This window comes from Scylla paramamosain, unplaced genomic scaffold (genome assembly GCF_035594125.1).
Source record: "Scylla paramamosain isolate STU-SP2022 unplaced genomic scaffold, ASM3559412v1 Contig5, whole genome shotgun sequence".
In the NCBI taxonomy this organism is placed as follows: Eukaryota; Metazoa; Arthropoda; class Malacostraca; order Decapoda; family Portunidae; genus Scylla; species Scylla paramamosain.
In genome coordinates this window covers 2,043,267-2,187,445 of record NW_026973670.1, presented here as the reverse complement: position 1 = coordinate 2,187,445, position 144,179 = coordinate 2,043,267, and the positions used below count along the sequence as shown (strand labels likewise).

At 32.3% G+C, this 144,179-nt stretch overlaps 1 protein-coding gene across 1 annotated transcript; it reads left to right on the top strand.

The window, feature by feature from the left end:
• The first annotated feature begins 140,176 nt into the window (after positions 1-140,176).
• LOC135096620 (general transcription factor II-I repeat domain-containing protein 2B-like) lies at positions 140,177-140,635 on the top strand. Its single transcript, XM_063998249.1, has one exon. The coding sequence runs from the start codon at positions 140,177-140,179 to the stop codon at positions 140,633-140,635; it is 459 nt and encodes a 152-aa protein (XP_063854319.1).
• Positions 140,636-144,179: the final 3,544 nt, after the last annotated feature.

Genomic DNA, 144,179 nt, shown 5'->3' with positions numbered 1-144,179 from the left:
ACATAAAAAAATATCCTAGTTTTTATTTATTTATTTATTTTCTCTATAAAGATTATTATTTGTGGGTTTTAACTCTTTTCGTACTTATGGAACTTAAAAACACTCATAATACACGTTTCTTGTAATGTCTTTTCGTTTCCCAAACATAGATTTCTTTGCATGTATTTAAGCTTTTTTATACGTAACAGATCAAAAACACTGAAAATTAATGTTTTTCTTAATGTTATTTTGTTTCTCCATAAAGGGTGTTTTCCATGCATTTTAGTGTTTTGGTATGTAAGGAGCTGAAAAACACTTAAAGACAAGTTCTTGGTAAATGTTGGTTTTATTCCCATGTAATGTCATTGCCCTGCATTTTTGTGCGTTATTGCCTAACACGCTCAAAAACACTCAAAAAACACTTTTTTTTCTGGTAATGTCATTTATTTCCGAAATAAAGCTAGTTTCGCATGTAATTTCGGGTTTTGGTAACTAAGAATGTGAAAAAAACTCAAAATACACGCATTTGGTAAGGTTGTTCTGTTTCTCAATTAAGAGTGTTATTCATGAATTTCAGTGTTTTGGTATCTAAGAAACATCTCCATATACACGAGTTTTTGCTTGTTTTTTCCTTGTGGTTCTTGCGAAACTATAAAACACATTATAAACGTTTCTCGTAATATCCTTTTGTGTCCAAATATCGAGAGATTTGCATCCATTTTCGCTAAAAAACAAAAAAAATAATACCTTTTTTGGTAATATTATTCTATTTCATGATATTGGTTGATTTGCATTCGTTTTAGCGTTTTTCTACGTAAAACACTGAAAAGACACGTTTTCAGTAATTTTGCTTTGGATTTCCATACAGACTGACTTCCATATTATTTATTGTTTTGGTGCCTAACATACTGAAAAACAGGCAAAAGACAGGTTTCAGGTAAAGTCGTTTAATTTCCCCATATAGGAGGCTCTATATGCAGTTTAGGGTTTGGTACATAACAGTCTGAAAAAAAAGCTAAAATTAACTTTTTTGATTTTTTTTTTCACATAAATTCCCTGAATTATTAATAACAAAAAAAATACTATTTTTTCATTTATTTATTAATTTTTGGTACTTAAGGAACGTATAAACACTCATAATACTCGTTTCTCGTAATGTCCTTTTGTTTCCTAAAGATAAGGTTCTTTGCATGTATTTAAGCGTTTTTATAGGTAACATGATCAAAAACACTCAAAATATACCTTTTTCATAATGTTATTCTATTTCTTCATATTGGTTGGTTTCCATCCATTTTAGCGTTTTTCTACGTAAAACACAGAAAAGACACGTTTTCAGTAATTTTGTTTTGGATTCCCATATAGAGTGACTTCCATGTTATTTATCGTTTTGGTGCCTAACATGCAGAAAAAAACACTCAAAAGACAGGTTTCTTGTAAAGTAGTTTAATTTTCCCATATAGGTAGCTTTGCATACACTTTAGGGTTTGGTACATAACAGTACGAAAAAAAAGCTAAAATTAACTTTTTTCATAATATTTTTTTTTCACGTAATTTTCCTGAATTTTGCTAGAATTTTGGCATCTTGGTACCTATGAAGATCAATAAAAAAATGCTGTTTTTATTTTTTTTATTTTTTTCTCTATAAAGAGTGTTATTTGTGGGTTTTAGCTTTTTGGTACTTAAGGAACTTCTAAACACTCATCATACACATTCCTCGCAATGTCCTTTCATTCCCAAACATAGGGTTCTTTGCATGTATTTAGGCGTTTTTATTTGTAACGAGCCCAAAAACACTCAAAATACATGTTTTTTGAGAATGTTATTCTGTTTTTCCATTAAGGGTGTTTTGCATGGGTTTTAGCGTTTTGGTATGTAAGGAGCTCAAAAAAACTTAAAGGCAAGTTCTTGGTAAAAGTTGGTTATATTTCCATGTAATGTGATTGCCCTGCTTTTTAGTGCTTTATTACCTAACACGCTGAAAATCACTAAAAAGACACTTTTCTAGTAATTTTTTTTTTCCACAGTTCCGCATGTAATTTGGGGTTGGACCACTAAGAATGTGAAAAAAAACACTCAAAATATACTCATTTCCTAAGATTGTTCTGTTTCTCAATTAAGAGTATTATTCATGAGTTTCAGCATTTTGGCATCTAAGAAACTTCTCCATATACTCGTATACGAGTTTTTGCGTTTTTTGCCTTATGGTTCTTGAAAACTATTAAAACATTCATTATACAATTTTCTTGTAATATCCTTTTTTTTCCCCAATACAGACTGCTTTGCATTCATTTTTACGTTTTTTGTAGGTAACAAGCTCAAAAACACTCAACTTTTTTGTAATGTTATTCTATTTCTTCATATTGGTTGGTTTGCATCCGTTTTAGGGTTCTACGCTAAAACTGATAAGATACGTTTTCAGTAATATTGTTGAAATAGCGGAAAACAAAGACACGTTTCTTGTAAAGTCGTGTAATTTCCCCATATAGGTGGCTTTGCATGCACTTCCGGGTTTCGTACATAACTCCGGAAAAAGCTAAAAAAAAAATTTTTTTCACATAATTTCCCTGAATTTTCTCAGAATTCTGGCATCTCGGTACCTAAGAAGATGAATAACAAAAAAAAATCTATTTTTTTTTCTCTATAAAGAGTTTTATTTGTGGGTTTTACATTTTTGGTACTTAAGGAACTTAAACATACTCATAATACACGTTTTTCGTAATGTCCTTTCGTTTCACAACCATAGCGTTCTTTGGATGTATTTAAGCGATTTTATAGGTAACATGATCAAAAACACTCAAAATACATGTTTTTGGTAATGTTATTCTGTTTCTCCATAAAGGTTGTTTTGCATGTGTTTAGCGGTTTGGTATGTAAGGAGTTAAAAAACACTTAAAGGCAAGTTCTTCGTAAAAATTGGTTTTATTCCCATGTAATGTGATTGTTTTGCTTTTTAGTGCTTTGTTGCATATTACGCTCAAAAACACTAAAAAGACACTTTTTTGGTAATGTCATTTTTTTTCCTCACATGAAGGTAGTTTCGCATGTAATTTGGCATTTTCGTAACTAAGAATGTGAAAAACACTCAAAATACACAATTTGGTAAGGTAGTCCTGTTTATCAATTAAAAGTGTTATTCATGCTTTTCATCATTTTGCTATGTAAGAAATTTCTCTATATACACGAGTTTTTGCGTTTATTGCCTTGTGGTTCTTTTAAAACTATAAAACACTCATTATACACGTTTCTCGTAATGTCCTTTTGTTTCCTAATATAGAGTGCTTTACATCCATTTTTGCATTTTTTTGTAGGTAACAAGCTCAAAAATACTCAAAATATATCTTTTTGGTAGTGTTATTCTATTTCTCGTAAAATCCTTTTTTTTTTCCTAATATAGAGTGCTTTACATCGATTTTTGCATTTTTTGTAGGTAACAAGCTCAAAAACACTCAAAATATATCTTTTTAGTAATGTTATTCTATTTCTTCATATAGGTTGGTATGCATCCGCTTTAGTGTTTTTCTACGTAAAACACTGAAAAGACACGTTTTCAGTAATTTTCTTTTGGATTCACATATTGACTGACTTCCATATTATTTATCGTTTTAGTGCCTAACATGCTGAAAAACACTGAAAAGACAGGTTTCTGGTAAAGTCGTTTAACTTCCCTATATAGGTGGCTTTGCATGCACTTTAGGGTTTGGTACATAACAATCCGAAAAAAAGCTATAAATAACTCTTTTGTTAATGTTCTTTTTTCCACATAAATTCCCTGAAATTTGCTAGAATTTTGGCATAAATAACAAAAAAAAAAAATAAATAAATAAATAAATAAAAAATCCAATTTTTTAAATTTTTTGTTAATTATTTTTTTTCTACATAAAGAGTGTTATTTGTGGGTTTTAGCTTTTAGGTACTGAAAGAACTTAAAAAACACTCATAATACACGTTTCTCGTAATGTCCTTTCGTTTCCCAAACATAAAGTTTTTGCATTTATTTAAGCGTTTTTATAGATATCAAGATCAAAAACACTCAAAATTTGGTATTTGGTAATATTATTCTGTTTCTCCATAAAATGTATTTTGCATGCATTTTAGCGTTTTGGTATGTAAGGAGCTCAAAAACACTTAAAGGCAAGTTCTTGGTAAAATTTGGTTTTATTCCCATGTAATATAATTGCCCTTCATTTTAGTGCTTTATTGCGTAACACGTTCAAAAACACTCAAAAGACATGCAAGGCCTCGCATATGAGGAAATTAAAGACCTTACCAGAAATCTGTCTTTTGAGTGTTTTTCAGCATGTTAGGCACCAAAACGATAAATAATAAAGAACTCACTCTATGTGGGAATCCAAAAGAAAATTGCTGAAAACCTGTCTTCTCAGTGTTTTACGTAGAAAAACGCTAAAACTGATGTAAACTAACCAATATCAAGAAGTAGAAAAACATTACCAAAAATAAATATTTTGAGTGTTTTTGAGCTTGTTACCTACAAAAAAAAAACGCAAAAATTGATACAAAGCACTATATATTGGGAAACAAAGGGACATTGCAAGAAAAGTGTATAATGAATGTTTTATAGTTCAAAAAAACCACAAGGCAAAAAACGCAAAAACTCGTGTATATGGAGAAGTTTTCTAGATACCAAAATGCAGAAACTCGTGAATAACACTCTTAATTAAGAAACAGAACAACCTTACTAAATGTGTGTCAAAAACACTAAAAGGCAAGTTCTTCGTAAAAGTTGGTTTTATTCCCATGTAATATGATTGCCCTGCTTTTTAGTGCTTTATTGCCTAACACGCTGAAAAACACTCAAAGACACTTTTCTGGTAATGTCATTTTTTTCCCACATAAAGCTAGTTTCGCATGGAATTTGGGGTTTTGGTAACTAAGAATGTAAAAAAACACTCAAAATACACGCATTTAGTGAGGTTGTTCTGTTTCTTGATTAAGAGTGTTATTCATGAGTTTCAGAATTTTGGTATCTTAGAAACTTCTCCATACAGTCGGGTTTTTGCGTTTTTTGCCTTGTGATTCTGGTGAAACACTCATTATATACGCTTCTCGTTATGTCTTTTTTTCCTTATATAGAGTGCTTTGCATCCATTTTCGCGTTTTTTTTATGTAACAAGCTCAAAAACACACAAAATATACTTTTTTGGTAATGTTATTCTATTTATTTATATTAGTTGGTTTGCATCTGTTTTAGCTTTTTCCTACGTAAATCTTTTAAAAAGACACGTTTCCAGGAATTTTGTTTTGGATTTCCATATAGAGTGACTTTCATATTATTTATCGTTTTGGTGCCTAACATGCTTTTTGGTGCCTTTTGCTTCCCAATATAGAGTGCTTTCCATCCATTTTCGCGTTTTTTGTAGGTAACAATTTAAAAAACACAAAAAAATATACCATTTTGGTAATGTTATTCTATTTCTTCATTTTGGTTGTTTTGCATCCATTTTAGCGTTTTCTCCGTAAAACACCGAAAAGACACGTTTTCAGTAATTTTGTTTTAGATTCTCATATAGATTGACTTCCTTGGGTTTTATCGTGTTGGTTCCTAACATGCTGAAAAAACACTCATAAGACAGTTTTCTGGCAAAGACATTTAATTTCCCCATATAGGTGGCTTTGCATGCACTTTAGGGGTTTGGTACATAACAGTCCGAAAAAAAAGCTAAATTTAACTTTCTTGATAATGTCCTTATATCATATAATTTCCTGAAATTTTCCCGAATTTTGGCACCTCGTTACCTGTGAAGATGAATAAGAATGAAACAAAAATGTATTTTTTTTTTTTTCCTCAATAAAGAGTGTAATTTGTGGTTTTTAGCTTTTTCGTACTTAATGAATTTAAAAGCACTCATAATACATGTTTCTCGTCATGTTCTTTCATTTCCTCAAAATTGGGTTCTTTGCAGGTATTTAAGCGGTTTTATTGGTAACACGATCAAAAACACTCAAAATACATGTTTTTGGTAATGTTATTCTGTTTCACCATAAAGTGTATTTTGCATGCATTTTAGTGTTTTGCTATTTAACGAGCTCAAATACACTTAAAGGCAAGTTCTTGTTAAAAATTGGTTTTATTCCAATGTAATGTGATTGCCCTGCTTTTTAGTGCTTTATTGCCTAACACGCTCAAAAACACTCAAAAGACATTTTTCTGGTAATGTCATTTTTTTTCCCACATAAAGCTGGTTTCGCATGTAATTTGGAGTTTTGGTAACTAAGGATATGAAAAGCACTCTAAATACACGCATTAAGTAAGATGGTTCTGTTTCTGAATTAAGAGTGTTGTTCCAGAGTTTCAGCATTTTGGAATGTAAGGAACTTCTCTATATACACAAGTTTTTGCGTTTTTTGCCTTGTAGTTCTTGTGAAACTATAAAACACTCATTATACACGTTCCTCGTAATGTCCTTTTGCTTCCCAATATAGAGTGCTTTCCATCCATTTTCGTGTTTTCTGTAGGTAACAATGTCAAAAATGCTCAAAATATACCTTTTTTGGTAATGTTATTTCATTTCTTCATACTGGTTGGTTTGCATCCGTTTTAGCGTTTTTCTACGTAATACATCGAAAAAACACGTTTTTAGTAATTTTGCTTTGGATACCCATATAGATTGACTTCCATGTTATTTATGGTGTTGGTTCCTAACATGCTGAAAAACACTCATGAGACCATTTTCTGGCAAAGACGTTTAATTTCCCCATATATGTGGCTTTGCATGCACTTTAGGGGTTTGGTACATAGCAGTCCGATAAAAGTTAAATTTAACTTTTTGGATAATGTTCTTATTTCACATAATTTCCTGAATTTTGCCCGAATTTTGGCATGTCGGTACCTGTGAAGATGAATAAAAAAGAAAAAAAATATTGTATTTTTTTTATTTATTTATTGTTTCGCAATAAAGAGTGTTATTTGTGGCTTTTAGGTTTTTGTTAATTAATGAACTTAAAAACACTCATAATACTCGTTTCTCGTAATCTTTCGTTTCCCAAAAATAGTGTTCTTTGCATGTATTTAAGCGTTTTTATTGGCAACATGATAAAAAAAAAACACTCAAAATATATGTTTTTGTTAATGTTATTCTGGTTCACCATAAAGAGTGTTTTCAATGCGTTTTAGTGTTTTGGTATATAAGGAACTCAAAAACACTTAAAGGCAAGTTCTTGGTAAAAAAAATTCGTTTTCCTCCAATGTAATGTGATATCCCTCTTTTTTAGTGTTTTATTGCCTATCACGCTCAAAAACACTCAAAAGACATTTTCTGGTAAAGTTATTTTTTTTTATTCCACAAGTCTATATTTGCATGCAATTTGGGATTTTGGTAACTAAGAATGTGAAAAGCACTAAAAAATACACGTATTTATTAAGGTTTTTCTGTTTCTCAATTAGGAGTGTTATACATGAGTTTTAGCATTTTTGTATCTAGGAAACCTTTCCATATACACGAGATTTTGCGTTTTTTGCCTTGTGGTTCTTTTGAACTATAAAACACTCATTATACACTTTTCTTGCAATGTCCTTTTGCTTCCTAATATAGGGTGCTTTACATCAATTTTCGCGTTTTTTTTTTTGTAGGTAACAAGCTGAAAAATAATCAAAATATATCTTTTTAGTAACGTTTTTCTATTTCTTGATATTGGTTGCTTTGCATCCGTTTTAGCGATTTTCTACGTAAAACACTGAGAAGACACGTTTTCAGTAACTTTGTTTTGGATTCCCATATAGATTGAGTTCCATATTATTTATCGTTTTGGTGCCTAACATGCTAAAAAAACACTCAAAACCCAGATTTCTGGTAAGGTCGTTTAATTTCCTCATAAAGGAGGCTTTGCATGCACTTCAGGGTTTGGCACATAACAATCCGAAAAAAAGCTGAAATTATCTTTTTTGATAATATTTTTTTATCATATGATTGCCCTGAATTTTCCCAGAATTTTGGCATCTCGGTACCTATGAATATGAATAACAAAAAAAAAAAAAAAATTTCAATTTTTAAATTTTTTTTTTCTAAATAAAGAGTGTTATTTGTGGGTTTTAGCTTTTTGGTACTTAAGGAACTTAAAAAAAACACTCATAATACACTTTTCTCGTAATGTCCTTTTGTTTCCCAAACATAATGTTCTTTCCATGTATTTAAGCGTTTTTATAGATAACATGATAAAAAACACTCAAAATACATGTTTTTGGTAATGTTATTTTGTTTCTCCATAAAGTTTGTTTTGCATGCGTTTTAGCGGTTTGGTATTTAAGCAGCTCAAAAACACTTAAAGGCAAGTTTTTGGTATAAATTGGTGTTATTCCAATGTAATATGATTGCCCTGCTTTTTAGTACTTTGCATTTTGGATACCAAAATTGCCTATCACGCCGAAAAACACTTAAAAGACACTTTTCTGGTAATGTCATTTTTTCTCACATAAAGGTTATTTCGCATGCAATTTGGGGTTTTGGTAACTAAGAATGTGAAAAGCACTCAAAATACACGCATTTAGTAAGGTTGTTCTGTTTCTCAGTTAAGAGTGTTATTCATGAGTTTCAGCATTTTGGTATCTAGGAACCTTCTCCATATACACGTTTTTGTGTTTTTTGCCTTTTGGTTCTTTTGAACTATAAAAAAAAAAACTCATAATACACATTTGCCAAAAACGTGTATTTTGAATGTTTTTTCAGCTTATTTCGTACCAATAAGCAAAAATTCATCCATTTCACCCTTTATAAGGTAAAGAGACGACATTCCCAGAAAAAAAATGTTATTTCGGGGCTTTTCAGCGTTAGCCACCAAAACTCTAAAGAGCATGGAAGACACTCTATATAAAAATCAAAACAACATTATCAAAATGGTGTCTTTTGAGTGTTTTTGAGCTTCTTACATTCCAAAATGCTAAAACGCTTGCACAATAGCCTTTATCGGGAGACATTACCAAAAACCTATGATTTAAGCGTTTTCCAGCTTTTTAGAAACCAAAACGCCTAAATGCATGTGCTAATCACGTGTTTCAGTATTTTATTACCTAAGAAGCTCAAAAACACTTATAATATACGTTTTTTGGTAATGTTGTTCTGTTTTTTATATATGGTATTCTGTATAGATTGTTGTACCTAACATGAGGAAAAAACCCATTTGTTTGGTTAATTTGTGTGCATTTTGGCGTTTTCGTACCCAACAAGCTCAAAAACACTCAAAACACACATTTTTGGTAATGTTCTATTTCACCATAAAGGATGTTTTGCACGCTTTTTAGAAATTCGGTACGTAAGAGGGTCAAAACATTCAAAAGACACGTTTTCGATGTTTTATATTTTTTTTTTCCCTATATAGAGTTCTCCATGTTTTTTTTTTTTTTGTGGGGTTGGTTTCTAATATGGTTAAAACACTCAAATGACACGTTTCCGGTAATATAATTTCTTTACATCAAATAATGTGCTGTCTGCATTTTGGCGTTTTGGTAGCTAATGATCGGGAAAACTCTCAAAACACGAGTTTATAGTAATGTTGTCCTCTTTCTCCATAAAGGGTGTTTTTCATGCGTTTTAGAGTTTTAGTACGTAAGAAACTGAAAAACACTCAAAAGAAAAGTTTTTGTTAATATTGATTGCTTTTCCTATAAAGGTTCTCTTGCATGCACTTTGGTGTTTTTGTATCTAACAAGCTCAAAAACACTCAGCATACAAGTTTTTCGTAATGTTGGTCTGTTTCTTTATGTATGGTGTTCACTATGCTTTTAGGCGTTTTGGTACCTATCATGGGGAAAAAAAACTTATAAAGTACGCTTTTGGTAATGTTGTTTTCTTTCTGCAAATATAGTATTATTCACGTGACTTTTGGTATCTATGAAGCTGAAAAAGACATAATACACCTTTATATTAATATCGTTTCATTTACCTATATAGGGTAATTTGCATACATTTTGGCGTTTTGTTACCTAACAAGCTAAAAAAAAAATCTCAGAACATACGTTTTTGCTAATATTGTTTCGGACATCTTTTATCGTTTTGGTACGTAAAAAGCTCAAAAACACTCGATTTTGTTAATGTTATCTTGTTTTCCCATATAGGGTGTTTTCCTTGCTATTTTAGCGTTTTGCTGCCTAATACGCTCAAAACACCTAAATGACAAGTTTCTGGTGGTTTTGCTACTGGTTTTGTTAATGTTTGTTTTTTTTATTTCTTTCTCTCATATAGAGTAATATTCACGTGTTTTAGCGTTTTGGTACATAAAAAAAATAAAAATAAAAACACTCATAATACACGTTTCTTTTAATATCGTTTCGTTTCCTTAAATAGGGTTCCTTGCATGCAATAAAGGCAATAAAGCACTAAAAAGCAGGGCAATCACATTACATTGGAATAAAACCAATTTTTAACAAGAACTTGCCTTTAAGTGTATTTGAGCTCGTAATATACCAAAACACTAAAATGCATGCAAAATACACTTTAAGGTGAAACTGAATAACATTACCAAAAACATGTATTTTGAGTGTTTTTGATCATGTTACCAATAAAAACGCTTAAATATATGCAAAGAACCCCATTTTGTGGAAATGAAAGGACATTACGAGAAACGTGTATTATGAGTGCTTTTAAATTCATTAAGTACGAAAAAGCTAAAAGCCACAAATTACACTCTTTATTGAGAATAAAAAATACAATATTTTTTTTCATTCTTATTCATCTTCACAGGTAACGAGGTGCCAAAATTCGGGAAAATTTTAGGAAATTATATGAAATAAGGACATTATCAAAAAAGTTAAATTTAGCTTTTTTTTTCGGACTGTTATTTACCAAACCCCTAAAGTGCATACAAAGCCACCTATATGGGGAAATTAAACGTCTTTGCCAGAAAACTGTCTTATGAGTGTTTTTCAGCATGTTAGGAACCAACACGATAAAACACAAGGAAGTCAATCTATATGAGAATCCAAAACAAAATTACTGAAAACGTGTCTTTTCGGTGTTTTACGTAGAAGACGCTAAAATGGATGCAAAACAACCAAAATGAAGAAATAGAATAACATTACCAAAATGGTATATTTTTTTGTGTTTTTAAATTGTTACCTACAAAAAACGCGAAAATGGATGGAAAGCTCTCTATATTGGGAAGCAAAAGGCACCAAAAAGCATGTTAGGCACCAAAACGATAAATAATATGAAAGTCACTCTATATGGTAATCCAAAACGAAATTAGTGGAAACGTGTCTTTTAAAAGATTTACGTAGAAAAACGCTAAAACAGATGCAAACCAAATAGAATAACATTACCAAAAAAAGTATATTTTGTGTGTTTTTGAGCTTTTTACATAAGAAAAACGCGAAAATGGATGCAAAGCACTCTATATAAGGAAAAAAAGGACATAACGAGAAGCGTATATAATGAGTGTTTTAAAGTTTCACCAGAATCACAAGGCAAAAAACGCAAAAACTCGACTGTATGGAGATCTTTCTAAGATACCAAAATTCTGAAACTCATGAATAACACTCTTAATCAAGAAACAGAACAACCTCACTAAATGCGTGTATTTTGAGTGTTTTTTTTTACATTCTTAGTTACCAAAACCCCAAATTCCATGCGAAACTAGCTTTATGTGGGAAAAATATGATATTACCAGAAAAGTGTCTTTGAGTGTTTTTCAGCGTGTTAGGCAATAAAGCACTAAAAAGCAGGGCAATCATATTACATGGGAATAAAACCAACTTTTACGAAGAACTTGCCCTTTAGTGTTTTTGACACGCATTTAGTTAGGTTGTTCTGTTTCTCAATTAAGAGTGTTATTCACGAGTTTCTGCATTTTGGTATCTAGAAAACTTCTCCCTATACACGAGTTTTTGCATTTTTTCTTTGTGTTTTTTTTTGAACTACAAAAACATTCATTATACACTTTTCTTGCAATGTCCCTTTGTTTCCAAATATAGAGTGCTTTGTATCAATTTTTGCGTTTTTTTTTTGTAGGTAACAAGCTCAAAAAAACTCAAAATATACATTTTTGGTAATGTTTTTCTGCTTCTTGATATTGGTTGGTTAGCATCAGTTTTAGCGTTTTTCTACGTAAAACACTGAGAAGACAGGTTTTCAGCAATTTTCTTTTGGATTCCCACATAGAGTGAGTTCTTTATTATTTATCGTTTTGGTGCCTAACATGCTGAAAAACACTCAAAAGACAGATTTCTGGTAAGGTCTTTAATTTCCTCATATGCGAGGCCTTGCATGTCTTTTGAGTGTTTTTGAACGTGTTACGCAATAAAGCACTAAAAGGAAGGGCAATCAGATTACATGGGAATAAAACCAAATTTTACCAAGAACTTGCCATTAAGTGTTTTTTGAGCTCCTTACATACCAAAACGCTAAAATGCATGCAAAATACATTTTATGGAGAAACAGAATAATATTACCAAATACATGTATTTTGAGTGTTTTTGATCATGATATCTATAAAAACGCTTAAATACATGCAAAGAACTTTATGTTTGGGAAACGAAAGGACATTACGAGAAACGTGTATTATGAGTGTTTTTTAAGTTCTTTCAGTACCTAAAAGCTAAAATCCACAAATAACACTCTTTATTTAGAAAAAAAATAATTAACAAAAAATTTTAAAAATTGGATGTTTTATTTATTTATTTATTTATTTATTTTTTGTTATTTATCCTTATAGGTACCGAGATGCCAAAATTCTGCCAAATTTCAGGAAATTTATGTGGAAAAAAGAACATAACCAGAAGAGTTATTTATAGTTTTTTTTTTGGGGGGGAATGTTATGTACCAAACCCTAAAGTGCATGCAAAGCCACATATGTAGGGAAGTTAAACGACTTTACCAGAAACTTGTCTTTTCAGTGTTTTTCAGCATGTTAGGCACTAAAACGATAAATAATATGGAAGTCAGTCAATATGTGAATCCAAAAGAAAATTACTGAAAACGTGTCTTTTCAGTGTCTTACGTAAAAAAACTCTAAAGCGGATGCAAACCAACCTTTATGAAGAAATAGAATAACATTACCAAAAAGATATATTTTGAGTATTATTGAGCTTGTTACCTACAAAAAAATGCAAAAATGTATGTAAAGCATTCTATATTAGGAAACAAAAGGACATTACGAGAAACGTGTATAATGAGTGTTTTATAGTTTTAAAAGAACCACAAGGCAATAAACGCAAAAACTCGTGAATATAGAGAAATTTGTTACATAACAAAATGATGAAATGCATGAATAACACAGGACTATCTTACCAAATTGTGTATTTTGAGTGTTTTTCACATTCTTAGTTACGAAAATGCCAAATTACATGCGAAACTACCTTCATGTGAGGAAAAAAAATGACATTACCAAAAAAGTGTCTTTTTAGTGTTTTTGAGCGTGATATGCAACAAAGCACTAAAAAAGCAGAACAATCACATTACATGGGAATAAAACCAACTTTTACGAAGAATTTGCTTTTAAGTGTTTTTTAACTATTACATACAGAATCGCTAAAACGCATGCCAAACACCCTTTATGGAGAAACAGAATAACATTACCAAAAACATGTATTTTGAGTGTTTTTGATCATATAACCTATAAAAACGCTTAAATGCATGTAAAAAAACCCCTATGTTTGTAAAAAAGGACATTACGAAAATCGTGTATTATGAGTGTTTTTAAGTTCCTTAAGTACCAAAAAAGCTAAAACCCACAGATAACATTCTTTATATAGAGAAAAAAAGTTTTTTTTTGTTATTCATCTTCATAGATACCGAAATGCCAAAATTCTGGCAAAATTCATGGAAATTTTATAAAAAAAAAATCATTATAAATTTTTTTTTTTTTCTTCTTTTTTCCGGAGTTATGTACTAACCTTGAAGTGCATGCAAATCCACCTACATGGGGAACTTACACGACTTTACCAGAAACCTGTCTTTTGAGTGTTTTTCACCAATTTCAACAATATTACTGAAAACGTGTATTTTCAGTGATTTACGTAAAAAAACGCTAAAACGGATGTAAACCAACCAATATGAAGAAATAGAGTAACATTACCAAAAAAATATATTTTGATGTGTTTTTGAGCTTGTTACCTACAAAAAAATGCAAAAATGGATGGAAAGCACTTTATATTGGCAAAGAAAAGGACATTACGAGTGTTTTATAGTTTGACAAGAATCACAAGGTAAAATACTCAAAAACTCGTGTACATGAAGAAGTTTCTTACATACCAAAAAGCTGAAACTCATGAATAACACTTTTAATTTTGAAACAGAAATACCTTATGAAATGTGTGTATTAGAAAAGTTTGTTACATACCAAAATGCTGAAACTCATGATTAACACTTTTAATTAAGAAATAGACTAAACGTCTGTGTTTTGAGTTTTTTTTCACATTCTTAGTTACCAAAACCCCAAATTCCATGAAAAACTAGCTTTATGTGGGAAAACAAATAATATTACCAGAAAAGTGTCTTTTCAGTGTTTTTGAGCGTGTTAGGCAATAAAGCACTAAAAATCAGGGCAATCACATTTCATGGGAACGATAACAACTTTTACCAAAATCTTTTTTTTGAGCTCATTACACACCAAAAGTTTTTTTGAGCTCATTACACACCAAAACGCTAAAAAGCATGCAAAACACTTTTTATGGAGAAACAGAATAAAATTACCAAAAACATATATTTTGAGTGTTTTTGATCATGTTATCTATAAAAACGCTTAAATACATGCAAAGAACCTTATGTTTGCGAAACGAAAGGACACTACGAGAAATGTGTATTATAGGAGTTTTTAAGTACCAAAAAGCTAAAACCCACAAATAAAACTTTTTATTTAGAAAAAAAAGTAAGAAAATAAAAAAAATAGGATTTTTTTTTTTTTTTATTTTTCATGTTCATATGTACCGAGATGCCAAAATTCTGGGAAAGTCAGGGCTATTATATGATAAAAGAAAATGATCAAAAACGTTAATTTTAGTTTTTTTTTCTGACTTATGTACCACACCCTCAAGTGCATCCAAAGAGGAAATTAAACGACCTTAACAGAGATCTGTTTTTTGAGTGTTTTTCAGCATAAAAAACGATAAATACCACCAAAACGATAAATAATAAGGAACTCACTCTATATGTGAATCGAAAACAAAATTGCTGAAAACGAGTTTTTTCTGTGTTTTACGTAGAAAAACGCTAAAACGGATGCAAACCAACCAGTATCAAGAAATAGAAAAACATTACCAAAAAGGTATATTTTGAATGTTTTTGACCTTGTTACCTACAAAAAACGCGAAAATTGATGCAAAGCACTCTATATTAGAAAACAAAAGGACTTTGCAAGAAAAGTGTATAATAAGTTTTTTTTTATAGTTCAAAAGAACCAAAAGGCAAAAAACATAAAAACTCCTGTATATCGAGAAGGTTCCTAGATACCAAAATGCTGAAACTCTCTTAATTGAGAAACAGAACAACCTTACTAAATGCGTGTATTTTGAGTGCTTTTCACATTCTTAGTTACCGAAACCCCAAATTGCATGCGAAACAACCTTTATGTGAGAAAAAAATGACATTACCAGAAAAGTGTCTTTTAAGTGTTTTTGAGCGTGATAGGCAATAAAGCACTAAAAAGCAGGGTAATCATATTGCATTGGAATAACACCAATTTATACCAAAAACTTGCCTTTAAATGTTTTTGAGCTCCTTATATACCAAACCGCTAAAACGCATGCAAAACAAAATTTATGGAGAAACAGAATAACATTACGAAAAATATGTATTTTGAGTGTTTTTGATCATGTTATCTATAAAAACGCTTAAATACATGCAAAGAACCTCATGTTTGGGAAACGAAGGGACATTACGAGAAATATGTATTATGAGTTTTTTAGTTCCTTCAGTACCGAAAAGCTAAAACCCACAAATAACACTCTTTATTTACAAAAAATAAATAAATAAAAAATAAAAAATAGGATTTTTTTTTGTTATTCATCTTCATAGGTACCGAGATGCCAAAATTCTGGGAAAATTCCGGGCTATTATATGATAAAAGAAAATTATAAAAAAAATTTTTTTTTTGCTTTTTTTCATACTGTTATATACCAAACCCTAAAGTGCATGCAAAGCCTCTTATATGAGGAAATTAAACGATCCTACCAAAAATCTGTCTTTTGAGTGTTTTTCAGCATGTTAGGCACCAAAATGATAAATAATAAGGAACTCACTTTATATGAGAATCCAAAACAAAATTACTGAAAACGTGTCTTCCCAGTGTTTTACGTAGAAAAACGTTAAAATGGATGCAAACCAACCAATATAAAGAAATAGAAAAAACAAATAAAAAGGTATATTTTGAGTGTTTTTGAGCTTGTTACCTACAAAAAAACGCTAAAATTGATACAAAGGACTCTATTTTGGGAAACAAAGGGACATTGCGAGAAAAGTGTATAATGAGTGTATTATAGTTCAAAAGAACAAGGCAAAAAACGCAAAAACTCGTGTATATGGAGAAGTTTCCTAGATAACAAAATGCTGAAACTCATGTATAACACTCTTAATTGAGAAACAGAACAACTTTACTAAATGCGTTTATTTTGAGTGCTTTTCACATTCTTAGTTACCAAAATCCCAAATTGCATGAGAAACCAGCTTTATGTGGGAAAAAAATGACATTACCAGAAAAGTGTCTTTTGAGTGTTTTTGAGCGTGATAGGCAATAAAGCACTAAAAAGCATGGGAATCACTTTACATGGCAATAAAATTATTTTTTACCAAGAACTTGCCTTTAAGTGTTTTGAGCTCCTTATATACCAAAACGCTAAAACGCCTGCAAAACACACTTTATGGAGAAAGAGAATAGCATGATCAAAAACATATATTTTGAGTGTTTTTGATCATGTTACCAATAAAAACGCTTAAATACATGCAAAGAACCCTATTTTTCGGAAACGAAAGGACATTACGAGAAACGTGTATTATGAGTGTTTTTAAGATCACTATTTACCAAAAAAGCTAAAAGCCACAAATAACACTTTTTATTGAGAAAAAATAAATAAATAAATACGATATTTTTTTCTTTCTTTTTTCATCTTCACAGGTACCTAGATGCCAAAATTTGGGCAAAATTCAGGAAATTATGAGTCAATTATAAAAAAAATAAATTTTAGCTTTTTTTTTTGTACTGTTATGTACCAAACCCTAAAGTGCATGCAAAGCCACTTATATGGGGAAATCAAACGTCTTTGCAGGAAAACTGATTTATGAGTGTTTTTTCAGCTTGTTTGGCACCACGACGGTAAATAATATGCAAGTCACTCTATATGGGAATGTAAAACAAAATTACTGAAAACGTGTCTTTTCGGTGTTTTACGTAGAAAAACGCTAAAAAGGATGCAAAGCAACCAATAAGAAAAAATAAAATAACATTACCAAAAAGGTACATTTTGAGTGTTTTTGAGCTTGTTACCTACAAAAAAACGAGAAAATGGATGCAAAGCACTCCCTATTGGGAAACAAAAGGACATTACAAGAAACGTGTGTAATGAGTGTCTTATTATTTTTGAACAAAAGAACTTGTGGTTCACAAGAACCAAAACGCAAAAAAACGCAAAAACTCGTGTATATAAAGAAGTTTCTTAGATACCAAAATGCTGAAACTCATGAATAACAATATTAATTGAGAAACAGAACAACCTTACCATATGCGTGTATTTTGAGTGTTTTTCACATTCTTAGTTAGCAAAACTCGAAATAGCACGCGAAACTATGTAGGAAAAAAATGACATTACCAGAAGTGTCTTTTGAGTGTTTTTGAGCGTGTTAGGCAATAAATCACAAAAAAAAAGACAGGGCAATCACAATACATGGGAATAAAACCAACTTTTACCAAGAACTTGCTTTGAAGTGTTTTTGACCTCCTTAGAAACCAAAACGCTAAAACGCATGCAAAAAACTCCTTAATGGAGATGCTTAATGGAGATTACTAAAAACAAGTGTTTTAAGTGTTTTGATCATGTTACCTATAAAAACGCTTAAATACATGCAAAGAACCCTATGTTTGGGAATGAAAGAACATTACGAGAAACGTGTATTAGGACCGTTTTTATGTTCCTTAAGTAAAACAAAAAACGTTAAAACCCACAAATAACACTCTTTATAGAGAAAAAATAAATAAATAAAAAAATAAAAAAAATAGCTTTTTTTTATATTGATTTTCATAGGTACCAAGATGGCAAAATTCTGTCAAAATTCAAGGAATTTATGTGGAAAAAAGAACATTATCAAAAAAGTTAATTATAGCTCTTTTTCGGATTTTTATGTACCAAACTCTAAAGTGCATGCTACCTATATAAGGAAGTTAAACGACTTTACCAGAAACCTGTATTTTCAGTGTTTTTCAGCATGTTAGGCACTAAAACGATAAATAATGTGGAAATCAGTCAATATTTGAATCCAAAACAAAATTACTGAAAACATGTCTTTTCAGTGTTTTACGTAGAAAAACGCTAAAACGGATGCAAACCAACATATATGAAGAAATAGAATAACATTACCAAAAAGTGTTTTTGAGCTTCTCACCTACAAAAAACGCGCAAATGGATGGTAAGCACTCTATATAGAGAAGCAAAAGACGTTACGAGAAACGTGTATAATGAGTGTTTTATAGTTTCACAAGAACCACAAGGCAAAAAACGCAAAAATTCGTGTATATAGAGAAGTTTCTTACATACCAAAACGCTAAAACTCAAGAATAACACTTTTAATTGAAAAACAGAACTACCTTACCAAATGTGTGTATTTTGAGTGTTTTTCACATTCCTAGTTATGAAAATCCCAAATTACATGCGAAACTAGCTTTATGTGGGAAAAAAATGACATTACCAGAAAAGTGTCTTTTGAGTGTTTTTGAGCGTTATATGCAACAGAACACTTAAAAGCAGAGCAATCACATTACATTGGAATAAAACCAAATTTTACGAAGAACTTGCCTTTAAGTGTTTTTTAACTCCTTACATACCAAACCGCTAAACACATGCTAAACAACCTTTATGGAGAAACAGAAAAACATTACCAAAAACATGTATTTTGAGTGTTTTTGATCATGTTACCTATAAAATCGCTTAAATACATGCAAAGAACGCTATGTTTGTGAAACGAAAGGACATTACGAAAAACGTGTATTATGAGTATGTTTAAGTTCCTTAAGTACCAAAAATCTAAAACCCACAAATAACACTCTTTATAGAGAAAAAAAATAATAAAGAAAAAATAGATTTTCTTTTTGTTATTCATCTTCATAGGTACCGAGATGCCAAAATTCTGAGGAAATTCAGGGAAATTATGTGAAAAAAAAATAATTTTAGCTTTTTCCGGAGTTATGTACGAAACCCGGAAGTGCATGCAAAGCCACCTGTATGGGGAAATTACACGACTTTACAAGAAACGTGTCTTTAGGTGTTTTCAGCAATTTCAACAATATTACTGAAAACGTGTCTCTTCAGTTTTAGCGTAGAACGCTAAAACGGATGCAAACCAACCAATATGAAGAAATAGAATAACATTACAAAAAAGTTGAATACAATTGTATTCAAAAAATGAATACAAAGCAGTCAGTATTGGGAAAAAAAAGGATATTACAAGAAAATTGTATAATGAATGTTTTAATAGTTTTCAAGAACCATAAAGCAAAATACGCAAAAACTCGTATATATGGAGAAGTTTTTTAGATACCAAAATGCTGAAACTCATGAATAATACTCTTAATTGAGAAACAGAACAATCTTAGGAAATGAGTGTATTTTGAGAGTTTTTTTTTCACATTCTTAGTGGTCCAACCCCAAATTACATGCGGAACTGTGGAAAAAAAAAATTACTAGAAAAGTGTCTTTTTAGTGATTTTCAGCGTGTTAGGTAATAAAGCACTAAAAAGCAGGGCAATCACATTACATGGGAATATAACGAACTTTTACCAAGAACTTGCCTTTAAGTTTTTTTTAGCTCCTTACATACCAAAACACTAAAACCCATGCAAAACACCCTTTATGGAAAAACAGAATAACATTCTCAAAAAACATGTATTTTGAGTATTTTTGGGCTTGTTACAAATAAAAATGCCTAAATACATACAAAGAACCCTATGTTTGGGAATGAAAGGACATTGCGAGGAATGTGTATGATGAGTGTTTAGAAGTTCCTTAAGTACCAAAAAGCTAAAACTAAAAAAAAAAAAAAAAAATAAAAACAGCATTTTTTTTTTATTGATCTTCATAGGTACCAAGATGCCAAAATTCTGGCAAAATTCAGGAAAATTACGTGAAAAAAGAATATTATGAAAAAGGTTAATTTTAGCTTTTTTTTCGTACTGTTATGTACCAAACCCTAAAGTGTATGCAAAGCTACCTATATGGGGAAATTAAACTACTTTACAAGAAACCTGTCTTCTGAGTGTTTTTTTCTGCATGTTAGGCACCAAAACAATAAATAACATGGAAGTCACTCTATATGGGAATCCAAAACAAAATTACTGAAAACGTGTCTTTTCTGTGTTTTACGTAGAAAAACGCTAAAACGGATGGAAACCAACCAATATGAAGAAATAGAATAACATTATGAAAAAGGTATATTTTGAGTGTTTTTGATCATGTTACCTATAAAAACGCTTAAATACATGCAAAGAACCTTATCTTTAGGAAACAAAAGGACATTACGAGAAACGAGTATTATGAGTGTTTATACGTTCCTTAAGTACCAAAAATAAATAAATAAATGAAAAAATAGCATTTTTTTTTGTTATTAATCTTCATAGGTACCGAGATGCCAATATTTTGGCAAAATTCAGGGAATTTATGTGAAAAAAAAATCAAAAAAGTTAATTTTAGCTTTTTTTTTCAGACTGTTATGTACCAAACCGTAAACTGCATATTGAGCCTCCTATATGGGTAAATTAAACGACTTTACCTGAAACCTGTCTTTTGCCTGTTTTTCAGTATGTTAGGCACCAAAACAACAAATAATATGGAAGTCAGTCTGTATGGAAATCCAAAGCAAAATTACTGAAAACGTGTCTTTTCAGTGTTTTACGTAGAAAAACGCTAAAACAAAACGCAAATCAACCAATATCATGAAATAGAATAATATTACCAAAAAAGGTATTATTTTTTTGTTTTTGAGCGAAAATGGATGCAAATCTCTCTATATTTGGACACAAAAGGATATTACGAGAAACGTTTATAATGTGTTTTATAGTTTCGCAAGAACCACAAGGAAAAAACAAGCAAAAACTCGTGTATATGGAGATGTTTCTTAGATACCAAAACACTGAAATTCATAAATAACACTCTTAATTGAGAAACAGAACAACCTTACCAAATGCGTGTATTTTGAGTTTTTTTTCACATTCTTAGTTACCAAAACCCGAAATTACATGCGAAACTAGCTTTATGTGGGAAATAAATGACATACCAGAAAAAATGTGTTTTTTGAGTGTTTTTGAGCGTGTTAGGCAATAAAGCACAAAAAAGCAGGGCAATGACATTACATGCCAATAAAAACAACATTTACTTGTCTTTAAGTGTTTTTCAGCTCCTTACATACCAAAACACTAAAATGCATGCAAAACACCCTTTATGGAGAAACAAAATAACATTAAGAAAAACATTAATTTTCGGTGTTTTTGATCTGTTACGTATAAAAACGCTTAAATATATGCAAAGAAATCTGTTTGGGAAACGAAAGGACATTACGAGAAAAGTGTATTATGAGTGTTTTTAAGTTCCATAAGTACGAAAAGAGTTAAAACCCACAAATAATAATCTTTATAGAGAAAATAAATAAATAAATAAAAACTAGGATTTTTTTTTGTTATTTATCTTCATAGGTACCGAGATGCCAAAATTCTGGCAAAATTCAGGGAAATTATGTGAAAAAAATAATATTATGAAAAAAGTTAATTTTAGCTTCTTTTTTTTTCGGACTGTTATGTACCAAACCCTAAAGTGTATGCAAAGCCACCTCTATGAGGAAATTAAACGACTTTACCAGATACCTGTCTTTTCAGTGTTTTTCAGCAAGTTAGACACCAAAACGATAAATAATATGGAAGTCACTCTATATGGGAATCCAAAACAAAATTACTGAAAACGTGTCTTTTTAGTGTTTTAATTAGAAAAACATTAAAACGGATGCAAACCAACCAATATGAAGAAATAGAATAATATTACTAAAAAGTTATATTTTGAGTGTTTTTGAGCTTGTTACCTACAGAAAACGCGAAAATAGTTGCAAAGCACTCTATATTGGGAAAGAAAAGGACATTACGAGAAACGTGTAAAATGAGTGTTTTATAGTTTCACAAGAACCACAAGGCAAAACACGCAAAAACTCGTGTATATGGAGATGTTTCTTTTATACCAAAATGCTGAAATTCATGAATAACACTCAATTGAGAAACAGAACAACTTTACCAAATGGGTGTATTTTGAATCTTTTTAACATTCTTACTTACCAAAACCCCAAATTGCATGCAAAACTAGCTTTATGTGTGAAAAAAAAAAAATATTACCAGAAAAGTGTCTTTTGAATTTTTTTTTTTGAGCGTGTTAGGCAATAAAGCACTAAAAAGCAGGGCAATCACATTTCATGGGAATAAAACCATCTTTTACCTTTAAGTGTTTTTAAGCTCCTTACATACGAAAACGCTAAAACGCATACAAAACAAGTATTTTGAGTCTTTTGTAAGATTGTTACGTAAAAAAACGCCTAAATGAATCGGAAATACCCTATATGGGAAAAATTAAAAGACATTACGAGAAACGTGTATTATGAGTGTTTTTGATTTTCTTAGTATCAGAAGGGTAAAACGCATGAAAACACTCTATATTGAGAAACAGAACAATACTGCCAAAAAAAAAAAAACGTGCATTTTGATTGTTATGACATTGTTAGTTACCAAAAAAACAAAATTCATGCAAAGACCCACATATAGATATATGAAAGGACTTTAAAAACGTATGAAAATACCATATATAGAGAAACAGAATACATTAACCAAAAACGTATATTTTTTTTTTTGAGCTTATTTTGTACAAAATCGCCTGTCATCAAACAAATCACCCTGCATATGGAAATAAAAAGGACATTATGAGAAACGTTTGTTTTTTTTTTTTATTACTTTCTTAAGTACCAAATCAGTACTTCAATAGTGCTCTGAAGAAAAAGAACAAACTTACCAAAAACGAGTATTTTTTTTACATTGATAATTACCAAAACGCCAACATGCATATAAAGCAACCTATATGAAGAAACGAAACGAAATCACTACAAACTTGTCTTTTGTTATTTTTTGTGCGTGTTAGGCACCAAATCAGTAAGAAGCAACGAAATCACCCCATAGGAGAATACAAAAAAACTTTACTAAAACGTGTCTTTAGAGTGTTTTTTTAGGTTCTTACGAACTAAAATGTCAAAATACATGCAAACAACCTGTTAGGTACCAAAGCACCAAAAACAGCCTATATGAGGAAACGAAAGGACATGACAAAAAACGTGTATTATGAGTTTTTTTTTTTTTTTTTTAGCTTCTCAGGTACCAAAACGCAAAAATGGAGAAAGAAAAAAACATTACCAAAATTGTGTAATTTGAATGTTTTTCACATTGTCAGGTAGCAAAACACCATAATGGTTGCTTGCTATACGAGAAAATTTAACAACAATGTAAGAAATGTGTTTTTATGTGTTTTTCCGCGTGTTAGGCACGAAAACGCTAAATAGCATGGAAAGCACCTTATATAGAAATACAAAATAATAAGCATGTCTTTTAAGTGTTTTAAACTTTTTTCGTTCCAAAACGCTAAAACGCGTGCAACAAACACGAATAATCTTACCAAACAGAAAAAAACCTTACCAAAAACGTGCATTTTGAGTCTTTTGAGTCTGTTACGTACATCATCTTAAAAATGCATTTAAAGCACCCTGTATGAGGAAACGATAGGACATTACGAGAAACGTGCATTATCAGAGTTTTGAGTCTCTTAGGTACCAAACACTAAACCGCCTGAATGAAAATTAAATATATTATATATCTCTTAATAGAGAAACAGAACATCACCAAAAACGTATTTTTGTGTTTTTTTTTCCTTTTTATGTACCAAAACGTCAAAATACATACAAAGCAATCTTTATGGGGAAATGGAAAGACGTTTGGAGAAACAAGTTTTATTTGTGTTTTTGAGCTTCCTAAGTAAGCTTCCTAAGTACCAAAACGCTAAAAAGGATGAATAGCACCCTATATAGAGAAAAAGAACAACATTACCTAAAATCTTTATTATGAGCGTTTTTCACATTATGTAGCAAAACATCATAATGCATGCAGATCCCTATATGAAGAAGCAAAACTATATTACAGGAAACGAGTGTTTTGAGTGTTTACTTGAGTGTTAGGAATGAAAATGCTAAAAAGCATTGAAAGCACCCTATTTGGCAATATAAAATAACATTACCAAGAAAGTATCTTTAGAGTGTTTTTCACCTTCTTACATCCGAAATCGCAGAAAAGCATGCAAAACAACCTTTACGGAGAAACAAATTAGCATTACCAAAAACTTGTATTTTGATTGTTTTTGTGCTTGTTAAGTATAAAAGTGCCAAATTACACGCAAAGCATCCTACATGGAGAAAACAAAGGACATTACGAGAAAAGTGTATTATGAGAGATTTTGAGCTTTTTAGGTACCCAGACTCAAAAACAGATGATTAGAACTTTATATGGAAAAATAACAACCGAAAACTTTTACTTAAACTTTTTTTTTCATATTGTTAAGTACCAAAAGACAAAATGCATTGGAAACCCCCTTTATCGGGAAACGAAACGACATTTTCATCAACGTGTCTTTTGAGTGTTTTTCAACGTGTTAGACACCAAAACGCTGAAAAGCATGGAAAGCGCTCCATAAAGGAATACAAAATAACATTACTAAAAACGTGTTTTAAAGGTTCTTATGTACAGAAACGCTAAAACTCAAGCAAAACACCCTTTATAGAGAAGCGAAATAAATATTTCGTTGATAAATTACATTCAGGAGAGTTAGGGAATATCCCTTACACAAGAATAAGATCGCAGAAAAATGATCATAAATGGATGATATTACATAGGGCGAAAGAGAAGTATATATGAGATTAAAGACAGGGAAAGTTGTCTTAAGGCCATAATATAATGAATTAGAAAAGTCAGGAGTTTAACAAGGAAAGCTAAAAATAGTTATGAATTAAAGGTACCCAGCCAAGCGAAGATGGACCCCAAGGGATTTTATCAGGCATATAAGACGAAGAATAGAGAAACAATAGTTCCTTGAAGACAACAGAATGGGACCTGCCTAGTTGTTGGGAGGAGATTAGTAAAATTGTGAACGAGTATTTTTTAACTGTCTTTGCCCAGGAAAACATGCAGAATTTGCCGAATAGTGACAAGATATTTAAGTAGAAGAAAATGAGAAGCTGACAGATATTACCATAACTAAAGAGATAGTGGAACAGGAGATAGATAAGCTGAAAAGTTCAAGTCACCAGGACCAGATGAAATATATTCCACAGTATTTAAGAATTGGAAAAAGGTTATAAGTAATCTGGATAAGGTCATGGCCAAGCGGCAGGCGACAGAGTGTTGTAATAAACGGCTCTAAATCCGAGTAGGGTCAAGTAATTAGTGGGGTGACAAAGGGATTATTAGTATTAGGGCCGATGTTGTTTGTAATATATGTCAATGACTTGGATAGTGGAATTAGTAGTGTTGTTAGTAAATTTAGGGTGCATGCAAAGCACCCTAAATGAGGAAAAAAAAGGGACATTACGAGAAACGTGCATTATAAGTGTTTTTGAGATTCTTAGATACCAAAACCCTGAAACTCATGAATAACACTCTTAATTGAGAAACAGAACAACCTTACGAAATGCGTGTATTTTGAGTATTTTCACATGCTTGGTTACCAAAACCCCAAATTGCATACGAAACTAGCTTTATGTGGAAAGAAAAAAAAAAGACATTTCCAGAAAAATGTCTTTTGAGTGTTTTTGAGCATGTTAGACAATAAAGCACTAAAAAGCAAGGCAATCACATTACATGGGAATAAAACCAACTTGTACCAAGAACTTGCCTTTAAGTGTTTTTGAGTTCCTAACATACCAACACACTAAAACGCATGCAAAACACCCTTTATGAAGAAACGGAATAACATTACCAAAAACATGTATTTTGAGTGTTTTTGATCATGTTACCTATAAAAACGCTTAAATACATGGAAAGAACCCTATGTTTGGGAAACGAAAGGACATTACGTGAAACGTGTATTATGAATATTATTAAATTCCTTAAGCACCAAAAAGCTAAAACCCACAAATAACACTCTTTATAGAGAAAAAAAAAGAATTTTCCTTTTTTTTTGTTATTCTTCTTCATAGGTACCGAGATGCCAAGATTCTGGCAAAATTCAGGGAAATTATATGGAAAAAAGAACATTATCATAAAAAGTTAATTTTAGCTTTTTTTCGGACAGTTATGTACCAAAACCTAAATTGCATGCAAAGCCACCTCTATAGGAAATTAATCGACTTTACCAGAAACCTGTCTTTTGAGTGTTTTTCAGCATGTTAGGCACCAAAACAATAAATAACATGGAAGTCACTCTATATGGGAATCCAAAACAAAATCACTTAACACTTGTCTTTTCAGTGTTTTACGTAGAAACACACTAAAACGGATGCAATCAAACCAATATGAAGAAATAGAATAACATTGCCAAAAAGGTATATTTTGAGTGTTTTTGAGCCTGTTACCTACAAAGAACGCGAAAATGGATGCAAAGCACTCTATATTGGGAAACAAAAGGACATTACGAGAAACCTGTATAATGAGTGTTTTATAGTTTCACAACAACCACAAGGCAAAAAGTTTCTTAGATACCAAAATGCTGAAACTCATGAATAACACTCTTGATTGAGATACAGAACAACCTTACCAAATGCGTGTATTTTGAGTGTTTTTCACATTCTTTGTCACCAAAACACGAAATTGCATGCGAAACTAGGTTTATGTGGGGAAAAAATTATATTCCCAGAAAATTTTTTTTCAGTGTTTATGAGCGTGTTAGGCAATAAAGTACTTGAAAGAACGGCAATCACATTACATGTGAATAAAAGAAACTTAAATATTTTTGAGCTCATTACATACCAAAACGCTAAAAAGAATGCAAAAAATCCTTTATGGAGAAAAACAAAAACATTACAAAAAACATGTATCTTGAGTGTTTTTGATCATGTTACCTATAAAAACGCTTAAATACATGCAAAGAATCCTATGTTTGGGAAACGAAAGGACATTACGAGAAACATGTATTATAAGTGTTTTTAAGTTACTTAAATACCAAAAAGCTAAAACCCACAAATAACACTCTTTATGAAGAAACAAAACAAAAAAAAAAACAATAAATAATAATAGATCAATAAAATAAAAGAAAATATTTTTTTTTTTTTTTTTTTTTTGTTATTTATCTTCAGACGTACCGAGATGCCAAAATTCTGTTAAAATTCAGGGAAATTATGTGGATAAAAGAACATTATCGAAAAAGTTAATTTAAGCTTTTTTTTTCGGACTGTTATGTACCAAACCCTAAAGTGCATGAAAAGCCATCTATATGGGGAAATTAAACGACTTTACAAACTGTCTTTTGAGTGTTTTTCAGCATATTAGGCACCAAAACGATAAATAATATGGCAGTCACTCTATATGGGAATCCAAAACAAAATTACTGAAAACGTCTCTTTTCAGTGTTTTACGTAAAAAAAAACGCTAAAACGGATGCAAACAGACCAATATGAAGAAATAGAATAACATTACCAAAAAAGTATATTTTAAGTATTTTTGAGCTTGTGACCAACAAAAAAAAAAAACGTAAAAATGGATGCAAAGCACTCTATATTGGGAAATAAAAAGACATTACGAGAAACGTGTATAATGAGTATTTTTATAGTTTCACAAGAACCACGAAGAAAAAAACGCAAAAACTAGTGTATATGGAGAAGTTTCTTAGATAGCAAAATGCTGAAACTCCTGAAAAACACTCTTAATTAAGAAACAGAATAACATTACTAAATGCGTATATTTTGAGTGTTTTTCACATTCTTAGTTATTAGAACCCCAAATTGCATGCGAAACTAGCTTTATGTGGGAAAAAAATGACATTACCAGAAAATATCTTTTGGGGGTTTTTGAGAGAGTTAGGCAATAAAGCACTAAAAAGGAGGGCAATCACATTACATGGGAATAAAACCAACTTTTAAGTGTTTTTTTAACTCCTTATATACCAAAACGCTAAAACACATGCAAAACACCCTTTATGGAGAAACAGATTAACATTACCAAAAACATTTATTTTGAGTGTTTTTGATCATGTTACCTCTAAAAACGCTTAAATACATGCAAAGAACCCTATGTCTGGGAAACGAAAGGACATTATGAGAAACGTGTATTATGTGTTTTTAAGTTCCATAAGTACCAAAAAGCTAAAACCTCTTTATAGAGAAAAAATAAAGAAATAATTTAAAAAAAAATAGGATTTCTTTTTTTTTTTTTTTTGTTCTTCCTCTTCATAGGTACTGAGATGTCAAAATTCTGGCAAAATTCAGGGAAATTATGTGCAAAAGGAACATTATCGAAAAAGTTATTTTTAGCTTTTTTTTCGGACTTTTATGTACCAAACCATGAAGTACATGCAAGTACTATATGGGGAAATTAAACGACTTTACGAGAAACCTGTCTTTAACACCTGGTTAACAAAAGGACATTACGAGAAACGTGTATAATGAGTGTTTTATAGATTCTCAAGAATCACAAGGTAAAAAACGCAAAAACTCATATATATGGAGAAGTTTCTTAGATAATCAAAATGCTTAAACTCATGAATAACACTCTAAATTGAGAAACAGAACAACCTTACCAAATGCGTGTATTTTGAGTGTTTTTCACATTCTTAGTTACCAAAATCCCAAATTTTATGTGAAAGTAGCTATATGTAGGAAAAAAAATGACATTACCAGAAAAGTGTCTTTTAAATGTTTTTTTTTTTTTTTTTAGCATGATAGGCAATAAAGCACTAAAAAGCCGGGCAATCACATTACATGGGAATAAAGCTAACTTTTACTAACAACTTGCTTTTAAGTGTTTTTGAGCTCCCTATATTCGAAAACGCTAAAACGAATGCAAAACACCCTTTATGGAGAAAGAGAATAACATTACCAAAAACACGTATTTTGAGTGTTTTTGATCATGTTACCTGTAAAATCTCTTAAATACATGCAAAGAACCTTATGTTTGGGAAATTAAAGGGCATTTCGAGAAACATGTATTACCAGTATTTTTAAGTTCTTTAAGTACCATTTAGCTAAAACCCATAAATAACACTGTTTATAGAAAAAAATATATAAATGAATAAAAAGATAGGAATTTATTATTTTCTTTTTTTTTTATTGATCTTCATAGGTACCAAGATGCCAAAATTCTGGCAAAATTCAGGAAAATTATATGAAAAAAGAAAATTATGAAAAAAATTTAATTTTAGCTTTTTTTTTTCGGACTGTTACGTACGAAACCCTAAAGTGCATGCAAAGCCACCTATATGAGAAAATTAAACGACTTTACGAGAAACATGTCTTTTGAGTGTTTTTTAGCATGTTAAGCACGAAAACGATATATAATATGGAAGTCACTCAATATGGGAATCCATCACAAAATTACTGAAAAAGTGTCTTTTCAGTGTTTTACGTAGAAAAACGCTAAAACGGATGCAAACCAACGAATATGAAGAAACAGAATAATATTACCAAAAAAGATATATTTTCAGTGTTTTTGAGTTTCTTATCTACAAAAAACGCGAAAATGGATAGAAAGCACTCTATATTGAGATACAAAAGGACATTACGAGAAACTTGCATAATGAGTGTTTTATAGTTTCACAAGAACCACAAGGCAAAAAACGAAAAAACTCGTGTATATGGATAAGTTTCTTAGATACCAAATGCTGAAACTGAGGAATAACACTCTTAATTGAGAATTCAGAACAACCATACGATATGCGTGTATTTTGACTGTTTTTCACATTCTTAGTTACCAAAACCTCAAATTGCATGCAAAACTAGCTTTATGTGGTAAAAAAAAAAAAAAAAGACATTACCAGAAAAGTGTCTTTTGAGTGTTTTTGAGCGTGTTAGGCAATAAAGCACTAAAAAGGAGGGCAATCACATTACATGGGAATAAAACTATCTTTTATTGAGTTCCTTATATACCAAAACGCTAAAACGCATGCAAAAAACCCTTTATGGAGAAACAGATTAACATTACGAAAAACATATATTTTGAGTGTTTTTGATCATGTTACCTCTAAAAACACTTAAATACATGCTAAGAACCAGATGTCTGGGAAACGAAAGGACATTAGGAGAAACGTGTATTATGAGTCTTTTTAAGTTCCATAAGTACCAAAAAGCTAAAACCTCTTTATAGAGAAGAAAAAAGTAAATAAATAAATAGCATTTTTTTTTTGTTATTCTTCTTCATAGGTACCGAGATCACAAAATTCTGGCAAAATTCAGGGAAATTATATAAAAAAAAAAGAACATTATCAAAAAAGTTAATTTTACCTTTTTTTTTCGGAATGTTATTCACAAAACCCTAAATTGCATGCAAAGCCAACTATATGGGGAAATTAAACGACTTTACGAGAAACCTGTGTTTCTAGTGTTTTTCAGCATGTTAGTCACGAAAACAATTAACAATATGGAATTCATTCTATTTGAGAATCCAAAACAAATTACTGAAAACGTGTCTTTTCCGTGTTTTAAATAGAAAAAATGCTAAAACATGAAAAAATAGAATAAGTTTACCAAAAAGGTATATTTTCAGTATTTTTGAGCTTTTTACAAAAAAAAAACCGCGAAAATGGATGGAAAGTTCTCTATATTGGTTAACAAAAGGACATTACGAGAAACGTGTATAATGAATGCTTTATAGATTTTCAAGAAGCACAAGGCAAAAAACGCAAAAACTCGTATATATGGAGAAGTTTCTTAGATACCAAAATGGTGAAACTCCTGAATAACACTATTAATTGAGAAACAGAACAACCTTACCAAATGCGTGTATTTTGAGTGTTTTTCACATTCTTAGTTACCAAAACCCCAAATTTTATGTGAAAGTAGCTTTATGTGGGAAAAAAAATGACATTACCAGAAAAGTGTCTTTTAAGTGTGATTGCATGATAGGCGATAAAGCACTAAAAAGCAGGACAATCACATTACATGGGAATAAAACCAACTTTTACCAAGTGTTTTTTCTAAGTGTTTTTGAGCTCCTTATATACCAAAACGCTAAAACGCATGCAAAACAACCTTTATTTAGAAACAGAAAAACATTACAAAAAACATGTATTTTGAGTGTTTTTGATCATGTTACCTATAAAAACGCTTAAATACATGCAAAGAATCTTATGTTTGGGAAACGAAAGGACATTTCGAGAAACGTGTATTATGAGTGTTTTTAAGTTCTTTAAGTACCATAAAGCTAAAACCCACAAATAACACTATTTATAGAGAAAAAAAATAAATGAAAAAATAGGATTTTTTTTTATTCATCTTCATAGGTACCGAGATGCTAAAATTCTGCCAAAATTCAGGGAAATTATGTGAAAAAAGAACATTATGAAAAAGAGTTAATTTTAGCTTTTTTTCGGACTGTTATGTACCAAACCCTAAAGTGCATGCAAAGCCACCTATATGGGGAAATTAAACGACCTTACCAGAAACCTGTCTTTTGTGTTTTTTTTCAGCATGTTAGCCACCAAAACGATAAATAATATGGAAGTCACTCAATGTGGGAATCCATCACAAAATTACTGAAAAAGTGTCTTTTCAGTGTTTTACGTAGAAAAAACGCTAAATCGGATGCAAACCAACGAATATGGAGAAATAGAATAACATTACCAAAAAGGTATATTTTGAGTGTTTTTGAGCTTCTTACCTTCAAAAAACGCGAAAATGGATGGAAAGCACTCTATATTGGGATACAAAAGGACATTACGAGAAACGTGTATAATGAGTGTTTTATAGTTTCACAACAGCCACAAGGCAAAAATCGCAAAACTCGGTGTACATGGAGAAGTTTCTTAGATACCAAAATGCTGAAACTCAGAAATAACACTCTTAATTAAGAATACAGAACAACCTTACCAAATGCATGTATTTTGAGTGCTTTTCACATTCTTAGTTACGAAAACCATAAATTGCATGTGAAACTAGCTTTATGTGGGAAAAAAATGACATTACCAAAAGAGTGTCTTTTGAGTGTTTTTGAGCGTGATAGGCACTAAAGCACTAAAAAGGAGGGCAATCACATTATATGGGAATAAAACCAACTTTTACCAAGAACCTGCCTTTACGTATTTTTGAGCTTCTTACATACCAAAACGCTAAAACGCTTGCAAAACACCCTTTATGGAAAAACAGAATAACATTACCAGAAACATGTATTTTGAGTGTTTTTGACCATGTTACCTATAAAAATGCCTAAATACATGCAAAGAACCCTATGTTTGGAAAATGAAAGGACATTACGAAAATCGTGTATTATGAGTGTTTTTAAGTTCCTTAAGTACCAAAAAACTAAAACCCACAAATAACTTTTTATAGAGAGAAAAAAAAAATTTGTTATTCATCTTCATAGGTACCGAGATGCCAAAATTCTGGCAAAATTCATGGATATTTTGTAAAAAAAAATCATTATAAAAAAAAATAATTTTAGCTTTTTTCCGGAGTTATGTACAAACTCTGAAGTGCATGCAAATCCACCTATATGGGGAAATTTCACGACTTTACCAGAAACCTGTCTTTTGAGTGTTTTTCAGCAATCTGAACAATATTACTTAAAACGTGTCTTTTCAAAGATTTACGTAGAAAAACGCTAAAACGGATGCAAACCAACCAATATGAAGAAATAGAATAACATTACAAAAAAAGATATATTTTGATGTTTTTTTTAGCTTGTTACCTACAAAAAAAATGCAAAAATGGATGGAAAGCACTTTATATTGGCAAAGAAGAGGACATTACGAGAAACGTGAATGAGCGTTTTATAGTTTGACAAGAACCACAAGGTAAAATACTCAAAAACTCCTGTACATAAAGAAGTTCTTACATACCAAAAAGCTGAAACTCATCAATAACACTTTTAATTTTGAAACAGAAATACCTTACCAAATGTGTGTATTAGAAAAGTTTCTTACATACCAAAATGCTGAAACTCATAAATAACACTTTTAATTAAGAAATAGAATCAACCTTACTAAACCCTGTGTTTTGATTTTTTTTTTCACATTCTTAATTAGCAAAACCCCAAATTCCATGGAAAACTAGCTTTATGTGGGAAAAAAAATATTACCAGAAAAGTGTCTTTTGAGTGTTTTTGAGCGTGTTAGGCAATAAAGCACCAAAAAGCAGGGGAATCACATTACATGGGAATAATAACAACATTTACCAAGAACTTGCCCTTAAGTGTTTTTTATCTCATTACATACGAAAACGCTAAAACGCATGCAAAACACCTTTTATGGAGAAAGAGAATAAAATTACCAAAAACATATATTTTGAGTGTTTTTTATCATGTTACCTATAAAAACGCTTAAATACATGCAAAAAACCTTATGTAAACACAAGAAACATAAGAAACATAAGAAACGAAAGGTCATTTTGAGAAATGTGTATTATAATTGTTTTTAAGTTCCTTAAGTACCAAAAAGCTAAAACCCACAAATAACACTCTTTATTTAGAAAAAAAAGTAAGAAAATAAAAAAAATAGGAATTTTTTTTTTTTATTCATCTTCATAGGTACCGAGATGCCAAAATTCTGGGAAAATTCAGGACTATTATATGTTAAAAAAAAATTATCAAAGAAGTAAATTTTAGCTTTTTTTTTCGGACTGTTATGTACCAAACCCTAAAGTGCATCCAAAGACTTCTATATGAGGAAATTGAACGATCTTACCAGAAATCTGTTTTTTGAGTGTTTTCAGCATGTTAGGCACCAAAACGATAAATAATAAGGAACTCACTCTATATGAGGATCCAAAACAAAATTGCTGAAAACGTGTTTTTTCTTTCTTTTACGTAGAAAAACGCTAAAACGGATGCAAACCTACCAATATCAAGAAATAGAAAAACATTACCAAAATGGTATATTTTTTTGTGTTTTTCAGCTTTTTACCTACAAAAAACGCGAAAATTGATGCAAAGCACTCTATTAAAAAACAAAAGGACTTTCCAAGAAAAGTGTATAATGAGTTTTTATAGTTCAAAAGAACTAAAAGGCTAAAAACACAAAAACTCGTGTATATGGAGAAGGTTCCTAGATACCAGAATGCTGAAACTCATGAATAACACTCTTAATTGAGAAACAGAACAACCTTACTAAATGCGTGTATTTTGAGTGCTTTTCACATTCTTAGTTACCAAAACCCCAAATTGCATGCGAAACCACCTTTATGTGAGAAAAAAATGACATTACCAGAAAAGTGTCTTTTAAGTGTTTTTGAGCGTGATAGGCAATAAAGCACTAAAAAGCAGGGCAATCATATTACATTGGAATAACACCAATGCTTTTAAGTGTTTTTGAGGTCCTTATATACCAAACTGCTAAAACGCATACAAAAACAAACTTTATGGAGAAACAGAACAACATTACCAAAAACATGTATTTTTAGTGTTTTTGATATTGTTATCTATAAAAACGCTTAAATACATGCAAAGAACATTATGTTTGGGAAACAAAAGGATATTACGAGAAACGTGTATTATGAGTGTTTTTTTAAGTTCCTTAAGTACCAAAAAGCTAGAACCCACGAATAACACTCTTTATTTAGAAAATAAAAAATAAAAATATAAAAAAATAAGATTTTTTTTTTTTTTATATATATATTCATATTCATAGGTACCGCGATGCCAAAATTCTGGGAAAATTCAGGGCAATCATATGATAAAAGAGTATTATCAAAAAAGTTAATTTCCGTTTTTTTTTTATCGGACTGTTATGTACCAAACCTTAAAGTGCATGCAAAGACTCCTATATGAGGAAATTAAACGACCTTACAAGAAATATGTGTTTTGAGTGTTTTTTTTTTAGCATGTTAGGCACCAAAACGATAAATAATAAAGGGAATCCAAAAAAAACCTACTGAAAACGTGTCTTCTCAGTGTTTTACGTAGAAAAACGGATGCAAAGCAACCAATATCAAGAAATAGAAAAACGTTACTAAAAAGGTATATTTTGAGTGTTTTTGAGCATGTTACCTACAAAAAACGCGAAAATTGATGCAAAACACTCTATATTGGGAAAGAAAAGAACATTGCAAAAAAAATTGTATAATGAGTGTTTTATAGTTCAAAAGAACCGCAAGGCAAAAAACGCAAAATCTCGTGTATATATAGAAGTTTCCTAGATACAAAAATGCTAAAACTCATGAATAACATTCCTAATTGAGAAACACAACAGCCTTAATAAATGCATGTATTTTGATTGCTTTTCACATTCTTATCAAAACCCAAAATTGCATGCGAAAATAGATTTGTGGAAAAAAAAAACACTTTACCAGAAAAGTGTCTTTTGATTGTTTTTGAGCGTGATAGAAAATAAAGCACTAAAAGGAGGGCAATCACATTACATTGCAGGAAAACGAATTTTTACCAAAAACTTGCATTTATGTGTTTTTGATCTTATATACCAAAACACTAAAACGCATGCAAAACACTCTTTATGGTGAAACAGAATAACATTACCAAAAAACATGTATTTTGAGTGTTTTTGATCATAATACCAATTAAATCGCTTAAATAAATGCAAAGAACATTATTTTTGTGAAACGAAAGGAGATTACGAGAAACGAGTATTATGAATGTTTTTTAAGTTCATTAATTACCAAAAAGCTAAAAGCCACAAATAACACTCTTTATTGAGAAACAATAAATAAATGAAAAAAATACAATATTTTTTTTCTTTCTAATTCATCTTCACAGGTACCGAAATGCCAAAATTCGGGCAAATTTCAGGAAATTATGTGAAATAAGAACATTATCAAAAAAGTTAAATTTAGCTTTTTTTTCGAACTGTTATGTACCAAACCCCTAAAGTGCATGCAAACCACCTATATGGGGAAATTAAACGTGTTTGCCAGAAAACTGTCTTATGAGTGTTTTCAGCATGTTAGGAACCAACATGATAAAACCCAAGGAAGTCAATCTATATGGGAATCAAAAAATGGATGCAAAGCACTCTATATAAGGAAAAAAAAAAAGGACATAATGAGAAACGTGTATAATGAGTGTTTTATAGTTCACCAGAAGCACAATGCAAAAAACGAAAAAATTTGACTGTATGGAGAAGTTTCTAAGATACCAAAATACTGAAACTCATGAATAACACTCTTAATCAAGAAACAGAACAACCTTACTAAATGCGTGTATTTTGAGTGTTTTTTACATTCTTAGTTACCAAAACCCCAAATTCCATGCGAAACTAGCTTTATGTGGGAAAAAAATGACATTACCAGAAAAGTGTCTGAGTGTTTTTGAGTGTGTTAGGCAATAAAGCACTAAAAAGCAGGGCAATCACATTGCATGGGAATAAAACCAACTTTTACGAAGAACTTGTCTTTTAGTGTTTTTGACACGCATTAAGAAAGTTTGCTCTGTTTCTCAATTAAGAGTGTTATTCATGAGTTTCAGCATTTATACGAGTTTTTGCGTTTTTTGCCTTATGGATTTTTTGAATTATAAAACATTCATTTTACATTTTTCTCGCAATGTTTTATACGTAAAACACTGAGAAGACACGTTTTCAGTAATTTTCTTTTGGATTCCCATATAGAGTGAGTTCCTTATTATTTATCGTTTTGATGCCTAACATGCTGAAAAACACTCAAAAGACAGATCTCTGGTAAGGTCTTTAATTTCCTCATATGCGAGGCCTTGCGTATATTTTGAGTGTTTTTGAACGTGTTGCGCAATAAAGCACTAAAAGGAAGGGCAATCACATTACATAGGAATAAAACCAAATTTTACCAGGAACTTGCCATTAAGTGTTTTTTGAGCTCCTTACATACCAAAACGCTAAAACGCATGCAAAATACATTTGATGGAGAAACAGAATAATATTACCAAATCCATGTATTTTGAGTGTTTTTGATCATGTTATCTTAAAAACGCTTAAATACATGCAAAGAACCTTATGTTTGGGAAACGAAAGGACATTACGAGAAACGTGTATTATAAGTGTTTTTTTAAGTTCCTTCAGTTCCTAAAAGCTAAAACCCAAAAATAACACTCTTTATTTAGAAAAAAAAAAAATTAATAAAAAATAAAATAATAGGATTTTTTTTTTTTTGTTATTTATTTTTATAGGTACCGAGATGCCAAAATTCTGCCAAAATTCAGGGAATTTATTTGGAAAAAAGAACATTAACAAAAAAGTTAATTATAGCTTTTTTTTCGGATTGTTATGTACCAAACTCTCAAGTGCATGCCACCTATATAAAGATGTTAAACGACTTTACCAGAAACCTGTCTTTTCAGTGTTTTTCAGCATGTTAGGCACCAAAACGATAAATAATATGGAAGTCAGTCAATATGTGAATCCAAAAGAAAATTACTGAAAACGTGTCTTTTCAGTGTTTTACGTAGAAAAACGTTAAAGCGGATGCAAACCAACCTATATAAAGAAATAGAATAATATTACCAAAAAGATATATTTTGTGTGTTTTTGAGCTTGTTACCTACAAAGAAATGCAAAAATGGATGTAAAGCACTCTATATTAGGAAACAAAAGGACATTACGAGAAACGTGTATAATGAGTGTTTTATAGTTTTAAAAGAACCACAAGGCAATAAACGCAAAAACTCGTGTATATAGAAAAATTTCTTACATAGAAAAAAAGATGAAATGCATGAATAACACTTTTAATCAATAAACAGAACTCTGTCTAATATCATTTTTTATGATGATTTTTTTTTTATAAAATTTCCATGAATTTTGCCAGAATTTTGGCATCTCGGTACCTATGAAGATGAATAACAAAAAAAAAAAAAAATTTCTCTATAAAGAGTGTTATTTGTGGGTTTTAGCTTTTTGGTACATAAGGAACTTAAAAACACACTCATAATACACGATTTTCGTAATGTCCTTTTGTTATACAAACATAGGGTTCTTTACATGTATTTAAGCGTTTTTATAGGTTACATGATCAAAAACACTCAAAATACATGTTTTTCGTAATGTTATTCTGTTTCTCCATAAAGAGTGTTTTACATGCGTTTTAGCGATTTGGTATGTAAGGAGTTAAAAAACACTTAAAGGCAAGGTCTTCGTAAAAGTTGGTTTTATTCCCATGTAATGTGATTGTTGTGCTTTTTAGTGCTTTGTTGCATATCACGCTCAAAAACACTAAAAAGGCACTTTTTTGATAGTCATTTTTTTTTCCCCATATGAAGGTAGTTTCGCATGTAATTTGGCATTTTCGTAACTAAGAATGTGAGAAACACTCAAAATACACAATTTGGTAAGGTATACCAAATTGTGTATGTTTTTCAGCATGTTAGGAACCAACACGATAAAACCCAAGAAAGTCAATCTATATGGGAATCCAAAACAAAATTACTGAAAACGTGTCGTTTCGGTGTTTTACGTAGAAAACTCTAAAACGGATGCAAACCAACCAAAATGAAGAAATAAAATAACATTACCAAAAAGGTATAGTTTGAGTTTTTGAAATTGTTACCTACAAAAAACGTGAAAATGGATGGAAAGCACTCTATATTGGGAAGCAAATGGACATTACGAGAAACGACTATAATGAGTGTTTTATAGTTTCATAAGAACCACAAGGCCAAAACCGCAAAAACTCGTGTATATAAAGAAGTTTCTTACATTCCAAAATGCTGAAACTCATGAATTAGACTTTTAATTGAGAAACAGATGTATCTTACCAAATGTGAGTATTTTTAGTGTTTTTCACATTCTTAGTTACGAAAATCCGAAATTACAAGCGAAACTAGTTTTATGTGGGAAAAAATTACATTACGAGAAAAGTGTCTTTTGAGTGTTTTAGAGCGTGATATGCAACAAAGCACTAAAAAGCAGAACAATCACATTACATGGGAATAAAACCAGCTTTTACCGAAAACATGCCTTTAAGTATTTTTAACTCCTTACATAAGAAAACGATCAAACGCATGCAAAACACCCTTTATGGAGAAACAAAATAACATTACTAAAAACATGAATTTAAGTGTTTTTGATGATGTTACCTAAAAAAAACGCTTAAATACATGTAAAGAACCCTATGTTTGTGAAATGAATGGATATTACGGAAATTATGTATTATGAGAGTTTTTAGGTTCCTTAAGTACCAAAAACCTAATACACTCAAATAACACTCTTTATAGAGAAAATATATATATATATATATATATATATATATATATATATATATATATATATATATATATATATATATATATATATATATATATATATATATATATATATATATATATATATATATATATATATATATATATATATATATATATATATATATATATAAATAAATAAATTTTTTTTTTGTTATTCGTCTTTATAGGTACCGAGATGCTAGAATTCTGGCAAAATACAGGGAAATTTCGTAAAGAAAAAAAAATAATAATTTTAGCTTTTTTCCGCAGTTATGCAACAAACCCTGAAGTGCATTTATGGGAAAATTACACGACTTTACCATAAACCTCTACCAGAAGCAATTTCAACAGTATTTCTGAAAACGAGTCTTTTCGGAGATTTAGAAAGAAAAACGCTAAAATAGATGCAAACCAACCAATATGAAGAAGTAGAATAACATTACCAAAAATATATATTTTGAGTGTTTTTAAGCGTGTTACCTACAAAAAATGCAAAAATGGATGGAAAGCACTCTATATTAGGAAACAAAAGAACATTACGAGAAATGAGAAAAAATGAGTGTTTAATAGTTTCACAAGAACCACAAGGCAATAAACGCAAAAACTCGTGTATATAGAGAAGTTTCTTACATACCAAAATGATGAAATGCATGAATAACACATTTAATCGAGAAACAGAACTACCTTACCAAATTGTGTATTTTGAGTATTTTTCACATTCTTAGTTACGAAATTGCCAAATTACATGCGAAACTACCTTTATGTGGGGAAAAAAAATGACTACCAGAAAAATGTCTTTTGAGTGTTTTTGAGCGTGATATACAACAAAGCACTAAAAAGCAAAACAATCACATCACTTGGGAATAAAACCAACTTTTACGAAGAATTTGCCTTTAAGTGTTTTTTAACTCCTTACATACCAAAACGCTAAAACGCATGTAAAACACCCTTTATGGACAAACAGAATAACATTACCAAAAATATGTATTTTGAGTGTTTTTGATCATGTTACCAATAAAAACGCTTAAACACATGTAAAGAACCCTATGTTTGTATAAGAAAAGGACATTACGAAAATCGTTTATTATGAATGTTTTTAAGTTCCTTAAGTACCAAAAAGCTAAAAGTCACAAATAACACTTTATAGAGAGAAAAAAAAATTTGTTATTCATCTTCATAGGTGCCGAGATACCAAAATTCTGGAAAAATTCAGGGAAATTTTGTAAAAAAAAATCATTATAAAAAAATAATTTTAGCTTTATGCTTTAGCTTTATGTACCAAACCCTGAAGTGCATGCAAAGCCACCTATATGGAAAAATTACTCGATTTTACCAGAAACCTGTCTTATGAGTGTTTTTTTTCAGCAATTTCAACAATATTACTGAAAACGTGTCTTTTCAGTGATTTACGTAGAAAACGCTAAAATGGATGTAAACCAACCAATATGAAGAAATAGAATAACATTACCAAAAAAATATATTTTTATGTGTTTTTGAGCTTGTTACCTACAAAAAATGTAAAAATGGATGGAAAGCAATTTATATTGGCAAAGAAAAGGACATTACGAGAAACGTGTATGAGTGTTTTATAGTTTGAGAAGAACCACAAGGTAAAAAACTCAAAACTCGTGTACATAAAGAAGTTTCTGACATACCAAAAAGTTGAAACTCATGAATAACACTTTTAATTTTGAAACAAAAATACCTTACCAAATGTCTGTATTAGAAAAGTTTCTTACATACCAAAATGCTGAAACTCATGAATAACACTTTTAATTAAGAAATAGAACAACCTTACTGAATGCCTGTTTTGAGTTTTTTTCACATTCTTAGTTACCAAAACCCCAAATTCCATGCAAAACTAGCTTTATGTGGGAAAACAAATGATATTACCAGAAAAGTATCTTTTGAGTGTTTTTGAGCGTGTTAGGCAATAAAGCACTAAAAAGCAGGGCAATAACATTACATGGGAATAAAAACAACTTTTACCAAGAACTTGCCTTGAAGTGTTTTTGAGCTCATTACATACCAATACGCTAAAACGCATGGAGAAAGAAAATAAGATTACCAAAAACATATATTTTGAGTGTTTTTGAACATGTTATCTATAAAAACGCTCAAATACATGCAAAGAACCTTATGTTTGCGAAACGAAAGGACACTACGAGAAATGAGTATCATAAGTGTTTTTAAGTTCCTTAAGTACCAATAAGCTAAAACCCACAAATAAGACTCTTTAATTAGAAAAAAAAGTAAGAAAATGAAAAAAATAGGATTTTTTTTTTTTTGTTATTCATCTTCATATGTACCGAGATGCCAAGATTCTGGGAAAATTCAGGACTATTATATGATAAAAGAAAATTATCAAAAAAGTTAATTTTAGCTTTTTTTCGGACTGTTATATACCAAACCCTAAATTGCATGCAAAGCCTCCTATATGAGGAAATTAAACGACCTTAAAAGAAATCTGTGTTTTGAGTGTTTTTTTCAGAATGGTAGGCACCAAAACGATAAATAAATAAGGAACTCACTCTATATGGGAATTCAAAACAAAATTACTGAAAACGTGTCTTCTCAGTGTTTTACGTAGAAAAACAGTAAAACGGATGCAAACCAACCAATATAAAAAAAATAGAAAAACATTACCAAAAAGGTATATTTTGAGTTTTTCTGAGCTTGTTACCTACAAATAACATGAAAATTGATGCAAAGCACTCTATATTAGGAAATAAAAGGACATTGCAAGAAAAGTGTATAATGAGTGTTTTATAGTTCAAAAGAACCAAAAGGCAAAAAACGCAAAAACATGTGGATATGGAGAAGTTTCCTAGATACCAAAATGCTGAAACTCATGAATAACATTCCTAATTGAGAAACAGAACAACCTTACTAAATGCGTGTATTTTGAGAGCTTTTCACATTCTTAGTTACCAAAACCCCAAATTGCATGCGAAACCAGCTTTATGTGAGAAATAAATTACCAGACATTACCAGAATAATGTCTTTTGAGTGTTTTTGTGCCTGATAGGCAATAAAGCACTAAAAAGCAGGGTAATCACATTACATTTGAATAAAACCAATTTTTATGAAGATCATGCCTTTAAGTGTTTTTGAGCTCCTTATATACTAAACCGCTAAAACGCATGTAAAACAAACTTTATGGAGAAACAGAATAAAATTACCAAAAACATGTATTTTGAGTGTTTTTGATCGTGTTATCTATAAAAACGCTTAAATACATGCAAAGAACCTTATGTTTGGACATTACGAGAAACGTATATTGAGTGTTTTTAAGTTTGTTATGTACCAAAAACCTAAAATCCTGTCTTTATTTAGAAAAATAAATAAACAAACAATAAAAAAAAAAATAGGAATTTTTTTTTGTTATTCATCTTCATAGGTACCGAAATGCCAAAATTCTGGGAAAATTCAAGGCAATTATATGATAAAAGAATATTATCAAAAAAGTTGATTTTAGCTTTTTTTTTTGGACTGTTATGTACCAAACCCTAAACTGCCTCTTATATAAGGAAATTGAACGACCTAACCAGAAATCTGTCTTGTGAGTATTTTTCAGCATGTTAGTCACCAAAATGATAAATAATAAGGAACTCACTTGATATGGGAATGCAAAACAAAATTACTGAAAACGTGTCTTCCCAGTGTTTTACGTAGAAACACGCTAAAATAAATGCAAACCAACCAATATCAAGAAATAGAAAAAACATTACCAAAAACGTATATTTTGATTGTTTTTGAGCTTGTTACCTACAAAAAAAATAAAACGCTAAAATTGATACATTGCACTCTATATTGGGAAAGAAAGGGACATTGCGAGAAAAGTGTATAATGAGTGTATTATAGTTTAAAAGAACAACAACGCAAAAAACGCAAAAACTCGTGTATATGGAGAAGTTTCTTAGATACCAAAATGCTGAAACTCATGAATAACACATGAGAAACAGAACAACCTTACCAGATCCGTGTATTTTGAGTGTTTTTCATATTCTTAGTTACCAAAAACCCAAATTTCTTGCGAAACCAGATTTATGTGCGAGAACATGACATTTCCAGAAAAATGTCTTTTGAGTGTTTTTGAGCGTGATAGACAATAAAGCACTAAAAAGTAGGGCAATCACTTTTCATTGGAATAAACCCAATTTTTTACCAAGAACTTGCCTTTAAATGTTTTTGAGCTCCTTATATACCAAACCGCTAAAATGTATGCAAAACAAACTTTATGGAGAAACAGAATAACATTACCAAAAACATGTAATTTGGATGTTTTTTATCATGTTATCTATAAAAACGCTTAAATACATGCAAAGAACATTATGTTTGGGAAACAAAAGGACATTACGAGAAACGTGTATTATGAGTGTTTTTTTTTAAGTTCCTTAAGTACCAAAAAGCTAAAACCCACAAATAACACTCTTTATTTAGAAAAAAAAAATAGGAATTTTTTTTTTTTCATCTTCATAGGTACCGAGATGCCAAAATTCTGGGAAAATTCAGGAAAGTTATAAGAACAAAAGAATATTATCAAAAAAGTTAATTTTAGCTTTTTTTTTCGGACTGTTATGTACCAAACCCTAAAGTACATGCAAAGTCTCCTATATGAGGAAATTGAACGACCTTACCAGAAATCTCTTTTGAGTGTTTTTCAGCATGTTAGGCACTAAAACGATAAATAATAAGGAACTCACTCTATATGGGAATCCAAAACAAAATTACTGAAAATGTATCTTCTCAGTGTTTTACATAGAAAAACGCAAAAACTTGTGTATATAAAGAAGTTCCTTAGATACCAAAATGCTAAAACTCATGAATAACAATCTTAATTGAGAAACAGAACAACCTTAGTAAATGCGTGTAGTTTGAGTGTTTTTCATATTCCTAGTTAGCAATACCCAAAATAGCATGCAAAATTAGCTTCATGAGGGAAAAAATGAAATGACCAGAAGTGTCTTTTAATTGTTTTTGAGCGTGTTAGGCAATGAAGTACTAAAAAGCAGGGCAATCACATTACATGGGAATAAAACCAACTTTTACCAAGAACTTGCCAATATGTGTTTTTGAGCTCCTTACCAAACCGCTATAACGCATGGAAAACAAACTTTATGGAGAAACAGAATAACATTACCAAAAACATGTATTTTGAGTGTTTTTGATAATGCTATCTATAAAAACGCTTAAATACATGCAAAGAAACTTATGTTTGGGAAACGTAAGGATATTACGAGAAACGTGTATTATGAGTGTTTTTAAGTTCCTTAACTACCAAAAAGCTAAAATCCACAAATAACATAATAATATATATATATATATATATATATATATATATATATATATATATATATATATATATATATATATATATATATATATATATATATATATATATATATATATATATATATATATATATATATATATATATATATATATATATATATATATATATATATATATATATATATATATATATATATATATATATATATATATATATATATATATATATATATATATATATATATATATATATATATATATATATATATATATATATATATATATATATATATATATATATATATATATATATATATATATATATATATATATATATATATTAAAAAAAATGTGTTGAGTGTTTTTCAGCTTATGTACTAAAACGGTAAAACGTATGGAAAACACTGTTTGTGGAAAAAAAAAAATATCAGCAATGTGTATTTTGAGTTATCAGCGTAATAAGTAGTAAAACGCCAAAATGCATGCAGAGCGCCTATATGAAGTAACGAAACGACATTTCCAAAAACGTGTCATTTAGGTGTTTTTTTTTTTTTTTTTAGGGTATTAGGCACCAAAACGTTAAAAAAAAAAACATGGAAAATACCCTATATAGGAAAATGAAACAACTTCAACAAAATCGTGTACTTTGTGTGCTTTTGAGCTTCTTACGTAACAAAACGATAACTAAACTAAAATAAACTTGTGTTTGAGTGTTTTTGAGCTTGTTAGATAAGTAATTGCCAAAATGCATGCAAAGTTTCAGATATGGAGAAAAGAAAAGATATTAACGCTGTTTTTCATCTTCTTATGTAACGAAACGCTAAAACACGTAAATACAATTCTATATGAAGAAACAGAACATCATTACGAAAAACGTGTATTATGGGTGCTTTTCCCCATGTTAGGGACCAAAACGCTAAAATACATATAAAGCATCCTATATGAAGAAACAGAACGACATGATCACAAACATGTATCATGAATATTTTTGAGTTTGTGAGTTATCAAAACGCCAAAGTACATGCAAAGCACCCTATAGAAGAAGAAAAAAAATATATTACCAAAAACATATCTTTTGAGTGTTTTTCAGGTTCGTACGTACCGAAACTCTAAAAGGGATTGAAAACGCACTTTACTGAGAAATAGAACATTAAAAAAAAACGTGTGTTTTAAGTGTTTTTAAGTTAGGTACCAAAACGACAGAATGCATGTAGAATACCTTGTCTGGAGTAACTAAAAGATAGTACCTGCAACGTGCCATTTGGAAATTTTCGAGCAAATTAGGCAACAAAAAGCTAAAAAGCATGGAAATAGCTTTATATGAGAAAAGAAAACAACATTGTCAAAAACGTTTCTTTTTAGTGTTTTTGAGAGTACAAAACACTAAAATGTGAGCAAAGAAACATTTATGGGAAATTTTAGCAAAAAATTCTTATCTCAGTTTTTTAACTTGTTAGGTACCCATATTGCCCCATAAACCCCATATTGCATGCAAAGGACCCTATTTGAGGAAACGAAACGATATTAACAGAAACGTGTATTATGAGTGTTTTTATTTATTTATTTATTTTTATGTACCAAAACACTAAAACACGTGAATATTACTCTATATGAGGGAAAAAAAAAACATTAACAAAACCATTAGCAAAACATCACCAGAAACTTGTCATTTAGGTGTTTTGAGCATATTAGGCAGCACAATGCTTAAAAAGCAAGGAAAACTCCCTATATGGGAAAACGAGATAACCTTAACAAAATCGAGTGTTTTTGAGCTTCTTACGTAACAAAACGATAAAAGATGTCCGAAACAATATTAGCAAAAACGTATGTTCTGAAATTTTTTTAGCTTGTTAGGTAACAAAACGCCAAAATGTATGCAAATTACCATATATAGGTAAATGAAACGATATTAATATAAAGGTGTATTATGTCTTTTTCAGCTTCATAGATACCAAAAGTCTAAAACACGTAAATAATACTATATTTGCAGAAACAAAACAACATTACCAAAAGCGTACTTTATGAGTTTTTTCCCCATGATAGGTACCAAAACGCCTAAAAGCATAGTGAACACCATACATAAAGAAACAGACCAACATTACGAAAAACTTGTATGCTGAGTGTTTTTGAGCTTGTTAGATACAAAAACACCAAAGTGCATGCAAGACAACCTGTATAGGAAAAGCAATCAATATTAACAAAAACTTGTCTTTTGAGTGTTTTTCAGTTTCTTACGTACTAAAACTCTAAAACGCATGAAAAACACCCTTTATGGAGAAAGAGGACATTACTATAAACGTGTTTTTTGAGAGTTTTCCCGATCATTAGCTACCAAAACGCCAAAATGCAGACAGCACACTATTTGATGTAAAGAAATTATATTACCGGAAACGTGTCATTTCAGTGTTTTGAGCATAATAGAAACCAACCCCAACAAAAAAAATATATACATATATAATATCGAAAACGTGTCTTTTGAATGTTTTTGAGCTTCTTACGTACCAAATTTCTAAAAAGCGTGCAAAACATCCTTTATGGTGAAATAGAACATTACCAAAAATGTGTGTTTTGAGTCTTTTTGAGCTTGTTGGGTACGAAAACGCCAAAATGCACACAAATTAACGGACATTGACAAACTAAAAGTTATTAAGAAAAATATTATTATGAATGTTTTTTAACTTCTTATGTACGAAAACACTAACATACGTGAATATCACTCTATATGGAGAAAAAAGCATTAACCAAAAAAATTGGTGTTTTCCTCATGTTAGGTACGACAATCTATACAGAATACCATATATGAAAAACAGAAAAACATTAGCAAAAACGTATGTTATAAGTGTTTTTGAGCTTCTTAGGTAATAAAATACTGAAACACGTGATTGGTACATATATTAAGGCGTTTTGGTTTCTAAAAAGCTGGAAAACGCTTAAATCATACGTTTTTGGTAATGTCTCCCGATAAAGGCTATTTATCGTTTTAGCATTTTGGAACGTAAGAAGATAAAAAACACTCAAAAGATACCATTTTGATAATGTTGTTTTGATTTCTATATAGAGTGTCTTCCATGCTCTTTAGAGTTTTGGTGCTAACGTTGAAAAGCACCGAAATGAAATGAAATGGATGAATTTTTGCGTGTTGGTACGTAATAAGCTTAAAAACATTCAAAATACACGTTTTTGGCAATAATATTTTGTTTCTCCATGAAGTTTCTTTTCCCTGCATTTTAGTGTTTTGGTACGTAAACAGCTGAAAACATTCAAAAGACACGTTTTGTTTCTCCCGTACAGCTTACTTTGCATGCACTTTGGCGTTTTCGAAAACACTACTAATACATGTTTTTGTACCCTATATGAGGAAAGGAAAAGCGATTTCCAGAAAAGTGCCTTTGGAATGTTTATTGGCGTGCTAGGCACCAAAACGCTAAAAAGCATGGAAAGCACCCTATAAAGGAAAACAAAACAACTTTACCATAAACGTGTGTTTTCATTATTTTTTACTTTCTTACGTACCGAAACGCTAAATCGCATGAAAAAAAAAACGGAGAAATAATATCAAAAACAAATATTTCGAGTGTTTCTGAGTTAGTTAAGTAGAAAAACGCCAAAATGCATATATAATATCTTAAATGGGAAAATGAAAAGACGTTATTAAAATGTGTACTATTGGTGTTTTTTTTTTTTTTACTTATTAGATACGAAGTCGCTAAAATGCATGAATAACACTCTATATGAAATAACATTACCAAAAACGTAAATTTTCAGTGTTTTCACATTGTTATGAATCAAAACGCCATAATGAATGTAAAGCCCCCTATTTGAGGAAAGGAAACGAGATTTCAGAAACGTATCTAAAATGTGTTCTTCAGCGTGTTAGGCACAAAAATGCTAAAAAGCATACAAATCACCTGATATGGGAATACAAAACAACATTAAGAAAACGTTTCTTTTGAGTGTCCTACGTACCAAAACGATAAAAAAAAAAAAAAACATAGAAAACATCCTTTATGGAGAAACAGAATAACATTACCAAAAACAAGTATTTTGAGTGTTTTGTAAGATTGTTACGTAAAAAACGCCTAAATGAATCGAAAATACCCTATATGGGAAAAATGAAGTCATTACGAGAAACGTGTATTATGAGTGTTTTTGACCTTCTTAGTATCAAAAGGGTAAAACGTATGAATAACACCCTATATGGAGAAATAGATATATAAAACGACATTAAAAACGCATGAAAATACCCTATATAGAGAAACAGAATACATTTACCAAAAACGTGTATTTTGAGTGTCTTTGAGCGTATTATGTACAAAATCGCTCATAATCAAACAAAACACCCTGCATATGGAAATGAAAGGACATTACGAGAAACGTTTGTTATGTTATTTTTTTTCATTACTTTCTTAAGTACCAAGTCAGTAAAAAGCTTCAATAGTCCTCTGAAGAAAAAAAAAAAACCCTTACCAAAAACGTGTATTTTTTTACATTGATAATTACCAAAACGCCAACATGCATGTAAAGCAACCTATATGAAGAAACGAAACGAAATAACTAGAAACTTGTCTTTTGTTATTTTTTTGTGCGTGTTAGGCACCAAATCAGTAAGAAGCAACGAAATCACCCTATAGGGGAATACAAAACAACTTTACTAAAACGTGTCTTTGGAGTGTTTTTTTTTTAGGTTCTTACGAACTAAAATGTCAAAATACATGCAAACACCCTGTTAGGTACCAAAGCACAAAAAAGACCCTATATGAGGAAATGAAAGGACATAACAAAAAACGTGTATTATGAATTTTTCTTTCTAGCTTCTTAGGTACCAAAACGCTAAAATAAATGAGTAGCACACTGTATGGAGAAAGAGAAACAAATTACCAAAATCGTGTAATTTGAATGTTTTTCACATTGTCAGGTAGCAAAACACCATAATGCTTGCTCGCTATACGAGAAAATTTAACAATAATGTAAGAAATGTTTTTATGTGTTTTTTACATAAATGCTAAATAGCATAGAAAGCACCTTATATAGAAATGCAAAATAATAAGCATGTCTTTTAAGTGTTTTAAACTTTTTACGTACCAAAACGCTAAAACACGTGCAACAAACACGAATAACCTTACCAAATAGAAAAACCTTATCAAAAACGTGTATTTTGAGTCTTTGTGAGTCTGTTACGTACATCATATTAAAAATGCATGTAAAGCACCCTGTATGCGGAAACGATAGAACACTACGAGAAACGTGCATTGTCAGTGTTTTGAGTCTCTTAGGTACCAAACACTAAACCGCTTGAATGAAAATTGAATATATCCTATATCTCTTAATAGAGAAACAGAACATCACCAAAAACGTGTTTTTATTTATTTATTTTTTTTTACCTTGTTATGTACCAAAACGTCAAAATACATAGGAAGCATCCTATATGGGGAAATAGAAAGACATTAGGAGAAAAAAGTTTTATTAGTGTTTTTGAGCTTCCTAAGTACCAAAACGCTAAAACGCATGAATAGCACACTATATAAAGAAAAAGAACAACATTACCTGAAACCTTTATTTTGAGCGTTTCTCATATTATGTAGCAAAACATCATAATGCATGCAGATCTCTATATGAAGAAGCAAAACTATATTACAGGAAACTTGAGTGTTAGGAATCAAAATGCTAAAAAGCATTGAAAGCACCCTATTTAGCAATATAAAATAACATTACCAAGAAACTATCTTTAGAGTGTTTTTGACCTTCTTACGTGCGAAATCGCTGAAACGCATGCAAAACAACCTTTATGAAGAAACAGAATAACATTACCAAAAACTTGTATTTTCATTGTTTTTGTGCTTGTTAAGTACAAAAATGCCAAATTACACGCAAAGCATCCTACATGGAGAAAACAAAGGACATTACGAGAAAAGTGTATTATGAGAGATTTTGAGCTTTTTAGGTACCAAGACTCAAAAACACATGATTAGCACTTTATATGGAAAAACAACTCTACCGAAAACTTTTACTTAAACTTTTTTTCATATTGTTAAGTACCAAAAGACAAAATGCATTGGAAGCCCCCTTTATCGGGAAACGAAACGACATTATCATCAACGTGCCTTTTGAGTGTTTTTCAACGTGTTAGACACCAGAACGCTAAAAAACATGGAAAGCACTCTATAAAGGAATACTAAACAACATTACTTAAAACGTGTTTTATAGGTTCTTATGTACAGAAACGCTAAAACCCATGCAAAACACCCTTTATGGAGAAGCGAAATAAATATTTCGTTGATAAATTACATTCAGGACAGTTAGGGAACATCCCTTACAGAAGAAAAAGATCGCAGAAGAATGATCCTAAATGGATGACTGAGGTTAAAACACTACATTAGGCGAAGGAGTAGTATATATGGGATTAAAGACAGGGGAAGTGGTTTTAAGGCCATAATATAATGAATTAGAGATTAGTAAAATTGTGAGCGAGTATTTTTTAATTGTCTTTGCCCAGGAAAACATGCAGGGTTTGCCGAATAGTGAGAAGATATTTAGAGTAGAAGAGGATGAGAAGCTGACAGATATTACCATAACTAAAAGAGATAGTGGAACAGGAGATAGATAAGTTGAAAAGTTCAAGTCACCAGGACCAGATGAAATATATTCCACAGTATTTAAGGAAAGGAAAAAGGTTATAAGTAATCTGTTAGTTTCTGTCCTTAGGAAATCGCTTTAGTCATGTGAGGTATCGGTAATTCGGAGGCAGGCGAATATAGTATCTACCTTTAAGAAAGGAGATAAAACTTTAACGTCTAACCTGTCAGCTTAACTTCTGTTGAGTGTAAAATAATGGAGTCAATAATAGCAGATTCTTCTTGCAGATATACTTATTTCTTATGTTCTTATGTTCTTATTACCAAAAGCGTGTATTTTCAGTGTTTTTTTCAGGTATTACGTGAAAAAAAATGCCAAAATGCATGCAAAGCACCCTATATGAAGAAAAAGAGCGACATTACGAGAAACGTGCATTATGAGTGTTTTTGAGATTCTTAGGTACCAAAACGCTGAAACTCATGAATAACACTCTTAATTGAGATGCAGAACAACCTTAGCAAATGCGTGTATTTTGAGTGTTTTTCACATTCTTAGTTACCAAAACCCCAAATTGTATGCAAAACTAGTTTTATGTGAAAAAAAAGACATTACCAGAAGAGTGTCTTTTGAGTGTTTTTGAGCGTGTTAGGCAATAAAGCACTATAAAGCAGGGCAATCACATTACATGGAAATAAAACTAAATTTTACCAAGAACTTGCCTTTAAATGTTTTCAGCTTCTTACATATTGAAACGCTAAAACGCATGCAAAACACCCTTTATGGAGAAACAGAAAAACATTACAAAAAACATGTATTTTGAGTGTTTTTGATCATGTTACCTATAAAAACGATTAAATACATGCAAAGAACCCTGTATTTGGGAAACGAAAGGACATTATGAGAAACGTGCATTATGAGTGTTTTTAAGTTCCTTAAGTACCAAAAACTTAAAACCCACAAATAACACTCTTTATAGAGAAAAAAATATATCAATAAAAAAATAGCATTTTTTTTTTTTTGTTATTCATCTTTATAGGTGCCAAGATGCCAAAATTCTGGCAAAATTCAGGGAAATTCTAGATTTTTTTTCGGACTGTTATGTACCAAACACTAAAGTGCATGCAAAGCCACCTATATATGGAAACTAAACGACTTTACAAGAAACCTGTCTTTTGAGTGTTTTTTTTAGCATGTTAGGCACCAAAACGATAAATACCATTGAAGTAACTCAATATGGGAATCCAAAACAAAATTACTGAAAACATGTCTTCTCAGTGTTTTACGTAGAAAAACGCTAAAACGGATGCAAACCAACCAATACGAAGAAATAGAAAAACATCCCCAAAAACGTATATTTTATATATTATTATATTTTATTTTTTTATTCATCTTCATAGGTACCGAGATGCCAAATTCTGGCAAAATTCAGGGCAATTATGTGATAAAAGATCATTATCAAAAAAGTTAATTTTAGCTTTTTTACGGACTGTTATTTACCAAACCCTAAAGTGCATGCAAAGCCACCTATATGAGGAAATTAAACGACTTTACCAGAAACCTGTCTCTTGAGTGATTTTCAGCTTGTTAGGCATCAAAACGATAAATAATATGGAATGAGAATCCAAAACAAAATACTGAAAACGTGTCTTTTCTGTGTTTTAGGTAGAAAAACGCTAAAATGGATGCAAACCAACAAATATGAAAAAATAGAATATTACCGAAATGGTATATTTTGAGTGTTTTTAATCTTGTTACCTACAAAAAACGCGAAAAAGGATGCTAAGCACTCTATATTGGGAAACAAAAGGACATTACGAGAAACGTGAATAATGAGAGTTTTATAGTTTCACAAGAATCACAAGGCAAAAAACGCAAAAACTCGTGTATATGTAGAAGTTTGTTATTTACCAAAATGCTGGTACTCATGAATAACACTCTTAAATGAGAAACATAACAACCTTACGAAATGCGTGTATTTTGAGTGTTTTTCACATTCTTATTTACCAAAACCCCAAATTGCATGTAAAACTAGCTTTATGTTGGTAAGAAATGACATTACCAGAAAAGTGACTTTGAATGTTTTTGAGCGTGTTAGGCAATAAAGCACTAAAAAGCAGGGCAATAACATTACATGGGAATGAAACCAACTTTTACCAAGAGTATGCCTTTAAGTTTTTTTGAGCTCCTTACATACCAAAACGCTAACACGAATGCAAAACACCCTCTATGGAGAATTAGAATAACATGACCAAAAAAATGTATTTTGAGTGTTTTTGATCATGCTACCTATAAAAACGCGAAAATACATGCAAAGAACCCTATGTTTGGGAAACGAAAGGACATTACGAGAAACGTTTATTACAAGAAACGTGTTTTTAAGTTCCTTAAGAACCAAAAAACTAAAACCCACAAATAACACTCTTTATAAAGAAAAAATAAATAAATATATAAAAAACGGCAATTTTTTTATTTTTTTTATTCATCTTTATAGATACCGAGATGCCAAAATTCTGGGAAAATTCTGGGCAATTCTGTGATAAAAAATATTATCAAAAAAGTTAATTTTAGCTTTTTTTTTTTCGGAATGTTATGTACCAAACTCTTAAGTGAATGCAAAGCCACCTACATGAGGAAATTAAACGACTTTACGAGAAACCTTAGTTTTGAGTGTTTTTCAGTATGTTAGGCACCAAAACGATAATAACATGAAAGTCAATCAATATGGGAATCCAAAACAAAATTACTGAAAACGTGTCTTTCCAGTGTTTTACGTAGAAAAACGTTAAAAAGGATGCAAACCAACTAATATGAAGAAATAGAATAACATTACCAAAAATGTATATTTTGAATGTTTTTCACCTTGTCACCTAAAAAAAATGCAAAAATGGATGCAAAGTATTGCAAAACAAAAGGACATTCTGAGAAACGTGTATAATGAGTGTTTTATAGTTCCACAAGAACCAAAAGGCAAAAAACGCAAAAACTCCTGTACCTAGAGAAGTTTCTTAGATATAAAAATGATTAAACTCATGAATAACACTTTTAATTGAGAAACAGAATTACCTTACAAAATGTGTGTATATTAAGTGTTTTTCACATTCTTAGTTACGAAAATCACAAATTACATGCGAAACTAGCTAGTTTCCTAGATACCAAAATGCCGAAACTCATGAATAACACTCTTAATTGAGAAACAGAAAAACCTTACTAAATGCGTGTATTTTGAGTGCGTTTCACATTCTTAGTTACCCAAAACCCAAATTGATTGCGAAACCAGCTTTATGTGGTAAAAAAAAAAAAAAAACGACATTTACAGAAAAGTGTCTATTGAGTGTTTTTGAGCGTGATAGGCAGTAAAGCACTAAAAAGAAGGGCAATCACATTACATGGGAATAAAACCAATGTTTACCAAGAACTTGCCTTTAAGTGTTTTTGAGCTCCTTATATACCAAAACGCTAAAACGCATGCAAAACACACTTTATGGAAAAACAGAATAACATTACCAAAAACATGTATTTTGAGTGTTTTTGATCATGTTACCAATAAAAACGCTTAAATACATGCTAAGAACCCTATTTGTGAGAAACGAAAGGACATTACGAGAAACGTGTATTATGAGTATTTTTAAATTCATTAAGTACCAAAAAGCTAAAAGCCACAAATAACTCTCTATTGAGAAAAACAAAATAAATAAAAAAATACGATATTTTTTTTCTTTCTTATTCATCTTCACAGGTACCGAGGTGCCAAAATTCAAGCAAAATTCATAAAAATTTCTGAAATAAGAACATTATCAAAAAAGTTAATTTTAGCTTTTTTTTTTCTCGACTGTTATGTAGCAAACCATAAAGTGCATGCAAAGCAACCTATATGGGGAAATCAAATGTCTTTGCCAGAAAACTGTCTTATGAGTGTCTTTCAGCTTGTTAGGCACCAAAACGATAAATAACATGGAAGTCACTCTATATGGGAATCCAAAACAAAATTACTGAAAACGTGTCTTTTCGGTGTTTTACGTAGAAAAACGCTAAAACGGATGCAAACCAACCAATATGAAAAAAAAAAAGAATAACATTACAAAAAAACTATATTTTCAGTATTTTTGAGCTGGTTACCTACAAAAAAGGTGAAAATGGATGCAAAGCACTCCCTATTGGGAAAGAAAAGGACATTACGAGAAACGTGTATAATGAGTGTCTTATTATTTTCCAGCAAAAGAACTTGTGGTTCACAAGAACCAAAAGGCAAAAAGCGCAAAAACTTGTGTATATAAAGAAGTTTCTTAGATACCAAATTGCTGAAAATCATGAATAACAATCTTAATTGAGAAACAGAACAATCTTACCAAAAGCGTGTATTTTCATTGTTTTTCACATTGTTAGTTAGCAAAATCCCAAAAAAGCATAGGAAACTAGCTTTATGTGAGAAAAAAGTGACATTACCAGAAGTGTCTTTTAATTTTTTTTGAGCGTGTTTGGCAATAAAGCACTAGAAAGCAGGGCAATCACATTACATGGAAATAAAACCAACTTTGACCAAGAACTTGTCATTATGTGTTTTTGAGCTCCTTACATACCAAAACGCTAAAACGCATGCAAAACACTCCTTTATGGAGAAGCAGAAAAAACATTACAAAAAACATGTTTTAAGTGTTTTTGATCATGTTACCTATAAAAACGCTTAAATACATGCAAAGAACCCTATCTTTGGGAAACGAAAGGACATTACGAAAAACGTGTATTATGACTGTTTTGAAGTTCCTTAAGTACCAAAACGTTAAAACCCACAAATAACACTCTTTAAAGAGAAAAAAAAAATACAAAAATCTGCCAAAATTCAGGGAATTTATGTGGAAAAAAGAACATTATCAAAAAAAGTTAATTATATTTTTTTTTTGGGGGGGATTATAATTTACCAAACCTTAAAGTGCATGCAAAGCCACCTATATGAGGAAATTAAACAACTTTACCAGAAACCTGTCAGTGTTTTTCAGCATGTTAGGCACCAAACCGATAAATAATATGGAAGTCAGTCAATATGTGAATCCAAAACAAAATTACTGAAAACGTGTCTTTTCAGCGTTTTACGTAGAAAAAACGCTAAAACGGATGCAAAGCAACGAATATGAATAAATAGAATAACATCACCAAAACGTGTTTAGGGGGTTTTTACCTACAAAAAAACGCGAAAATGGATGTAAAAGCACTCTATATTGGGAAGAAAAAAGGACATTTAGAGAAACGTGTATAATGATTGTTTTATAGTTTCACAAGAACCACAAGACAAAAAACGCAAAAAATCGTGTATATAGAGAAGTTTCTTACATACCAAAATGCTAAAACTCATAACACTTTTAATTGAGAAACAGAACTACCTTACCAAATGTGTGTATTTTGAGTGTTTTTTTTACATTCTTAGTTACGAAAATCCCAAATTACATTTATACATTATTTTGTTACATTATTTTGAGTGTTTTTGATCATGTTACCTATAAAAACGCTTAAATACATGCAAACAACCCTATGTCTGTGAAACGAAAGGACATTACGAAAATCGTGTATTATGATTGTTTTTAAGTTCCTTAAATACCAAAAAACTAAAACCCACAAATAGAGAAAAAATAAATACCTAAAAAAATACAATTTTTTTTTTGGTTATTCATCTAAATAGGTATGAAGATGCCAAAATTCAGGCAAAATTCAGGGAAATTATGTAAAAAACACTTTATAAAAATTTTTTTTTTATCTTTTTTCCGGAATTATGTACCAAACCCAGAAGTGCATGCAAAGCCACCTATATGGGGAAATTACACGGCTTTACCAGAAATCTGTCTTTTGAGTGTTTTTTCTAGCAATTTCAACAATATTACTGAAAACGTGTCTTTTCAGTGATTTACGAAGAAAAACGCTAAAACGGATGCAAGCCAACCAATTTGAAGAAATACAGTAATATTACCAAAAAGATATATTTTGAGTGTTTTCAGCTTGTTACCTACAAAAAATGCGAAAATGGATGGAAAGCACTCTATATTGGGAAACAAAAGAACATTACGAAAAACGTGTATAATGAGTGTTTTATAGTTTCACACGAACCACAAGGCAAAAAACACAAAAATTCGTGTATATAGAGAAGTTTCTTACATACCAAAATGCTGAAATGCATGAATAACACTTTTAATTGAGAAACAGAAATACCTTACTAAATGTGTGTATTTTGAGTGTTTTTCACATTCTTAGTTACGAAAATCCCAAATTACATTCGAAACTACCTTTGTGTGGAAAAAAAAAATGACATTACCAAAAAAGTGTCTTTTTAGTGTTTTTGAGCGTGATATACAACAAAGCACTAAAAAGCAGAACAATCACATTACATGGGAATAAAACCAACTTTTACGAAGAACTTGCCTTTAAGTGTTTTTTAACTCCTTACATACCAAATCACTAAAACGCATGCAAAACACCCTTTATGGCGAAACAGAATAACATTACCAAAAACATGTATTTTGAGTTTTTTTTTTTTTATTATTATGTAACCTATAAAAACGCTTAAATACATGTAAAGGACCCTATGTTTGTATAACAAAAGGACATTACGAAAATCGTGTATTATGAGTGTTTTTAAGTTCCTTAAGTACCAAAAAGCTAAAACCCACAAATAACACTCTTTATAGGGAATTTTTTTTTTTTTTGTTATTCATCTTCATAGGTACCGAGATGCAAAAATTCTGGCAAAATTCATGGAAATTTTATAAAAAAAATCTTTATAAAAAAAATAATTTTAGCCTTTTTCCGGAGTTATGTACAAACCCTGATTTCCATGCAAATCCACCTATATGGGGAAATAACACGACTTTACCAGAAACCTGTCTTTTGAGTGTTTTTCAGCAATTTCAACATTATTACTGAAAACGTGTCTTTTTCAATGATTTACTTAAAAAAACGCTAAAACGGATGTAAACCAACAAATAAGAAGAAATAGAATAACATTACCAAAAAGATATATTTTGATGTGTTTTTGAGCTTGTTACCTACAAAAAAAAACAAAAAATGGATGGAAAGCACTTTATATTAGCAAAAAAAAAGGACATTACGAGAAACGTTTATGAGTGTTTTATTGTTTGACAAGAACCACAAGGTAAAAAACTAAAAAAACTCGTGTACATAAAGAAGTTTCTTACATACCAAAAAGATGAAACTCATGAATAACACTTTTAATTTTGAAACAGAAATACCTTACCAAATGTGTGTATTAGAAAAGTTTCTTACCTACCAAAATGCTGAAACTCATGAATAACACTTTTAATTAAGAAATAGAAAAACCTTATTAATGCCTGTGTTTTGAGTTTTTTTTTTCACATTCTTAGTTACCAAATTCCCAAATTCCATGCAAAACTAGCTTTATGTGGGAAATAAATGATATTACCAGAAAAGTGTCTTTTGAGTGTTTTTGAGCGTGTTAGGCAATAAAGCACTAAAAAGCATTGTAATAACATTACATGGGAATAAAAACAACTTTTACCAAGAACTTGCCTTTAAGTATTTTTGAGCTCATTACATACCAAAACGCTAAAACGCATGCAAAACATCTTTTATGGAGAAACAGAATAAAATTACCAAAAACATATATTTTTGGGGGTTTTGATCATGTTATCTATAAAAACGCTTAAATACATATAAAGAACCTTATGTTTGCGAAACGAAGGGACATTACGAGAAATGTGTATCATAAGTGTTTTTAAGTTCCTTAAGTACCAAAAAGATAAAACCCACAAATAACACTCTTTATTTAGAAAAAAAAAGTAAGAAAATAAAAAAATAGGATTTTTTTTTTTGTTATTCATCTTCGTAGGTACCGAGATTCCAAAATTCTGGGAAAATTCAGGGCAATTATATGATAAAAGAAAATTATCAAAAAAGTTAATTTTAGCTTTTTTTTGTTGGATTGTTATATACCAAACCCTAAAGTGCATCCAAAGACTCCTATATGAGGAAATTAAACTACCTTACCAGAAATCTGTTTTTTGAGTGTTTTTCAGCATGTTAGGCACCAAAACGATAAATAATAAGGAACTCACCCTATATGAGAATCCAAAACAAAATTGCTGAAAACGTGTGTTTTCAGTGTTTTACGTATAAAAACGCTGAAACGGATGCAAACCAACCAATATGAACAAATAGAAAAACATTACCAAAAAGGTATATTTTGAGTGTTTTTGTGCTTGTTACCTACAAAAAAACGGGAAAATTGATGCAAAGCACTCTACATAAGAAAACAAAAGGACTTTGCAAGAAAAGTGTATAATGAGTTTTTTATAGTTCAAACGAACCAAAACGCAAAAAACACAAAAACTCGTGTATATGGAGAATGTTCCTCGATACCAAAATGCTGGAACTCATGAATAACACTCTTAACTGAGAAACAGAACAACCTTACTAAATGCGTGTATTTTGAGTGCTTTTCACATTCTTAGTTATCAAAACCCCAAATTACATGCGAAACCACCTTTATGTGAGAAAAAAATGACATTACCAGAAAAGTGTCTTTTAAGGGTTTTTGAGCGTGATAGGCAATAAATCACTAAAAAGCACGGCAATGAAATTACATTAGAATAACACCAATCTATACCAAAAACTTGCCTTTAAGTGTTTTTGAGCTCCTTATATAACAAACCGCTAAAACGCATGCAAAACAAACTTCATGGAGAAACAGAATAACATTACCGAAAATATATATTTTGAGCGTTTTTTGATCATGTTATCTATAAAAACGCTTAAATACATGCAAAGAACATTATGTTTGGGAAACAAAAGGACTTTACGAGAAACGTGTATTATGAGTGTTTTTTTTTTAAGTTCTTGAAGTACCAAAAAGCTAAAACCCATAAATAACACTCTTTAATTAGAAAATAAAAAAAAAAAATATATAAAAAAAATTGTTTTTTTTTTTTTTGTTATTCATCTTCATAGTACCGAGATGCCAAAATTCTGGAAAAATTCAGGGCAATCGTATGATAAAAGAATATTATCAAAAAAGTTAATTTCAGCTTTTTTTTTTTCGAACTGTTATGTACCAAACCCTAAAGTGCATGAAGAAATTTAACGACCTTACCAGAAATCTGTGTTTTGAGTGTTTTTTTTAGCATGTTAAGCACCAAAACGATAAATAATAAGGAACTCACCTCTATATGGGGATCCAAAACAAAATTACTGAAAACGTGTCTTCTCAGTGTTTTACGTAGAAAAACGCTAAAACAGATGCAAAGCAACCAATATAAAGAAATAGAAAAACGTTACTAAAAAGGTATATTTTGAGTGTTTTTGAAATTGTTACCTACAAAAAACGCGAAAATAGATGGAAAGCTCTCTATATTTGGAAGCAAAAGGACATTACGAGAAACGTGTACAATGAGTGTTTTATAGTTTCACAAGAACTATAAGGCAAAAAACGCAAAAACTCGTGTATATAGAGAAGTTTCTTACATTTCAAAATGCTGAAACTCTGGAACAACACTTTTAATTGAGAAACAGAACAATCTTACTAAATGAGTGTATTTTGAGTGCTTTTCACATCCTTAGTTACCAAAACCCCAAATTGCATGCGAAACCAGCTTTATGTGTGAAAAAAATGACATTACCAGAAAAATGTCTTTTGAGTGTTTTTGAGCGTGTTAGGCAATAAAACACTAAAAAGCAGGGCAATCACATTACATTCAAATAAAACCAATTTTTAACAAGAACTTGCCTTTAAGTGTATTTGAGGTCCTTATATACCAAAACACTAAAATGCATGCAAAATACACTTTAGGGTGAAACAGAATAACATTACCAAAAACATGTATTTTGAGTGTTTTTCATCATGTTACCAATAAAAACGCTTAAATACATGCAAAGAACCCTATTTTTGGGAAACGAAAGGACATTACGAGAAACGTGTATTATGAGTGTTTTCAAGTTGATTAAGTACGAAAAATCTAAAAGCCACAAATTACACTCTCTATTGAGAAAAAATAAATAAATAAATAAAAAAATACGATATTTTTTTTTCATTCTTATTTATCTTCACAGGTAAGGAGGTGCCAAAATTCGGGCAAAGATCAGGAAATTATATAAAATAAGAACATTATGAAAAAAGTTATATTTAGCTTTTTTTCGGACTGTTATGTACCAAACCCCTAAATTGCATGCAAAGCCACCTATATGGGGAAATTGAACGTCTTTGCAAGAAAACTGACTTATGAGGGTTTTTCAGCATGTTAGGAACCAACACGATAAAAAAACAAGAAAGTCAATCTATATGGGAATCCAAAAATAAATTACTGAAAACGCGTCTTTTCGGTGTTTTACGTAGAAAACGCTAAAACGGATGCAAACCAACCAAAATGAAGAAATACCATTACCAAAAAGGTATATTTTGAGTATTTTTGATATTGTTACCTATAAAAAACGCGAAAATGTATGGAAAGCACTCTATATTGGGAGGCAAAAGGCACCAAAAAGCATTTTAGGCACCAAAACGATAAATAATATGAAAGTCGTTCTATATGGAAATCCAAAGCAATATTACTGGAAACGTGTCTTTTAAAAGATTTACGTAGAAAAACGCTAAAACAGATGCAAACCAACCAATATGAAGAAAAAGAATAACATTTCCAAAACATATATTTTGTGTGTTCTTGAGCTTGTTACATAAAAAAAAATGCGAAAATATATGGAAAGCACTCTATATAAGTAAAAAAAAAAAAAAAAGGACATAACGAGAAACGTGTATAATGAGTGTTTTATAGTTTCACCAGAATCACAAGGCAAAAAACGCAAAAACTCGACTATATGGAGAAGTTTCTAAGATACCAAAATACTGAAACTCATGAATAACACTCTTAATCAAGAAACAGAACAACCTTACTAAATGCGTGTATTTTGAGTGTTATTTTAGTCTTAGTTACCAAAACCCCAAATTCCATGCGAAACTAGCTTCATGTAGGAAAAACATGACATTATCAGAAAAGTGTCTTTGAGTGTTTTTGAGCGTGTTAGGCAATAAAGCACTAAAATCAGGGCAATCACATTACATGGGAATATAACCAACTTTTACGAAGAACTTGCCTTTTAGTGTTTTTGACACGCATTTAGTAAGGTTGCTCTGTTTCTCATTTAAGAGTGTTATTCAAGAGTTTCAGCATATACACGAGTTTTTTGCGTTTTTTGCCTTGTGGTTTTTTTTTTAACTATAAAACATTCATTATACACTTTTCTCGCAATGTCCCTTTCTTTCCCAATATAGAGTGCTTTGTATGAATTTTCGCGTGTTTTTTTTTTTTTTTGCAGGAAACAAGCACAAAAACACTCAAAATATACATTTTTTGTAATGTTATTCTGCTTCTTGATATTGGTTGGTTTGTATCAGTTTTAGCGTTTTTCTACGTAAAACACTTAGAAGACACGTTTTCAGTAATTTTCTTTTGGATTCCCACATAGAGTGAGTTCTTTATTATTTATCGTTTTGGTGCCTAATATGCTGAAAAACACTGAAAAGACATATTTCTTGTTAGGTCTTTAATTTCCTCATATGGGAGGCTTTGCATGTCTTTTACGAGTAAGTGTTTGTGAGCGTGTTACGCAATAAAGCCCTAAATGCCAGGGCAATCACATTACATGGGAATAAAACCAAATTTTACCAAGAACTTACCTTTAAGTGTTTTTGAGCTCCTTACGTACCAAAACGCTAAAACGCTTGCAAAATACATTTTATGGAGAAACAGAATAACATTACAAAATACATGCATTTTGAGTGTTTTTGATCATGTTATGTATAAAAACGCTTAAATACATGTAAAGAACCTTATTTTTGGGAAACGAAAGAACATTACGAGAAACGTGTATTATGAGTGATTTTTTATTTCTTTCAGTACCAAAAAGCTAAAACCCACAAATAACACTCTTTAGAAAAATAAATAAATAAAAAAAATGGGATTTTTTTTTTTTTTTTTTTTTTGGTTATTCATCTTCATAGGTACCGAGATGCTAAAATTCTGCCAAAATTCACGGAATTTATGTGGAAAAAAGAATATTATCATAGAAGTTAATTATAGCTTTTTTTTCGGATTGTTATGTACCAAACCCTAATATGCATGCAAAGCCACCTATATAAGGAAGTTAAGGGACTTTACCAGAAACCTGTCTTTTCAGTGTCTTTCAGCATGTTAGGCACTAAAACGATAAATCATTTGGAAGTCAGTCAATATGTGAATCCAAATGAAAATTACTGAAAACGTGTCTTTTCAGTGTTTTACGTAGAAAAACGCTAAAGCGGATACAAACCATCCTATATGAAGAAATAGAATAACATTACCAAAAGATATATTTTGAATGTTTTTGAGCTTACCTACAAAAAATGCAAAAAAACGATGTAAAACACTCTATATTAGGAAACAAGAGGACATTACGAGAAACGTGTATAATGAGTGTTTTATAGTTTTAAAAGAATCACAAGGCAATAAACGCAAAAACTCGTGTATATAGAGAAATTTTTTACATACCAAAATGAATAAATGCATGAATAACACTTTTAATCGATTAAGAGAACTATCTTACCAAATTGAGTATTTTGAGTGTTTTTCACATTCTTAGTTACGAAAATGCCAAATTACATGCGAAACTACCATCATTTGGGGAAAAAATGACATAACCAGAAAAGTGTCTTTTGAGTGTTTTTCAGCGTGATATGCAAGAAAGCACTAAAAAGCAGAACAATCACATTAAATGGGAATAAAACCAACTTTTACGAAGAATTTGCTTTAAGTGTTTTTTAACCCCTTATATAACAAACCGCTAAAACGCATGCAAAACAAAAATTATGGAGAAACAGAATAACATTACCAAAAACATGTATTTTCAGTGTTTTTTTATCATGTTATCTATAAAAACGCTAAAGTACATGCAAAGAACATTATGTTTGGGAAGCAAAAGGACATTACAAGAAACGTGTATTATGAGTGTTTTTTTTAAGTTCCTTAAGTACCAAAAAGCTAAAACCCACAAAAAAACACACTTTATTTAGAAAATTAAAAAAATAAAAATAAATAAAATAAATAGGATTTTCTTTTTTTTTTTTTTGTAATTCATATTCATAGGTACAGAGATGCCAAAATTCTGGGAAAATTCAGGGCAATTATGTGATAAAAGAATATTATCAAAAAAGTTAATTTCAGCTTTTTTTTTTTTTCAAACTGTTATGTACCAAACCCTAAAGTGCATGCAAAGCCTCCTATATGAGGAAATTAAACGACCTTAAAAGAAATCTGTCTTTTGAGTGTTTTTCAGAATTTTAGGCACCAAAACTAAATAACTCACTTTATATGGGAATCACTTTTATATGGGAAAAAAACTACTGAAAACGTGTCTTCTCAGTGTTTTACGTAGAAAAACGCTAAAACGGATGCAAACTAACCAATATAAAAAAATATAAAAAAACATTACCAAAAAGGTATATTTTGAGTGTTTTTGAGCTTATTACCTACAAAAAACGCAAAAAATTGATGCAAAGCACTCTATATTAGGAAATAAACAGACATTGCAAGAAAAGTATATAATGAGTGTTTTATAGTTCAAAAGAACCAAAAGGCAAAAAACGCAAAAATTTGCGGATATGAAGAAGTTTCTTAGATACCAAAATGCTGAAACTCATGAATAACATTCCTAATTGAGAAACAGAACAACCTTACTAAATGCGTGTATTTTAAGAGATTTTCACATTCTTAGTTACCAAAACCCCAAATTGCATGCAAAACCAGCTTTATGTGACATTAGGAGAAAAATGTCTTTTGAGTGTTTTTGAGCCTGATAGGCAATAAAGCACTAAAAAAGCAGGGCAATCACATTACATTTCAATAAAACCAATTTTTATCAAGAATTTTCCTTTAAGTGTTTTTGAGCTCCTTATATACTAAACCGCTAAAACGAATGCAAAACAAACTTTATGGAGAACCAGAATAACATTACTAAAAAGATGTATTTTGAGTGTTTTTGATAATGTTATCTATAAAAACGCTTAAATACATCCAAAGAACCTTATGTTTGGGAAACATTACGAGAAACGTGTATTATGAGTGTTTTTAAGTTCCTTAACTACCAAAAAGCTAAAACCCACAAATAACATTCGTTATTTAGAAAAAAAAGAAAGGTTTTTCTTTTCTTTTTTTTGTTATTCACCTTCATAGGTATCGAGATGCCAAAATTCCGTGAAAAAAAGTTGATATTAGCTTTTTTACGGACTGTTATGTACCAAACACTAAAGTGCACTCAAAGCCTCCCATATGAGGAAATTAAACGACCTTACCAGAAATCTGTGTTTTGAGTGTTTTTCAACATGTTAGGCACCAAAACGATAAATGATATGGAACTAACTCTATATGGCAAACCAAAACAAAATTACTGGAAACGTGTCTTCTCAGTGTTTTACGTAGAAAAACGATAAAACGGATGGAAACCAACAAATATCAAGAAATAGAAAAACATTACCAAAAAGAGTGTTTTCGAGGTTGTTACCTAAAAAAAACGCGAAAATTGATACAAAGCACTCTATATTGGAAAACAAAGGGACATTGCAAGAAAAGTGAATAATGAATGTTTTATAGTTTAAAAGAACCACAAGGCAAAAAACGCAAAAACTAGTGTACGAGTATATGGAGAAGTTTCCTAGATATCAAAATGCTGAAACTTCTGAATAACACTCTTAATTGAGAAACAGAAGAACTTTACTAAATGCGTGTATTTTGAGTGTTTTTCACATTCTTAGTTACGAAAATCCCAAATTGCATGCGAAACCAGCTTTATGTGGGAAAAAAATGACATTACCAGAAAAGTGACGTTTGAGTGTTTTTGAGCTTGATAGGCAATAAAGCACTAAAAAGCATGGGAATCACTTTACATGGCAATAAAATCAATTTTTACCAAGAACTTGCCTTTAAGTGTTTTGAGCTCCTTATATACCAAAACGCTAAAACGCATGCAAAACACACTTTACGGAGAAAGAGAATAGCATTACCAAAAACATATATTTTGAGTGTTTTTGATCATGTTACCAATAAAAACGCTTAAATACATGCAAAGAACCCTATTTTAGGAAATTAAAGGACATTGCGAGAAACGTGTATTACGAGTGTTTTTAAGATCATTATTTATCAAAAAGCTAAAAGCCACAAATAACACTCTTTATTGAGAAAAATAAATAAATAAATAAAAAAAAATACGATATTTTTTCTTTCTTTTTCATCTTCACAGGTACCGAGATGCCAAAATTTGGGCAAAATTCAGGAAATTATGTGAAATAAGAACATTATCAAAAAAGTTAAATTTAGCTTTTTTTTTTTCGTCCTGTTATGTACCAAACCCTAAAGTGCATGCAAAGCCACCTATATGGGGAAATTAAACGTCTTTACCAGAAAACTGTGTTATGAGTGTTTTTCAACTTGCTAGGCACCATAACGGTAAATAACATGCAAGTCACTCTATATGGGAATCTAAAACAAAATTACTGAAAACGTGTCTCTTCGGTGTTTTACGTAGAAAAACGCTAAAACGGATGCAAACCAACCAATAGGAAGAAATAAAATAACATTACCAAAAAGGTACATTTTGAGTGTTTTTGACCTTGTTACCTACAAAAAACGCGAAAATGGATGCAAAGCACTCCCTATTGGGAAACAAAAGGACATTACGAGAAATGTGTATAATGAGTGTTTTATTATTTCTGAGCAAAAGAACTTGTGGTTCACAAGAACCACAAGGCAAAAAACGCAAAAACTCGTGTATATAAAGAAGTTTCTTGGATACCAAAATGCTTAAACTCTTGAATAACAATATTAATTGAGAAACAGAACAACCTTACCAAATGCGTGTATTTTGAGTGCTTTTCACATTCATAGTTAGAAAAACCCGAAAGAGCACGCGAAACTATGTTGGAAAAAAAATGACATTACTAGAAGTGCCTTTTGAGTGTTTTTGAGCGTGTTAGACAATTAATCACAAAAAAAAAAAACAGGGCAATCACATTACATGGGAATAAAACCAACTTTTACCAAGAACTTGCCTTGAAGTGTTTTTGACCTCCTTACAAACCAAAACGCTAAAACGCATGCAAAAAACTCCTTTATGGAGATGCAGAATAACATTACTAAAAACATGTTTTAAGTGTTTTTGATCATGTTACCTACAAAAACGCTTAAATACATGCAAAGAACCCTATGTTTGGAAAACAAAAGGACATTACGAGAAACGTGTATTAGGACCGTTTTTAAGTTCCTTAAGTACCAAAACGTTAAAACCCACAAATAACACTCTTTATAGAAAAAATATAAATAAATAAAAATAGCTTTTTTTTTATATTGATTTTCATTGGTACCAAGATGCCAATATTCTGCCAAAATTCAGGGAATTTATCTGGAAAAAAGAACATTATAAAAAAAAGTTAATTATAGCTCTTTTTCGGATTTTTATGTACCAAATTCTAAAGTGCATGCCACCTATATAAGGAAGTTAAACGATTTTACCAGAAACCTGTCTTTTCAGTGTTTTTCAGCAAGTTAGGCACCAAAACGATAAATAATATGGAAGTCAGTCAATATGTGAATCCAAAACAAAATTACTGAAGACGTGTCTTTTCAGTGTTTTACGTAGAAAAACGCTAAAACGGATGCAAACCAACAAATAAAAAGAAATAGAATAACATTACCAAAAAGTGTTTTTGAGCTTTTTACCTACAAAAAAACGCGCAAATATTTGGAAAGCACTCTATATTGGGAAGAAAAGGACATTTAGAGAAACGTGTATAATGATTGTTTTATAGTTTCACAAGAACTACAAGACAAAAAACGCAAAAACTCGTGTATATAGAGAAGTTTCTTATATACCAAAACGCTAAAACTCATAAATAACACTTTTAATTGAGAAACAGAACCAAATGTGTGTATTTTGAGTCTTTTTCACATTCTTAGTTACATAAATCCCAAATTACATGTGAAACTAGCTTTATGTGGGAAAAAAATGACATTATCTGAAAAGTGTCTTTTGAGTGTTTTTGAGCGTAACAAAGCACTAAAAAGCAGAATAATCACATTAAATAGGAATAAAACCAACTTTTACGAAGAACTTGCCTTTAAGTGTTTTTAACTCCTTACATACCAAAACGCTAAAACGCATGCAAAACGCCCTTTATGGAGAAACAGAATAACATTACCAAAACATGTATTTTGTGTTTTTGATCATGTTACCTATAAAAACGCTTAAATACATGCAAAGAACCCTATGTCTGTGAAACGAAAGGACATTACGAAAATCGTGTATTATGATTATTTTTAAGTTCCTTAAGTACCAAAAAACTAAAACCCAGAAATAGAGAAAAAAAATAAATAACTAAAAAAAATAGATTTTTTTTATTCATCTACATAGGTATGAAGATGCCAAAATTCAGGCAAAATTCAGCGAAATTATGTAAAAAAAAAATTATAAAAAAATTAACTTTTTTCCGGAATTTTGTACCAAACCCAGAAGTGCATGCAAAGCCACCTATATGGGGAAATTACACGACTTTACCAGAAATCTGTCTTTTGAGTGTTTTTCAGCAATTTCAACAATATTACTGAAAACGTGTCTTTTCAGTGATTTACGAAGAAAAACGCTAAAACGGAAGCAAACCAACCAATATGAAGAAATAGAAAAACATTACCAAAAAGATATATTTTGAGAGTTTTTCAGCTTGTTACCTACAAAAAATGCGAAAATGGATAGAAAGCACTCTATATTGGGAAACAAAAAAACATTACGAGAAACTTGTATAATGAGTGTTTTATTATTTCACAGAAACCACAAAGGCAAAAAACGCAAAAACTCGTGTATATAGAGAAGTTTCTTACATACCAAAATGCTGAAATGCATGAATAACACTTTTAATTGAAAGACAGGACTACCTTACCAAATGTGTGTATTTTGAGTGTTTTTTTTTCACATTCTTAGTTACGAAAATCCCAAATTACATGCGAAACTAGCTTTATGTGGGAAAAAAAATGATATTACCAGAAAAGTGTGTTTTGAGTGTTTTTGAGCGGGATGTGCAACAAACCACTAAAAAGCAGAACAATCACATTACATGGGAATAAAACCAACTTTTACGAAGAACTTGCCTTTAAGTGTTTTTTTTTTTACTCCTTACACACCAAAACACTAAAACGCATGCAAAACAACCTTTATGGAGAAACATTAACAAAAACATGTAATTTGAGTGTTTTTGATCATGTTATTTATAAAAACGCTTAAATACATGCAAAGAACCTTATGTTTGGGAAACGAAAGGACATTACGAGAAACGTGTATTATGAGTGTTTTTAAGTTCCTTAAGTACCAAAAAAGCTAAAACTCACAATTAACACTCTTTATAGAGAAAAAAATAAAATAAAATACTTTTTTTTTATTCATCTTCATAGGTACTAAGATGCAAAAATTCTGGCAATATTCTTTGGGAATCGAAAACAAAATGACTGAAAACGTGTCTTTTCGTTGTTTTACGTAGAAAAACGCTAAAACGGATGCAAACCAACCAATATGAAGAAATAGAATAATATTTCCAAAAAGGTATATTTTGAGTGTTTTTGAGCTTGTTACCTACAAAAAAACGCGAAAATGCATGCAAAGCACTCCCTATTGGGAAAGAAGAGTACATTACGAGAAACGTGTATAATGAGTGTCTTATTATTTTCCGGCAAAAAAACTTGTGGTTCACAAGGCAAAAAACGCAAAATCTCGTGTATATAAAGAAGTTTCTTAGATACCAAAATGCTGAAACTCATGAATAACAATCTTAATTGAGAAACAGAATAACATTGCCAAATGCGTGTATTTTGAGTGTTTTTTCACATTCTTATTTAGCAAAACCCCAAATAGCATGCGAAACTAGCTTTATGTGTGAAAAAAAAAAAACTGACATTACCAGAAGTGTCTTTTGAGTGTTTTTGAACGTGTTAGGCAATAAAGCACTAAAAAGCATGGCAATCATATTACATGGGAATAAAACCAACTTTTACCAAGAGCTTGCCTTGAAGTGTTTTTCAGCTCCTTACATAACAAATCGCTAAAACGCATGCAAAACACTCCTTTATGGAGAAGCAGAATAACATTACCTTAAAACAAGTGTTTTTGAGTGTTTTTTATCATGTTATCTATAAAAACACTTAAATACATGCAAAGATCCCTATATTTGGGAAACGAAAGGACATTACGAGAAACGTGTATTATGAATGTTTTTTTTAAGTTCCTTAAGTACCAAAACGTTAAAACCTACAAATAACACTCTTTATAGAGAAAAAAAAAATAGCATTTTTGTTTTTTTGTTATTGATGTTCATAGGTACCAAGATGCCAAAATTCTGCCAAAATTCAGTGAAATTATGTGGAAAAAAGAACATTATCGAAAAAGATAATTTTACCTTTTTTCGGAGTTATGTGCCAAACCATAAATTGTATGCAAAGCCACCTATTTGGGAAAATATAACGACTTTACAAGAAACCTGTCGTTTGAGTGTTTTTTTCGCATGTTAGCTACCAAAACGATAGATAATATGAAAGTCACTCTATATGGAAATCCAAAACAAAATTACTGAAAACGTGTCTTTTAAAAGATTTACGTAGAAACACGCTAAAACGAATGCAAACCAACCAATATGAAAAATACAATAATATTACCAGAAAAGTATATTTTGTGTGTTTTTTATCTTGTTACATAAAAAAAAAAACACAAAAATGGATGGAAAAAAAAAGGACATAACAAAAACGTGTATAATGAGTGTTTTATAGTTTCACCAGAAACACAAGGCAAAAAACGCAAAAACTCGTATGTGTGGAGAAGTTTCCAAGATACCAAAATGCTGAAACTCATGAATAACTTTCTTAATCTATAAACAGACCAACATTACTGAATCCGTGTATTTTGAGTATTTTTTTACATTCTTAGTTACCAGAATCCCAAATTCCATGCGAAACTAGCTTTATATGGGAAAATGATATTACCAGAAAAGTGTCTTTGAGTGTTTTTTGAGACTGTTAGGCAATAAAGCACTAAATAGCAGAGCAATCACATTACATGGGAATAAAACCAACTTTTACGAAGAACTTGCCTTTTAGTGTTTTTGACACGCATTTAGTAAGGTTGTTCTGTTTCTCAATTAAGAGTGTTATTCATGAGTTTCAGCAATTTGGTATCTAGGAAACTTCTCCATATACACGAGTTTTTTCTTTTTTTGCCTTGTGTTTTTTTTTAACTATAAAACATTCATTATACACTTTTCTCGCAATGTCCCTTTGTTTCCCAATATAGAGTGTTTTGTATCAATTTTGTGTTTTTTTTGTATGTAACAAGCTCAAAAACACTCAAAATATACATTTTTGGTAATGTTTTTCTGCTTCTTGATATTGGTTGGTTTGTATCAATTTTAACGTTTTTCTACGTAAAACACTGAAAAGACACATTTTCAGTATTTTTTTTTTTGGATTCCCACATAGTGAGTTCCTTATTATTTATCTTTTTGGTGCCTAACAAGCTGAAAAACACTCAAAAGACAGATTTCTGGTAAGGTCTTTAATTTCCTCACATGGGAGGCTTTGCATGTTTTTTAGTGTTTTTTTGACCGTGTTATGAAAATAAAGCACTAAAAGCCAGGGCAATCACATTACATGGGAATAAAACCAAATTTTACCAAGAACATGCCTTTAAGTGTTTTTGAGCTCCTTATATACCAAAACGTTAAAACGCATGCAAAATACATTTTATGGAGAAACAGAAAAACATTACCAAATACATGTATTTTCAGTGTTTTTGATCATGTTATTTATAAAAACGCTTAAATACATGCAAAGATTCTTATATTTGGGAAACGAAAGGACATTACGAGAAACATGTATTATGAGTGTTTTTTTTAAGTTCCTTTAGTACCAAAAAACTAAAACCCACAAATAACACTCTGTATTTAAAAAATAAATAATAAAAAAATAAAATAAATATGATTTTTTTTTTGTTATTCATTTTCATAGGTACCGAGATGCCAAAATTCTGGGAAAATTCAGGGCAATTATGTGATAAAAGAATATTATCAAAAAAGTTAATTTCAGCTTTTTTTGTTCGGACTTATGTACCAAACCCTAAAGTGCATGCAAAGCCTTCATTATGAGGAAATTAAACGATCTTACCAGAAATCTGTGTTTTGTGTGTTTTTTAGCATGTTAGGCACCGAGACGATAAATAATAAGGAACTTACTCTATATGGGAATCCAAAACAAAGTTACAGAAAACGTGTCTTCTCAGTGTTTTACGTAGAAAAACGTTAAAACGGATGCAAACCAACCAATATCAAGAAATAGTAAAACGTTTCCAAAAAGGTATATTTTGAGTGTTTTTGATCTTTTTACATACAAAAACGCGAAAATTGATGCAAAGCACTCTATATTGGGAAACAAGAGGACATTGCAAGAAAAGTGTATAATGAGAGTTTTATAGTTCAAAAGAACCACAAAGCAAACAACGAAAAAACTCGTGTATATGGAGAGATTTCCTAGATACCAAAATGCTGAAACTTATGAATAACACTCTTAATTGAGAAGCAGAACAACCTTACTAAATGCGTGGATTTTAAGTGCTTTTCACATTCTTAGTTACCAAAAACCCCAAATTACATGCGAAAATAGCTTTGTGGGAAAAAAAAAAAAAAAAAATTGACCAGAAAAGTGTATTTTGAGTGTTTTTCAGCAGGGCAATCACATTACATTGGAATAAAATCATTTTTTACCAAGAATTTGCCAGTGTTTTTGAGCTCCTTATATACAAAACTGCTAAAACGCATACAAAACACACTTTATGGAGAAACAGAATAACATTACCAAAACCTAGTATTTTCAGTGTTTTTGATCATGTTATCTATAAAAACGCTTAAATACATGCAAAGAACCTTTTGTTTGGGAAACGAAAGGACATTACAAGAAACGCGTATTATGAGTGTTTTTAAGTTCCGTAAGTACCAAAAAGGTAAATCCCATAAATAACACTCTTCATTGAGAAAAAAATAAATAAATAAATAAAAAATAAAAAAATAGGATTTTTTTTTTATTTATCTTCATAGGTACCGAGATGCCAAAATTCTGGTAAAAATTCAGCGCAATTATATGATAAAAGAATATTATCAAAAAAGTTAATTTTAGCTTTTTTTTGGGGGGGACTGTTATATACCAAACACTAAAGTGCATGCAAAGCCTCCTATATGAGGAAATTAAACGACCTTATCAGAAATCTCTCTTTTGAGTGTTCTTCAGCATGTTAGGCACCAAAACAATAAATAATAAGGAACTCACTCTATATGGGATTTCAAAAAAAAGTTACTAAAAACGTGTCTTCTCAGTGTTTTACGCAGAAAAACGCTAAAACGGATGCAAACAAACCAATATAAAGAAATAAAAAAAACATTACCAAAAAGGTATATTTTGAGTGTTTTTGAGCTTGTTACCTATAAAAAAAAAACACGAAAATTGATGTAAAGCACTCTATAATGGGAAAGAAAAGGACATTGCAATAAAAGTGTATAATGAGTGTTTAATAGTTCAAAAGAACCACAGTCAAAAAATGCAAAAACTATTGTATATGAAGAAGTTTCCTAGATACCAAAATGCTGAAACTCATGAACAACACTCTTAATTGAGAAACAGAACAATCTTACTAAAAGTGTGTATTTTGAGTTCTTTTCACATTCTTAGTTACCAAAACCTCAAATTCCATGCGAAACCAGCTCTATGTGGGAAAAAAATAACATTACCAGAAAAATGTCTGTTGAGTGTTTTTGAGCGTGTTAGGTAATAAAGCACTAAAAAGCAGGGCAATGGCATTACATTGGAATAAAACAAATTTTTAATAAGAACTTGCTTATAAGTGTTTTTCAGCTCCTTATATACCAAAACACTAAAACGCATGTAAAATACACTATATTGTGAAACAGAATAACATTACCAAAAATATGTTTTTTGAGTGTTTTTGATCATGTTACCAATAAAAACGCTTAAGTACATGCAAACAACCCAATTTTTGGGAAACGAAAGGACATTACGAGAAAAGTGTATTATGAGTGTTTTTAAGTTCATTAAGTACGAAAAAGCTAAAAGCCACAAATTACACTCTTTATTGAGAAAAAATAAATAAAGAAATAAAAAAATACGATATTTTTTTTCATTCTTATTCATATTCACAGGTAATGAGGTGCCAAAATTCGGTCAAAGTTCAGGAAATTATATGAAATAAGAACATTATCAAAAAAGTTAAATTTAGCTTTTTCTTCGGACTGTTATGTACCAAACCCCCTAAAGTGCATGCAAGGCCACCTATATGGAAAAATTAAACCTCTTTGCCAAAAAACTGTCTTATGAGTGTTTTTCAGCATGTTAGGAACCAACACGATAAAACCCAAGTAAGTCAATCTATATGGGAATCCAACACACAATTACTGAAAACGTGTCTTTTCGGAGTTTTACGTACAATAACGCTAAAACGGATGCAAACCAACCAAAATGAAGAAATAGAATAACATTACCAAAAAGGTATATTTTGAGTGTTTTTGAAATTGTTACCTACAAAAAACGCGAAAATGGATGGAAAGCACTCTATATTGGGAAGCAAAAGGACATTACAAGAAACGTGTATAATGAGTGTTTTATAGTTTCACAAGAACCACAAGGCAAAAAACGCAAAAACTCGTGTATATAAAGAAGTTTCTTACATTCAAAAATGCTGAAACTCATGAATAAGACTTTTAATTGAGAAACAGAACTATCTTACCAAATGTGAGTATTTTGAGTGTTTTTCATATTCTTAGTTACGAAAATCCGAAATTACAAGTTAAATTAGTTTTATGTGGAAAAAAATGACATTACCAGAAAAGTGTCTTGTGAGTGTTTTAGAGCGTGATATACAACAAAGCACTAAAAAGCAGAACAATCACATTACGTGGGAATAAAACCAACTTTTACCAAAAATATGCCTTTAAGTGTTTTTAACTCCTTATATAACAAAACGCTAAAACGCATGCAAAACACCCTTTATGGAAAAACAAAATAACATTACCAAAAGCATGAATTTTAAGTGTTTTTGATCATGTTACCTATAAAAACGCTAAAATACATGCAAAGAACCCTATGTTTGTGAAACGAAAGGATATTTCGAAAATTGTGTATTATGAGAGTTTTTAGGTTCCTTAAGTACCAAAAAGCTAAAACACAAATAACACTCTTTATAGAGAAAAAAAAATAAAATAAATGAATACAAAATCTTTTTTTGTTATTCATTTTCATAGGTACCGAGATGCCAAAATTCTGGCAAAATTCAGGGAAATTAGGTAAAGAAAAAAAATTATAAAAAAAAAAATAATTCTAGCTTTTTCCGGAGTTATGTACCAAACCCTAAGGTGCATGCAAAGCCACCTATATGGGAAAATTACACAATTTTACCAGAAACCTGTACCAGAATTAATTTCAACAAAATTACTGAAAACGAGTCTTTTCAAAGATTTACGAAGAAAAAAGCTAAAACAGATGCAAACCAACCAATGTGAAGAAATAGAAAAACATTACCAAAAAGATATATTTTCAGTGTTTTTATGCTTGTTACCTACAAAAAAGGCAAAAAGGATGGAAAACACTCTATATTAGGAAACAAAAGAACATTACGAGAAACGTGTATAATTAGTGTTTTATAGTTTAACAAGAACCACAAGGCAATAAACGCAAAAACTTGTGTATATAGAGAAGTTTCTTACATACAAAAATGATGAAATACATGAAAAACACTTTTAATCGAGAAACAGAACTACCCTACCAAATTGTGTATTTTGAGTGTTTTTCACATTCATAGTTACGAAATTGCCAAATTACATGCGAAACTAGCTTTATGTGGGAAAAAAATGACATTACCAGAAAAATGTCTTTTGAGTGTTTTTGAGCGTGAAGCAAGAAAGCATTAGTGCTTTCTTGCTTCACGCTCACGCTTTGTTGCTCACGAACAATCACATTACCAACTTTTACGAAGAACTTGCCTTTAAGTAATTTTTTAACTCCTTACATACCAAAACGCTAAAACGCATGTAAAAACACCCTTTATGGAGAAACAGAATAACATTACCAAAAATATGTATTTTGAGTGTTTTTGATCATGTTACCTATAAAAACGCTTAAATACATGTAAAGAACCCCATGTTTGTATAAGAAAAGGACATTACGAAAATCATGTATTATGAGTGTTTTTAAGTTCCTTAAGTACCAAAAAGCTAAAACTCACAAATAATACTTTATAGAGAAAAAAAATTGTTATTCATCTTCATAGGTACCGAGATACCAAATTCTGGAAAAATGCAGGGAAATTTTGTAAAAAAAATCATTATAAAAAAAACAATCTTAGCTTTTTCCGGAGTTATGTTCCAAACCCTGAAGTGCATGGAAAGCCACCTATATGGAGAAATTACTCGAATTTACCAGAAACCTGTCTTTTGAGTGTTTTTTTTCAGCAATTTCAACAATATTACTGAAAACGTGTCTTTTCAGTGATTTATGTAAAAAAAAAACGCTAAAACGGATGCAAACCAACCAATATGAAGAAATAGAATAACATTACCAAAAAGGTATATTTTTATGTGTTTTTGAGCTTGTTACCAACAAAAAATTTCAAAAATGGATGAAATGCACTCTATATTAGGAAAGAAAAAGGCATTACAAGAAATGTGTATAATGAGTGTTTTATAGTTTCACAAGAACCACAAGGCAAAAAACTCAAAAGCTCGTGTACATAAAGAAGTTTCTTACATACCAAAATGCTGAAACTCATGAATAACACTTTTAATTGAGAAACAGAACTACCTTACCAAATGTGTGTATTAGAGAAGTTTCTTACATACCAAAATACTGAAGCTCATGAATAACACTTTTAATTAAAAAACAGAACAACCTTACTAAATGCCTGTATTTTGAGTGTTTTTCACATTTTTAGTTACCAAAACCCCAAATTCCATGCGGGAAAAAAATAATATTACCAGAAAATGTCTTTCGAGTGTTTTTGGGAGTGTTAGGCAATAAACCACTAAAAAGCAGGGCAATCACATTACATGGGAATAAAACCAACTTTTACAAAGAACTTGCTTTTAGGTGTTATTGAGCTCATTACATACCAAAACGCTAAAATGCATGCAAAACACCTTTTATGGACAAAAAGAATAATATTACCAAAAACATGTATTTAAATACATGCAAAGAACCTTATGTTTGGGAAACGAAAGGACATTACGAGAAATGTGTATTTTGAGTGTTTTTAAGTTCCTTAAGTATTAAAAAGCTAAAACCCACAAATAACTCTATTTAGAAAAACTAAATAAATAAAAAATAAAAAAAATAGGATTTATTTATTTTTTGTTAATCATCTTCATAGATACCGAGATGCCAAAATTTTGGGGAAATTCCAGGCTATTATATGATAAAAGAAAATTATCAAAAAAGTTAATTTTAGTTTTTTTTTTTCAGACTGGGTATACCAAACCCTAAAGTGCATGCAAACCCTCCTATATGAGGAAATTAAACGACCTTAAAAGAAATCTGTCTTTTGAGTGTTTTTCAGAATGTTAGGCACCAAAAAGAACCAATAAAGAACTCACTTTATATGGGAATCCAAAACAAAATTACTGAAAACGTGTCTTCCCAGTGTTTTACGTAGAAAAACGCTAAAATGGATGCAAACCAACCAATATCAAGAAATAGAAAAAACACTACCAAAAAGGTATATTTTGAGTGTTTTTGAGCTTGTTACCTACAAAAAAATGCTAAAATTGATACAAAGCACTCTATATTGGGAAACAGAGGGACATTGCGAGAAAAGTTTATAATGAGTGTATTATAGTTCAAAAGAACAACAAGGCAAAAAACGCAAAAACACGTGTATATGGAAAAGTTTCCTAGATACCAAAATGATGAAACTCATGAGAAACACTCTTAATTGAGAAACAGAACAACCTTACCAAATTCGTGTGTTTTGAGTGTTTTTCATATTCTTAGTTACTAAAAACGCAAATTTCATGCGAAACCAGATTTATATGGGAAAACATGACATTTCTAGAAAAATGTCCTTTGAATGTTTTTGGGCGTGATAGGCAATAAAGCACTAAAAAGCAGGGCAATCACTTTTCATTGGAATAAAACCAATTTTTACCAAGAACTTGCCTTTAAATGTTTTTGAGATCCTTATATACAAAACCGCTAAAACGCATGCAAAACAAACTTTATGGAGAAACAGAATAACATTACCAAAAACATGTAATTTGGGTGTTTTTTTATCATGTTATCTCTAAAAAACGCTTAAATACATGCAAAGAACATTATGTTTGGGAAACAGAAGGACATTACGAAAAACGTGGATTATGAGTGTTTTTTTTAAGTTACCTAAGTACCAAAAAGCTAAAACCCACAAATAACACTCTATATTTAGAAAAAAAAATAGGAATTTTTTATTTTCATCTTCATAGGTACCGAGATGCCAAAATTCTGGGAAAATTCAAGAAAATTTTATGAACCAAAGAATATTATCAAAAAAGTTAATTTTAGGTTTTTTTTCGGAATGTTATGTACCAAACCCTAAAGCGCATCCAAAGACTCCTATATGAGGAAATTAAACGACCTTACCAGAAATCTGTCTTTTGAGTGTTTTTCAGCATGTTAGGCACCAAAACGATAAATAATAAGGAACTCACTCTATATGGGAATCCAAAACAAAATTACTGAAAATGTATCTTCTCAGTGTTTTACGTAGAAAAACGCAAAAACTCGTGTATATAAAGAAGTTTCTTAGATACAAAAATGCTGAAACTCATGAATAACAATCTTAATTGAGAAACAGAACAACCTTAGCAAATGCATGTATTTTGAGTGTTTTTCATATTCCTAGTTAGCAATTCCCTAAATAGCATGCGAACCTAGCTTTATGAGGGAAAAAAATGACATTACCAGAAGTGTGTTTTAATTGTTTTTCAGCATGTTAGGCAATGAAGTACTAAATAGCAGGGCAATCACATTACATAGGAATAAAACCAATTTTTACCAAGAACTTGCCAATATGTGTTTTTGAGCTCCTCACATACCAAACCGCTAAAACGCATGGAAAACAAACTTTATGGAGAAACAGAATAACATAACCAAAAACATGTATCTTGAGTGTTTTTGATAATGTTATCTATAAAAACGCTTAAATACATGCAAAGAACCTTATGTTTGGGAAACGTAAGGACATTACGAGAAACGTGTATTATGAGTGTTTTTAAGTTCCTTAACTAATAAAAATCTAAAACCCACAAGTAACACTCGTTATTTAGAAAAAAATAAAAAATAAAAATAAATAAATAAAAGGACTTTTTTTTTTTGTTATTAACCTTCATAGGTACCGAAATGCCAAAATTCTGGGAAAAATTAGGGCAATTATATGATAAGAGAATATTATGAAAAAAAGTTGATATTAGCTTTTTTTCGGACTGTTATGTACCAAACAGTAAAGTACATGCAAAGCTTCCTATATGAGGAAATTAAACGACCTTACTAGAAATCTGTGTTTTGAGTGTTTTTCAGCATGTTAGGCACCAAAACGATCAATAATAAGGAACTCATTCTATATGGCAAACCAAAACAAAATTACTGAAAACGTGTCTTCTCAGTGTTTTACGTTGAAAGACGCTAAAAAGAATGCAAACCAACCAATATCAAAAAGTAGAAAAACATTACCAAAAAGATATATTTTGAGTGTTTTTGAGCTTGTTACCTATAAAAAACGCGAAAATTGATAAAAAAGCACTTTATGTTGGGAAACAAAAGGACATTGCGAGAAAAGTGTATAATTAATGTTTTATATTTCAGAAGAACCAAAAGGCAAAAAACGCAAAAACTCGTGTATATGGAGAAGTTTCCTAGATACCAAAATGCTGAAACTCATGAATAACAGTCTTAATTGAGAAACAGAACAACTTTACTAAATGCGTGTATTTTGAGTGCTTTTCACATTCTTAGTTACCAAAATCCCAAATTGCATGCGAAACCAGCTTTATGTGGGAAAAAAATGACATTACGAGAAAAGTGTCTATTGAGTGTTTTTGAGCGTGATAGGGAATAGAGCACTAAAAAGCAGGGGAATAACTTTACATGGCAATAAAATAAATTTTTACGAAGAACTTGCCTTTAAGTGTTTTCAGCTCCTTATATACTAAAACGCTAAAACGCATGCAAAACACACTTTATGGAGAAAGAGAATATCATTACCAAAAACATACATTTTGCATGTTTTTGGCAAAATTTCGGCAAAATTCAGGAAATTATGAGTCAATTATCAAAAAAGTTAATTTTAGCTTTTTTTTTCGTACTGTTATGTACCAAACCCTAAAGTGCATGCAAAGCCACCTATATGGAGAAATTAAACGTCTTTGCCAGAAAACTGTCTTATGAGTGTTTTTCAGCTTGTTAGGCACCATAACGGCAAATAACATGCGTCACTCTATATGGGAATCTATAACAAAATTACTGAAAACGTGTCTTTTCGGTGTTTTACGTAGAAAAACGCTTAAACGGATGCAAACCAACCAATAAGAAGAAATAAAATTACATTACCAAAAAGATACATTTTGAGTGTTTTTGAGCTTGTTACCTACAAAAAACGCGAAAATGGATGCAAAGCACTCCCTTTTGGGAAACAAAAGGACATTACGAGAAACGTGTATAATGAGTGTGTTATTATTTTTGAGCAAAAGAACTTGTGGTTCACAAGAGCTACAAGGCAAAACACGCAAAAAATTCGTGTATATAAAGAAGTTTCTTAGATACCAATATGCAGAAACTCATGAATAACAATATTAATTGAGAAACAGAACAACCTTACCAAATGCGTGTATTTTGAGTGTTTTTCACATTCTTAGTTAGCAAAACCCCAAATAGAACGCGAATCTATGTTGGAAAAAAAAATGACATTACCAGAAGTGTCTTTTGAGTGTTTTTGAGCGTTTTAGGCAATAAATTATAAAAAAAAAAACAGGGCAATCACATTACATGGGAATAAAACCAACTTTTACCAAGAACTTGCCTTGAAGTGTTTTTGACCTCCTTACAAACCAAAACGCAGGCAAAAAAAACTCCTTAATGGAGAAGCAGAATAACATTACTAAAAACATGTGTTTTAAGTCCTTTTGATCATGTTATCTATAAAAACGCTTAAATACATGCAAAGAACCTTATGTTTGGGAAACGAAAGGACATCACGAGAAACGTGTATTAGGACCGTTTTTAAATTCCTTAAGTAACAAAACGTTAAAACCCATAAATAACACTCTTTATAGAGAAAAAAATAAATAAAAAAATAGCTTTTTTATATTGATTTTCATAGGTACCAAGATGCCAAAATTCTGCCAAAATTCAAGGAATTTATGTGGAAAAAAGAACATTATCAAAAAAGTTAATTATAGCTCTTTTTCGGATTTTTATGTTCCAAACTCTAAAGTGCATGCCACCTATATAAGGAAGTTAAACGACTTTACCAGAAACCTGTCTTTTCAGTGTTTTCCAGCATGTTAGGCACCAAAACGATAAATAATATGGAAGTCAGTCAATATGTGAATCCAAAACAAAATTACTGAAAACGTGTCTTTTCAGTGTTTTACGTAGAAAAACGCTAAAACGGATGTAAACCAACAAATATGAAGAAATAGAATAACATTACCTACAAAAAACGCGCAAATGGATGGAAAGCACTCTATATTGGGAAGCAAAAGGACATTACGAGAAACGTGTATAATGAGTGTTTTATAGTTTCACAAGAACCACAATGCAAAAAACGCAAAAACTCGTGTATATAGAGAAGTTTCTTACATACCAAAACGCTAAACCTCATGAATAACACTTTTAATTGAAAAACAGAACTACCTTACCAAATGTGTGTATTTTGAGTGTTTTTCACATTCTTAGTTACGAAAATCCCGAATTACATACAAAACTACCTTTATGGGGGAAAAAAATGACATTACCAGAAAAGTGTCTTTTGAGTGTTTTTGAGCGTTATATGCAACAAAACACTAAAAAGCAGAACAATCACACTACTTTGGAATAAAACCAAATTTTACGAAGAACTTGCCTTTAAGTGTTTTTTAACTCCTTACATACCAAAACGCTAAACGCATGCAAAACAACCTTTATGAAGAAACAGAATAACATTACCAAAAACATGTATTTTGATTGTTTTTGATCATGTTACCTATAAAATCGCTTAAATACATGCAAAGCACCGTATGTTTGTGAAACGAAAGGACATTACGAAAATCGTGTATTATGAGTATTTTAAAGTTCTTTAAGTGCCAAAAATCTAAAACCCACAAATAACACTCTTTATAGAGAAAAAAATAATTAAAAAAATAGATTTTTTTTTTTGTTATTCATCTTCATAGGTAACGAGATGCCAAAATTCTGAGAAAATTCAGGGAAATTTTATGAAAAAAAAAACAAAAAAAATGATTTTAGCTTTTTCCGGAATTATGTACGAAACCCGGAAGTGCATGCAAAGCCACCTATATGGGTACATTACACGACTTTACCAGAAACGTGTCTTTGGGTGTTTTCAGCAATTTCAACAATATTACTGAAAACGTGTCTTTTCAGTTTTAGCGTAGAACGCTAAAACGGATGCAAACCAACCAATATGAAGAAATAGAATAACATTACAAAAAAGTTGAGTGTTTTTGAGCTTGTTACCTACAAAAAACGCAAAAATGAATGCAAAGCAGTCTATATTGGGAAACAAAAGGATATTACAAGAAAATTGTATAATGAATGTATTAATAGTTTTCAAGAACCATAAGGCAAAAAACGCAAAACTCGTATATATGGAGAAGTTTCTTAGTTACCAAAATGCTAAAACTCATGAATAACACTTTTAATTGAGAAACAGAACTACCTTACCAAATGTGTGTATTTTGAGTGTTTTTCACATTCTTAGTTACGAAAATCCCAAATTACATGCGAAACTAACTTTATGTGGGAAAAAAATGACATTATCAGAAAAGTGTCTTTTGAGTGTTTTTGAGCGTGATATGCAAAAAAGCACTAAAAAGCAGAATAATCACATTATATAGGAATAAAACTAACTTTTACGAAGAACTTGCCTTTAAATGTTTTAACTCCTTACATACCAAAACATTAAAACGCATGCAAAACACCCTTTATGAAGAAACAGAATAACATTACCAAAAACATGTATTTTGAGTGTTTTTGATCATGTTACCTATAAAAACGCTTAAATACATGCAAAGAACCCTATGTCTGTGAAATGAAAGGACATATAAAAAAAAAATTAGGTTTTTTTTTTGGAATTATGTACCAAACCCAGAAGTGCATGCAAAGCCACCTATATGGGGAAATTACACGACTTTACCAGAAATCTGTCTTTTGAGTGTTTTTCAACAATTTCAACAATATTACTAAAAACGTGTCTTTTCAGTGATTTACGAAGAAAAACGCTAAAACGGATGCAAGCCAACCAATATGAAGAAATAGAATAACTTTACCAAAAAGATATATTTTGAGTGTTTTTCAACTTGTTACCTAGAAAAAATGCGAAAATGGATGGAAAGTATTGGGAAACAAAAGAACATTACGAGAAACGTGTACAATGAGTGTTTTATAGTTTCATACGAACCACAAGGCAAAAAACGCAAAAAACTAGATATTACCAAAAAAGTGTCTTTTGAGTGTTTTTCAGGTGATATGCAACAAAGCACTAAAAAGCAGAACAATCATATTACATGGGAATAAAACCAACTTTTACGAAGAACTTGCCTTTAAGTGTTTTTTTTTTAACTCCTTACATACCAAAACGCTAAAACGCATGCAAAAACACACTTTTATGGAGAAACAGAGTAACATTACCAAAAACATGTATTTTGAGTGTTTTTGATCATGTTATTTATAAAAACGCTTAAATACATGCAAAGAACCTTATGTTTGGGAATCGAAAGGACATTACGAGAAACGTGTATTATGAGTGTTTTTAAGTTCCTTAAGTACTAAAAAAGCTAAAAACCCACAAATAAAGCTCTTTATAGAGAAAAAAAATAAATAAAATAATTTTTTCTTGTTATTCATCTTCATAGGTACTAAGATGCAAAAATTCTGGCAATATTCTTTCGGAATCGAAAACAAAATTACTGAAAACGTGTTTTTTCGGTGTTTTACGTAGAAAAACGTTAAAACGGATGCAAACCAACCAATATGAAGAAATAGAATAACATTACCAAAAAGGTATATTTTGAGTGTTTTTGAGCTTGTTACCTAGAAAAAAACGCGGAAATGATTGCAAAGCACTCCCTATTGGAAAAGAAAAGGACATTATGAGAAACGTCTATAATGAGTGTCTTTTTATATTCGGGCAAAAGAACTTGTGGTTCACAAGAACCACAAGGCAAAAAGCGCATAAAGTCGTGTATATAAAGAAGTTTCTTAGACACCAAAATGTTGAAACTTATGAATAACAATCTTAATTCAGAACCAGAACAACATTACCAAATGCGTGTATTTTTAGTGTTTTTTTTCACATTCTTAGCAAAACCTCAAATAGCATGCGAAACCAGCTTTATGAGGGAAAAAAATGACATTACCAGAAGTGTCTTTTGAGTGTTTTTGAGCGTGTTAGGCAATAAAGCACTAAAAAGCAGGGCAATCATATTACATTGGAATAAAACCAACTTTTACAAAGAACTTGCCTTGAAGTGTTTTTCAGCTCCTTACATACCAAATCGTTAAAATGCATGCAAAACACTCCTTTATGGAAAAGCAGAATAACATTACGAAAAACAAGTGTTTTGAGTGTTTTTTTTTATCATGTTACCTATAAAAACATTTAAATACATGCAAAGATCCCTATATTTGGGAAACGAAAGGACATTACGAGAAATGTGTATTATGAATGTTTTTAAGTTGCTTAGGTACCAAAACGTTAAAACCTACAAATAACACTTTTTATAGAGAAAAAAATTAAATAAATAAAAAAATAGTATTTTTATTTTTTTGTTATTCATCTTAATAGGTACCAAGATGCCAAAATTCTGCCAAAATTCAGGGAAATTATGTCGAAAAAAGAACATTATCGAAAAAAATAATTTTACCTTTTTTTTTGGAGTTATGTACCAAACCATTAAGTGTATGCAAAGCCACCTATTTGGGAAAATTTAACGTCTTTACAAGAAACCTGTCTTTTGAGTGTTTTTACGCATGTTAGGCACCAAAACGATAGATAATATTAGTCACTCTATATGGAAATCCAAAACAAAATTATTGAAAACCTGTCTTTTAAAAGATTTACGTAGAAAAACGGTAAAACGGATGCAAACCAACCAATATGAAAAAATAGAATAATATTACCAGAAAAGTATATTTTGTGTGTGTTTGAGCTTGTTACATTAAAAAAAAAAACGCAAAAATGGATGCAAAGCACTGTATATTAGGAAAAAAAAGGACATAACGAGAAACGTGTATAATGAGTGTTTTATAGTTTCACCAGAATCACAAGGCAAACAATGCAAAAGTTCGTCTGTGTAGAGAAGTTTCTAAGATACCAAAATGCTGAAACACTCTTAATCAAGAAACAGAACAACCTTACTAAATGCGTGTATTTTGAGTGTTTTTTTTTTACATTCTTAGTTACCACAACCCCAAATTCCATGCGAAACTAACTTTATGTGGGAAAAAAATGACATTACCAGAAAAGTGTCTTTGAGTGTTTTTGAGCGTGTTAGGCAATAAAGCACTAAAAAGCAGGGCAATCACATTACATGGGAATAAAACCAACTTTTACGAAGAACTTGCCTTTTAGTGTTTTTGACACGCATTTAGTAAGGTTGTTCTGTTTCTTAATTAAGAGTGTTATTCATGAGTTTCAGCATTTTAGTATTTAGGAAGCTTCTCCATATACACGAGTTTTTGCGTTTTTTTGCCTTGTGGTTTTTTTTAACTATAAAACACTTATTATACACTTTTCTTGCAATGTCCTTTTCTTTCCCAATATAGAGTGTTTTGCATCATTTTTCGCGTTTTTTGTAGGTAAAAAGCTCAAAAACACTCAAAATATACCTTTTTGGTAACGTTTTTCTATTTCTTGATATTGGTTGGTTTCCATCCGTTTTAACGTGTTTCTACGTAAAACATTGAGAAGACACGTTTTCAGTAACTTTGTTTTGGATTCCCATATAGAGTGAGTTCCTTATTATTTATCGTTTTTGTGCCTAACATGCTAAAAAACACTAAAAACACAGATTTCTGGTAAGGTCGTTTAATTTTGCATGCACTTTAGGGTTTGGTATATAACAGTCCGAAAAAAAAAGCTGAAATTAACTTTTTTTATAATATTCTTTTATCACATAATTGCCCTGAATTTTCCCAGAATTTTGGCATCTCTGGCATTCCAGAAATCCATTTCTGGATTTTTGGCATTTGGCACCTTTGATGATGAATGACAAAAAAAAAAAAACTATTTATTTTATTTCTTTCTTTATTTATTTATTTTTGTTTTTTTTAATAAACAGTGTTATTTGTGTGTTTTAGCTTTTTGGTACTTAAGGAACTTAAAAAAACACTCATAATACACGCTTCTCGTAATGTCCTTTTGTTTCCCAAACATAATATTCTTTGCATGTACTTAAGCGTTTTTAAAGATAACATGATCAAAAACACTAAAAATACATGTTTTTGGTATATGTTATTCTGTTTCTCCATAAAGTTTGTTTTCCATGCGTTTTAGCGGTTTGGTATATAAGGAGTTAAAAAATTCTTCGTAAAAGTTGGTTTTATTCCCATGTAATATGATCGTTCTTATTTTTAGTGCTTTGTTCCATATCACGCTGAAAAACACTCAAAAGACACTTTTCTGGTAATATCATTTTTTTTTTCCCACATGAAGCTAGTTTCGCACGTAATTTGGCATTTTCGTAACTAACGATGGGAAAAACACTGAAAATACACAGTTTGGTAAGGTAGTTCTGTTTATCTAGTAAAAGTGTTATTCATGCATTTATTCATTTTGGTATGTAAGAAATTTCCCTATATACACGAGTTTTTTGCGTTTATTGCCTTGTGGTTCTTTTAAAACTATAAAACACTCATTATACACGTTTCTCGTAATGTCCTTTTGTTTCCTAATATAGAGTGCTTTACATCCATTTTTGCATTTTTTGTAGGTAACAAGCTCAAAAACACTCAAAATATATCTTTTTAGTAATATTATTCTATTTCTTCATATAGGTTGGTTTGCATCCGCTTTAGTGTTTTTCTACGTAAAACGCTGAAAAGACACGTTTTCAGTAATTTTGTTTTGGATTCACATATTAACTGACTTCCATATTATTTATCGTGTTGGTGCCTAACATGCTGAAAAACAATGAAAAGACAGGTTTCTGATAAAGTCGTTTAACTTCCCTATATAGGTGTCTTTGCATGCACTTTAGGGTTTGGTACTTAACAATCCGAAAAAAAAGCTGTAATTAACTTTTTTGGTAATGTTCTTCTTTCCACATAAATACCCTGAATTTTGGCAGAATTTTCGCATTTCGGTACCTATAAGGATGAGTAACAAAAAAAAAATCCCATTTTTTAATTTTTTTTTTAGTTTATTATTTTTTTTCTAAATAAATAGTGTTATTTGTGGGTTTTAGCTTTTAGGTATTGAAGGAACTTAAAAAACACTCATAATACACGTTTCTCGTAATGTCCTTTCGTTTCCCAAACATAAGGTTCTTTGCATGTATTTAAGTGTTTTTATAGATAATATGATCAAAAACATTCAAAATACATGTATTTGGTAATATTATTCTGTTTCTCCATAAAATGTATTTTGCAAGCATTTTAGCGTTTTGGTATGTAAGGAGCTCAAAAACACTTAAAGGCAAGTTCTTGGTAAAATTTGGTTTTATTCCTATGTAATGTGATTGCCCTTCCTTTTAGTGCTTTATTGCGTAACACGCTCAAAAACACTCAAAAGACATGCAAGGCCTCGCATATGAGGAAATTAAAGACCTTACCAGAAATCTGTCTTTTGAGTGTTTTTCAGCATGTTAGGCACTAAAACGATAAATAATAAGGAACTCTCTCTATGTGGGAATCCACACCTATCCTCACCTAGCCACGTCTAACCACACCTAATCACATGTAACCTCACCTAACCACACCTATCCTCACCTAACATGACCTAACTTTACCTAATCTAACTTAACCTCACCTAACCTCACCTAACTACACCAAACCTCACCTAACCTTCCATAACCACACTTAACCTCACCTAACATAAACTAACATTAACTAACGTCAGCTAAATTAACCTAATCACACCTATACTCGTTTATCGTCTCCAAACCTCACCTAACTTAAATTCACTTCACATAAGTTCCTAATCTCACCTAATCACACTACACTCAACCTCACCTAATGACATCTAACCACATCTAACCTCATCTAATTTCGCATAACCACACCAATTTTCACCTAATCTCTCCTAACCTCAGCTAACCTTCCCTAACCTCACCTAACTCACCTTACATTACCTAACCTCTTATAGCCTCACTTAACCATACCTAACACCTGACTTCAGCTAACCAAACTTAACAACACCTAAGAAAAAGTAACCTCACCTAACCACACCTAACCTAAAGTTACCTAACATCACCTATCCACACCTAACATCACCTAACCTCACTTAACCACAGTTAACATCACATAACCTCACTTATCCTTACCTAAGCTCACCTAACCATATGTAACATCAAATGACCTCACCAAACCTTAACTTACCTCACCTAATCTTAATTATACTCACTTAACCACACCTATTCTCACCTAACCTCAACTACCAACACCTAACCTAATCTAACAACACCTAACTACACCTAAACTGACCTGACCTCACTTAACATCACCTAACCTTTTACACGTATTACAAAATCTAACATCACACAACCTTACCTAACCAGACCTAACATCACTCAACCTCACCTAACCTCCCAAAACCTTACCTAATATCTTTAAAATTCACCTAACCTAACCTTACCTGATTTAACCTCACCTAACCTTACATAACTTCATCTAACTTCAACTGTCCTCAACTAACCACTCATAACCTTACCTAACATCACCTAACCACAGCTAACCTCACTTAACCTCACCTAATCTCATCTATCCTTATCTAAATATACCTAACCTCACATAAAATCACCTAATCTCATATAAGCTCACCTAACATGAAATATCCTATTCTAACCTAACCTAACCTAACCTAACCTAACCTAACCTAACCTAACTTCACCTAATCATAGCTATACCTAATCACACCTAACATCACCTAACCTCACCTAATATCAACTAAGTTTACCTAACCTCACCTAATCTAAATTAATCTAAACTAACTTCACTAACCTTCCATAACATCTCTTAACCACACTTCTCTTCATCTCTTATCCTCACTAACTATAGCTAACTTGAGCTAACCTTTCCTAAACACACCTAATATCACCTAATCTCACCTAACTTCACATATGCTCACCTAACGGAAAAAAAAAAAATACAGAAACCTTTAAAATTTACAGAAAATCTTATTTATATGGAAATTCTTCTTTACAGATAACTAAATTTTACAGAAAAGCTTGACAGCCTGAAAGCCAGTGAATCTTATGTAAAATTTACAGGTAATTTTTTACAATGTAGGACAAGAAGTTTAGAGGATCATTGACAGAACAGAACCCTAAGGAACACCACTGTTAATAGATTTAGGAGAACCGTGACCGTCTACCACAGCAGCAATAGAACGGTCAGAAGGAAAACCTAAGAAGTTACAGACAAAAGAATAGAAGCAGTAGGAGAGTAATTTGGACATCAAAGCTATGTGCCTGACTCCATCAAAAGCTTTTGATATATCCAAGACAACAGCAAAAGTTTCACCAAATTCTCTCAAAGAAGATGACCAAGACTTAGTAAGAAAAGCTAGAACACCAGTAGAGCGGCCTTGACGGAACCCATACTGTCGATCAGACAGAAGGTTGTGAAGTGATAGATGTTTAAGAATTTTCCTGTTAAGGATAAATAAAAAAATAAAAAAAAACTTTAGATAGGCAGGAAATCAAAACAATAGGATGGTAGTTTGAGGGATTAGAACAGTCACCCTTTTCAGGAACAGGTTGAATGTAGGCAAATTTCCAGCAAGAAGGAAAGAGCAGAGCTGAAAGAGTTTGACTAGGTAAGGTACAAACACGGAGGCACAGTTTCGGAGAACAATAGGAAGGGTGTGTGACTCCTACCTCTAGCCTCTGTGACGGTTGTATCGGAGTCGACTGTTATTTTCTAGATAATCTATATTCACAACATCCTTGTGCAAGTGGGTTATCAAAGTTAGTCTGGCGTGTTGCGTTTTATTTAGAAAAATAAATTGTCTTACAGCTCAACAACAGTGCACTTCTATACTACTCAATCACACGACTAATATTATTAACAAAGTTATGTGTCTTACTCAGAGTCTATGCCTTTGAGTAACTCGTAACAGAGCGACATGGGTTGTTCGTCTGTACTATCTTGGTGACTGGCTGCTACTGACGCTAAAAGTGACTTGAAGATTGTCCGAGAGGTGTCTAGGCATACGTCATAGATTTCCATAGCCAAAAATATCAAGAAAAATTAATGACGTTTTAATCTCCACCCAATGGGAGGTAAGCCTTTAACAAGCTGAATGGGCATAAAACAAACCGGCTGTTTATAGTTAAGCTTGGCTGTTATCAATTCAACGTCCTGTTCACCTCTTGCACAATTCTTCTAATACTGGCGTTAGATTCTCTAACACGTCTTTAATTCTACTCCTATATCTATTCTCTTCTTCATGCAAAGTAGTGCCTATTACAGGGCTCGGCAGCTACCGTTTGTCGTCCCGACAAAATTGTTATGCAATAAATTCTATTTACAATATTACATGCTTGCTGTTCTTTACCTACCTATGCTATTTACAATATTAAATGCTTGCTGTTCTTTACATACCTATTACAGGGTTACGGCACAGAAATGTGTTTCATTTCGATGGATGATCTCTTGAGTTCCTTGTACAGAAGTATCATTGCTATCGTGCTCAACGTGACTATCAAGACAAATGGAAGTACCACATAGTACCTGTGTGTGTTTTTGATACTTGCGTTACTAGTGTTTCTCTTGTTAATCTTTCTGATTTTCAAAGGAGGAGCTCTGTCTGGGAATTTCATAGTAATGTCCTGTAAAACATTTTCTCTGTTAAGTACAATAGTCTTTTTCGTATTTGCTACTGTTGTGAGTGTGGGGCTATGAAGTTCACATTGATCTGGTACACGATATTGGCCTTCTATTGATGCTATCTGAGGTTGAAATCCTGGGCATATGACTGATACAGTTGTCTTGTTTGGAAAATATATGTAGTGAGATTCTTGGACAGTTTCATGACGTGGTGTGGGAGTTTCTTCCTTAAAATGACAATTACGAACAATGGATATATTTTTCACCAAGGATGCAGCACATGAGTGACTCAGTGCTTCATTGAAAGTAAAATAAGTAGCTGAGCAAATGTACAGGTCTACGTTAGTTTTCTTACAGTTCAATAGACCATCATTTACTATTACACTTTCTTTCAAACCATTTATGGATAGGATGTAATTTGTTGGAGATGTTATATCAGTATCAACTGTTACAATGGAACTATTAAATTTAATTGGGAAAGGAATCAGATTATACATGTGATATCTCAATTCTGATGAAAATGGTATGTCAATGAGTACTCCAGTATCATTTATAAATATTGTTTGAATCAAAAAAAGGTTGAAAATTCCACTCATATTTTGCTTGTTGAGTTATGTTTAGAAGTTGTGATATTGAAAATAATGTGTACGTAACATATGCAGCATTAGCCATAACTAAGTCCTGAATTAACTGTTCCATTTCAGCATTTAATTAATTTATCTTAAAGTGCAACTGATCTAAGACCATGAAAATTTCCAGAGATTCTTTCAAATTAGAGTCCTCTATACTTAAGCTTTCTATGCTATTAATCATCTCATCTATGGTAAGTTGTATATCTTCTGTTTCTTCTTGTAAGACATCGATTCTGGACACTGAGTTTTGCAGATTGTTTACATTTGAGCGAAGTTCTGCATACAAACCAATATTTGCTACTCCAAGACCTACTAACGGTCCGATCGCTATTGCGGTACCTACTCCTCTTTTGCTTTTGCTATGTAAGAAGTTATTTTCTATTTTGGTAACCTTCGTCTGTATAGCATCTAATTTCTTCTCTAATCTCACATTGGATATCTCACGAATTATCAATTTGTCTTTTACCATCTGTATTCCGTTACTGATATGTCTGACATTTTCTCTTACAACATTTATATTGTCAAATTTCAATAGTACTCTTACTGAGTGGTTCACAATCATCATGTCGCCGATTTTTCTTACTAAAGCTCCGGGCCTCACAGGGTCCCAGGCTGTTGCTAGAACTACTATAGCTGAGAACATGCATGCCACTTGTTTCATCTTTACCTGTAAAAAGAATAACAATCTATGTTCAACTCATTTAATATTTCCTCAACATACTTATAAAATTCAGTTTCTAATGAGGGTTCATGGAGCAAATTAATGGCAAAACTTGTTTTCTATGACTTCTTAATTTCTTCCTGTAATCATGGCTTTCGTCGTCTGCTGCGTGGTGACTTGTTTATGTCTGTGCACTATCTATTCCTGTTTCTACATTGTTTGTGTCTGTTTCTGTCTTGTCTGTTTCTATGCTATTTGTTTCATCACTATCTATGACTGCATATTCACCAAATTCATTCATGTTTGTCTGTATGAGCTCATCTTCATGGCGTACACTGATATCACCGGTTTCCAAATATCGTATTGTGAATTTATTTCCACTATTTGGTGCAATGACTTTATACGGACCCTTGAGCTTGGGTGAAAGTTTGTTGCTATTTCCTAGTGGCGTGTGTAGTTTGACCATGACTATATCTCCTGGCTGTATTTTTATGTCTCGTGCTCTTTTATGTTGTTGTTTTGTTAAGTCTTGTGAGTACTGTTTCATGTGATCTCTGATACGTTGGTAAATTTCCTTGAATTTATTGATTCTAGTTAGTATGAAGTCATCATAGTTATAGACGTGACGCGGTTCTGACTCAAGAAGTGAGTACGGTAAATTTTTATCCTCTCCAAAAAGAATATAATGTGGCGTTTCACCTGTGACTGAATTGATTTGTGTGTTCAAAGCACATGTGACGTGCGGGATCCATGTGTCCCACGTAATGCTGTGTGGATTTATCAATGTACGTAGACAAGTGATGACTTTTCTATTAAGCCTTTCCACAACTCCGTTACTTTCTGGTTTGTAGGCGTGTACATTTATTTTCTTTATGTTGAAAATGCGACATATTTCTGCTAGAATAGCGTTATTAAATTCAGGACCATTGTCAGTGATGATAGTTTTTGGGGTTGTGTATGGACAAATTACTTTTTCAAATATAGTTGTATATAGTTTTTTGATAAATTATTCTGTTTCGCCATATAGAGTACTCTTCAAGCGTTTTAGCGTTTTAGTACCGAAGAATCTCGAAAACACAATGCACGTTTCTCGTAATGTCTTTTCGTCTTTCCATTTGGGGTCTCTGCATGCTTTTTGGTGTTTTTGTACGTAGCAAACTGAAAAAAAAAACACTCAAAATACTTTTTTCTTTCTTGTAATGTTATTCTTTATCTCCATAAAGGGTGTTTTTTGCACGCTTTTTAGCGTTTTTTATACGTAAGAAGCTGAGAAAACTCAAATTTCTGGTAATGATGTTTTTTACATCGATGCTTTTTAGCGTTTTGGTGCCAAACATGCACAAAGACACGCCAAAGATACGTTTCTTGAAATGTCGATTCGTTTATACAGTTCGAAATCCGAGTGGGGTCATGTAATTAGTGGGGAGCCACAGGGATCAGTACTAGGGCCATTGTTATTTCTAATATATATCAATGACTTGGATAGTGGAATTAGTGGTGATGTTAGTAAATTTGCGGATGACACAAAAATAGGTAGATTAATTAGGTCAGAATCGAATACCATCGCCTTGCAGGCAGACTTAGATAGAATGAATGAATGGACGGATAGATGGCATATGCAATTTAATATAAATAAATGCAAAGTGCTTAGCGTAGGTAGAGGAAACCCACACAATAGGTACACATTAAACACCCAAACTCTGGTAGGTACAGGATACGAGAAAGATTTAGGAGTTATAGTTAGCTCTGAACTCCGTCTAGGGAAACAATGCATAGAAGCCAGAAATAAGGCAAATAGGGTACTAGGATTAATTTTTAGGAGTGTTAAAAGTAGAAGGCCGGAAGTAATATTAAAGTTATACTTGGCGCTGGTCAGACCTCATCTAGACTACGCTGTGCAGTTCTGGTCCCCACATTACAGGAAAGATATAGGTCTATTAGAATCAGTACAGAGGAGAATGACTAAAAGGATACAGGGGATGAGGAGTATTCCTTACGAGGCGAGGTTGAAGCTGTTAAATTTACGTTCTCTAGAGAGACGTAGGTTAAGAGGGGACCTGATAGAAGTCTTTAAGTGGTATAAGGGTTATAACAAGGGAGATGTAAGCAAAATTCTTAGGATCAGCAACCAGGGTAGAACAAGAAATAACGGGTTCAAGCTTGAAAAATTTAGGTTTAGGAAGGAGGTAGGAAAAAATTGGTTCTCAAATAGAGTGGTAGATGAGTGGAACGGACTCAGTAATCATGTAGTTAGTTCTAGGACACTAGAGAGCTTTAAGAGAAGATTAGACAAGTTTACGGATGGGGATAACAGATGGAAATAGGTAGGTGTGTTTCATACAGGGACTGCCACGTGTAAGCCTGGTCGCATCTTGCAGCTTCCCTTATTTCTTATGTTCTTATGTTCTTAATTATTGAAAAAAATAAATAAATAAATAAACACTCAAAATAAATGTTTTTGGAAATGCCGTTCTGTTCCTCGATATAATGTTCTATTAATGTCTTTTAGGACTTTGGTACCTAAGAATTAAAAAAAGAAAAAAAAGACTAGTAATAAACAGTTCTCGTAATGTACTTTATTTTTCCCATACATGGTCATTTGCATCAGTTTCTTTTTCGTAATTTTGTATTCCCATATGTGACGATTTCTGTGTTTTTTTTAGGGTTCGATGCCTACAATGCTGTAAAACACTTAAAAGATTCGTATCTGGTAATGTTTCCTTTACCTATATAAAAGACCTTGCATGGATCTTGGTGTTTTCATACTTAATAATGTGAAAAACATTCAAAATACACGTTTTTGTTAATATTGTTTTGTTTCTCGTTATAAACTGCTATTAACACGTTTTAGCATTTTGGCACCTAAGAAGCTCTAAAAACTCTCATAATACAAGTTTCTCGTGATATCTTTTTGTTTCCCCATGTAGGGTAATTTGCATTATTTTTGGTGTTTTTATACGTAACTAATTCAGATATACTCAAAATACAAGTAAAGTTATACTATTTCTCCATTTCTTTTTTTATGCGTTACAAAAACACAAAAAAGGACACGTTTTTGGTAATACTATTTTGTTTTCCCAAAGAGTATGCTCTCCATGCATTTTTATCGTTTTGGTGTATAGCTCGCTCTTAAACACATAAAAGACACGTTTGTGATAATATCTTTTCATATGCCCATATAGGTGGTTTTAGAAGCATTTTTTAGTTTTGTTACCTAACAATGTGAATTAAACTAAAAAAAAAAAACACGTTTTTGGTAATGTTACCGTTTTGGTACCTAAAAAGCTAAAAAAAATAAATAAAATAAATTATACACGTTTCTCATTATGTCCTCTAGTTTCCCCATATGGTTTGCGTGCATTTTGGCGTTTTAGTAACTAATGTCCTCAAACACACTCACAATGCACGTTTTTGGTAACTTTGTTCATTTTCTTCAAATCACGTTCTTTGTATGCATTTTTTGACGCGTTGGTACTGAACAATGTTAAAAAAAATTAATAAACAAGTTTTTGGTAATATTCTTCTCTATATAGAGTGCTTTTAACGCATTTTTATTGTCTGGTATACATATATATATATATATATATATATATATATATATATATATATATATATATATATATATATATATATATATATATATATATATATATATATATATATATATATATATATATATATATATATATATATATATATATATATATATATATATATATATATATATATATATATATATATATATATATATATATATATATATATATATATATATATATATATATATATATATATATATATATATATATATATATATATATACGAGTATATATATATATATATATATATATATATATATATATATATATATATATATATATATATATATATATATTCAACTAATAAGTTCAAAAATACTTATTATATATAAGCGGTGTTTTGCGTGGTTTTTAGCGTTTTGCTACGTGGGAAGCTCATAAACACAAAACACTCAAAAGACTCTTTTTTTGTAATATCATTTTTTTGTATTAGAGTATAGGATAATTTTTATGTATTTTCGCATTTTGGTGCCTAAAACATTCAAAAACATTGAAAACACACTTTCTGGTAATGTATCGTTTCCTCATGTAAAGTGCTTTGTATACATTTTATCGTTTTGGTACCTAACGTTGTAAAGAAATAAAAAAAAATAAAAATAAAAATAAAATAAAATAAAATAAAAATAAAACACGTTTTTTTTTTTTTTTATGTAGGAAGGATACTGGCCAAGGGCAACAAAAATCTAATAAAAAAAATGCCCACTGAAATGCCAGTCCCATAAAAGGGTCAAAGCAGTGGTCAAAAATTGGTGGATAAGTGTCTTCAAACCTCCCTCTTGAAGGAATTCAAGTCATGGGAAGGTGGAAATACAGAAGCAGGCAGGGAGTTCCAGAGTTTACCAGAGAAAGGGATGAATGATTGAGAATACTGGTTAACACTTGCCTTAGAGAGGTGGACAGAATAGGGGTGAGAGAAAGAAGAAAGTCTTGTGCAGCGAGGCCGCGGAAGGAGGGGAGGCATGCAGTTAGCAAGATCAGAAGAGCAGTTGGCATGAAAATAGCGGTAGAAGACAGCTAGATATGCAACATTGCGGCGGTGAGAAAGGGGCTGAAGACAGTCAGTTAGACGAGAGGAGTTCATGAGACAAAAAGCTTTTGATTCCACTCTGTCTAGAAGAGCAGTATGAGTGGAACCCCCCAGACATGTGAAGCATACTCCATACATGGACGGATAAGGCCCTTGTACAGAGTTAGCAGCTGGGGGGGTGAGAAAAACTGGCGGAGACGTCTCAGAACACCTAACTTCATAGAAGCTGTTTTAGCTAGAGATGAGATGTGAAGTTTCCAGTTCAGATTATAAGTAAAGGACAGACCAAGGATGTTCAGTGTAGAAGAGGGGGACAGTTGAGTGTCATTGAAGAAGAGGGGATAGTTGTCTGGAAGGTTGTGTCGAGTTGATAGATGGAGGAATTGAGTTTTTGAGGCATTGAACAATACCAAGTTTGCTCTGCCCCAATCAGATATTTTAGAAAGATCAGAAGTCAGGCGTTCTGTGGCTTCCCTGCGTGATATGTTTACCTCCTGAAGGGTTGGTCGTCTATGAAAAGACGTGGAAAAGTGCAGGGTGGTATCATCAGCGTAGGAGTGGATAGGACAAGAAGTTTGGTTTAGAAGATCATTAATGAATAATAAGAAGAGAGTGGGTGACAGGACAGAACCCTGAGGAACACCACTGTTAATAGATTTAGGAGAAGAACAGTGACCGTCTACCACAGCAGCAATAGAATGGTCAGAAAGGAAACTTGAGATGAAGTTACAGAGAGAAGGATAGAAACCGTAGGAGGGTAGTTTGGAAATCAAAGCTTTGTGCCAGACTCTATCAAAGGCTTTTGAGATGTCCAAGGCAACAGCAAAAGTTTCACCAAAGTCTCTAAAAGAGGATGACCAAGACTCAGTAAGGAAAGCCAGAAGATCACCAGTAGAGCGGCCTTGACGGAACCCATACTGGCGATCAGATAGAAGGTTGTGAAGTGATAGATGTTTAAGAATCTTTCTGTTGAGGATAGATTAAAAAACTTTAGATAGGCAGGAAATTGAAGAAATAGGACGGTAGTTTGAGGGATTAGAACGGTCACCCTTTTTAGGAACAGGTTGAATGTAGGCAAACTTCCAGCAAGAAGGAAAGGTAGATGTTGACAGACAAAGCTGAAAGAGTTTCACTAGGCAAGGTGCAAGCACGGAGGCACAGTTTCGGAGAAAAATAGGAGGGACCCCATCAGGTCCATAAGCCTTCCGAGGGTTTAGGCCAGCGAGGGCATGAAAAACATAATTGCAAAGAATTTTAATATGTGGCATGAAGTAGTCAGAGGGTGGAGGAGAGGGAAGAACAAGCCCAGAATCATCCAAGGTAGAGTTTTTAGCAAAGGTTTGAGCAAAGAGTTCAGCTTTGGAAATAGATGTGATAGCAGTGGTGCCATCTGGTTGAAGTAGAGGAGGGAAAGAAGAAGAAGCAAAGTTATTGGAGATATTTTTGGCTAGATGCCAGAAATCACGAGGGGAGTTAGATCTTGAAAGGTCGCCCACTCTCTTATTATTCATTAATGATCTTCTAAACCAAACTTCTTGTCCTATCCACTCCTACGCTGATGATATCACCCTGCACTTTTCCACGTCTTTTCATAGACGTCCAACCCTTCAGGAGGTAAACATTTCACGCAGGGAAGCCACAGAACGCTTGACTTCTGATCTTTCTAAAATTTCTGATTGGGGCAGAGCAAACTTGGTATTGTTCAATACCTCAAAAACTCAATTCCTCCATATATCAGCTCGACACAACCTTCCAGACAACTATCCCCTCTTCTTCAATGACACTCAACTGTCCCCCTCTTCTACAATGAACATCCTTGGTCTGCCCTTTATTTATAATCTGAACTTGAAAGTTCACATCTCATCTCTAGCTAAAACAGATTCTATGAAGTTAGGTGTTCTGAGACGTCTCCGCCAGTTTTTCTCAAACTCCCCCAGCTGCTAACTCTGTACAAGGGCCTTATCCGTCCTTGTATGGAGTATGCTTCACATGTCTGGGGGGGGTTCCACTCATACTGCTTTTCTAGACAGGGTGGAATCAAAAGCTTTTCGTCTCATCAACTCCTCTCCTCTAACTGACTGTCTTCAGTCTTTCTCTCACCGCCGGAATGTTGCATATCTAGCTGTCTTCTACCGTTATTTTTATGCTAACTGCTCTTCTGATTTTGCTAAGTGCATGCCTCCCCTCCTCCCGCGGCCTCGCTGCACAAGACTTTCGTCTTTCACTCCTATTCTGTCCACCTCTCTAACGCGAGAATTAACCAGTATTCTCAATCATTCATCCCTTTCTCTGGTAAACTCTGAAACTCCCTGCCTGTTTCTGTATTTCCACCTTTCTATGACTTGAATTCCTTCAAGAGGGAGGTTTCAAGACACTTATTCATCAAGTTTTGACTACTGCTTTGACCCTTTTATAGGACTGGCATTTCAGTGGGCATTTCTTTTTATTGGATTTTTGTTGCTCTTGGCCAGTGTCCTTCCTACATAAAAAAAAAAAAACCTACGTTTCATCATTTGGTATGTATTGAATTCAGAAACACTCAAAACACACCTTTATTGTAATGTTGTTTTGTATACTCATTTAGGTTGATTTTACTTTTTTTTATCGTTTTGGTGCCTACTACGCTAAAAAAATACTCAAAAGCCACGTTTCTGTAAATGATATATTTCCCCATATAGGCGATTTTACATGCGTTTTAGCTTTTTGGTATTTAATATGAAAAAAAAAAAAACACTCATAATACATGTTTTTAGTAATGTTATTCTGTTTCTTGATATAAAGTGCAATCCATGCGTCTTACTCACTTTTTTTCCCAAGAAGCTCAAAAACTCTCATAATACACGTTTCTCTGAATGTCTTTTCCTTCACCCATATAAATCATTTTGTATGTATTTTGTCATTTTTCTACGTAGCGAGCTCAAAAACACTCAAAGTATTTTTTTTTTTTTTTTTTTTGAGGAGGTAAAGTTACACTGTTTGTATATAAAGGGTTTTTTGCATGCGTTTCAACGTTTTGGTACGTAAGTAATTTAACATTTTTAGTAATATTTTTTTGTTTTCCCATATACTGTGATTTCCTTACTTTTTATCGTTTTATTGTCTATCAAACACTCAAAGACACTTTTCTGGTAATGTCATTTTTTTCCCACATAAAGTTAGTTTCGCATGGAATTTGGGGTTGTGGTAACTAAGAATGTAAAAAAACACTCAAAATACACGCATTTAGTAAGGTTGTTCTGTTTGTTGATTAAGAGTGTTATTCATGAGTTTCAGCATTTTGGTATCTTAGAAACTTCTCCACACAAACGAGTTTTTGCGTTGTTTGCCTTGTGATTCTGGTGAAACTATAAAACACTCATTATATACGTTTTTCGTTATGTCCATTTTTTTCCTAATATACAGTGCTTTGCATCCATTTTTGCGTTTTTTTTTATGTAACAAGCTGAAAAACACACAAAATATACTTTTCTGGTAATATTATTCTATTTTTTCATATTCGTTGGTTTGCATCCGTTTTAGCGTTTTTCTACGAGGAAATTAAACGACTTTACAAGAAAACTGTCTTTTGAGTGTTTTTCAGCATGTTAAGCACCAACACGATAAATAATATGGAAGTCACTCTAATCCCTCAAAGTACCGTCCTATTGCTTTAATTTCCTGCTTATCTAAAGTTTTTGAATCTATCCTCAACAGGAAGATTCTTAATTAAACATCTATCACTTCACAACCTTCTATCTGATCGCCAGTATGGGTTCCGTCAAGGCCGCTCTACTGGTGATCTTCTGGCTTTCCTTACTGAGTCTTGGTCATCCCCTTTTAGAGACTTTGGTGAAACTTTTGCTGTTGCCTTGGACATATCAAAAGCCTTAGATAGAGTCTGGCACAAAGCTTTGATTTCCAAACTACCCTCCTACGGTTTCTATCCTTCTCTCTGTAACTTCATCTCAAGTTTCCTTTCTGACCGTTCTATTGCTGCTGTGGTAGACGGTCACTGTTCTTCTCCTAAATCTATTAACAGTGGTGTTCCTCAGGGTTCTGTCCTGTCACCCACTCTCTTCTTATTATTCATTAATGATCTTCTAAACCAAACTTCTTGTCCTATCCACTCCTACGCTGATGATACCACCCTGCACTTTTCCACGTCTTTTCATAGACGACCAACCCTTCAGGAGGTAAACATATCACGCAGGAAAGCCACAGAACGCCTGACTTCTGATCTTTCTAAAATTTCTGATTGGGGCAGAGCAAACTTGGTATTGTTCAATGCCTCAAAAACTCAATTCCTCCATCTATCAACTCGATACAATCTTCCAGACAACTATCCCCTCTTCTTCAATGACACTCAACTGTCCCCCTCTTCTACACTGAACATCCTCGGTCTGTCCTTTACTTATAATCTGAACTGGAAACTTCACATCTCATCTCTAGCTAAAACAGCTTCTATGAAGTTAGGTGTTCTGAGACGTCTCCGCCAGTTTTTCTCACCCCCCCAGCTGCTAACTCTGTACAAGGGCCTTATCCGTCCATGTATGGAGTATGCTTCACATGTCTGGGGGGGTTCCACTCATACTGCTGTTCTAGACAGGGTGGAATCAAAAGCTTTTCGTCTCATCAACTCCTCTCCTCTAACTGACTGTCTTCAGTCTTTCTCTCACCGCCGCAATGTTGCATCTCTAGCTGTCTTCTACCGCTATTTTCATGCTAACTGCTCTTCTGATCTTGCTAACTGCATGCCTCCCCTCCTTCCGCGGCCTCGCTGCACAAGACTTTCTTCTTTCTCTCACTCCTATTCTGTCCACCTCTCTAACGCAAGAGTTAACCAGTATTCTCAATCATTCATCCCTTTCTCTGGTAAACTCTGGAACTCCTTGCCTGCTTCTGTATTTCCACCTTCCTATGACTTGAATTCCTTCAAGAAGGAGGTTTCAAGACACTTATCCACCAATTTTTGACCACTGCTTTGACCCTTTTATGGGACTGGCATTTCAGTGGGCATTTTTTTTTTTTAGATTTTTGTTGCCCTTGGCCAGTATCCTTCCTACATAAAAAAAAACAAAAAAAAACGTGTTTTATTTTAATTTAATTTAATTTAATTTTTTTTTTATTTTTTTTTTATTTCTTTACAACGTTAGGTACCAAAACGATAAAATGTATACAAAGCACTTTACATGAGGAAACGATACATTACCAGAAAGGTGTCTTTTCAATGTTTTTGAATGTTTTAGGCACCAAAATGCGAAAATATATAAAAATTATCCTAAACTCTAATACGAAAAAATGATATTACAAAAAAAGAGTCTTTTGAGTGTTTTGTGTTTATGAGCTTCCCACGTAGCAAAACGCTAAAAACCACGCAAAACACCGCTTATATATAATAAGTATTTTTGAACTTATTAGTTGAATATATATATATATATATATATATATATATATATATACTCGTATATATATATATATATATATATATATATATATATATATATATATATATATATATATATATATATATATATATATATATATATATATATATATATATATATATATATATATATATATATATATATATATATATATATATATATATATATATATATATATATATATATATATATATATATATATATATATATATATATATATATATATATATATATATATATATATATATATATATATATATATATATATATATATATATATATATATATATATATATATATATATATATATATATATATATATATATATATATATATATACCAGACAATAAAAATGCGTTAAAAGCACTCTATATAGAGAAGAATATTACCAAAAACTTGTTTATTAAGTTTTTTTTCACATTGTTCAGTACCAACGCGTCAAAAAATGCATACAAAGAACGTGATTTGAAGAAAATGAACAAAGATACCAAAAACGTGCATTGTGAGTGTGTTTGAGGACATTAGTTACTAAAACGCCAAAATGCACGCAAACCATATGGGAAAACTAGAGGACATAATGAGAAACGTGTATAATTTATTTTATTTATTTTTTTTAGCTTTTTAGGTACCAAAACGGTAACATTACCAAAAACGTGTTTTTTTTTTTTAGTTTAATTCACATTGTTAGGTAACAAAACTAAAAAATGCTTCTAAAACCACCTATATGGGCATATGAAAAGATATTATCACAAACGTGTCTTTTATGTGTTTAAGAGCGAGCTATACACCAAAACGATAAAAATGCATGGAGAGCATACTCTTTGGGAAAACAAAATAGTATTACCAAAAACGTGTCCTTTTTTGTGTTTTTGTAACGCATAAAAAAAAAAATGGAGAAATAGTATAACTTTACGTGTATTTTGAGTATATCTGAATTAGTTACGTATAAAAACACCAAAAATAATGCAAATTACCCTACATGGGGAAACAAAAAGATATCACGAGAAACTTGTATTATGAGAGTTTTTAGAGCTTCTTAGGTGCCAAAATGCTAAAACGTGTTAATAGCAGTTTATAACGAGAAACAAAACAACATTAACAAAAACGTGTATTTTGAGTGTTTTTCACATTATTAAGTATGAAAACACCAAGATCCATGCAAGGCCTTTTATATAGGTAAAGGAAACATTACCAGATACGAATCTTTTAAGTGTTTTACAGCATTGTAGGCATCGAACCCTAAAAAAAACACAGAAATCGTCACATATGGGAATACAAAATTACGAAAAAGAAACTGATGCAAATGACCATGTATGGGAAAAATAAAGTACATTACGAGAACTGTTTATTACTAGTCTTTTTTTTCTTTTTTTTAATTCTTAGGTACCAAAGTCCTAAAAGACATTAATAGCACATTATATCGAGGAACAGAACGGCATTTCCAAAAACATTTATTTTGAGTGTTTATTTATTTATTTATTTTTTTCAATAATTAAGAACATAAGAACATAAGAAATAAGGGAAGCTGCAAGATGCGACCAGGCTTACACGTGGCAGTCCCTGTATGAAACACACCTACCTATTTCCATCTGTTATCCCCATCCGTAAACTTGTCTAATCTTCTCTTAAAGCTCTCTAGTGTCCTAGAACTAACTACATGATTACTGAGTCCGTTCCACTCATCTACCACTCTATTTGAGAACCAATTTTTTCCTACCTCCTTCCTAAACCTAAATTTTTCAAGCTTGAACCCGTTATTTCTTGTTCTACCCTGGTTGCTGATCCTAAGAATTTTGCTTACATCTCCCTTGTTATAACCCTTATACCACTTAAAGACTTCTATCAGGTCCCCTCTTAACCTACGTCTCTCTAGAGAATGTAAATTTAACAGCTTCAACCTCGCCTCGTAAGGAATACTCCTCATCCCCTGTATCCTTTTAGTCATTCTCCTCTGTACTGATTCTAATAGACCTATATCTTTCCTGTAATGTGGGGACCAGAACTGCACAGCGTAGTCTAGATGAGGTCTGACCAGCGCCAAGTATAACTTTAATATTACTTCCGGCCTTCTACTTTTAACACTCCTAAAAATTAATCCTAGTACCCTATTTGCCTTATTTCTGGCTTCTATGCATTGTTTCCCTAGACGGAGTTCAGAGCTAACTATAACTCCTAAATCTTTCTCGTACCCTGTACCTACCAGAGTTTGGGTGTTTAATGTGTACCTATTGTGTGGGTTTCCTCTACCTACGCTAAGCACTTTGCATTTATTGATATTAAATTGCATTTGCCATCTATCCGTCCATTCATTCATTCTATCTAAGTCTGCCTGCAAGGCGATGGTATTCGATTCTGACCTAATTAATCTACCTATCTTTGTGTCATCCGCAAATTTACTAACATCACCACTAATTCCACTATCCAAGTCATTGATATATATTAGAAATAACAATGGCCCTAGTACTGATCCCTGTGGCTCCCCACTAATTACATGACCCCACTCGGATTTCGAACTGTATAAACGAATCGACATTTCAAGAAACGTATCTTTGGCATGTCTTTGTGCATGTTTGGCACCAAAACGCTAAAAAGCATGGATGTAAAAAACATCATTACCAGAAATTTGAGTTTTCTCAGCTTCTTACGTATAAAAAACGCTAAAAAGCGTGCAAAAAACACCCTTTATGGAGATAAAGAATAACATTACAAGAAAGAAAAAAGTATTTTGAGTGTTTTTTTTTTCAGTTTGCTACGTACAAAAACACCAAAAAGCATGCAGAGACCCCAAATGGAAAGACGAAAAGACATTACGAGAAACGTGCATTGTGTTTTCGAGATTCTTCGGTACTAAAACGCTAAAACGCTTGAAGAGTACTCTATATGGCGAAACAGAATAATTTATCAAAAAACTATATACAACTATATTTGAAAAAGTAATTTGTCCATACACAACCCCAAAAACTATCATCACTGACAATGGTCCTGAATTTAATAACGCTATTCTAGCAGAAATATGTCGCATTTTCAACATAAAGAAAATAAATGTACACGCCTACAAACCAGAAAGTAACGGAGTTGTGGAAAGGCTTAATAGAAAAGTCATCACTTGTCTACGTACATTGATAAATCCACACAGCATTACGTGGGACACATGGATCCCGCACGTCACATGTGCTTTGAACACACAAATCAATTCAGTCACAGGTGAAACGCCACATTATATTCTTTTTGGAGAGGATAAAAATTTACCGTACTCACTTCTTGAGTCAGAACCGCGTCACGTCTATAACTATGATGACTTCATACTAACTAGAATCAATAAATTCAAGGAAATTTACCAACGTATCAGAGATCACATGAAACAGTACTCACAAGACTTAACAAAACAACAACATAAAAGAGCACGAGACATAAAAATACAGCCAGGAGATATAGTCATGGTCAAACTACACACGCCACTAGGAAATAGCAACAAACTTTCACCCAAGCTCAAGGGTCCGTATAAAGTCATTGCACCAAATAGTGGAAATAAATTCACAATACGATATTTGGAAACCGGTGATATCAGTGTACGCCATGAAGATGAGCTCATACAGACAAACATGAATGAATTTGGTGAATATGCAGTCATAGATAGTGATGAAACAAATAGCATAGAAACAGACAAGACAGAAACAGACACAAACAATGTAGAAACAGGAATAGATAGTGCACAGACATAAACAAGTCACCACGCAGCAGACGACGAAAGCCATGATTACAGGAAGAAATTAAGAAGTCATAGAAAACAAGTTTTGCCATTAATTTGCTCCATGAACCCTCATTAGAAACTGAATTTTATAAGTATGTTGAGGAAATATTAAATGAGTTGAACATAGATTGTTATTCTTTTTACAGGTAAAGATGAAACAAGTGGCATGCATGTTCTCAGCTATAGTAGTTCTAGCAACAGCCTGGGACCCTGTGAGGCCCGGAGCTTTAGTAAGAAAAATCGGCGACATGATGATTGTGAACCACTCAGTAAGAGTACTATTGAAATTTGACAATATAAATGTTGTAAGAGAAAATGTCAGACATATCAGTAACAGAATACAGATGGTAAAAGACAAATTGATAATTCGTGAGATATCCAATGTGAGATTAGAGAAGAAATTAGATGCTATACAGACGAAGGTTACCAAAATAGAAAATAACTTCTTACATAGCAAAAGCAAAAGAGGAGTAGGTACCGCAATAGCGATCGGACTGTTAGTAGGTCTTGGAGTAGCAAATATTGGTTTGTATGCAGAACTTCGCTCAAATGTAAACAATCTGCAAAACTCAGTGTCCAGAATCGATGTCTTACAAGAAGAAACAGAAGATATACAACTTACCATAGATGAGATGATTAATAGCATAGAAAGCTTAAGTATAGAGAACTCTAATTTGAAAGAATCTCTGGAAATTTTCATGGTCTTAGATCAGTTGCACTTTAAGATAAATTAATTAAATGCTGAAATGGAACAGTTAATTCAGGACTTAGTTATGGTTAATGCTGCATATGTTACGTACTCATTATTTTCATCTTCAACAATTTAGTTTCCCTTGTTTCACCTTAAAGCTCTTCTGTAGCTCTCATTTCTCTGTGTGGTGGTGTCAGTTTAATCTGTAGGCAGTGTTTCATATCCCTTGTGCTAACATACCTTATCTTCACTCTACCCCACTGATCGCTGTCTGTTCATCCTTAGCTACCAAGGAATATAATATCTATCATAGACTCTTTTACTAATTTAGTTGTCATCTCTCGACGAAATCATTGCATTAAGCCTCCTTTTCTCATGCAGTATCATAAAGAACTGTCGAGGAAACACTTAAACATTTCCACGTGAACCGTTATACCTCCTCCACATTATTCACAATACAGCGCGCCATGTATTCGTGTACTGCGTTTATCTGCAATGCTTTTCAGCTTAATAATCATATAACTTAGCAAACACATATTGAAAGACTTTCAACAGTTATATATTTAATCAGTTTTTCTTTGTGGCATGCCAGCAACTTTTCTTTTGCATTTTCAATCGATTCTTTGTGGCTTCCATGTTCTTTTTTTTCTTTTCGGCTTTAATATTTTATTTTCTTCGTGGCTCTCATTTGTTTTGTTCCTTGTTTTAATTTTTACTTTTCTTTGTGGTTACAAAACATTTTTCCTCTCTTCTCTGTGGTTATTTCTTTTTTTCTCTTCTTTGTGGTTACAATATATTTCTTTTCCTCTCTTCTTTCTGGTTAAAATATATTTCTTTATCTCTCTTCTTTGTGGTTACAGTATATATATTTTTCTTTTTTTTTTGTGTGTGTGTGTTTTTGTAGTTACAATACATTTTTATTTTTTCTTTATTGGTAGGATACATTTTTTTTTTTTTTTGTTCTTTTTGGTTACAATACATTGTTATTATAATTTTTTTTTCCATGTTGGCCCATTTTACATAATTACAAATTCTTGCTTATGTATACGCTCAAGCTTTTCCACATCTGGGTACTTGTCGAAGCGAAGCATCTGGGGCGTCCCCCATCCTTCTGAATCGACTAATCCATGAGAGGATTTGCAAAAAAAAAAAAAAAAAAAGCAAAAAAATAAAAATAAATAAATAAATAAACAAATACTTTTACGTTTCTCCTTTTCTCTCTGAACAAAAAAATACACCTAGATGGAGTAACTTCTACACTGCCATGCCCCTAGGCCAGAAGGAAGTGTGCAAGTTTGCTAGGCACAAGCTGGACTTATACAAGGGTCATTTACCATGATATGATGCGTCAGTTTCCGAGAACTATATAATGCAGTTATATTTTGCAACATTTAACTCTATCTAACTCAGCTTGTGCATAGTCACCATCAAGTCAATCACTTCAGTAAGCCACATATGTTTTTTTTTAAGTACCTCATATTTGATAGCCATAGTTTTCCTCTTCAATATTTTATATTCCTTATTCTCACCTCATAACCTTCTCAACTTTAGTTCTACATATCGATTATATATCGATTATTCTTAATAGAAATATCAATATATCTTCATCGATATGTCTTACACAATTCTCTATGCATAATAATTTCATTTGTTTCAAAATATGATTCGGTCAACAGTATATATACATTTTGTTTTCAACATTTCTTTTTTTTCTCTTCAGTTTACATTTCACATCTCCATCATATGGCATTTTTTTCAGCTAACCATTTATATATTTCTTTTTTAATACTCTCACTTCAACATTTCCTAGTCTACTCATTTCACCATATCTACATGCATTGACAGATATTTCACTATACACTAGGAGGAGGCAGTAGACACCTGCCGAAACAATAATTACTCCCAGTGAGGTCTAAAGCACTGTTCACTGTGAACTTATCATTAAACCCAGCTGTGACATCACTGAACGTTTCCCTTTGTGTCTCACAACACAAGGGGGCAGTCAGAGCCTGCCCTCTAAAGACAACTTTCTTCCTCCACACAAAACTACAAGCACCTAATAACACACACACCCTTCACTCAAAAATTTTAAAATCATGGCGACTCCTACACCAGCCTCGGAGTCCCCATCTGGGGAGGGGACCATAAATGTCCCCAGGTCGGACTGCCTTTCTGTCGACGACACTAAGTGTCTTGACACCCCCCTCAACTTTTTCTTCATTAACTTTTGCAACATTCGCGGTCTAAGATCTAATTTTCAATCTGTAGAACACCACCTCTCCTCTTCTAAACCTCATCTTCTTTTCCTCACTGAAACTCAGGTGTCTGAGGCAACTGACAGTAGCCCCTTTTCTGTTCCCTCCTACTTTCTCTATCCTCATTTTCGATCCAAAGCTGGATGCTGCGTTTATGTGCGCAATGACTTAGCCTGCTCTCGTGCCCACGCTCTTGAATCTTCCGAGTTTTCCACCATCTGGCTACGACTACAGTCATTCTCATACTAAATTTATCTGTGCTGTATACCTCTCTCCTAACTCCTCTGACTATAAGAAATTCTTTGACTACTTAACTTCCAAAATGGAGCACATTCTGACCCTCTTCCCTTTTGCAGAGATCTCCATTCTTGGAGACTTCAATGTTCACCACCAGCTTTGGCTTTCACTGACCATCCTGGTGAACTAGCCTATAACTTTGCTATCCTCCATGACCTAGAGGAATTGGTGCAACACCCTACTCGTATTCCTGACCGTCTTGGAGATACACCCAACATTCTTGACCTTTTCCTGACCTCTAATCCTTCTGCTTATGCTGTCACCCTTTCTTCTCCGTTGGGCTCCTCCGATCACAATCTCATATCTTTATCCTATCACTCCAATCCCTCCTCAGGATCCCCCTAAGCGAAGGTGCCTCTGGCGTCTTGCCTCTGCCAGTTGGGGGGACCTGAGGAGGTATTTTGCTGATTTTCCTTGGAATGACTACTGCTTCCGTGTCAGAGACCCGTCTTTGTGTGCTGAGCGCATAACAAAGGTGATAGTGTCTGTCATGGAGGCGTACATTCCTCACTCTTTTTCTCGTCCTAAACCTTCTAAACCTTGGTTTAACACAGCTTGTTCTCATGCTATACATGATAGAGAGGTAGCCCACAAAAGGTACTTAAGCCTTCCATCACCAGAATCTCATGCACTTTATATTTCTGCCCGGAACCATGCCAAGTCTGTCCTCCAACTAGCCAAAAACTCCTTCATTAACAGAAAATGTCAAAACCTTTCAAGATCTAACTCCCCTCGTGATTTCTGGCATCTAGCCAAAAATATCTCCAATAACTTTGCTTCTTCTTCTTTCCCACCTCTACTTCAAACAGATGGCACCACTGCTATCACATCTATTTCTAAAGCTGAACTCTTTGCTCAAACCTTTGCTAAAAACTCTACCTTGGACGATTCTGGGCTTGTTCCTCCCTCTCCTCCACCCTCTGACTACTTCATGCCACGTATTAAAATTCTTCGCAATGATGTTTTCCATGCCCTCGCTGGCCTAAACCCTCGGAAGGCTTATGGACCTGATGGGGTCCCTCCTATTGTTCTCCGAAACTGTGCCTCTGTGCTTGCACCTTGCCTAGTGAAACTCTTTAAGCTCTGTCTGTCAACATCTACCTTTCCTTCTTGCTGGAAGTTTGCCTACATTCAACCTGTTCCTAAAAAGGGTGACCGTTTTAATCCCTCAAACTACCGTCCTATTGCTTTAATTTCCTGCCTATCTAAAGTTTTTGAGTCTATCCTCAACAGGAAGATTCTTAAACATCTATCACTTCACAACTTTCTATCTGATCGCCAGTATGGGTTCCGTCAAGGCCGCTCTACTGGTGATCTTCTGGCTTTCCTTACTGAGTCTTGGTCATCTTCTTTTAGAGATTTTGGTGAAACTTTTGCTGTTGCCTTGGACATATCAAAAGCTTTTGATAGAGTCTGGCACAAAGCATTGATCTCCAAACTACCCTCCTACGGTTTCTATCCTTCTCTCTGTAACTTCATCTCAAGTTTCCTTTCTGACCGTTCTATTGCTGCTGTGGTAGACGGTCACTGTTCTTCTCCTAAATCTATTAACAGTGGTGTTCCTCAGGGTTCTGTCCTGTCACCAACTCTCTTCTTATTATTCATTAATGATCTTCTAAACCAAACTTCTTGTCCTCTCCACTCCTACGCTGATGATACCACCCTGCACTTTTCCACGTCTTTTCATAGACGTCCAACCCTTCAGGAGGTAAACATAGCACGCAGGGAAGCCACAGAACGCCTGACTTCTGATCTTTCTAAAATTTCTGATTGGGGCAGAGCAAACTTGGTATTGTTGAATGCCTCAAAAACTCAATTCCTCCATCTATCAACTCGTCACAACCTTCCAGACAACTATCCCCTCTTCTTTCTGATTGGGGCAGAGCAAACTTGGTATTGTTGAATGCCTCAAAAACTCAATTCCTCCATCTATCAACTCGACACAACCTTCCAGACAACTATCCCCTCTTCTTCAATAACACTCAACTGTCCCCCTCTTCTACACTGAACATCCTCGGTGAAGTTTCCAGTTCAGATTATAAAATCTGAACTGGAAACTTCACATCTCATCTCTAGCTAAAACAGCTTCTATGAAGTTAGGTGTTCTGAGACGTCTCCGCCAGTTTTTCTCACCCCCCCAGCTGCTAACTCTGTACAAGGGCCTTATCCGTCCATGTATGGAGTATGCTTCACATGTCTGGGGTGGTTCCACTCATACTGCTCTTCTAGACAGGGTGGAATGAAAAGCTTTTCGTCTCATCAACTCCTCTCCTCTAACTGACTGTCTTCAGCCTCTCTCTCACCGCTGCAATGTTGCATATCTAGCTGTCTTCTACCGCTATTTTCATGCTAACTGCTCTTCTGATCTTGCTAACTGCATGTCTCCCCTCCTTCCGCGGCCTCGCTGCACAAGACTTTCTTCTTTCTCTCACCCCTATTCTGTCCACCTCTCTAACGCAAGAGTTAACCAGTATTCTCAATCATTAATCCCTTTCTCTGGTAAACTCTGGAACTCCCTGCCTGCTTCTGTATTTCCACCTTTCTATGACTTGAATTCCTTCAAGAGGGAGGATTCAAGACACTTATCCACCAATTTTTGACCACTGCTTTGACCCTTTTAAGGGACTGGCATTTTAGTGGGGAATTTTTTTTTTTTTGTTTGTTGTTGCCCTTGGCCAGTGTCCTTCTTACATAAAAAAAAAAAAAATAAATAAAAATAAAAAAAAAAAAAAAAAAAAAAAAAAAATATATATATATATATATATATATATATATATATATATATATATATATATATATATATATATATATATATATATATATATATATATATATATATATATATATATATATATATATATATATATATATATATATATATATATATATATATATATATATATATATATATATATATATATATATATATCATGCATCAGTGTATACTTTCTTTCAATTATATGAAAAATCTCTCCATCATATTCCATTATTTAAGCTCATCCACACGTGATAACATTGCTATAATATCATGTTTTTTTTTCTTGTTTTTATTTTCCCGGGAATGTACTTCACCTTGATGTCAGCTTGTGCCATCAGTGTCATTTTGATATACTACACTGTGCGTCTAGCTGTAGACAGTACCCACTACAGGAGGCTCTGGTTTCTTGAAAACAACTTGTTACCCAACACGTAATTCTGTTTGTTGAAATCGTTATTAATAGCAAGGAAGGAGAGGGCTTTCTCAGTGGTGCACTTGTCTATTTCAGTACTATGCACTTGCATTATCTCTTATTCTGATTTCAATTTATGAAACAGCACGAATTTTGTAAAGCATCATTATACTAGTACGTGATATACGACTCTGACTCTGTCTTAATTTATCAAGATGCCCTTCCATAATCTTCCTAATTCTCATCAAGTCATTATCGCCGAATTTGCAGTATATTTGGAGTGTGAGCTACAAAAGTTGCAAAACAGTTGTTCCAGCGCCCCACTCTTAACTGTTCTAACATAAACAATTCTCGCCATTTACTGGCCGCTAATTTTCACACTACGAATTCAGACTTACGTTACCTTTTAAGACTTCTTCAAACTTATCTCTTTATTATTTTGAAAATCTACTCCTCTCCTTGCGATATCATTTAATATTTTTTACCACATATCATTGTACTTTGCAAGAAGGCAGATCAGCATGCTATCGTCTTTTAATACAGACACATGTTGTTAACTATTTTTTATGAATATACAGTCATGACTCCGTATGATTAACATGTATTTACCTTTCCATACTATTTTTTTTTTGTTACCATATGCTTAAATTCTTCTTTTTACTCAGTTTATCTACAAATAATTGATCTAAATTGTAATTGATCTCATAGCACCAGCAGAAGCTGCAGTGATAACCTGATCTATCTGCTTATCAGACTCGCATTTCGTCACTGAGAGAGTCCCGTGAGTCAGAGTCTAACCAACAGTCCTTCTGTTGCATGAGCTACCACCGTTCCAACCGTGTTACCTGATTCGATGACCTCTCCCAGTACTTTACAGGGACCTCAGTATCCTAATTCTTCCCTTTATGTTTCTTAACACATAGCTGAGAGTTTTGTTAATGCTTCACCGAAGAATTTCCTCTGTCTTCACCCCTAACATTTCCTTTTATTTCCAGTCGCCTTATCAACTCAGTTTAGTTATGGCTTATTTAGGCCTGGAAATCACACATACGCTTCCACGGTAATTTTCATATACCTTTAATTTATTCATATCAAGTACTCACATAAGCTGTGAGGACAGCTCTTTTTTTTTACCGTTTTCGTTTATTTTATTTTATTTTATTTATTTATTTATTTTTATTTATTTTTATTTTTTTTATGATGATCATACAAACATACATCACCCTTCAGAATTTTTCAACATTATTTGAATCACTCGCTTCTGTATCAAAGCTACTACCTATATATTGTTAATTTTTCGGCTCGTATGTTTCCTCCATTAAAGTTATCGTCTTCCCGCACTTGCTTCTCTCTGTAAATTTCTGTTTAATAAATCCTCTCTATTACGTCTCTTAACAACTAAATTTTCTCGTATCAAACAGACTCTGCCATTTGTAGAATTAAGTATTTACAACTCAATCTTATCCTCACCATCATCTGTACAAATCTCTAGCACCTGCGTTCCCTGTCCCAGCTGAATCTATAAGTAACTTGTAGAATTTAGAATACTGCAAGTAAAGGATGTGGCAAATGTGACATGAGAGTTGTAATGATTTGTTGCAATGGATGTTATAATTACTTGTTGTTGAGTCGCCTGCTAAATTTGGTCTAAGGTCTAAAAGTCAACAATATTGTTTTTTTTTCTTTTATACCAGTTACGATGACAGCACCTATGACATGCTGTAGATTTTTATTTTTTTTTGCCATGTGTGTTTCCCTGCTTCACCAATGTACGCCGCTGGTGAAACAAGTACGTAACTGATGACCATAACAAGAGGATATAATTTATTTATCTCATAAGCAATATAATCCTATGAACATATCACTTTTTTTTTTTTAAATTAGAGCAAGACGGTTTAAGCAGTCATGAAATGAAATCATGAAATGTGTGGGAGTGAAAACTTGTATGACGAGAATTTGCGAGCAACACAGACGCAGAATGTATAACTTAACTGATTTTTATCATGTATATATATATATATATATATATATATATATATATATATATATATATATATATATATATATATATATATATATATATATATATATATATATATATATATATATATATATATATATATATATATATATATATATATATATATATATATATATATATATATATATATATATATATATATATATATATATATATATATATATATATATATATATATATATATATATATATATATATATATATATATATATATATATATATATATATATATATATATATATATATATATATATATATATATATATATATATATATATATATATATATATATATATATATATATATATATATATATATATATATATATATATATATATATATATATATATATATATATATATATATATATATATATATATATATATATATATATATATATATATATATATATATATAGCTTTTTCTTCTTTTTCTTCTTTTTCAAGCTTCTACTTCTTTTTCTTCTTCAAGTTTCTTCTTCTTTTTCAAGCTTCTTCTTTTTCTTCTTCTTCTTCTTCTTCTTCTTCAAGCTTCTTCTTCTTCTTCTTCTTCTTCTTCTTCAAGCTTCTTCTTCTTCTTCTTCTTCTTCTTCAAGCTTCTTCTTCTTCTTCTTCTTCTTCTTCTTCTTCTTCTTCTACAAGCTTCTTCTTCTTCTTCTTCATCTTCAAGCTTCTTCTCAAGCATCTTCTTCAAGCTTCTTCTTCTTCTCCAAACTTCTTCTTCTTCAAGCTTCTTCTTCTTCTTCATCTTCTTCAAGCTTCTTCTTCTTCAAGCTTCCTCTTCTTCAAGCTTCTTCTTCTTCAAGCTTCTTCTTCTTCTTCTTCTTCTTCTTCTTCTTCTTCTTCTTTTTCTTTCTTCTTCTTTTTCAAGGTTCTTCTTTTTCTTCTTCTTCTTTTTCTTCTTCAAGCTTCTTCTTCTTCTTCTTCATCTTCTTCAAGCTGTTGCTTCTTCTTCTTCAAGCTTTTTCTTCTTCTTCTTCTTCTTCTTCTTCATCTTCAAGCTTCTTCTCAAGTATCTTCTTCAAGCTTCTTCTTCTTCTCCAAACTTCTTCTTCTTCAAGCTTCTTCTTCTTCATCTTCTTGAAGCTTCTTCTTCTTCAAGCTTCCTCTTCTTCAAGCTTCTTCTTCTTCAAGCTTCTTCTTCCTATTCTTCTTCTTCAAGCTTCTTCTTCAAGCTTCTTCATCAAACTTTTTCTTCTTCAAGCTTCTTCTTCAAGCTTTTTCTTCTTCAAGCTTCTTCTTCTTCAAGCTTCTTCTTCAATCCTTTTCTTCAAGGTTCTTCTTGAAGCTTCTTCTTCTTGAAGCTTCTTCTTTAAGTTTCTTCTTCTTCAAGCTTCTTCTTCAAGCTTCTTCTTCTTCAAGCTTATTCTTCAAGCTTCTTCTTTTTCAAGCTTTTTCTTCTACTTCAAGCTTCTTCTTCAAGCTTCTTCTTCAAGCTTCTTCTTTTTCTTTTTCTTCTTTTTCAAGCTTCTTCCTCAAGCTTCTTCTTCTTCTTCTTCTTCTTCTTCTTCTTCTTCTTCTTCTTCTTCTTCTTCTTCTTCTTCTTCTTCTTCAAGCTTCTTCTTCTTCTTCTTCTTCAAGCTTCTTCTTCTTCTTAAAGCGTCTTCTTCTTATTCTTCAAGCTTCTTCTTCTTCTACTTCAAGCTTCTTCTTCTTCTTCTTCAACCTTCTTCTTCTTCTTCAAGCGTTTTTCTTCTTCTTCTTCCTCAAGCATCTTCTTCTTCTTCTTGAAGCTTCTTCTTCTTCTCCTTAAAGCATCTTCTTCTTCTTCTTCTTCAAGCTTCTTCTTTAAGCTAATTCTTCTTCTTCTTTAAGCTTCTTCTTTAAGCTTCTTCTTTTTCTTCACGCTTCTTCTTCAAGCTTCTTCTTTAACCTTCTTCTTCAAGCTTCTTCTTCTTCTTCAAGCTTTTTCTTCAAGCTTCCTCTTCAAGCTACTTCTTCAAGCACCTGAATATTCAAGCTTCTTCATCAAGCTTCTTCTTCTTCCTTTTCAAGCTTCTTCTTCAACCTACTTCTCTAAGCTTTTTCTTCTTTTTTAAGCTTCTTCTTCAAGCTTCTTCTTCAAGCTTCTTCTTCTTCTTCTTCTTTTTCTTCTTCTTCTTCTTCTTCTTTTTCTTCAAGCTTCTTCTTTAAGCTTTTTCTTCTTCTTCTTCAAACTTCCTCAAGATTCTTCTTCTTCTTCTTCTTTTTCAAGCTTCTTCTTCAAGCTTCTTCTTCTTCTTCTTCTTCTTCAAGCTTTTTTTTCTTCTTCTTCTTCTTCAAGCTTCTTCTTCTTCTTCTTCAAGCTTCTTCATCATCTTGTTCTTCTTCTTGAAGCTTCTTCTTCTTCTTCTTCTTCAAGCTTTTTCTTCTTCTTCTTCTTTAAGCTTCTTCTTCTTCTTCTTCATCTTCAATCTTCTTCTTCTTCTTCTTCTTCTTGTTTTCTTCAAGCTTCTTCTTCTTCAAGCTTCTTCTTCAAGCTTCTTCTTCTTCAAGCTTTTCTTCTTTAAGCTTCTTCTTCAAGTTTGTTCTTCTTCAAGCTTCTTCTTCAAGCTTCTTCTTCTTCTTCTTCTTCTTCTTCTTCTTCAAGGTTCTTCTTATTTTTCTTCTTTAATCTTCTTCTTTTTCTTCTTTTTAAAGCTTCTTCTTTTTATTTTTATTTTTCTTCTTCAAGCTTCTTCTTCTTCTTCTTTTTCTTCTTCTTCAAGCTTGTTCTTCTTCTTCTTCTTCAAGCTTCTTCTTTTTCTTCTTCTACAAGCTTCTTCTTCTTCTTCATCTTCAAGCTTCTTCTCAAGCTTCTTCTTCAAGCTTCTTCTTCTTCTCCAAACTTCTTCTTATTCAAACTTCTTCTTCTTCTTCTTTTTCTTCTACTTCAAGCTTCTTCTTCTTCAAGCTTCTGCTTCTTCTTCAAGCTTCTTTTTCTTCTTTTCTTCTTCTTCTTCTTCTTCTTCTTCTTCTTCTTCTTCTTTTTCTTCTTCTTCTTCTTCAAGCTTCTTCTTCTTCTTCTTCTTCTTCTTCAAGCTGTTGGTTCTTCTTCTTCTTCTTCTTCTTCAAGATTTTACTTCTTCTTTTTCTTCTTAAAGCTTATTCTGTTTATTCTTCTCCTTCAAGCTTCTTCATCAATCTTTTTCTTCTGCAAGCTTCTTCTTCAAACTTTTTCTTCTTGAAGCTTCTTCTTCTTGAAGCTTCTTCTTCAATCTTCTTCTTGAAGCTTCTTCTTCAACCTTCTTGTTCTTCAAGCTTCTTCTTCATCTTCTTCTTTTTCTTCTTGTTCAAGGTTCTTCTTCTTCTCCTTCTTCTTCTTCAAGCTTCTTCTTCAGGCTTCTTCTTTTACTTCATCACCTTCTTCAAACTTCTTCTTCAAGCTTCTTCTTCAAACTTCTTCTTCAAGCTTCTTCTTCTTCAAGCTTCTTCTTCTTCAAGCTTCTTCTTCAAGCTTCTTCTTCTTCAAGCTTCTTCCTTAAGCTTCTTCTTCTTCAAGCTGTTTCTTGTTCTTTGAGCTTCTTCTTCAAGCTTCTTCTTCTTCTTCTTCTTCTTCTTTAAGCTTCTTCTTGAAGCTTCTTCTTCTTCTTCTTCTTCTTCTTCTTCTTCTTCTTCTTCTTCTTCAAGCTTCTTGTTCTTCTTCTTATTCTTCTTCTTCTTCTTCTTCTTCTTCTTCAAGCGTCTTCTTCTTCTTCTTCTTCAAGCTTCTTCTTCTTTTTCTTCAAGATTCTTCTTCTTCTTCAAGCTTCTTCTTCTTCTTCTTCTTCTTCTTCTTCTTCAAGCATCTTCTTCTTCTTCTTCAAGCTTCATCTTCTTCTTCAAGCATCTTCTTTTTCTTCTTCTTCTTCTTCTTCTTCTTCTTCATGCTTCTTCTTTAAGCTTCTTCTTCTTCTTCTTCTTCAAGCTTCTTCTTCAAGCTTCTTGTTCTTCAAGCTTCTTCTTCATCTTCTTCTTTTTCTTCTTGTTCAAGGTTCTTCTTCTTCTCCTTCTTCTTCTTCTTCAAGCTTCTTCTTCAGGCTTCTTCTTTTACTTCATCACCTTCAAACTTCTTCTTCAAGCTTCTTCTTCAAATTTCTTCTTCAAGCTTCTTCTTCTTCAAGCTTCTTCTTCTTCAAGCTTCTTCTTCAAGCTTCTTCTTCTTCAAGCTTCTTCCTTAAGCTTCTTCTTCTTCAAGCTGTTTCTTGTTCTTTGAGCTTCTTCTTCAAGCTTCTTCTTCTTCTTCTTCTTCTTCTTTAAGCTTCTTGAAGCTTCTTCTTCTTCTTCTTCTTCTTCTTCTTCTTCTTCTTCAAGCTTCTTCTTCTTCTTCTTCTTCTTCTTCTTCTTCTTCTTCAAGCGTCTTCTTCTTCTTCAAGCGTCTTCTTCTTCTTCTTCTTCTTCAAGCTTCTTCTTCTTTTTCTTCAAGATTCTTCTTCTTCCTCAAGCTTCTTCTTCTTCTTCTTCTTCTTCTTCTTCAAGCATCTTCTTCTTCTTCTTCAAGCTTCATCTTCTTCTTCAAGCATCTGCTTTTTCTTCTTCTTCTTCTTCTTCTTCTTCTTCTTCAAGCTTCTTCTTCAAACTTCTTTTTCTTCACACTTCTTCTTGAAGTTTCTTCTTTAAGCTTCTTCTTCAAGCTTCTTCTTCTTCTTCAAGCTTCTTCTTCTTCAAGCTTCTTCTTCAAGCTTCTTCTTCAAGCATCTGAATTTGAAAAAGACGCTTGAAGAAGAAGCTTGAAGAAGAAGCTTAAAGAAGAAAAAGAAGCTTGAAGAAGAAGCTTGAAGAAGAAGCTTGAAGAAGAAGAAGAAGAAGAAGAAGAAGAAGAAGCTTGAAGAAGAAGAACAACAAGCTTGAAGAAAAAGAAGAAGAAGCTTGAAGATGAAGAAGAAGAAGAAGAAGAAGAAGAAGTTTGAAGAAGCTTGAAGAAGAAGCTTGAACAAGAAGAAGAAGCTTGAAGAAGAAGATTGAAGAAGAAGAAGAACCTTGAAGAAGAAGAAACTTGAAGAAGAAAAAGCTTGAAGAAGAAGCTTGAAGAAAAAGAAGTTTGAAGAAGAAGCTTGAAAAAGCTTTAAGAAGAAGAATAAGCTTGAAAAAGAGGCTTCAAGAAGAACAAGAAGCTTGAAGAAGAAGGTTGAAGAAGAAGAAAAAGCTTGAAGAAGAAGCTTGAAAAAGAAGAAGCTTAAAGAAAAAGCTTTAAAAAAAAGAAGCTTGAAGGAGAAGAAGAAGAAACTTTAATAAGAAGAATAATAAGAAGAAGAAGCTAGAAGATAACAAGAAGAAGAAGCTTAAAGAAGAAAAAGAACCTTGAAGAAGATGAAAAAAGGCTTGAAGAAGAAAAAGAAGAAGCTTGAAGAAGAGGAAGAAGAAGAAGCTTCAAGAATAATAAGAAGAAGAAGCTTGAAGAAGAAGCTAGAAGAAGAAAAAGAAGAAGCTTGAAGAAGAAAAAGCTTGAAGAAGAAGCTTGAAGAAGAACAAAGCTTGAAGAAAATTAAAGAAGATGCTTCAAAAAATAAGAATAAGAAGCTTAAAGAAGAAGAACAAGAAGAAGCTTGAAAAAGAAGAAGCTTGAAGAAAAGCTTGAAGAAGAAGAAAAAACAAGAAGAAGCCTAAAGAAGAAGCTTGAAGAACAATCTTGAAAAAAAAGCTTGAAGAAGAAGCTTGAAGAAGAAGCTTTAAGAAGCTTGAAGAAGAAGAAGCTTGGAGAAGAAGCTTTTAGAAGAAGAAACTTGAAGATGCTTAAAAAAGAAGCTTGAAGAAGAATTTTGAAGAAGAAGAAGCTTAAAGAAGAAAAACCTTGAAGAAGAAGCTTGAAGAAGAAGAACAAGAACAAGAACAAGAACAAGAACAAGAACAAGAAGAAGAAGAAGAAGATAAAGAAAAAGAAGGTTGAAGAAGAAGAAAAAGAAGAAGCTTGAATAAGAAGAAGAAGAAGCTTGAAGATGAAGAAGAAGAAGAAGCTTGGAAAAGAAGAAGAAGAAGAAGCTTGAAGAAGAAAAAGAAGCTTAAAGAAGAAGAACAAGAAGCTTGAAGAAGAAGAAGAAGAAGAAGAAGAATCTTGAAGAAGAAGAAAAAGAAGATGCATGAAGAAAAAGCTTGAAGAAGAAGAAGAAGTAGAAAAAGAAGAAGAAGAAGAAGAAGAAGAAGAAGAAGAAGAAGAAGAAGAAGAAGAAGAAGAAGAAGAAGAAGAAGAAGAAGAAGAAGATTAAAGAAGAAGTTTGAAGAAGAAGCTTGAAGAAGAAGCTTTAAGAAGAAGCTTCAAAAAGAAGCTTGAAGAAAAAGCATGAAAAAGAAGAAAAAGCTTGAAGAAGAAGGTTCAAGAAGCTTGAAAAAGAAGAAGAAAAACAAGTTTTAAGAAGCTTGAAGAAGAAGCTTGAAAAAGAAGCTTGAAGAAGAAACTTAAAGAAGAAAAAGAAGTTTGAGGAAGAATCTTGAAGAAGAAGCTTGAAGAAGAAGAAGAAGAAGCTTGAAGAAAAAGAAGAACAAGCTTGAAGAAAAAAAAGAAGCTTGAAGAAGAAGAAGAAGAAGAAGAAAAAGAAGAAGCTTAAAGAAGCAGGATAATAAGAAGAAGAAGCCTGAAGAAAAAGAACAATCTTGAAGAAAAAGAAGAAGCTGGAAGAAAAAAAGAAGAAGAAGAAGCTTGAAGAAGCTTCAAGAAGAAGAAGCTTGAAGAAGAAGCTTGAAGAAGAACAAAAACCTTGAAGAAGAAGCTTTAAGAAGAAGAGGAAGCTTGAAGAAGAAGAAACTTGAAGAAGAAACTTGAAGAAGAAGAAGAAGAAGAAAAAAAAAAAAAGAAGAAGAAGCTTGAAGAAGAAGCTTGAAGAAAAAAAAGTTTGAACAAGAAGCTTGAAAAAGCTTGAAGAAGAAGAAGAAGCTTGAAAAAGACGCTTCAAGAAGAACAAAAAGCTTCAAGAAGCTTGAAGAAGAAGAAGCTTAAAGAAGAAGCTTAAAAAAGATGAAGCTTAAAGAAGAAGGTTTAAGAAGAAGAAGCTTGAAGGAGAAAAAGAAGAAGAAGAAGAAGAAGAAGAAGAAGAAGCTTGAAGAAAAGAAGAAGAAGCTTAAAGAAGAAGAAGAAGCTTGAAGAAGATGAAGAAAAAGCTTGAAGAAGAAGAAGCTTGAAGAAAAAGAAGAAGAAGAAGATTGAAGAATAAACAGAAAAAAAGCTTGAAGAAGCTAGAAGAATAAAAAGATGAAGCTTGGAGAAGAAGCTTGAAGAAGAAGAAAAATCTTGAAAAAGAAGCTTGAAGAAGAAGCTTAAGAAGAAGAAGAAGCTTGAAGAAACTTGAAGAAGAAGCTTGAAAAAGAAGCTTGAAGAAGAAGCTTGAAGAAGAAAATGAAGCTTGAAGAAGAAGCTTGAAGAAGAAGAAGAAGAAGCTTGAAGAAAAAAAGATGAAGATGAAGAAGATTGAAGAAGAAGAAGAAGAAGAAGAAGAAACTTAAAGAATAAAAAGAAGAAGCTTGAAGAAGAGGAAGAAGAACAAGAAGGAGCTTAAAAAATAAGAAAAAAAATATAGAAGAAGAAGCTTGAAGAAGAAGAAGAAGAAGAAGGTTGAAGAAGAAGGTTGAAGAAGAAGAACAAGAATAATAATAATAAGAAGAAGAAAAAGCTTGAAGAAGAAGGTTGTAGAAGAAGAAGAAGAAGAAGAAGCTTGAAGAAAAGGCTTGAAGAAGAAGAAAAAACTTGAAGAAGAAGCTTGAAGAAGAAGCTTGAACAAGAATCTTGAAAATAAAGCTTGAAGAAGAAGCTTGAAGAAGAAGAAGCTTGAAGAAGCTTGAAGAAGAAGAAACTTGGCGAGCAAGCTTGAAGAAGATGCTTGAAGAAACTTGAAGAAAAAGAAGCTTGAAGAAGAAACTTGAAAAAGAAGAAGCTTGAAGAAAAAAAGAAGCTTGAAGAAGAAGCTTGAAGAAGAAGAAGAAGAAGAAGAAGAAGAAGAAGAAGAAGAAGAAGAAGAAGAAGAAGAAGAAGAAGATGATGAAGAAGAAGAAAGTTGAAGGTGAAGAAAAAGAAGAAGAAGCTTGAATAAGAAGAAGAAAAAACTTGAAGGTGAAGAAAAAGAAGAAGCTTAGAGAAGAAGAAGAAGAAAAAAAAGCTTGAAGAAGAAAAAGAAGCTTGAAGAAATAGAAGAAGCTTGAAGAAGAAGAAGATGAAGAAGAAGAAGAAGCTTGAAAAAGAAAAAAAAGAAGCATAAGAAGAAGCTTGAAGAAGAAGAAGAAGAAGAAGAAGAAGAAAAAAAAAGAAAAAGAAGAAGAAAAAGAAGAAGAAGAAGAAGAAGAAGAAGAAGAAGAAGAAGAAGAAGAAGAAGAAGAAGAAGAAGAAGAAGAAGAAGAAGAAGAAAAAGAAGAAGAAGATTAAAGAAGAAGTTTGAAGAAGAAACTTGAAGAAGAAGCTTTAAGAAGAAGTATGAAAAAAAAGCTTGAAGAAGAAGCTTGAAAACGAAGAAAAGCTTGAAGAAGAAGCTTGAAAACGAAGAAAAGCTTGAAGAAGAAGCTTGAAGAAGAAGCTTGAAGAAGAAGAAGAAAAAGAAGTTTTAAGAAGAAGCTTGAAGAAGAAGCAGGAAGAAGAAGCTTGAAGAAGAAGAAGCTTAAAGAAGAAAAAGAAGCTTGAAGAAGAAGCTTGAAGAAGAAGCTTGAAGAAGAAGAAAAAGAAGAAGAAGAAGAAAAAGAAGCTTGAAGAAGAAGAAGAAGAAGAAGAAGCTTAGAGAAGCAGAATAAGAAGAAGAAGCTTGAAGAAGAAGAAGAACAAGCTTGAAGAAAAAGAAGAAGCTTGAAGAAGAAGAACAAGAAAAAGCTTGAAGAAGCTTGAAGAAGAACAAGCTTGAAAAAGAAGCTTGAAGAAGAAGCTTGAAAAAGAAGAAGATTGAAAAAGAAGCTTAAAGAAGAAGAAACTTGAAGAAGAAACTTGAAGAAGAAGAAGAAAAAGAACCTTGAAGAAGCAAAAAGCTTGAAGAAGAAGCTTGAAGAAAAAGAAGTTTGAAGGAGCTTGAAAAAGCTTAAAGAAGAAGCTTGAAAAAGAGGCTTGAAGTAGAACAAGAATCTTGAAGAAGAAGCTTGAAGAAGAAGAAGAAGAAGCTTGAAGAAGCTTGAAAAAGAAGAAGCTTAAAGAAGAAGCTTTAAGAAGAAGAAGCTTGAAGAAGAAGAAGAAGAAGAAGAAGAAGAAGCTTGAAGAAGAAGAAGAAGAAGAAGAAGAAGAAGAAGCTTAAAGAAGAAGAAGAAGCTTAAAGAAGAAGAAGAAGCTTGAAGAGGATGAAGAAAAAGCTTGAAGAAGAGGAAGAAGAAGGAGCTTAAAGAATAAGAGAAAGAAGAAGCTTAAAGAAGAAACTAGAAGAAGAAGAAGAAGCTTGAAGAAGAAGCTTGAAGAAGAAGAAAAATATTGAAGAAGAAGCTTGAAGAAGAAGTTTGAAGAAGAAGCTTTAAGAAGAAAAAGAAGCTTAAAGAAACTTGAAGAAGAATTTTGAAAAAGAAGCTTGAAGAAGAAGCTTGAAGAAGAAAAAGAAGCTTGAAGAAGAAGCTTAAAAAAGAAGAAGATTGAACAAGAAGCTTGAAGATGAAGAAGAGGAAGCTTGAAGAAGAAGCTTGAAGAAAATGAAGCTTGAACAAGAAGCTTGAAAAAGGAGCTTGAAGAAGAAGCTTTAAGAAAAAGAAGCTTGAAGAAGAAGCTTGAAGAAGAAGAAGCTTCAAGAAAAAGCTTGAAAAAGAAGAAGCTTGAAGAAGAAGAAGAAGCTTGAAGATGAAGAAGACGAAGAAGAATCTTGAAGAAGAAGAAGCTTGAAGATGAAGAAAAAGAAGAAGAAGCTTGAAGAAGAAGAAGAAGAAGCCTTAAGAAGAAACAGAAGCTTGAAGAAAAAAAAGAAGCTTGAAGAAGAAGAAGAAGCTTGAAGAAGAAGAAGAAGAAGCTTGATGAAGAAGAAGAAGAAGAAGAAGAAGCTTGAACAAAAAAGAAGGAAAAGCATGAAAAAGAAGCCTGAAGAAGAAGAAAAAAAAGAAAAAGAAGAAGAAGCTTAAAAAAAGCTTGAAGAAGCTTCAAGAAGAAGCTTGAAGAAGAAACTTGAAGAAGAAGAAGAAAAAGAAGTTTGAAGAAGAAGCTTGAAGAAGAAGCTTAAAGAAAAATTTTGGAGAAGAATCTTCAAGAAGAAGAAGCTTCAAGAAGAAAAACAAGCCTGAAGATGATGCATGAAGAAGCTTGAAGAAGAAGATTGAAGAAGAAGAAGAAGAAGAAAAAGAAGCTTGAAGAAGAAGAAGAAGAAGAAGAAGAAGAAGAAGAAGAAGAAGAAGAAGAAGCTTGAAGAAGAAGAAGAAGAAGAAAAGAAGAAGAAGAAGAAGATGAAGAAGAAGAAAAAGCTTTAAAAAGAAGAAGAAGAAGCTTGAAGAACAAGAAGAAGCTTGAAGAAGTTTTGAAGAAGAAGAAGATTCTTGAAAAAGAAGCTTGAAGAAGAAGAAGCTTGAAGAAGAAGCTTGAAGAAGAAGAAACTTGAAGAAACTTGAAGAAGAAGCTTGAAGGAGAAGAAGAAAAAGAAAAGTTTAAAGGAGAACAAGAAGAAGAAGAAGCTTGAAGAAGAAGAAGAAGAAGAAGAAGCTTGAAGAAGAAGAAGAAGAAACTTGAAAAAGAAACTTGAAGAAGAAGCTTGAAGAAGAAGCTTAAAGAAGAAGCTTGAAGACGAAAAAGAAGAAGCTTGAATAAGAAGAAAAAGAAGAAGAAGCTTGAAGAAGAAGCTTAAAGAAGAAGCTTGAAGAAGAAGCTTGAAGAAGAAGCTTGAAGAAGAAGCTTGAAGAAGAAGAAAAAGCTTGAAGAAGCTTGAAGAAGACGCTTAAAGAAGCTTGAATAAGAAGAAGCTTGAAGAAGCTTAAAGAAGAAGCTTGAATAAGAAGCTTAAAAAAGAATAATAATAAAATGCTTTAATAAGAAGCTTGAAGAATAAGCTTGAAGAATAAGCTTGAAAAAGAAGAAGAAGAAGCTTGAAGAAGAAGAAGAAGAAAAAGAAGCTTCAAGAAGAAGAAGAAGAAGAAGAAGAAGAAGAAGAAGAAGAAGAAGAAGCTTGATGAAGAAGAAGAAGAAGAAGCTTGAAGAAGAAGAAGAAGAAGAAGCTTGAAGAAGAGGCTTGAACAAGAAGAAAGAAAGGTTGAAGAAAAAGGTTGAAGAAGAAGAAAAAGAAGAAGAAGAGGAAGAAGAAGCTTGAAGAAGAAGGTTGAAGAAGAAGAAGAAGAAGAGGGAGGTTGAATAAGAAGATTGAAGAAGAAAAAGCTTGAAGAAGAAGAAAAACAAGAAGAAGCATGAAGAAGCTTGAAGAAGAAGAAGAAGAAAAAGAAGAAGAAGAAGAAGAAAAAGAAGAAGAAGAAGAAGAAGAAGAAGAAGAAGAAGAAGAAGAAGAAGAAGAAGAAGAAGAAGAAGATTAAAGAAGAAGCTTGAAGAAGAAGCTTTAAGAAGAAGCTTGAAAAAGAAGCTTAAAGAAGAAGCATGAAAAAGAAGAAAAAGCTTGAAGAAAAAGCTTCAAGAAGAAGCTTGAAAAAAAAGAAGAAAAAGAAGTTTTAAAAAGAAGCTTGAAGAAGAATCTTAAAGAAGAAGAAGAAGAAGCTTGAAGAAAAAGCTTGAAGAAGAGGCTTCAAGAAGAAGAAGAAAAAAAAAAAGCTCGAAGAAGAAGAACAAGCTTGAAGAAAAAGAAGAAGCTTGAAGAAGAAGAAGAAAAAAGAAGAAAAAGAAGGTTAAAGAAGCAGAATAATAAGAAAAAGAAGCTTGAAGAAAAAGAAGAACAAGCTTGAAAAATAAGAAGAAGCTTCAAGAAGAAGAAGAAGAAAAAGAAGCTTGAAGAAGCTTGAAGAAGAAGAAGAAGCTTGAAGAAGAAGAAGAAGCTTAAAGAAGAAGAAACTTGAAGAAGAAACTTGAAGAAGAAGAAGAAGAAGAAGAAGAAGAAGAAGAAGAAGAAGAAGAAGAAGCTTGAAGAAGAAAAAGCTTGAAGAAGAAGCTTGAAAAAAAGAAGTTTGAAAAAGAAGCTTGAAAAAGCTTGAAGAAGAAGAAGCTTGAAAAAGACTCTTCAAGAAGAACAAGAAGCTTGAAGAAGAAGCTTGAAGAAGAAGAAGCTTAAAGAAGAAGCTTGAAAAAGAAGAAACTTAAAGAAGCTTTAAGAAGAAGAAGCTTGAAGGAGAAGAAGAAGAAGAAGAAGCTTGAAGAAGAAGAAGAAGAAGAAGAAGCTTGAAGAAAAGAAGAAGAAGCTTAAAGAAGAAGAAGAAGCTTGAAGAAGATGAAGAAAAAGCTTTAAGAAGAAGAAGCTTGAAGAATAAAAAGAAGAAGCTTGAAGAATAAGAAGAAGAAGCTAGAAGAAAAAGATGCTTGAAGAAGAAGCTTGAAGAAGAAGCTTAAAGAAGAGGCTTGAAGAAGAAGAAGCTTGAAGAAACTTGAAGAAGAAGCTTGAAAAAGAAGCTTGAAGAAGAAGCTTGAAGAAGAAAAAAAAGATTGAAGAAGAAGCTTGAAGAAAATGAAGCTTGAACAAGAAGCTTGAAGAAGAAGAAGAAGAAGCTTCAAGAAAAAAAAGATGAAGAAGAAGAAGATTGAAGAAGAAGAAGAAGAAGAAGAAGAAGAAGAAGAAGAAGAAGAAGAAGAAATTAAAGAAGAAGAAGAAGAACCATGAAGAAGAAGAAGAACAAGAACAAGAAGAAGCTTGAAAAAGAAGAAGAAGAAGCTTGAAGAAGAAGCTTGAAGAAGAAGAAGAAGAAGAAGGTTGAAGAAGAAGGTGGGAGAAGAAGAAGAAGAAGAATAAAAAGAAGAAGAAAAAGCTCGAAGAAGAAGGTTGAAGAAGAAGAAGAAAAAGTTTGAAGAAAAAACTTGAAGAATAAAAAAAAACTTGAAGAAGAAGCTTGAAGAAGAAGCTTGAAGAAGAATCTTCAAAAAAAAGCTTGAAGAAGAAGCTTGAAGAAGAAGAAGCTTAAAGAAGCTTGAAGAAGAAGAAGCTTTAAGAAGCTTGAAGAAAAAGAAGCTTGGACAAGAAGCTTAAAGAAGAAGCTTCACGAAGCTTGAAGAAGAAGCTTGAAGAAGAATATTAAAAAAAAAGCTTGAAGAAGAAGCTTGAAGAAGAAGAAGCTTGAAGAAGCTTGGAGAAGAAGAATCTTGAAGAAAAAAATTGAAGAAGCTTGAAGAAGAAGCTTGAAGAAGAAGAAGAAGAAGAAGAAGAAGAAGAAGAAGAAGAAGAAGAAGAAGAAGAAAAAGAAGAAGAAGATGAAGAAGAAGAAAAAGGTTGAAGATGAAGAAAAAGAAGAAGCTTTAATAAGAAGAAGAAGAAACTTGAAGATGAAGAAGAAGAAGAAGCTTGGAGAAGAAAAAGAAGAAGAAGAAGCTTGAAAAAGAAAAAGAAGCTTGAAGAAGAAGAAGAAGAAACTTTAAGAAGAAGAAAAAAAAAAGAAGAAGCTTGAAGAAGAACAAAAAGAAGAAGAAGCATGAAGAAGAAGCTTGAAGAAAAAGAAGAAGAAGAAGAAGAAGAAAAAGAAGAAGAAGAAGAAGAAGAAGAAGAAGAAGAAGAAGAAGAAGAAGAAGAAGAAGAAGAAGAAGAAGAAGAAGAAGAAGAAGAAGAAGAAGAAGAATATGAAGAAAAAGAAGAAGAAAAAGAAGAAAAAGAAAAAGAAGAAAAAAGAAGAAGAAGAAGAAGATTAAAGAAAAAGTTTAAAAAAGAAGCTTGTAAAAAGAAGCTTTAAGAAGAAGCATGAAAAATAGGCTTGAAGAAGCTTGAGAAAGAAGAAAAAGCTTGAAGAAAAAGCTTGAAGAAGAAGAAAAAGAAGATTAATAAGCTTGAAGAAGAAGCTTGAAGAAGACGAAGCTTAAAGAAGAAAAAGAAGCTTGAAGAAGAAGCTTGAAGAAGAAGCTTGAAGAAGAAGAAGAAGAAGAATATGAAGCTTGAAGAAGAAGAAGAAGAAGAAGAAGCTTAGAGGAGCAGAATAAGAAGAAGAAGAAGCTTGAAAAAGAAGAAGAACAAGCTTGAAGAAAAAGAAGCTTGAAAAAGAAGAAGAAGAAGCTTGAAGAAACTTAAAGAAGAACAAACTTGAAGAAGAAACTTCAAGAAGAAGAAAAAGAAGCTTGAAGAAGAAAAAGCTTGAAGAAGAAGCTTGAAGAAAAAGAAGTTTGAAGAAGAAGCTTAAAAAAGCTTAAAGAAGAAGAAGCTTGAAAAAGAGGCTTCAAGAAGAACAAGAAGCTTGAAGAAGAAGCTTGAAGGAGAAGAAGAAGAAGAAAAAGAAGCTTGAAGAAGAAGCTTGAAAAAGATGAAGCTTAAAGAAGAAGGTTTAAGAAGAAGAAGCTTGAAGAAGAAGAAGAAGAAGAAGCTTGAAGAAGAAGAAGAAGAAGAAGAAGAAGAAGAAGAAGAAGAGGCTTGAAGAAAAAGAAGAAGACTCTTAAAGAAGAAGAAGAAGCTTGAAGAAGATGAAGAAAAAGCTTGAAGAAGAAGAAGAAGAAGCTTCAAGAAGAAGAAGAAGAAGAAGCTTGAAGAATAAGATAAAGAAGAAGCTTGAAGAAGAAACTTGAAGAAGAAGAAGCTTGAAGAAGAAGCTTGAAGAAGAAGAAAAATATTGAAGAAGAAGCTTGAAGAAGAAGTTTGAAGAAGTTTTAGGAAGAAGAAGCTTGAAGAAACTTGAAGAAGAAGCTTGAAAAAGAAGCTTGAAGAAGAAGCTTGAAGAAGAAAAAGAAGCTTGAAGAAGAAGCTTAAAGAAGAAGTTTGAACAAGAAGTTTGAAGATGAAGAAGAAGAGGAAGCTTGAAGAAGAAGATTGAAGAAAATGAAGCTTGAACAAGAAGCTTGAAGAAGGAGCTTCAAGAAGAAGCTTTAAGAAGAAGAAGCTTGAAGAAAAAGCTTGAAGAAGAAGAAGCTTGAAGAAGAAGCTTGAAGAAGAAGAAGCTTGAAGAAGAAGAAGAAGAAGAAGAAGAAGAAGAAGCTTGAAGATGAAGAAAACAAAGAAGAATCTTGAAGAAGAAGAAGCTTGAAGATGAAGAAGAAGAAGAAGAAGCTTGAAGAAGAAAAAGAAGCTTGAAGAAGAAGAAGAAGAAGCTTGAAGAAGAAGAAGAAGAAGAAGCTTGATGAAGAAGAAGAAGAAGAAGAAGAAGAAGCTTGAAGAAAAAGAAGAAAAAGCATGAAAAAGAAGCTTGAAGAAGAAGAAAAAGAAGAAGAAGAAGAAGAAGAAGAAGAGGCTTAAAAAAACGCTTGAAGAAGCTTCAAGAAGAAGCTTTAAGAAGATGCTTGAAAAAGAAGCTTGAAGAAGAAGCTTGAAAAAGAAAAAAAGCTTAAAGAAGAAGCTTGAAGACGAAGCTTGAAGAAGAAGAAGAAAAAGAAGTTTGAAAAAGAAGCTTGAAGAAGAAGCTTAAAGAAAAAGTTTGAAGTAGAAACTTGAAGAAGAAGAAGCTTAAAGAAGAAAAGGAAGCCTGAAGAAGAAGCATGAAGAAGAAGCTTGAAGAAGAAGCTTGAAGAAGAAGAAGAAAAAGAAGAAGAAGCTTGAAGAAGAAGAAGAAGAAGAAGAAGAAGCTTGACGAAAAAGAAGAAGAAGAAAAAGAAGAAGAAGAAGCTTTAAAAAGAAGAAGAAGAAGCTTGAAGAAAAAAAAAGAAGATGCTTGAAGAAGAAGAAGCTTGAAGAAGTTTGAAAAAGAAGAAGATCCTTGAAGAAGAAGCTTGAAGGAGAAGAAGCTTGAAGAAGAAGAAGAAGAAACTTGAAGAAGAAACTTGAAAAAGAAGCTTGAAGGAGAAGAAGAAAAAGTTTAAAGGAGAAGAAGAAGAAGAAGCTTGAAGAAGAAGAAGAAGAAGAAGAAGAAGGTTGAAGAAGAAGAAGAAGAAACTTGAAAAAAGAAACTTAAAGAAGAAAAAGCTTGAAGAAGAAGCTTGAAGAAGAAGCTTGAAGAAGAAGAAGAAAAAGAAGAAGCTTGAATAAGAAGAAAAAGAAAAAGAAGCTTGAAGAAGAAGCTTAAAGAAGAAGCTTGAAGAAAAAGCTTGAAGAAGAAGCTTGAAGAAGAAGACGCTTGAAGAAAAAGCTTGAATAAGAAGAAGCTTGAAGAAGAAGCTTAAAGAAGAAGCTTGAATAAGAAGCTAAAAAAAGAATAATAATAGAAACCTTTAATAAGAAGCTTGAAGAATAAGCTTGAAGAAGATGAAGAAGAAGAAGCTTGAAGAAGAAAAAGAAAAAGAAGAAGCTTGAAGAAGAAGAAGAAGAAGAAGAAGAAGAAGAAGAAGAAGCTTGAAGAAGAAGAAGAAGAAGAAGAAGCTTGAAAAAGAGAAAAAAGAGAAAAAGAGACTTCTTAAAGACTTCTATCAGGTCCCCTCTTAACCTACGTCTCTCTAAAGAATGTAAATTTAACAGCTTCAACCTCGCCTCGTAAGGAATACTCCTCATCCCCTGTATCCTTTTAGTCATTCTCCTCTGTACTGATTCTAATAGACCTATATCTTTCCTGTAATGTGGGGACCAGAACTGCACCGAGTAGTCTAGATGAGGTCTGACCAGCGCCAAGTATAACTTTAATATTACTTCCGGCCTTCTACTTTTAACACTCCTAAAAATGAATCCTAGTACCCTATTTGCCTTGTTTCTGGCTTCTATGCATTGTTTCCCTAGACGGAGTTCAGAGCTAACTATAACTCCTAAATCTTTCTCGTACCCTGTACCTACCAGAGTTTGGTTGTCTAATGTGTACCTATTGTGTGGGTTTCCTCTACCTACGCTAAGCACTTTGCATTTATTGATATTAAATTGCATTTGCCATCTATCCGTCCATTCATTCATTCTATCTAAGTCTGCCTGCAAGGCGATGGCATCCGATTCTGACCTAATTAATCTACCTATCTTTGTGTCATCCGCAAATTTACTAACATCACTACTAATTCCACTATCCAAGTCATTGATATACATTAGAAATAACAATGGCCCTAATACTGATCCCTGTGGCACCCCACTAATTACATGACCCCACTCGGATTTCGAGCCGTTTATTACCACTCTCTGTCGCCTGTCACTAAGCCATGACCCTATCCAGCCTAACACCTTCCCATCTATCCCGTGTGCCCTAACCTTTCTCAGGAACCTTTGATGGGGTACCTTGTCAAATGCTTTACTAAAGTCCAGATATAAGATATCATAACTATCACCATTATCTACTGCCTCGTACACCTTACTGTAAAAACTTAACAAGTTTGTCAGGCAAGACTTCCCCTTCGTGAAGCCATGCTGTGACTGATTGATCAAGTTATGTTTGTCTAAATGTTCCCTAATGTTCCTCGCTATTATTGACTCTAACATTTTACCTACAACTGAAGTTAAGCTGGCAGGTCTATAATTAGACGCTAAAGTTTTATCTCCTTTCTTAAAGATGGGTACTACATTAGCCTGCCTCCACATTACTGGTACCTCACCCGACTCCAGTGATTTCCTAAAGACAGAAACTAACGGCTCACTAATAATCTCTTTACATTCCTTAAGTACTCTGGGATATATTTCATCAGGTCCTGGTGACTTGAACTTTTTTAGCCTATCTATCTCCTGTTCCACTATCTCCCTAGTTATGGAAATATCTGTCAGCTTCTCATTCTCATCTGCTCTAAACACCTGTTCACTATCTGGCATATCCTGCATGTTTTCCTGGGTGAAGACAGTTAAAAAATAATCATTCAGAAGTTTACTAATCTCCTCCCCAGAACTGACCAGCTCCCCATCTGCTGCCTTTAATGGACCTACGGTATCCTTATTCTTCGTCCTGTATACCTGATAAAATCCCTTGGGGTCCGTCTTCGCCTGGCTGGCTACCTTTGATTCATAATTTTCCTTAGCTTTCCTCGTTAACTTCCTGACTGTTCTAACTAATTCATTATATTGTGTCCTTAAAACTTCTTCACCTGCTCTTAATCTCCTATATATACTTCTCTTACGCCCTATATAATGCTTTAACCTAGCAGTCATCCATTTAGGGTCATTTTTTTGTGATCTTATTGTTCTATACGGGATATTTGCTAACTGACCTGTATGAACTTTATCTACGAAATATTTATACAATTCATCTACATTTACTTCACCTAGTCCCCTCATCTCGTCCCCTACCATCCTCTCCACTACCTCATCTACTTGCCTCGACCTCACCTCTCTCATTTCAGCATGACCTGACATTCCAACATACTCACACCTATCTCCCCCCTTCCTCTTTCCTCCTCCCTTCCAGACACATCTTCCCTCCTCTTGTCCTACACCCTCACGCCTCACCTCACCTCTCTCATCCTGCCTTATCTCTCTGTACTCCGTCCCTGACCTGACCTCACCCTGCATCCCTTGCCAGTCCACTCCTTGGAGGTACCTTTTTAATTCTTCAAAATCTGCTCTCCTAAAGTCAGGTATTTTACTAGTGTTTTTGTTTCTAACTGTTTCTTCCCATCAGGTCCATAAGCCTTCTGAGGGTTTAGGCTAGCGAGGGCATGGAACACATCATTGCGAAGAATTTTAATAGGTGGCATGAAGTAGTCAGAAGGTGGAGGAGAGGGAGGAAGAAGCCCAGAATCGTCTAAGGTAGAGTTTTCAGCAAAGGTTTGTGCGAAGAGTTCAGCTTTAGAAATAGATGTGATAGCAGTGGTGCCATCTGGTTGAAATAGAGGAGGGAAAGAAGAAGCAGCAAAGTTATGGGAAATATTTTGGGCTAGATGCCAGAAATCACGAGGGGAGTTAGATCTTGAAAGGTTTTGACATTTTCGGTTAATGAAGGATTTTTTGGCTAGTTGGAGAACAGACTTGGCATGGTTCCGGTCAGAGAGAGAGAGAGAGAGAGAGAGAGCACGCATCTTGGCAGTCTCCCATATCTCTTGGTTTACTGCACCCCCCTAGGCCTACAGCGGTCAGTGAAGTCTCTGGACTACTGCAGGAATGCCTTCCCCACAACTTTAACAAGAAAAATCCAGAAACTCTCCAAGAAAATAGCAAAAAATGGCCTAATTAAGAACACTACACAGCTTCCCGCCTGATCCACCAGCGCCACCAAACGTAAACAACCCCAGGCCGCCTTCATCCACGGTATTTCCTTTCTCCTGGCTCCCGCTTGTTGCTGTTGCTGGTAAAACTCATTTTCTACTGTCATGACGCAACCCCCAAATACACGAAGCAATAGTAGGAAAAGGGACAAGAGGGAAAATATGGACGAAGCGGCAAAGAACTCAAGAGATGGCGCCACGGTCAACCACAACACAGCAGCCAACACAAACATGGGCGAGCAGAAGCAAGACTCCCTGTCAACCACCACCACCACCACCACCACTGCTATACCTGAAGTGACCCGTTTTTTCTTCTCCATTCTTCTTAAAACTTGCATCACTTTATTCTTTCTAACAATCCCTACCTTTAACTTACCTTCTACCTCGTTTTTTCTAATATTATACCACTCTATCCTCTCTTTTACACTCTCACCCTTCCAAATCTATATTCATACTCCTACCTTACTCACATATCCTGTATTTTTACTTCTTATCTCTCAGCTTATTCTATGAATCTACCTGACATAAATTTATATAACACTATTTTGACAATGAAGAAATAAATGATAGAAACAGTATAGATCTAGAAATAATCAATGCTATGTATGAATCAATTAACATAGATAATATTTGTAAATATCATGACATTCACTCCTACAATCTATCACTTCCTACAAATTGCCCAGACTATTTGAATATATTTCATGTTAATACTCGATCTTTGAACAAAAATTATGATAAACTCATTTCCCTTATTACTTCTCTTCCTTAAATTCCTGATATCCTGTGCCTCAGTGAAACATGGCTCAGTCCGAACACAGCACCACTCCATGAAATTAATGGTTTTAAATCTTACCACACATTTAGACCTGTTGGATATGGTGGTGTTGCCATATATGTCAAGGACAGTATCTCCATTAGCCCACAAAATGATTATTGTATGTGTACGGACAACATCAAACTTTGCACAGCTAAAATCACTGTTGGAAATACCAGCTACGTCATTTCTTCCCTTTACCGTCCCCATAGTAAACACCACCAAGTCAAGGAATTCACTGACCTTATGGATGAATTATTTTCACAAAATTTTTTCATGAATAATAAATGCATCATATCTGGGGATTTCAACATTAACTTATTGGAACACAACGATCATCCACCAACAAACAACTTCTTGAGCATGATGCAGTCTTGTGACTACATTCCACACATATCACGCCCTACACGATTCCCTGACGACAACTCCACAGCAACTCCTTCCCTTCTAGACCACATATGGACAAACTTTACAGCCCCTTCTTCTCCTGGGATTCTTTTTTCTCCCCTGAGTGACCATCTCCCAATATATCTGAACCTCCCCATCATAGAAAAGTTCAATGAGACCCACAAATTATCTTTCAGGATAAAAAATATTGAAAATTGTGCTAAATTTCAAGCTAAACTATCAGAAGTAAACTGGTATTCTCTATTAACTCACCATGATACAAACATAAATTGCAATGTATTCTTAGACACAATTTACAGCTTATATTACTCTTCATTCCCCAAAGCAACAAAGCAAATCTCAACTAAAAGACTTCAAAACCCATGGATCACTCAAGGTATTATAAAATCTATACATCACAAATACAATTTGTATAAATCTTATAAATTGAGGAATATTGATTTTGATGTGTATAAACAATTTAGAAACTACCTAACAAATTTAATTCAAATCACAAAGCAAAATTACTACCTACAAAGATTTTCTGACTTTCGTTTAAGCACCAAAAAGATATGGCTAACTATAAATGGACTCTCTAACTCTATTAAAAAACCCAGCTCTACTACAAAATCAGTTTTTCTCAATAATCAAATTTTTGACACCCAACTTGAAGTATCAGAGGCATTTAATGACCACTTTACAAATATTGCCCCAAACCTTGCTAACAAACTGCCTCCCACAGACACCTCCCCAAAATCATTCCTTCGCGGAAACTATCCTCACTCCATGGTGATGCCTCTCGTAACACCCGATGACACAATACAAGTAATAAATGCCCTCAAAATAAAAAAGAACATATTGACGAAATACCTATCCATATAATAAAACAATATAATACATTATTTTCCATACCCCTCACAATCCTTTTTAACCAATCAATTAGCACAGGAATGTTTCCAGAAAAATTTTAACTTGCTAAAATTATTCCAATACACAAAACTGGTAACAAAACTGATCTTTGTAATTACAGCCCCATCTCTATATTATCAAATTTCTCAAAAATATTTGAATCTTTAATGAAATATCAACTTATGCTATACCTGAAGAAAAGAGATATTTTAAATAATAGGCAGTTTGGCTTTAGATCAGGATTAAACACCTTTGATGCCATAAACACCTTCACGTCAGACCTTTATACTGCACTTAACAAAAACAAATCCATACTTTCAGACTTTATAGATTTTAGTAAGGCATTTGACACAGTCCAATCCAGTATCCTCCTTGATAAAATGTACCACTATGGTGTCCGGGGTTGTGTCCATGACTGGTTTCGATCATATTTAAATAACAGACAACAGTACACCATTTTCAACAACACCTCATCCTCAACTAAACCTGTAGAGTTAGGAGTACCTCAAGGAAGTATACTGGGTCCTATCCTTTTTCTTATATACATCAATGACATCTCTAACATTTCTGACACTCTCCACACTATACTATTTGCAGATGATGCCACATTCTATTTGATAGGAGAAAATCCAACAGAACTAATTAATAAGACAAATATAGAACTTCAAAAATTCTCAAACTGGTGACTGGCTAACAAACTTACAGTTAATACCACAAAAACTCATTATATTCTATTCACTAAGACTATTACCATACACCAACCTCTACCCAACCTAACCATACTAAATGAAAGTATCTTACAAGTAGACAAAATAAAATTCCTTGGTGTAATTTTTGACAAACACCTAACTTTTAAGCACCATATCTCCAATCTCTGTCTACGGCTATCCAGAATCACTCCCCTACTTCTCAAAGTAAAACACTTTGCCCCAATTAAAATTCTTAAATGTCTGTACTATGCTCATATATACCCACACCTTACCTATTGTAATCCTATCTGGTCCCAAACCTACCCAGTGATTTTAATGAACATACTCAACCATTATTTAAAAGTCTCAATATCCTAAACCTTGCTGATTTATCACAACTCTCCATTGCATCATTCATGTACAAAACATTAAATTTAAGTAACTACATTAACACAACCTTTACACAATTACCAAACTCGAAACCAGTATTCACTCTACATTCCCAGACCTAATTTAGCACTGTTCAAACACTCCACCATGTATATAGGACCTAAGATTTGGAATTATTTACCAGGTGATATAAAACAATCAAAGAGTCTATCTTGCTTCAAAACAAAATTAAAGAGTCATTTGTTATACGCTTATTAGTTATACACATGTTATATGCTTGCTATATGTTATATGTTATACGCTAGCTCATCAGACATTACCCTCATGTACTAGTATCATCACAGTAGTCAATAATTCATGTGAAATGGCAATAGTGAAAAGTATATCTAATAATATACTATATTTTCTTGTATCTTATTTATTCAACTTTCTCCTATTATTGATAAATTCTTCATGCATTTACATTGTATTATTAGTGTCAGTATCTTTCTTCTTCTTCTTCTTCTTATTATTATTATTATTATTATGTATTTGTTAAAGTGCTATTTTATCTTCTGTTCTGTGCAATTTCATCCAAATATCAGTATTATTAGGTATTAACAAAGGTAATTTGTGCTTCATATGAGGAGTTCCTTTAGACATAGCAACTTATTTATATTTTCATATACCCATATTATTATTATTATAGGTACAAATTTAGATTTCCTGTTATTGCACAAGGTACAAACTCAAGGATTTTTTTTTTTTTTTTTTTTTTTTTAACGTCTAGTTTTCCCTAGTCTGTTAGGGCTGAGACGGTGCCTCCTGATGAAGGACTTTTGGATTTGGCATTTGGGAACCGTTACCCCGAGTGGATGCCCTTCCTACCCTCGGACCGTAGCCAGGATTCGAACCCGTGCGCCTGATGACCACTTGGCCCCCAAAGCGCGCGCGGTACCACTGTACCACGGCGGCTCCCACTGTACCACGGCGGCTCCCGTACAAACTCAAGGATAATTCTTCATTATATGGACAAGTGTTTTATTACTCTAATACATAGGATTAAATGTTCTTCTTCTTCTTTCTTTTTTTTTTTATTTTTAAGCTACTTTTATAATTAGTCCTAATATATAAATATATATAATTTATTTATCTATTTATTTATTTATTTATTTTTATTTATTTTTTTTTTTTGTCTGCCCATAAAGCAGTTGCTTGCTAAAGGCTGTTTGTTTGTTATAAAAGTATATTAAGTTCTTAACTCAACTGTAAAATGACAAACATAATAAAGTGTTTAAAATGTTTAAAGTGTTTATTCACGTGTTTCACCATTTAGTTACCTATAGTCAATAACACTCATAATACACGTTCGTGGTAATTACGTTTTGTTTCACCATATAGGGTACTTTGCATGCATTTTGCTGTTTTTGTACTTAACAACAGGTGTAGGTAACAATATGAAAAACTCAAAATATACGTTTTTGGTAAAATGTTTCTGTTTCTCCGTATAGAAAGCTATTCACGCGTTTTTGCGATTTGGTAATTGAGAAGCTCTAAAAACTTATTATAAACTTTTGTTATAATGATTTCTCGTTTCCTTATATTGAGTGATTGGCATATATTTTAGAGTTTTGGTTCCTGAACAGCTCAAACACACTCAAAATACACGTTTTTAAATATCTTTGTTATCTTTCTTCAAATTACAAGCTTTGCATGCATTTTATAGTTATCATACCAAACATGGTGAAAAATATTCAAAATCCAAATTTTTGGTACGTTGTTTTGTTTCTCCATACAGAATGCTTTTCACGCGAGTTAGTGTTTTGATAACTAAGAAGCTCAGAAACACTTATTATACACGTATCTTGCAATAACGATTTGTTTCCTATATAGGGTATTTTGTATGCATTTTATGTAACAAGCTTAAAACACTGAAAATATATTTTTTTGGGTAATGTAAATCTGCTTCTCCATAAAGAGTGTTTTCCATGCGTTTTAGCGTTTTGGTACGTAAGACGCTCAGAATACTTAAGATACACGTTTTTGGTAATGTTTTGTTCCTCGGTATAGAGCAGGGGTGTCAAACACGCGGCCCGCCACACTACTATGTGCGGCCCGCGGCACGTCTCATATTTCAGTCTTACAGTTGGTCTTTTTACAGGAATGATTAAGCCAGCCAGCCCTTTGCATTTTAAAGTCATTATATAAAGATATAAAGATACTATTATATTTTTTGGGCGGTGATGTTCCTCTGTGGTATAGTAACTCCCAACCTCGTCAAGTGTGTGTGTGTGTGTGTGTGTGTGTGTGTGTGTCCGGCTCGCCGCCACCCGCCAACATTCTCTCTCTCTCTCTCTCTCTCTCTCTCTCTGTGTGTGTGTGTTATTGTTAAAAGTATTTTTCTTAATTAAAGTAAGTGATTGCAAAGACAATGTCACCAGCAGGAACTTTACCATCTGCTTCAAGTTTTCTATCGTGTTTTGTAGTGAATGAATTATTCTCATATATTTTTACGTAAATCATGTGACCATTTCGTCTCGTCGACTGCGTTCCAAAGCCAGTGACTATAGGTGACGAGAATACACGTAGTCGTACGGGCCCTGCTCCGTAATATACATGTATTAGACGTGACCATAACTCGTCATTCCTCCGTCTCACCGAGAATCGGCCTTTGGCTTCAGTCCTGCTTTGTCCTTCGAGAGCGTCACAGCGTCAGATTTTGGTGTGACTCTTACTGCATATCATCTCATCATGATTTCCAAGAAGCGAACAGTTACTGAAGAACATCGTGTGATGCAGGAAAAGTGGAAAATATCTTACTTTTTTGCACACCTGAGTTTCGTGGAATTATCAGCAGAGAAAAGTACTGCAACATGATTTCCAAGTTACTGAACGAATTTGGAGAAAGATTTGCAGACTTAAAGAACCTTGAGAGTGATTTCTCGATCTTTCGAAATCCTTTCGCTGCAAATCCTGATGAGACACCAGAGGATATTCAGTTAGAACTAATTGATCTTCAGTGCGATTCTGCGTTGAAGGAAAAGTTCTCAAGTGTTGATATTGGTACATTCTATCAATATGTTGGGCCAAGATATCCTCGAATCAAATGTTTGGCATCAAAGATTATGTCAATGTTCGGCAGTACCTATGTCTGTGAGCAACTCTTCTCACTGATGAACTTGAACAAGTCTGGACTCAGGTCTCGGCTCACTAATGAACACCTCAACTCAACACTGAAAGTAGCCATTGCTCAGTCTCTGGCGCCAAACATAGACGAACTTGTACAGACCAAGAGGTGCCAAGTTTCTGGGAGCAGCACGACCAGGAATTAAGGTAAATGATGCTTCCTTTTCTTTACTGGTTTATCTTTTGGTTAGGTGTGTGCAAACGCGAGTGAAGGTAGAATATATTATTATTATTATTATTATTATTATTATTATTATTATTATTATTATTATTATTATTATAATATTACCTATTATTATTATTATTATTATTATTATTATTATTATTATTATATAATTACCTATTATTATTATTATTATTATTATTATTATTATTATTATTATTATTATTATTATTATTATTATTATGGTCATACGTGATTATCTGGCCCGCACATTGAATGTGAAGGTGAAATCTGGCCCCTTGGGATAAATGAGTTTGACACCCCTGGTATAGAGTGCTATTAATGCGTTTTTGAGTGTTTCTTCGTACAGAGTGATATTAAAACCGTTTTCGAATTTTTGGTACAGAAGAAGCTCAAAAGTACTCATATTACATTTTTCTCGTAATGTCTTTTCGTTTCCTCATATAAGGTGCTTTCCATTCTCTTCGACGTTTTTGTACGTACCAAGCTCAAAAACAAACAAGACACTTTTTTTTTATGATATTAATGTTTTCCTCTGCAAATAGAGTTTTCCATGAGTTTTAACATTTTGTTACGGAAGAATCTCGGAAACATTCAAAAGACACTTTTTTGGTAATATTTTATTTTCGTATATATATGCTGCTATAGATGCTAATTAGCGTTTTAGTGTTCAAAAACACTTAAAACACACTTTCCTGATAATGTTTTCTTTCCCCATATAGTGTGCTTTGCATGCATTTTAGCGTCATTACTCATAATAATGTGAAATACACTCAAAATACACATTTTTGGTAATGTTGTTTATGCGTTTTGACATTTTTGTATCTAAAAAGCTCAAAAAACACTCGTTGTACACGTCTCTTCTAATTTCCATTTGTTTTCCCATAGAATACTTTCCATGCATTATGCCGTTTTTGTACGTAACAATATAAAAAATAGCCAAAATATTTTTTTTTTTTTCCCAAGTTAGTCTGTTTCTCCATAAAGAATGTTTTTCATGCGTTTAGAGTTTTCGTACGTAAGTAGCTCAAAAACTCAAAAGTCACGTTTCTTTTTGTAAAGTTGTTTTGTTTCCTTATATAGGGAGCTTTCTATTCTTTTTTTTCCTCTTGGTGCTACACACGCTGATAAACACTCAAATAACATGTATTTAGAAATGTAATTTATTCTTGTTTTGGTAACTAACAATGTGAAACACACTCAAAATACACGTTTTTTGTAATGCTGTTCTGTTTCTCTATATAGAGCTATTCATGCCTTTTAGCATTACCTAATAAATTTAAATACACTCATAATAAACATTTCTCGTAATGTCTTTTCGTTTTTTCATATGGTAATTTCCATTCATTTTGACGTTTTTTGTAAGTATGAATGTTGAGAACATTAAAAACACCTTTTATTTTTATCTTATTTTTTTTTATAATGTCATTCTCTTATTCTCCATAAACGGTGTCTTACTTATTTAGCTTTTTGGTACGTAAGAAGCTTGAAAACTCTCAAAAGAGACGTTTTTCGTAACGCTGTTTTCTATTCCCATACAGGGTGATTTCCATTCATTTATCGTTTTGGTGCTTAACACGCTCATAAACACTCAAGTATAAATATCGTTTCATTTCTCTATATAAAGTGCTTTGCATGGATTTCGGCATTTACGTGCCTAACAATGTGAAATACACTCAAAAATACACGTTTTTGCTAATGTTGCTCTGTTTTTTCAATATAGACTACTACGTTCTGGTACCTAAGAAGCTCCGAAACTAATAATACACGTCACTGGAAATGTCCTTTCGTTTCCCCTTTCGCTTTTAGTAGCATTTTGGCGTTTATGTATGTAACAAGCTCAAAAACACTCAACTTTTTTCTTTTGGTAATATTATTGTTTCTCCATAAAGGGTGTCATCTATGCGATTTACCGTTTTGGCACGTAAGAAGTTCAAAAATCACTAAAAAGACACCTTTTTTAGTAATTTTGATTTGTATTCTAATATTAAGTGAATTTTCTTTTTTTTTTTTAGCGATTTTGTGCCCAACACAAAAAAAAAAAAACCCTCTTAAGACATGTTTCTGGTAATGTCGTTTCGTTTCCCCGTACAGGGTACTTTCCATGCATTTTGACGTTTTTCCTCGTAGCAAGCTGAAAATACACAAAATATATATACTTGTTTTAATAATTTTATTCTGTTTCTTCATAATGGGTGTTTTGCATGAGTTTTTGCGTTTTTATACGTAAACAACTCAAAAACACTCAGAAGACACGTTTCTGAAAATCTCGTTTCCTTTCCCCATATAATGTGCTTTGCGTACATTTTACTACGCATTTTTGGTACATAATATGAAATGCATTAAAAATACACGTTTTTGGTAAAGTTGTTCTGTTTCTCTATGTAGAGTGCTATTCATGCGTTTTAGCGTTTTGATATCTACGATGATGAAAAAAAAAAAAACGTTTCCACATGTAAGGTTCTCTGCCTGCAAATATTTTTTTTTCTACGTAACAAGCTAAAAAAAACTCTCAAAACACTTGTTTTCATTAAGGTTATTCTGTTTCTCCATAGAGTGTGTTTTGCATGCGTTTTAGCGAGCTCGTATGTAATAACTTCAGAAACAAACTCAAAAGACATATTTATCATAATGTTTTCTTTTCCCATATAAACTGATTTTCAGGCTTTTTAGCATTTTCGTGCCTATCACGCTCAAAAACACTCATTACATCTGGTAATGTTTCTTTTCCATGCATTTTGGCGTTTCAGCATCTTTTATTGTGTAATACACTTAAAATACAAATTTTTGGGTAATGCCTATTTCTCGATATAGAGTGCTATTCCTGCCTTTTAGATTTTGGTACCTAATATGCTAAAAAAAAAACTCATAGCACATGCTACTCGTAATGTCTTTTCGTCTCCCCATATAGATTACTTTTCATACATATTTTCATTTTTCTATGTAACAAGCTCAAAAACACTCAAAATACACTTTTTCTGGGGTGATAAAATAATCTTTTTTTTTTTATATAGGAGGGACACTGGTCAAGGGCAACAAAAATACAATGAATAAAAAAAAGCCACTGAGATGCCAGTCCTAGAAAAGAGTCCAAAGCGGTAGTCAAAAATAGAAGGATAAGTGTCTTGAAACCACCCTCCTGAAGGAATTCAAGTCATAGGAAGGTGGAAATACAGAAGCAGGCAGGGAGTTCCAGAGTTTACCAGAGAAAAAGGTGAATGATTGAGAATACTGGTTAACTCTTGCATTAGAGAGGTGAACAGAATTAGGGTGAGAGAAAGAAAAAAGTCTTGTGCAGAGAGGCCGCGGGAGGAGGGGAGGCATGCAGTTAGCAAGATCAGAAGAGCAATTAACATGAAAATAGCGGTAGAAGCTAGAGATGCAATACTGCGGCGATGAGAGAGATGCTGAAGACAGTCAGTTAGAGAATCGGAGTTGATGAGACGAAGAGTTTTTGATTCCACCCTATCTAGAAGAGCGGTATGAGTGGAACCCCCAACACACGT

What these genes read in the sequence shown, in the direction of transcription:
- LOC135096620 (XM_063998249.1), top strand. Translation starts at nt 140,177, where the DNA reads ATGATTTCCAAGTTACTGAACGAATTTGGAGAAAGATTTGCAGACTTA.